Genomic DNA, 144179 nt, shown 5'->3' with positions numbered 1-144179 from the left:
CCATATTGTCTCTTGTGCAATGTTTAAACAGCGTTGTCTAAATTATCCATACCGGGAGAAGTTACCGGGCATTCAAAAGGAGCGCTGGGGAAACTGCGTTTTGCTGCCTGCCTCTGAGGTTTCACCAGGGCTCCCGAGCAGAGGCTGTAATGCGGTTTTCAGCCGGCTGAGCACAAGGCAAGGAGGGAGCCAGGCAGCAGAACAGGTTCTCCCTCCCATCCTCACCTTCAGAACAAAACTTTACCAGTCCGGCATAAGGCGCCGGCATCTTTTGCACTGCATTAGTTAGACCATGGCCAGAGCAGCGAACTGACATGTCGGGAAACCAGGGTAATCCCTCTCCTTCTTCCTGACTCGTTTTCCTGGCACCTTCCCAAGAGGGGAGGGGAAAAGGAGTTAAAAACATTACGGAAACAATAAGCCTTGCCAAGCTAAAACTCATCTGGCCTTACAAAGTTCTTCTTTACCCTAGAAGGGAAAGCCCTCTAAAAATACGTATTTTTAAACATACATGTAAGGCTGATTGTTTTAACTATACAAACATCTGCCAACCAGTACCATGCCTGGATTGCTCATGCTTTACTACAGTGTTCTAACACTTGTGCTGAAAAACAAATTGCTAGGGAGTATCTGAATTTAAACAAAAATATCCTTAAACCTGAAAGAAAAAGTATTCTGCTTTTAAAAGAAAAAAAACAACAAACCAGCAAACAATCCCTAAATTTGGTGGCAATCATACAAAGTGAGATTTCAGTATAAGGAGATGTCTACAAACTTGGCATTTCAGTGCCTGAGAAGAAAACTTCATACATTATGGAAGGACATACATATTTATTAAATGGCTATCCTCTGTGATATGCACACATTGTATTGTAATCAGTAAGTACACTTTTAATATTATAACACCATATAAACACCCAATTCTGAGGCACATTACTGCAGGAAATGAAAAAAAAAAAAAGGGCAGAGAAAGAAATCAATACAATTTACATAACATAAAACCAATTAATTCTTAGTATCCAAGGAGGATTACAGAGGAAAGAAAGTAGTGCAAGAGATGGTGAAGGCAAGTATCCCAGACCTATTCGCAGGGAGAGAACAGAGCTCCCCACAGCACATTAAGATACTTCCCGAAAAAAAGCAAGTCATTCCTAGGCTTTGCTCCAACCGCCATGAATCGCTGCCTGCAACGCAACCATGACTGGATCTTCTCGGATTTTGTTAAAGGGCCACTGACCTTCATGCCAACATTCACACAGAGCAACTGGACTGTCCGGTTGGGAATGGCTTACCCAACTCAGGCCGTGTAAGGTGCAGTTAATACGGTCGCTCATCCATTTTAGATATGCTGAGTTATCATCGCTACGTAACTGCTCCCTTTGGGGAAAAAAAAAAAAAAAAAAAATCAAAAAAACCAAAACCCACAAAACCCTTCTCTTGCACATGAAGATTTCCATGTCTAGCTTGGGAAATAACTTAGAAGAAAAACAGAAGAATCCCAGATGTTAAAAATACCATTTAATTAATGTAAATCATACCAAAAAGTTTTAAGTCACTTTTAGTTAATACATTTGCATTTATTTTAGAATATACTCTACATCTGAGTAAAAAAAGTTTTAAATAAAACTCCAGTACATGTACAACCGTGGGACCCGCCATCCATCCCGCCACAGAGGGATGCTGGGCTCCCTCCCGGCTAACAGAAGCAATTTTATGCCAGTTTGTCGTGTTCATTGGCTTGTGTCGAGCCTCCTATCCGCCAGCTATGCCACCACCTCGCACACGTACAGGTGTACAATAAAAAAAAAAAAGGAGGAGGGGGAAAAAAAATAATTAATAAACTAGTATTGATTAATTTACATCTCTCTCTCTCTCTCTCGCTTGTGCGTTGGTAGAAAACCGGTTGCAGTCCTGGGAAGCCCCAGCCCCGGGGCTCAGCCCCTTCACCGCGGTGGCCACAGCGCTGCCGGGCGGGGACGGGGACGCGCCGCTCCCGCTAGCGCCGACACCGGCGGGGCCGGCGGCCCCCTTGCCCCCGCTCCCCGTCCCCCCCCCCGCCCCTGGCGCTCACTGCCCCCAGTTGCTGAAGCCGATCTCCTGCTTGTATCTGTTGGTGAGGACGTTGGCCTTGCGGGTGAGCTTGGAGAGGACCGAGTGGAGTCCGCTGAGGTGGTAGTGGAACTGCTTCTCCAGGTCCTCCTCCCCCTCGACCTCCTCCAGCTTGTCCTTCTTGCGGGCCGCCTCCTCGCCCGCCGGCGGCTGCACCACCCCCCACTCGATGTCGTTGCGGATGGACTTCAGCAGCACGTAGTGGCTGTACATGTCCCGCCGGGAGAAGAAGGCGCCGGGGTCGCCGGGCGGCAGGGCGGACTCCCGGGGCGGGCAGACGCCGCCGGCGGCGTCCAGCTCCTCCAGCAGCAGCGGCACGTCCCGCAGCAGGCTGGGCACCATCACCGTCTGGTCCATGTTGTTGACGGCGCCGATGAAGCGGTTCATGGCGTTGAAAAGGGAGTACTTCTGGCTGTACGAGTCGCAGATCTGCATCATGCCGGCGGGAGGGCGACCTCAAGACGGGCGGCTCGGACCGCGGGGCTCCTCCGGCGGTAGCAGCGGCGACCTCCTCCTCCGCGCCTGGGCTGGGCGGCTGCTGGCGAGCAGAGTCCTGCGGGGAGGCGGTGGGCACCGGGTTAGGGGCTGCTCGCTCGCTCGCTCGCTCGCTCGCTCGCTCGCTCTCCCTCCCTCCCTCCCTCCCTCCTTCCCGCTTTCCCGTCCTGTCCCCTCCCGCCGCCGCCTTTATCCCTGGCCCCATCTCCTTTTTTAGGCTTCCCCTCCCTATCCCTTCCCCCACGCCCCCCCGCCGGTGCCGCCGCCGGGGTTCGCTGCTGCCGCTCCCCTCCGTGCAAAGACAGGCAAAACGCAGAAACGCGCAACTCCCCCCGCTCTTCCCCGGAGCTGAGGCCAGGAAATTAAAATTCCATTGCCCCCACGCCGCCGTGACCCGGCCGAGGCACCGATCCGCCGCGGGGGAAGGGCACCCACCGTGCTCCGGAGCCGCTCCCCCGCCGCGCCGTCAGCCCGCCGCCGCCCGTGGCTGCGCTCCCATCCCCGCCGCCGTATTTATAAGCGCCCTATCTTCAAACGAGGTGTTCCCCGGTGCCGCCACCCCCCCTCACACACACACACCCCACCCCCCCGCGCCGACACAGCAGATAAAGGCGGCGGGAGGGGGCCACGACGGCTCCGCCTCTCGCCCCGCACCGGGGGAAGGGCATCGCCACGGGGAAGGAAGGAGGGAGGGAAGGAGGGACGGGACCGGCTGAGCATCCCGCTCCGAGTGGGACCCGGCGGCGCGACTGGCAACTGCGGGGCCCTGTCCCCGGGGGAGCCGGACTCCCCCCCGCCCTAAGAGAAGGGACCGGCGGATGCAGGCGCCCCTCCCCGCCCAGTCCTCCCGGGTGGGGTGCGGCAGCGAGGGACACGGAGCCGTGACCGAGCGCTCCTTCCCCACCGCCCGCTCTCCCCCGGCCTCAGCCCCGAGGCGGCCGCCGCCCGCCGGGCGGGGAGGGGGGAGGGAGCAGGATGGGCGGGGCGGGGAAGAGTGATTGACAGGGCAGGCGGCGGGGGACACGCGGGCGCCGCGTGCGGCCCGCGTTGGCCCCGGCCGCCCATTGGCTGCCCGGCCCCGCGGCTCCGCGTGCCCACCCGCGCCGCCCGCCCGCCCGGCTCCGCGTGCCGTGCGCGCGGGGTCGCAGAGGAGGAGGGCGGCGCGGAGGCGGCGCCGCCGTCCGTGGCCGGCTGCCCCGCCGCCCTCCCGCGCCTCGCCTCGCCGTGCCAGCCCCGGGGGACCGGGCGGCCTTTGTCTACCGGCCGGGGCCGCGGAAGGGCGGTGGGGCGGCCAGCATCACCCCACGGCCTCACCTCCGAGTCCAGCCAATCAGCGAGCCTCGAGCAGCAGCCAATCGGAAACAAGAATCCCCCCCTCATTGCCCCCTTCCCCCCGCGTGCGCCGGCTCGCGCGGCCCTGGTAACAGGCGGTGTTGGCTGGAAGAGCCGCCGTGGGTCACGTGGGGCAGAACGGCCTGGGGAGGGGGGGGAAGTGTTGAGCGCGTTGCCGTGGCAACGGATCAACCAATAGGCAGCGGCGGGGTCCCGCCGCCGCTGGGGCCTGCGCGGCGCCGGGGGGAGCCCGCGGCCGCCGGCTGTCAGGGGCCCAGGAGGCGCCGGGGACACCGGCGGCAGCCGATGGAGAGGAGCGGGTGTCCCGGAGGTCGGCTTTATCCCAGCCCGCCCGCCCAGCTCTTGCGCTTCCCCAGCGCCTGCCTGCAGCGGCGGCCCGGCCTGCCCTCCCCGCTCCCCACCGCCGCTCTGGCTCCCGGGTGCTTCAGGCCGCAGGCCGACGGGAGGAGGGTCGACTCCTGGGGCACCGGTCGGCAAACCGAGGGTGTGAGAGGTGGGGTGGCAGGCGGGTGCTCTTCGCCAGCAGCAGAGGGGCGGCACGTCCCTGTGGTTAAGCTGTAGCAAGCGACACGGGCTGGTGTGAAATTACGATCTGTTCGCAGATAATTCACTACTGAGAAAAAAAAAAAAAGAAAATAATCTCACCAGTCCAGAAAATTGGCCACAACATTAATTTGCATCTTTATATAGACGCAGTGTGTCATTAATACACCATTAGCATTTTTGCTGCCTTTAATTGAAATGCAGCATGTGCTGAACGTTCAATAAATTGGAAAAAGAGATAAATCTATAGGAACAAGAGGAATACATTTGCTGTCCAACTTTCCTGTGCAAATTAAACAAAAAAAAAAAAAGTCTGAACAAATTAAAACTGCAGATTTTACCTGTGGCTAGACCGTACTGGCTGGGGAGGAGAGAAAGTTGGCAGAAATAACCCAGCTTGAAGCTGCAAAGAGGGGAAGTACATGGTTGTAGCAAGAGCACCAGATGAGGAAGCACCCTCTCTTCTGTGCCGTGGTACTATACAAATTACATCCTGAGCATAAAATTATCTTCACCCCCACCTGCCCTCTTCGTTTCCCAAAATGTACAGCCGCATGGTCTGCTTCCACCTTTGACAGTAAATGTTACCTCATTTTAGCGTAGCGCTAATACAGTGCTGTGGCCTGTGCAGGCGTGTGCCTAACCCATTAGGCTGAGATAGATCATGCTCGAGTCAAACTTCACAGCATAAGGCAATCGGCGCTTTTTTTTTTTTTTAAACTTCCTTATGGTCTGATCGATTTTGATATGCAGTGTAAATGTCTCTGGTACGTATAATGTATATCATTAACACAAGCCTGAGTAGGTTTGATTGCTCTTTGGTTAGAACGAAATACAGGAGCACGTATTTCTAACTCCAGTGGTATGTAATTGCGATGGCTGTGCACACAAGAGAAAAAGAAACGGCACTTTTCTTCTTTCCCTCCTGTTAAGAAAAGATGGTCCCATTTGTGGCACAAACTTTTATATGCAAGCAGCATTTGTTTAAAATATTTCCTCTTCAGAATGATCCGATTATCGTGACCATGCAGTGCCTGGAAGGGGAATTAGTTGGAAACCCCTTATCTCGTGTCCTGAGCAATGAGGAAGCTTGCACATTTGCTATCTGGCAGTCCAGGAAGGTGTAAACGCTTACCTTCGCCCAGCACAGGGTCCTGGATAAGGAAATTAAAACGACAGCATGCAACAGTAGACTTTATCCAGCACCTCAACTGGATGGAGCACTCCCGATGTACAAGCCCAGCAGCGTGGGGTGAAAATGCCTTTCTGCTTGAATAGATTTGGTACCTTTATTCAGGAAAGGAGGAGTCACATCTAAGTTACTACGTTAGCTGAAAACCTTTAATTTTCCCTGAAGTGAATGGGAGATAGTGGTATTCATCCCTTTCTGGACAAGAGCCGCCTTCTTTCTGTGGCCAACTGTTGAAGAAGAACAGGGATGAACTATCACTATTGCCATTTAGCTATTACTGGGACTGAGCTACTACTAGTATTAACTAGTTAACTTAGCTGTACACCGGTATTTAGCCATAGCAGCACTAATGTTAATGCTACAAATGCTAGCTTTGGGAACAATGCTGCTAGTGTCCTGTCTCCTCCGGCAACATAAGCAGCTGCGTAGTATTTTTGAAGAAAAGACAACTGATTCTGTCAACTTGTGTGGGTTTTCGTACCATTTGCAAGGCCTATCTAAATTCTCTCTTCAGTGGCAACAGGATAACAAACCGTCTTTGTTAACAGTTTTCCCAGGACGCGTGCTGGCACGAAATAGGTGCCACTGGCACATTGCAGACCAGCGATGGCTACACTTTGGCGGTTGGGAATTTGTTCTGCTGCACAGTGTTTGCAAAATATGATGAGATCTTGTGTGGGCAAAAAGTGATAAATATGTGCAAATATTTAGTGTTGCATTCTGCAGCCTGGGAACACCATTTGGGCCGGCCTTGTAAGAGCAACATCTCTTGGGAATTTCACTTCCCCTTGTAATTTGTTGTCGATGCGACATGGCAGATTAGAGTTCAGCCTCGGAAACTGCGAGTCGTTTCCTTCTATTCCTATTTGACATACATTTTTGCTCAAACTTGTGAACTGCTTCCATCATTTTGGGTGGCAGTACAGATGTACACATTTAACACTTCTCTCCTCTCCTTTCTCTTTCTGAAACCGAGTCCAGTTTGTACCAAACTCTGAACTGAGGAAACCTGTCATTTCTCATCCAGAAGGAATGTATGTAAATTTATCATCTTAATTGATGCCTCTCCATGAGTTTCATATAATCAGCCCTTGTAGCTTAACATGCTAATGAACAGGGTAAGTAGAAATCTAATAAGTTAAAGGAATGCAGACCAATTTGTCTGAGTCCTGCTGAGACCTGTGGTATAACTTTTGCAAAGATTTACTCATCTCTCATCTGTCTTTCACTTAACCGTGTTTTACTTCTGTTTCTGTTGGTCCTCTGTGGAGCGGAGTGATTCTCCAAAGCGGACAGAAGGCGTGCAGAGAAGTCAGGAAGAGGACGTATGGACAAGGGAGCTGCGATCGTAAATCCCCTTTCCCTCTGGCACACATGCAAATCTGTGTGAGACCGCACGCTGCCAGAAGCGGCACAACAAGGGCTCCGCGGCGTCGCGTCTCGGCACAGAGGAGCAGTGATTCGTGTGCATGGTGAAAAGGATGGGAGTCCGGCAGGAGCTCTGCTGGGAGCAGGAGCGGGGAGCAGTGCTGGGCAAGGAGGTGGCTGTCTCAGGGGGCTCCTGTGAAGCCCCTCCGAGTCACCTGGCTCTGCAGGTTGCAGTCAGGTCTCTACAGGCCTGCCAAGTCCTCGCTTCCTCAGAAGCATTCCTGAAAATCATCGCCAAGTCCAGCTTCAATCTGTTCGCCGGTCTCTGTGTATTTTCATGGCCCGGGATCCCTCCCAAGCACTGCTCAGCTACCACTGGGAGGTCAAAACAGGCTGGAAACCCCCTGTAAAGGAACCGATGGGATAAATGCTGCCTGGGCGTTGTTCACACTGTGTTTGTGTAACATCTCTCCCCTGCCTTTTGCCAGCCTCATCCTTTTCCCCTGGAAGCTGGTCGGAGCGGCACTGTGGTGTGCAGTGCCCAGGACAACGGCGGCCCTTTTCAAATAGCTCCTTAGCGCTGCCATAATAAGCCTGATAAATAAAACATGGCTTGCAGACACGGATTTACTGGAGAGGGCTAAGGGGGCTGTAGCTCCCTCATTAGTATCTCCCGGTGCAGCATGTGTGCTCCTCATTATGTGGCACAGTGGTGGTTGTCTAGTCATCCACGATGAGGCTGCAGCCGCTCCAAGGATGCGCCAGGGATCCCAGGGATTTTTTTTTTTCCTCCTATGTTAATAATAGGAATTTATAAGAAAAAAAAAAAAGACCTTGCATATGAACAGGATGAAGGGGGAAAGACCGCAACTGAGTCTGATTTTCTCTCCCTTGCGTCTCTGTAAGTCCGCAGCAAACACAGAGAAATCTGTATAGCTGTGCTAACACGGAATTGGTGTGAGAAGGACCAAGACTTCTGGGCTGCACAAACTCCTGTTTTGGGGAGCTTTGTTTCCCGTCAGTCTAAAATGCTGTTTGTAAACTCTTGGCCGCAGTATAAACTCCCTCCCATTTTTCATCTTCTGTTTAAGGGAAAAGAATCAATTTGTCCGGTTTCAAGTCCCTCAAAGCTGGGGACTCAGGAATCTGGGTTAATCTGAACATGTTTTCTGGAGGTTTGATCCAGCTTTTCTTTCCGGCCATCATTTAAATCCCTCCTGCCTCCCGCATCCAAGCTGCAACTGCATCATCGTAGTAACCCTGTGACCGAGAGGCATGAGAATCTCCTCTGAGACAGTAATCTCACTCTAAACAGCTCTCTGGCGGGTGCTCCTGAGTGGCGATACATCATGCAATTTTCTCCTTTAGAGGCTCGCGGTGTCATCTCTGCCGTGATCCCTGGCCCCGCCTGGCCAGTGCTGGTAAGCCAGCGCCCGGGGGTGGCCTGGGAGCGGGTTCCCGGCTGGGACACATGTGGGGTCATAAACAAAATCTGTCCCTTCCTCTTTGCAACCCTGCCCACGCTCCGGCAGAAAAGATACCTGTTTAGGATGGCAGGAGATTTTTATTGGCGTAGCAAAATAATCCTCAATAAACTCGTGACTTTCGGTAACGGTATTTAATATGCAGATAGCCAAACGAATGCCACCGTGATATATTTTTATGGACAAATATTATATATTAAGTCCTGATTTATACATTTGAGCGTAATACCTGAGGCTCTGAGGAGAGCCTTTAATCTCTGTCAGCGAGGCAGCACGCATGCTAAAATGCTGAGTAAATCTGCACGGGAGCGGTGAACCGAGCGCGGCATATATCAGAGTTCTTCCGCCTGATAAAATTAAATACACAAGCCCACCTTTCTGTGACATTAACGGTTTGATACACAGGGGCTGACATCAGGAAATACTGATCTGCACGCTTTGACCATAACCTGCAGCGTTCCTGCTGCTTCTGCTGTCCCCGTCCCAGCAGGCAGGAAGAGTGTCACCTCAAGCTCCCAGGAGAAGTTCCTGGTGAGGGAAGGTCTCTGCCTGCAGCTTGGGTCCCTATTCTCCCATCACTCTGCAGCATCTTGCCTTCAATGGTGACCTGGGTGCCTCCGGAGGGGTAGGCAGGGGGATAGGGGGGTGCTGGCACCCTGTTTTCCCTTTGTCAGCATGTGTGGTAAGGTGAGCATCATCTCGGCACGGGGTTCTGCATTTAATAATCTCACCAGCTCAACTGTTTTTACCTGAATCTCCCTTCTGAACTGATAAATCTAAATTGCACATTTTCTAAACCGCTTAGCTTAGGGGTAAATCTTGCAGGTATCCTCAAATGACTAGCTGGTGTCTTCTGCACCTGTCTAGCACCATCTACTGTAGCTTTTTTATACTGTTTTCCTTTCCCATACGCAGCCTTACGATTCCTGCAGGAGCTGCCTTCCTCCCGAGGAGTTTGTGGAAGAACGGGAGCTCTGGTTTTGTTTGAAAGGCCCGGGGCTGGGCCAATGGTGAAACAAATATATCACACGTCCATCCTATAGCTTGTATTTCCCCCTTTTAAACCAGTGACCTGATTTTCAGTGCCTAGCTGGCTGTTGGTAAATTTTACACTCTTCTCAGTGCTCAGAAAGAGAAGATGGAGCAGAACAAATGTGTCCCACCTTCACTGAAGCTTTCCATGCTAGCTGGGGGAGAAAGAGTTAGGGATGTGGCAGGACGAGGGGCTGGAGCAGAGCTTTGCGTGGGGAGAAGAGGGCCTGCGTGGGAACAAATCGTCCAGTTGCTGTCAGAAGATACCAAGGGGGGAGGCATCAGCTTGGGTTTCTACCATCTGATGGGGAGTTAGGGAGTGTGACTAGCAGCAGCAGCATTCTCCTGACCAAGTCCTATATCTTCTTGTTACATTCAGTATTAAAAGGGAAGCTGCTCTGAAAGAGTATCCTACTTTTCCCAGCTTGGCAGTTCAGAGCTGACACGGAGGGGTTATTATATGCACTCCTATTAGAATGTGGTTTTGGCTGGAGGATGTTAAAGACAACTATTACAACCAAAAATAGAACCAGAGCTTTCCGACTGCTATGACTATTATGGATTTATATGATTAATATTTAGTTGCTATACAAAAAGCACAGAAAGCTGGAAGTCAAAATCAGAACTAAATTGTACTAAGGATTACATATGGCTTTTCTAAACAGAAAAAAATCTGTTCATAATGAGTATTTCTGTAGGTGATAGCTTAACATAAAAAAAAATTGCCCGTCTGTTCTGGGATTGTAGAACACAAACCAAGGTACATCGTACATTTTTTTGTTGTTGTTGTTACTGAGGCCGAAATCATCTGTTTGAAACGAACTTGTTTCAATAGCAAGTAACATCTTTTTCCACAGTCCTTGTGACAACTGGAAATGAGGTAGATTTGGCAGCTTAGCCTGTGAAGTTCTGTGGCAAATCTGCAGACCAAAAGACTACAGGGTTTTGTCCTGGCTTTGTTTCTTGATGAAGTTCTGAAAAGAGCTAAATTAAATCCATGCTCTAGCCATATGTGTAATTTTCCTCTACTGGAATAGCTTATAGCTGTCAGTGGATTTCTCCATGCTCCCAGCATTGTGGAAGGGATGATACAAGAGCCTGAAGATTGCTCTCTCCAGTAGTACCACGCGTTTGCGAGCTTAAAGTTATTACAACAGCATTTTTTCATTTGCATGGTTGGAGAGAATCTGTTTTTGCAGTAAATTTGTATTTCAAAGGAGATTTCTGTGTCTGTCATTATTGGGGGTTTACAAGATTTCTCTGCCCCCACCCCCACCCCCCCCCAAATTGGGGATGTGGGAGCAAATGAAATAAACCCATCATAAAAAATAATTTTGTCCAGGTGGAACATAAATCAGCCAAAAAAATATTATTCTGCATGGCAAATAAAAAGCATATGCTGTATTATTTAAAGCACAGCCTCCATATTCACATACAAAATTAATGCTACAGTGGGAGGTAAAACTGATGGAGGCAGACAATGAAAATATTAGGAGTAAAACATGATGCCAAGAACAATTCAAGCAGAGCCACTTGCAGGGTCATGGTCATATTCCATTTCAAATGGGCATGGAAATACACTGTGGGTTATTCTTCTCCAGAGATGCACAGATAATAAGCACCTGCTCCCCATGTCTACTCTTCCCTTTTAACTGTTGATTTATTGGATGTTTCTGAAAGCTGTGGTCAGGCTTGTGAGGGATATATAACGTGGTTCCTGCAGGAAGAAATGGGAGCGGGCAGACGAGCTGCCAGACTCCCCGCCACAACCGCGGGGTGAAGGGCTGAGCGGGGTTCAGAACAAAAGCTGGCTCCGGTTCAGCTTCCAAGTGAAAGGACGCTACTGGAAGGTAAATCAGCGCTCTCCTTGTACTCGTCGTGCCTGGATCACACCTAGGAGAGTCAGTAAAAAATCCTAAATGATGTTCCTCACCTCAAACTGGAGTAAATGGTGGTCTCGGAGGAGACACGTACAGCGCTCAGCAGTCTAAGGCACCAAAAGGGATCTTTTCCATCACTAGGTATTTGACTTCCCGCAGCAACAAGGAAACCACTGGGATATATATATATATATATAACTATAAAACATATTATCGCATGTGTTTAAAGGTCATTTTCAGAACAGCATTAGGAATCCAACCTTCTTGCATGTGTAGGAAGGTTCATACTTCATACTGCTACTCCATACTACAGTGGAGACAGTACCACAAGCAAATTTTTTATACTCATCCTAGTTCTCCCAGGGTTGGGGGGATTTTCACTCTACTCCCCCTCCTAAATTAACAAACAGCCTCACTAAATAACAACCCCACTTACAGCTCTGCCCTTGCCAGGCAAGGACTGAGTCCCTATTTATTCTCATCTGCAAGGGAACACAACCTTGGCCACTGCATTTGCTTCAAGGACCTGTCGGGGCCTCCTTGAAGGAGCAGGGCCCGCGGGACCCGCCTCCTTGGTTGGACTCGGCATCTCCGTAATGGAGAGCAGCCCCACTGCATCGGTGCGGAGCTTTGCCTTCAGCATAAGGGCAGTGTGAGCTGCTGTGCCAGCTGGGCTCGGATGCTTTTGGGGTGCCAGCTTGTGTCTCCGTGTGCCAGCTTGCCCGGGACTAGCTCAGGGACCTCTGCACCACTCCCCATCCCATGCTGTCCATGTGCCCTCTTGCTGTTTGGTATCTAAGGGGTTTTTCAAAATGAAGTTACGAAGCGCTTGAGGCAGTACACCTGGCTGTGAGGCCTCCCAGTAGATTTTACAGCCCAACAGTTGTATTTCTTTTTGCATAAAGCTCTATCTTCTCTGTTTCTCAGTGCCTCATGCAATCTATCCTATCCTTGACCACCATGAACCAAAGACCAGGTTTTTCAGTTCTGAGTGTATCAGACCTTAACCGGAGGCGTAGTCCTGAACAACACAAAATTACTCACGTGCACAGCGAGGCAGAAAAAGATGATCTCCTGCACAGGCTTCCTGACCCAGGTGCGGATTCATCAGCACTCGCATTGTAAATCCCCCAGAGAGGAACCTTCCCCATGCAACGTGACTGGAGGACAACACTGTCCTCCTTCACCATCACAGCTTGCAGCAGGTCGCCGCAGACCTGGTAGCCAAAGCTCCTCAGCGGATTTCCAGGTGGGCTGCTGGCCAGATGGGTGCATGGGCAGAAAGGAAAATCAGGTAGACCTTACTGCTTGGCCTGGTAAAGAGGATGGTGATGACCTTATCTGGTCATCGGAGGATTTTTGACTCCACATGAATCTTTTTCTTTGACAGACCAGTTTCAGGGAAAACGTGCTTCCCAGCCTGACCTGCATGCATGCGTCATGTCTGCTCTACCATGTAACTGGAAAGGAGATTTGGGGCAGGAAGGACTGCCAAAAAGTACCAAGTAAACATACCTCCCAAAATGGCGGGAGGTAAATTTACTCGCTGATGTCTTTCAGCCCCAATAATCTCAACTGGTCCAGTAATCTCAATTGGTCTGAATAAGACTGCAAATGTTCTCCAGCAGAAGCGTTACCTTTTAGCTGATGGCATCCCTTTAAGTGCTAAGACACTGTTGTGGTGAGTTTTTGCTGTAGCCAAACGGGACTAGATTGAAATCATTGGCCCCATTTCACCTGTCACTTACTTAAGCTTGATTGGAACCCACGTTTGTAAAGCTGAAAGGCTTTTCTAGTCCGTCGTTATTGTGCCTCCCATGGCCAGCCCACCTCTGAGAATTTCACCTTCTTATGTTGTGAAAAGAAATAATGATGGGCAATGAAAATAAATGTTTGTTTTGTTTTAATGTGTTTAACTCAACACTTTTTCTGTTATTAAGGCTTGACTAAAACAAGACTGCTTGGAAAGGAGACACATCTGCTCAGAGTAGAGACTTTCATAACTCATTCAGAGTTATTGGTCTTACCCGTAATATTAGTGATAAAAATTGATTATCCATTCCCACTTGCTTCACGATCCATAGATATCTTTTTTTTCATTCATATTATAAGTTGTTTTATACAGAGTGAGACAGCGTTACTTAAATAGCCAAGGATGAGCATAATACATCTTACTTGCTAAAAGCCCACACCAGCAGAAAGCAGGATTTTTTCATGTTAGCCCCGTCCTGTAGGTAGAAATAATCTGGACTTGGCAACTGCCATGGATCCTTTCAACTTTGAAGATCAAACACCCCTCGGTTACCGTGTGTGTACTGCCCATTGCTGCGTTTTTATCCCCAAGTGCAAAGTTTTATGGGAATCGATACAGCCCCATCATTTGATGAACAGTTATGCGGAGCTACCAAGGGGAAAGTCATTTTGGGACTGTCTCACCAGCACCTCATCGAAGGCAGGAGAGAGGGGGAAGGACTGAATATTGCAAGGATAGAGAGAAATATTAAAGGGAGGGACACAACTGAAAGCTTCTGCAAAACTTTCTGAGTGAAAGCTCCGTTTTGGAAGTCACGCTTCAGCAATAGGGGCTCACCTGCTCCCAAGGAAGAGGACCACATGTAAGACATCTCCAAGGGGGTCAAGGGGGTCACGTCATGACCATTAGCATCCAGAGCCTTATACCCAACACTTTCTTGTAGCTGTAGGGGAGAGCAGCAGCGCTCTTGCCATCATCTCGCTGACTTCCCAACCATTAAAAGGACAGAGCAGTTTGGATATTGTCTTCAGATGAAACTGTAAAAGTTGCATTCTCCAACTTAAATTGATTCTTTGAGTCCAGCAGTTAGATATGGTGTGGGAACAGAGGTTATTCCTAAACTGGGATAAACCATAGTATTGCAGTTGTTTGACATGACCATAACCTTAAATTCCTTACATAAAATAGAAAGGTAACTTATTTGCCTGCCCAGAGATCAGTGTTTTCTTTGACTTAGACCCGGAAGATTTTGGTTATTTGATCCAAAACTGGATCCTGGGGATTCCACCTTTTCCTCTGTAACTCCTTTCAACGTTAACAGAGGAGGAAGAGGAGAACAGACTCCTGATAAAAATGCCTTGCAGCTTAACTGCATTTGGCAGCTTCCCTCACATAGTAAACCAGCCAATGCGTAGACTGACATAAAATTGAAAGGAGAGGTGTTTCCCCGTGGGACTATTAAATGTAAATCTCTTTTTGCTCAATACGGAGATGAGACAAGGTTTTCCACCCAGTTGCTGGGTAAATCTCTTTGGGGGCGAGGGCTGCTTGTCTTGCACGGGATCTAGAGCTCCTGAGGGCAACTGCAGAGCAAACAACTGATGCCAGCAACAGCAATAAGAAAAATAGCCACCCATGCATCTATACTGGCCTTTATGGTCTTCTCACCTACGGTACTTAAGAGCCGCATCCGATCTTTAAGGCGCGATCTCTGCGGTCGCCGGTTACCCCCGTGGGTCGAAGGCGGGAGAGAGGTCGGGCGAAAGGGCAGGGGGTGCCCGGCCCCCGCTCCGCGGGATGCCCACGGGTGGGATGTACCCGCAGCGACCTGCTTTTGGAGGGCGATGGGGGAGGGGGGGTGGCCGGCGGCAGCAGCCCGGGCTGAGCTGCCAAAACTGACGCTGTTTTGCCATCTAGTGCCGCGGGTCCAGATTGCAAGAGCCCATCGCCACCCTCCCGGCTCGCTCCCATCCACGGCCAGGCAATCAAAGACACCAACCCAGTTTTATGGCCCAGCTAGAATTACTGGAACTTCAGCTGTTTTGGTTTTTTTTTTTTTTTAACATTAATTTACATCAATATTTTATGTGCCGTAATGGCTCAAAGAGGCGGTATTTTGTGTTGTCGATAGCAATGGGAAGGGGATAAATCGCCGGTGGCCGCACGAGCTATCTGTGAAACCCTCCCCTCGCCGATTAGCTATCGCCTAAAAGTAGATATTTAGTGTCATTCGTACCTCCTGATTTAGGGCTGAAACTGTGACGGAGCTGAAGCCATTAGCCGAGCGCCGCTGCCGCCGCTCAGAGTGTTTGGCAAATGAGGCTCCTTCGGGTTGTGAGGGACATGATTTACACGGGGAGGCTTGGGAGCAGAGCCAGGTGAATTGCTTTCGGTGACAGTGAGTAATGAATCTGATCAATTTTGCGGGCCCTCCCCCTCCTCTGGTAATCGTCCATGAGTAGGTCATGATTTTCTCATGTGTATTCATTCTTCTAAATTATTTGGTGAATAATTTCAGCGAACGTAGGGCATCCTTAAAGGATGTGCGAGGGGTTTATTGGGGGAGCCCTGGAGTCAAAGGGATTTTAACTGGCTGACTGGAAGCACAGAAACACTGCACTAAGCCTTTCAGTCACGACACCACGACACACAGGGGTTACTCCTCTGTGTGAATTTATGATTTACTTTATGAAATCATTCCCCCCCGTTCATTTAGAGTGTGCTGTATCTACAAACTTTGTGGCTGTGACATTTTTAAGAGTATAACTAAGTACAAAAAAATGCCTGCGATGCAGTCCAACCTAATTTCCTATAAAATACAAATTAATATTTGCTAAACCTTTTAGTTTTAGGTTTAATTTCAGCAAATTCTAGTCACCTCCGAAATGGCGAGGGCAGAGATAAGTGAGTTTGGCTGCCCCACAATCAGTTCCCAGCATGTAGAACTAAAAAGTCTCATGCTTCATGAACTGAAGTTAACGGGGCGGGGGAGGGGGGGGGGGGGAGGGGGGAGGGAGAGATTTGGGCTTTGAATACCATTCCTTTAGAGAAAAAAAAAAGTCTTTGTTGGTAACCGATTTCCACAGGAGCTTTAGAAATAATTTCTGGTTTCATTATGTAAAGCTTCTTTCTGCGGTTGAATCCACACGTATGTCTTCACAGGCACAAGAACTTGTCATAGGGGAAAGTCAGCACTTGCTTGGGTAAAGGACGAGAAGATAAACCATGTGCCAAGCACATTAAAAAGCGGATGGTGACAGGGCAAAGCAAAAAGAAACTGAGCTGAGCTGGGGACTGAGAGGTAGTCAGGAGGAGTGAAGACAATGATAATAAACTAATGAGCTGTATTCAGAACACCTCTGCCGCTGCACAGGAAAACAGGGCAACTGCTGAGCCACCATGAGGAAAACTTGGCAGCTTTCAAGTAAAGCCATACCACACCCTGTAGGTTTGGTGAGCTATGAATAATACCAAGGTTTAATTTTACATGCTAGCACAGGCTATATTGTCATCTACAATTCAAATCTTTACTTAGGAGGTTATTGGGTTTGCTATCAAGAGAGAATAACAAAGAAGTGTTTGAAGACAAAATCCAGTGAGACCTGGTTTTCTACAGATTCGTGGCTTAAGGCTGAGCACCTAAGAGGACTTTGTACTGCGTAATAGCAGTTACGCTCACACTGTACCCTTTCCCTCAGCTGGGAACATTAATAAGGTCTTTTCCATCGACCTTCCTGCTTTCATGCAATCCACAGGAAATTTCTAGCTTGGACATCTTTGGCCCTCTGTCACATTTGGTTAAATTGGCCAGTGAGTTTAAAAACTGCTGAGGTTACCGGGACTGAAATCAACCAATGGATTGAATTAGTCTTTGCTTCCTTAGCAAACTCAAAGTTAATCAACACAGAGTTGAGGGATGAAGACTTCACTCTTCAAAATGGGATTGAATCACAGCAGAAAGGATGACCTTTTTGAAGCCAGGTGAGCATTTTCATCATTATCAACAATAATGACTAATAAAGTAATAACAATAACAGACGACCTTTTACGTAATAGCTTGCAAGTGCTTTTCAAGCTTCTTTTTCCACTTTTAGAGTAATTTTCTCAAAATGCATTACATTTTTGCAGCGCTGCTGAAGTCAAGTCCCTCCTTGAATAGGACAAAGGCAGCCACATGGGTTGCAACATGCTGCACGTCAGTGGAGGGAGAGGAAATTTTAGACAAAGACATTCAAATAGATTCCTGCTTCAACATAAAATGTCAGGGTTTTTTTCATATTAAAGCAAAGAAGCCAGGACTTCAGCAGTAGCTGCCTTATTCAGTCTTTTCTTGGCTAGACTAGGCAAACTGTGAGCATTCTTGTAGACAAGACACCCCAAAGCCAGTCTCCCATCAATACAAGGAGCCGAGTTCGGATCGGAGTTGTCGTGTGAATGCATAAGCCCAGCCGAGCTGGTTTTATGAGATGTGCAGTGAGCTGCGATCACACAGATCCTAAAAGACACAGAGCATGCACCAGGTAGTGCCTCAGACCCAAACTTGTAAATGCTCTTTTTCCAAGGACTTGAGTGCCAAAGATGTGTAGGCACTCAAGTCCTTGCACATGAGCACTTGAGTGTCCTTGCACACTCTTCAAAGGCAGAGAAGCGTCCATCAAAAAACCTTTGAAAGTAGTGCTGCTGAGCAGCAATTCAGTTTCACTTTTGTGGCAGGATGGATTGTATTTGTTTGTATTCTTACAGAAATGTTAGCTGTGGAGCCTCTGCACATACGAGGATACACATACAAAGAGACAGAGAGAAAAAATTACCGAATACTTTATATTTTGCTCCTTACAGATTCTAAAGTTGGTGGTAGTTATGTGTTGAGAGGAGGCTGAGCTCTCATTACTCACCTGCCCTCAGCATACAGACGTGAGTGCTTCCTCTGCAGTTCAGCGAACACACAGAAAGGGTACAGTAACGCTTAATAATTAGTTTCCCTTTACAGTATTTCATTAAGATACTATTATTATTGTTGTTGTTATTGTTACTATTATTCTCCCAGTGAGCGTGCACAGAGAATGACTAAATAATTTGGACAGACACAGCATGATTGGGAAAGAAAAGGGTTTTCTAAGCACTTCATTTTCCCCCATCCCGTTCCCTCCAGCAAGAAGAATAAAATCCCGTGGTTTTCACACAGAACCTTGTGCAGGAGACAGGCAGCAAATAATTAAGCATTCCTTTCCTACAGCCCAGCTTAGGCCCTGTCTGCAAACACGCAGATAATGCCGCAGCAGAAATGAGGCGTTGGCGGCAGCGTTAGCTTACCGACGTGCCAGCAAGTGTGGAAGGGCTCTGCACGTAGTCACCGTTTGCTCACTGGCCTGTTCTGTGTCAGAGGGTCGATGCCCAGCACGGCTAAAGCCTGATGGATGGGCATAAACACTAAAATGTAGTGGGCTTGTACAGGGGTCAACGCCTGGATGAACCCTACAAGCACTAAAGGAAGAAAGCGGTAGCTTTCCTTGGGTTCCTGGGAAAGCAAGTCAATGCCATAACCCACGTCCGTCTCCCTGAGTTAAGACACCAGGACAGCTAGGAGATGCTGGAGCAACCTCAGATACAGCAAGCCCGCACCAGCTACTGGTGTTACGCCAGCTGCGATGTGCTGAGCATGAAGCCGATGGAGCAATGCGCATGGCTTCCTGACTAGCCAGCTCTCCATCCAAATATTCCCCTCTGATAAAGGAAACTTAGATGGCTTCTTCAAAGCTCCTTAGAGCTGCAGAAGCTCAGTTATTTTTTTGCAAGGACATGGGATAAAATAATGGATGCAGCTGGAGGTGGAATTGAGATGAAAGAAGGGTAAACTAGACTGAGGTTTCCTTCTGTACCGTATTGATGCAAGCAGCACAGATAGCTACACTGAGGTGTAGGACTTCAGAGAGAGAAAGACAGATAAGGAAAAGGCTGAAACACTTTTTGGAAGGGCTGAAACACTTTTCCATGTCAGTAACGCCATGTCAGGAATGCCCTCCCATTTTTTTTTTCTTCTACCCAAAATAACAATACGTGAAGTTGTATGAAGAATGCTTGATAGGAAATACTAATCGTGTGTAAAGCTACTTCTGGAAGTTCTACATGTGAGCTTTTCAAAGCAACTTACAGGGGTGAGGGGTCAATTTTCATTGAATTTCAATGGGATTTGTGCATCTGTTGTTTCACAGTCTTGAGTAAAATTCTAAAACCGTTGGTTTTCACAGCAGCAATGCTTAACTGCTTTCTCCATAGTGTAGTAAAAAACATCAAAGTCCGTTAACTACAAATCAATATAATGGACAAAAATTACCATTTGAAAATTGCAGGCTACTATATTCATTTAAAGAAAACATTCTTAATCTTGCTAATCCCTATTCAAATAAATCCAGCAACTACTTTAAGAGACATATAATGATCTAATGTGCTCAGCCAGCTCTGTGTCTCCTTAAGAAACTCAAAGGGAGAAAACAAAACAAAACAAAACCAAACCAAACAAAACTCCAGCTAATTGCCAGATGGGGATAGGGCACAACGTAGTAAATTAAAGTAAGATGGGAGACAGATGGAGGCCCTTTCAGAAGTCAGATTTTGGTAGTTAGAAAGGACGGTGATAGTCAGGCTGTAATAAAATCCCAGCTACAGTCACCCAGAGCAGATTGAACCTAAAAAAGCCGCGGGTATCCAGGAGTCACAGCCTTACATTAAAAGCCCGTAAATAGTTAAGTCCACAGCTCTCCTATGCTTGAGATAGGAGTTCTTTACTTGGGAGCATTACTAGGGTACTTGGGCATGAACATTGCTCATGGCATCAGGATGCCACGAGGAGTAGCAGGGATTTAACACGGCTGATCGGAGCCCCTCAGTCAGCCGCCTTGGGGTGAAGAGCCCCCACTGGACTGCCTTTCAGGGTAGACACAGAGATCCTTCTCCCTGTCCTTCCCTGGACTTCAGGCTGCTTCCTCTCCATTTCAGCATCAGTGTGTGGAGTCGTTGCAAAGCACTTTCCCACACTCCCCCTTGTCTGCTTTCCTTCTCAGCATCGTGGGAAATACCGTGTCCACACTTTCCATGGATACTCCCTAAATGACTGAATGTTCATGCTGGGAATATGTAGGGGGATTGGTTACTCCATCCTTTACTTTGAGGGTTTGTTGCTGGTTACAGTATTTCCTCTTTGGCTGCGTTTCTTTCCCTGCTCTCCTCTTTTTGCTGGAGATACAGCACATTAGGCTTTACAGTGTTCGCATGGGAGGCTTCTGCTTTCTCCAAATCATTTGTCTGTATCTTACCAAGCTGAACACACTGACGCTTAACTGGGTGGCACGCTGGCTGCTATTTTGAATTTACATCATTCTTCTTTCAAACTTTCAACCTACTTCCAAAGGCCCTCACGGTTACCTGCCAGGTTGCTACTCCCTACCTTTCCCTTTTCTGTGGCAATACAGTAGTTTAGGAGCAATCTCTACCAGGAGGCTACAGAGCGAGGGGATGACCATCAAAAAACTGCACAGTGACCTACATGACCCAGCATGTCTTTCCAAACTGTGTCCCCTGCCCTTGTGGTGCCACCTCTGAAGTTCACTACAGGCTACAGCCTGTATTTCTGGGGTGAAACACCACCTCTCTTTTCTGTAGCTCTCACTGTAGGCATCTTGCTCTCTTTCAATAACCTTTTTTTCAGTTTAGCAGCTTTCCAAAAGCAGAGACACTTGATCGTCATCTCAGCTTCACCAAGCATGTTAAGTCTGTGCTGCACATCAACAAATGTCATGCTGTTTGATGGATTATAGTTTAAGAGTAAAAATATGGCCATCCTAATGAAATAGACACTTGTGAAGGTGGGAACCAGAGACCATGGAACATTTTGCAGTCATTGCCATTGCTTGGCGAAGTCCTATCATTTATTTACAGCTGCATTTTGGCCTCTAGCATGAGCCTGATTGTAGCTTTTGAAGGGGAAGGAGGAGGAAATACTGGATGGCGATGCTGGTAAGTGCTTCAGATCCTTGCACTCACCCTTTCTCTATGTCCACTGCTCTAGCTGTCATACTTATTCTGTATCTGAGCAATGCAGTTTCTTCAGTAAGTGGTTTGAGTTGCATCGCTGGGTGTGAACACACTGACCTACTTCAACCTCCTTTGCAATTTCTAAATTTCCCTGTTTACCCCTTTCATTCTCAGCTTGTTCACTGTTGCTTACAATCAGCAGGCTTTACTGCCTTTGTGGTTGGTTTCTCCAGACGTAATTAAATTGTCTGGGATTGACATCTGGCTCTGCTGAGGTTTGGGTTGTATCTTCTTGGCTGCCTCAATGTCTTCCTTGATTTGGGATTCTGATCACTGCCTGCCCCCACATGGCACATCATCAATGGGCGCTTTCATTCCTGCAAGACTCTCTTGCGCCTACAATCACTCTGTGAATGTTTTTGGCTCTTAAAGCACTCCGGAAGGTTATTTCAAGACTCAGTCTCAGCTGTGGTGCCTGTTGTGCATGCTGGAGCCTCCAGCAGGATTGCATCAAGCTACAGCAATTTATAGGGGTCCCTCTCCCTTCGCAGGAGGGCCATGAGCTCTCTAGGGCTGATGTCTTTACCTTCACAGCCAGCCGGAGCTCTGGTTTGGAACGTCCCTTGGTCCTTTGGAGGCTGATAAAATCCTGCCAAAACAGCTGTTTTGCGGAAGAATTGTGTCTCTTCCTGCTGTCCATGATCTTGCCTAAAGGTCAAAGCAAGACCCGGTACCTCTCCTGTCCCCCTTCCTCTCCTCCACTGTTACGAAGCCTTCTCTTGTTTTGTATGCTACGAGCTATGCTATCTGCCCTCTTCTTCTGCAATGCTTCTTTTAATCCCTTAATTTCAGGTTTGTGAAACATCGCAGGTGGTAACAAGAATAGGGCTCACCTTTTCTGTGACATACCTTTATGTCCCTGGGTGACAGCCCTGCGCCTTTCATAAGGATACAGATAGTCCCTTTGCTCCTGGGAAGGCTTTTTGCTAGTTATTGCTGTAGCTTTTGGTGATGTGCACCCTCTTGGTCTCGGGCCTAACAGCTCAGGTACACGCAGTCTCATGACCTACTGCTTTTCTTTGTCAAGTTCATTGACTTTAGCGGATTTAGCGACAGGTACCCAGTCTAGGGATGCACCTCATTGGAAAGTTTGACATTGTGAGTTTTAATCTTCATATTCAATTTCCTGAGTTTTCTGGTCCTGTGCTTGCTTGTGTGGCCCTGGTTAGCCATGACCGTCACTATATGTTTTCACCAGTGAGAGCCTTAAAAGCTGGCAGATTGTCTTTTCACTGCACTTGAACTTGCTCCTGTCTTTCCTGTAAAGACCCTTCGCATTCTACCTTCCCCTCCCAGCTTTTCCCACTCGGAGCTGTTTGTGATTGTTTCTAGTTGGAAGCTCTTCAGAGTACGCATCCCATCTGGCTTGTCCTCACTCCTTGTAGAAAAGTTTTCCCCCTTCCCCTTGGATTTTGGGTGCACTTTTCCTCTGTCTGCTTTACTCTGGCATTTCCAGCCACGTGCTCTTTGACACTTTCGAGACGTCACGTTACGGTTGTGTTTGTTCATTTCTGTTGTGGGCACGATGCTTTGCCCAGTATGATCTTTGCACCCATGCAGAGGCTGCCATGAATCTTTATTTTTCTATAGCCCAACGAGGAGACATTCTGCACACCCGTAGAGTGCTAAATGAAGATGTGTCAAGAGCTGATTAGTTTGGAGTTATGGACTTTCTTTAATATGCCAGATTAACAAGGCTAATTATTTCTTTTAAGTCTGTTTTAAATATGTAGGATTTTTTTTCTTGCTGAGTTCTTATGCAGAACATCAGTCTTTGGTAGATCATTTATGTAAATGCCTCATCTCTGAAGTCCCATTCTTCCCTTCTTACCCTCACTCTCAGCCTTGCAGCTCCAACCACCACTAAAACCAACAAAAAGTGCCACTGGCTGTGCTTGTTTACCATTTTCCTACCAAGAGGCAGGCCTTTATCTGAACTTTTATGCACAGTACCCTTCCATGTTCCCTATATTTTATCTTTTAATCCTGGTAGGTAAGATTTCTAAAGTAAGCAAAGTAAACTCGTATGGCAAGCAGCCCTCCGAGGCCACCGTGCTTCGGTCTGGCTGTATGCTGGAGCCTCTTCCCAGCTCCGTCTTCGAGGCGCTGCGAAAGTCGGCTGGAAACTCGGTGCCGCACAAGAACCCGCCGAGAAATACAGTCGCTTCAGAGTTGCCGCTGGGCTGAACGCTTCACTGGGGATCACCTTGGTGTGCAGAGACTGAGCCACACGCCACGCGGGCTCTTCCGACTTGCACTATAAATGAGACGTCCTTTATCTGTGGTAAAGTGGGGAATTGTATTTATTAGCAAGATTAGTTGCTCTGATCTCAGGCAGGTGGGCAATCTATTAAATTCCTTGATTAGGCCGTCTTCTCCCAAGCACCTGAGCTGCCTGAAAGTTCAGGTCCTGCAGCGAGAGCCCTTAAGGAGCCCTGGCTGTGCGGCGCGACGGGCAGAGCTCTCCCTGGGAGAGGCTGGGGCTGCTCTGGGCTTCAGACGCTGGAGAAGAAGCTTGTTTAACAGGAGGAATATGTAAAACCTCAGTCTTGTGCCTGTGGTCATGACTATATAATGAAAAATCTTTTTTTTAAGCCTGTGGTTTTGGTGCCGAAATCTCCAGGTTGAGTCCCCCATGACGATCAGAGTGTCTAACTGTGTGCTTTAGCTGTACCTCGTTTACACTCGGGCTCGTTAATAGGTGCGAGATTTACAGAAACAACTACTGCCAGAGAGAGTGGGCTCCTCTCTTCCTGCGTTTACCTCTCTGGCCTCTGACTAAAAGCGCTCCCAGGATGAAGGGAGTGGACCCACAAATATTTGGCATCTGGCATAACTGGTTTTCCCCCAGCGGAGCTGGCAGATCAATCAGCAGGGACCAAACTGGGATCAGTTTCAGGCGACTGCCCTTTGTTTCCCATCGATTCCAGGGCTGCCTCTGTGACAGGCTAATGAGGGCTGCCGGGTGCCAGGCGCTGCCGGGGACTGCCACTGCGCATCCTTCCACCGTGATTGAACTGCCACCGCGTCACAAAAGCGGCGAGAACAACTTTGATACGCTCAGGAGGTGAAATGGCAAGTACAACTGTGAAGCTTGAAAGGGAAGCGCCGGAAAGCAGAGTACAAGCTACGGCTTGTCATTTAGCAGAGACAAACGTGAGTGCAACCAAAACAACAGCATTATCCGATTAGCAAAAGCACCTGCAACCCGACAGGAGCGGATTTGCAAAGGCAGGGGATCTGTCAGCTGTCGTTGCAGCACCACCGCGAGTGCCACAATACATTAAGTGGGAATAAAAGAGCGGTGGTGTAACAGGTGTAACTGCAATAGCGCTGAAAGGGGCACTGCCAGAGCTTGCAGACCTGAAATGAGATCTCCCGATCTCCTGCGTGGGTGTGCGGGAGATGCAATGTTGTATTGCACTGCGGCTCTGCCTGATGGCTCCGCTGTGGCATCCAGGGATGCAACAATCCTGCTCTCAGGCACGGAGCTGGCGAAACTCAGCATCCCCTTTGCTTGCCGTCCAGAACAAGCGGAGGACTGCTGCGACTGGGAATACCTCAAGGAAAGCGCCTGGTGCATCCATGCTTCAGACCACTGTGCTGACCTTCCGAATACACCTCTGTTGCCCTGGAAAGCTACCTCTCAGAAACACGTATCAGCTTTAAAAGCACTCAGTCACTTGTAACTTGTCCTTCCCCTGCCACATGCTCTCCCTTCCCATAAGGCAAAAAATGTATTCCGTTTCAGAGTATAAGGTATACAGGTATATTATACAATGATGATGATGATGGTGATGATTATGGTGATGATGATACATGGCATAATAGCTGTCTTTTACACACATACATGTATGCGAGTACCACCACACGCTTACTTTTCCCTTTACAGAAAATACTCAGTATATGAAATGTCACCTAGGCATGGTTTATCTGATCATATTTCTCCCCTGAAGGATAAGTGGTAGAAATAAAGAACATCATTGATAAAATGGAAATTCCTTATAGGGTTTTTCACGGCTAGGGGTTCTTCTGCTCATTAATCTGCACAAAACAGAGGAGATACGGTACACATGAGGGGCTGGTGTATCGTGCCCACCTTCCACTTTAAAGATTTTACATACAGTTCATTAGGCCGCTACTAATATACTCGATTTAGTCAACCAGCCCTTGGTTGTTGAACTGTCTTGGGATTGTGCCTTAGATGCAGAGATGTGCACCCTCACTAGCACCTTCCCCAGGTGGCACAGACGTGCATCTTTCTCAAGGAATCAAAACACTGAGAATGTTAATTGGGGGAGAAAAAAACCAAAAAGCTTGGTCTTTGGAGGCAATGTTGAAAATTGCACTGCCGGCACCAACATGGGGCTGGAAAGGACTGCCAGGACTGAGAAACGCGGCTGTTCTAGACCCCTGCACCTTGGCCTGTGGGTCATGTTCTCCACAGCACGGCTCAGGTTTAATCGGCTGAGGAGGGACCGGACTAACTTCAGCATGATAGGAAAGCTGTCCCCTTTGCTATTTGGCCCTACGCCATTTTGGCAGACTTGTCGCAGAACGTCTGAATTTCCAGATGTCTTTTGGGTGCTGGGACCTCATAATGCTGCCGGGTGAAGCTCTGCTCTCCACCAACCTGTGTGTTGGCCAGGCAGGGTCTGGAGACTCCCAGGGGGGCACATGAGCCCTCCCTGGCCATTTATCGGCAGGTCCCTGTCATGCTGGTGCCCGGGTGAGCTGCAGAGCCTGGGGTGACGTGGGGGCATTGCCCCCTGTGCCATGCCCAGCCGCCCCGCGGCACAGCCCTCCTCAGGACGGCCTCCTTAGAAGATGAATGAAGCCCTACAGGTGGAAAGGCCTCCTTATTCACCTGCTAAGCCTATCCTTGCCTTCTCCGGGCAGGAGAAGGCCTTGTTGCAACTCATGCCTTGTTGCAATCCGTGTCTTAAAAGCAGCTTATTTTTTCCGCAGAGAGATGACAGAGTTTGCTGTGAGTTTTTGGACACCTGTGCACATGGCATGCCTTCTGCGACCACAAGCAGGGGACTTGAGCGGCCTTGGAAAACTTATCCTGCTTATAAGGAAAAGGGGCTCCAATTATTCTCAAATACAAGGCGCAGGCTGGCAAGAGAGAATTAGGGAGGCTGAGGAATGGTAGGAGCCGTAGCTTGCCCCACCTGGGAGCGAGCCAAGGGCAAACACAACAGCTCGTTGGTGCTAAAAATTGCCTCCTGACTATTGTAACTGTGCAGGGTGTCCAGCCTTGAAACCCTCCTGGGACAGGCAGGTGTGCGCAACCGCCTTCCATGCCACAGGCAAGGTTATTGCAGGCAGCAGTGCAGCAAGAGCATCGGCGGTGATTTGGCCACCAGTTGGACAGGTTGGGCTTCAACTTCATGACAGACTGTTACATTGCTGTGCCACTTCAGGCCAAGAGAGACAGCTCATGGCATTTCCAGCTTGTGTTTTTAGCACAGCCATTCTTGGAGCACCCACCCATAGGCTGCTCGTGGGGAAAGCAAGAGTTTGGCCACCAGGGATGGGGGACTGGAGCCCACGGCTCGGCCAGCAGCACCGCTGCTGCAGCCCCTGCCATCACCTGAACCAGTCGGCTGGTGCTTTTTGGGGCTGGAAATTCAGTGCCTTTGCAGAAACACAGCCTGACTCCAGAAAAGAGCTATTATTAATCATCTCAGTCATCCAAAGCGAGCCGCATTTGCCATTATTTAAACAAGCATTGGTTGATCCATTAGGAAATAATAAAAAAGAAAAACAGCAGAGGAACAGTTCAGGTTCAGAGATTACTATCATTTTTGGTTTTTTTGTTGTTGTTGTTTTGATTTTTTTTTTTAAGGGAGACTGCAACTCTGTAGCTGGAAGGAGCTGAGCTCCTTACTCCAGTGACCGTGGGGCAGCCTGCATTTCTCTTTCTAACAGGGAAATGTAGACACATCACTTTCACCTCAGGACTCGAAGCTATTCAAAGACTCAGGATAAAATGCGAAAGAAAGAGCAAAGGTGTCCATCTCTTTACTCTGTGGGCCTTTGCTCCTTAGGAAGCCCAGCAAAGCCATCCAGATGGGGAGCCATTGGAAAAAGGAGGTGCTGGACGTGCTGCCCGCAGTGGTGGCAGCATCCTGGGAAGGACAGTGACTACCCCACAGGCTGCCGGGGACTGACAGACCTGGCCCAGGGGCCAGTGTGGGGCAGCTCATAGGTTAAAGCTGTCCAGGCTTTACGTTTGCTGTGCCTACCTGGGATAGGTTCCTTAAGTGCTATATTAATGGGAGTTTTGCAAGGCAGGTAATTTATAGGGAGGGTTTATGAGCATCTCCCATTTCAGCAAGTGCACCTGTGTACTGGGTCACAGCTCCTACTGATCCAAAACATACTCACCCCATAACTCCACCTGTTTTTAGGCTTGTAGCTGCCTTTACGTCTTAGGGTCTGACCTGTCCTAGCTGCAGATACTAGCAGCTAGTGTTTCTTGGCGCTGTGGCTGTGATGGCATTCAAGGATACTCTCCTTTCCAAGCTTCGACCGTTCCTGCAAAAATTTCCTTTCCTGCTATTGCAAGAAAATGGGCGATGGAAAATACAGAGTCCAGCGCCCTGTATGAAACCATAGGAGACCTAGCCCTGATCTTCCTCGGTTCTGTAATAAGATCACACCAAGTCTTCATCCGTTTTTTTTGTTGAAAAAAAGCAAAAGTCAGCCAGAAAAAGGCAACTCTCTAAAAAGTAAAAACTGCAAATACAAATACATTAATTTAAAATACCAGTATGTTACCAAAAAATGTAATCCTTGCGCCCAGATACTTTAAATGTGGCAGTTAAGTGATTACTAATTCATGTTTCAAAGCTAATTACAGCTAGTTGAACTTTTGAAAACTTCTAAATTGGAAAAAAAATATATCCCACACCCCACCCCCCCAGCTCGTAAAACTTTCCCCACAGTTCTGCCAACTCTTTTAGCAAAAAGGGGGACATGAAATTCTAGCCAATGTTGAACCGAAGGACCTTTTCTTTCCCTTTATACAGAAATCATGACACAGCATGGGAATGACCTCCCCCACCTCTGCGTGAGTCTCTGCGTGAGCATCCCCTTAATCCCCACTCTCCGCAGCCCAGGCAGCTTTGCTTGTGGGCCAGCAGCTGAGCACCCCCACTCCATCATCCCATAAAGAGCTGGTGCGACAAGCAGCAAGGGGGCTGATCGAGGGCTTGCCGCCCTGCGAAGGGTCCCTCAGAAGATGGTTACGATTCCACATGGAAAGAAATTAATATTTTCCCCCATGTACTTTTTTTTTTTGAAGTTAAGTAATTGCATCAAAACAAATGTGTGCTCAAAGAAGCTTACAGGTGCAAAATTAGGCATCTGTAATCTACGAAAAGCCAAAACTGAGGTTGCCTAAAGCGACTGTAATGCAGCCCTGTGCTCACTGCACTGATCCCAATAGCCCCCACACTGCCTGATTCTCTTCTCCTTTTTCTTTGCCCCTGTTTGTTCCTATCCTTACACCTGCAGCCTTAGCGCCGTGGCATGACTGTGTTTCCTTGACGTATCCAGCGAGACGGTGCTCTGATGCCACGCTGTCGCCTCCAGGCAGCACCGCCATGCAAGTTGAGCAATCATCACATGTACTGCTCGTCTGGGTGTTTCATCTGGCTGCACGCAGCGTGCAGCCGTAGCGGAGACGTTGGCCACCACAGAGGCATTTGGTAGAGCTGGCTATCAAAGTTGGTGTTGGCTCCTGAGCCAGCTGCCACGCTTGCCTCCAGGGCCCATACGTTGTCCCCCTGGGGCTGCAGCACCGTGTCCTTGCAGTCCTTGTTCCCTCCATGGGGTGGAAGATCCCTGCTCCACAGGAGAGAGCAGGGAGGGCAGGAGGCGTCTATTTGCCTCGGGGTGGGAACGGGAACCCTAACAAATGAGTGTGAGACGGCAGGGGGAGAAGTTGGCAAGGAAAATCTTATCTGCAGCATGTAAATTTGCTGCTGGCCTCCTTAATTAGAGCTCCCATTACCTACTGTCTTTCCATGGGGAAAGCCCTGGCGTCCAAACTCCCCCAGCATCATCCTGGACCACTTCCTCATTTGGCAGCCCAGCTTGGAGGGGAGGATTCAGCTCCTCACCTGAATCCTCAGGTTTGTAAATGTAATGGGGAAGCTTTTAGAGCCTGGCAGCAGAAAGCTGTGCCAGCAGCCCCCCATCGGCAGCGGCAGCCTGGGTCCCCACCAGACCTGGGCTGAGCAAGGGCCACGCATGGGTCGGAGGGGAGCGCTGCCCCAGGGAGGGGCAAGGATGCTCCCAGGGCAGGGGAAGGGAAGTCCTCGTTCTTCTGTTTGCTCTTTGAGGGCTTTCCTCTGACAGGAAAATGCCTTAGCATCGTGCCTCACCACCCCGAGGAGAACCAGGCAGCCATGGTGACCGCGGATGGGCTGTCAGAGCGGGACGGCCACTGAATTGAGAAGTCTGCGCAGATTTTGCGTCTGCAGCGATGAGAATGCCCGTCACTGAAAATGCCAGCAATCAAATAAGGGCGATGAGGAAGGGATGCCACCACTTTGTGCTCATCCCCTGTGGTGCCAATGGGTTAAGCAGTGAAGGGGAGACAGCAGGGACACACAGCCCTCTGCCACTCAGCTGACGGACACCTCTCAGACAGTTAAATCACCACGTCCAGACAACCAGGCAGCCAAGTCACGTTCCACCCTGTCAAGCTCTACGGACAGGTTCAGCAAAGGGTAGTAGCCAGCACTAGTGCATCTCCACTGGCTTCCTCAGCTTTACACCCAGGGACACATGAGGCACTGCTCCTTTTGTATGCTTTGCTTCGTCTCCTTAATGAGTAAGAAGCCAAGTCTATTGCACTATAATGCAAACCAATTATTAACGGCTTTTCATTGCGAAGCAACCAGCTCCAGCATTCACTGGAGCAGGATTGCCTCCTGTTTGTCACCGTCCCGCCGCCCGCGTTGTCAGACAATGTTGTTTTAGAACAACATTCATCTGAAGTGGATTATTATTGGGCTGACTACCCCTTGGGGTGTAATGAAAAGCATTCATTAATTCTCAGGGCAGGAGGGCTAATTACTTTTTAATAAAAAACCGTGCTAATTGCCAATAACTTTTTTATTGAATGGGTCTCATAGAGATGATTTTGATTGGCTTTTTGATTTCCTTTCACCTTGTGGCACTTCAAATGCATAGTCCAAACAAGTAGGGAGCATCTAGGTTGCTCCCCTTGCAGGCCAGGCTGGATGGGGCTTTGAGCAGCCTGGTCTAGTGGGAGGTGTCCCTGCCCAGGGCAGGGGGGTTGGAGCTAGATGATCTTTAAGGTCCCTTCCAACCCAAACCATTCTGTGATTCTGTGATCTAGGTTACCTGGATAAGCATCGGGAGGAAACCCCACCGTTACAAAGACCGGTGGACTACGCCAGTCTGCGCTCAATTCAATGCTCGAGCTCGCTGTGGTGCCGGCCAGGGTTTTCTGAGTCTCATACCTTCACGCTGCCTCATGCTTCCACATGGCAGGTGGAGACCTGTTTTCCGTCCTGTTTTCCATACTCCCGCAAGGCACGGCATTGATTTTGGCAGGCTGTGGGTGCCGGCGCGGCAGAGGGAGCGCAGGGGGCTGGGGCTGGTTCCCCGCGGGGCTGAACTCCACCTCGCCCGCAGGGAGGAGGCAGCCCCCAGCCCTGCCAGTAGTGGGGTTGCATCAAGGTAAACGGAGTAGCACACAGCAGTAACACACAGGCTCCGTGTACCAGTGCCTACACTTGGGAGAAGGGCTCCTTCACCTGATTTTTGGGTCACAGTGAACTCCAGGGTGAAGAAAATTCTGTGCAATTTTTTGTTTGCTTTTACTTACAAATAATTACAGGCCCGAAGACACCAAATCATCAACATAAGCACTAACCAGTTCTTTTGAGCAAGCAATAACTTAAAAGCACGGCGTTGAAGGTGAATGCCACAAAAGCACAGCAGGCCCCTGGGAACCGGGGTAGGAAACTGCCGGTGTCAAACTGCTCCCACAAAACCTCAGGGAGTGCCCCGGACTGACCCTGGCCCTGAATTTCATTTCCTTGGTAGTTTCTAGCAGTCTGACACCTGCACGCTCCCACAAAAGGCTGCTCTCACCATCAGGAGGACATAAGGGGGGGTCCTGGCAGGCAACAGTCCCCTCCGGACCGGACCTCAGACCCCCCTGCTGCTGGACTGAGCTGACGAACCTGCCCAGCTCGGAGCTGGAGATCGCTGCAGCGCTGTGTCGGACACACAAGCAGGTCGAAATACTCCTCGTTTCAAACCCTTTTGACTGAAAAAAAAAAAAAAAGTTTTATATATTTTTTGCTCTTTTTTCTCCATCTATCCAGTTCTTTCCTAACATCATGATTTCTGATTCTCTACTCGAGAAGATAAAGTCCACAAATCATGGCTTCCGTGCAAGCCAGAAAGCTGTCCTTGCTTCCCCTCTGGAAATAATTGCAATTTTAAAAAATACCAACGTTTTTCACTTGGATGAATAATCTCCATTTTAAGAACAGATAGAGCTTTCAGAAATGCCTTTTCACTTCTGAGTGCCTTGAGAGGTTGGATTCTCAAAAGGTAGGTTGCTTGGCACTTTCTGAAAGCTAGAGCATTTTGGAAATACCTCCAGGGGGGTTGCCCGAATTCTCATGCTTCTGAAAGCCTTGGCCAAGATGTGTAAGTCTGGTGAATAAAGAAATAGCATTCTGGTGATTCCATGGTTGCATTGGGAATGTACATCACGTTATAGGTTACGCTGTTGTATAGTGCAGCAGGGATGCTCTATACGTGTGTGGGTGTATATGTACACACCCCGGTTATTGATTACACAGAAGGACCTCAATCTAAAATAAGTACTCGGTGTCACCTATAGATAGCTTCAGCAGGGACCAAAAATAGCCATACTGCAGTTACCGCAATCGGAACAGACTCCAGAGCTTGAAGAGCTGCTGCCTCAGCACGGCTTGCTTTTAATGAGCTCGCACGTACCAAATACCTCCGGTTGCGTTGGGCAAAAATGGAACCCCCTTTGAATGAAAGGCCTCCTGGTTGCTACAGGAGCAGGTGCAACGACAAGCAAAAGGCAAAAGCAACAGCTTTTTTTTTTGATTCAGAATTAGGCCGAGCTGGTAAAAGCAGCCTGAAGAAGGTTGATCAGATTTCACACGTTTGGGGGGCAAAACGCTTTTACTTACAAAAGAGCAGGAGTGTCATTTGTATGGCAAATTGTGAAGATTTCTATTTGTATTATACAGGTTCATACCGAAGTAGCCCTAACTCAGCCCTGGTAGAAGTCTGACATCCCGATCAATCCTCCAGTAGGATGTCAGGTATTTTATATAGCGTTAACTAAATCGTGCGTGGGACTTGGCTGGCAGCAAGTTAATTTGCTAATCTTAAAATTACCTTAAATGGTAATGAGCCATTAAAGTCAAGGGGAAGAGTCACAGATGATAAAACCGTTTTAGCCCCTGCATGGGGTTCTCCGAGGAGCAACAGGCTGAAATCCCGTCAGCATTCCTGCAAAGCCAGCCTCCTCCGCAGCGATGCTCGCCCAAGGATGCCGGCAGCCAGCACGGCCTCCTGATCCTAGAGGCGCAGTTTGATGCTAGTGTGAAAAATCACCTGCGCAGCAACGTAGCGTCCCCTCAGCAGTGCTCGGGGCTGTCCTCAGCAGAAGCCATCCCTAGGAGGCAGCTCAGGACTGGATGCACGTGCCAGCTAAGGCCGCTGGTCCAGCTTGCAGCCAAACCAAGCTAGCAGCTCCCCGGCACCAAAATGAGGTGGTCTCAACGCCCCTTCTTCCCTCTCCCGTCTCCATCTCCAGTCCCGCTCCACCTCTCGCTCTCGTCCCCCAGCCATGCCCCATTCCTCCTGCCCCTCCTGGGACTCATCCAGTCACCCCATCACCCGAATTGACTCCCAAACCTGCCCACCCTTTTTCCCAGCTGGGGTGGGTGATGGCAGTGAACGCAATTTGCTCGGGGAGGGATCAGGCAGCCAGAGCCCAGCGTGGACGGAACTGGCCCCCTCCACCCCTGATTCCGTTCGTGCCAGAGGGTGGACCTCAGCCATGGAGGAGGCAAAGCCCTCCCCTGGTACCCCATGGCAGCTTCACCTCTGGAGGCAAAATCCCGCCACATCTGTGCCCAGATGACATTAACCCATCCTTGGCAGCTCTGGCTTTGTTTCCTCTCCACTGCCTCGCTTCTCCACCCAGGAGGGAGGCAGGGAAGTGTGGGGATGCTGCGCCCAGGGCAGGGGATGCCATGGTGCCAGCTGAGTGCCACCCTCCCCGCTGCAGCCCGAGCCAGGGGGATCTCCCCAGGGAAGCCCTCGGCAGGTCCTTCACCAGCCTGGTCCTCTCCAGGGGAGCTGTCAAGAGACCAATTAACACCCCTACCCCACAGAAGCAGGAGTGCTGCTGGGCTGAGGGAAACAATTGAGCACGCACCGAAGGGCTTCGCTGAATGGATTTAATTTAACGCTTAGGCCTTAAAGCTGAGCACAAGCTCTACTGAATGGGGATGGGAAAGCTGGAGCAGTCTGGGGGCCTGCTGACCTGTCACCCAACATCAGCATCTTCAAAGGAAACAGCCCTTGGCGCAAACAACTCCTTCTTTCAGGGGAAAAAAAAAAAAAAAAAAAAAAGGAAAGGAAAGAAAACCGAGGAAAAACCGAGGAGAGGCTCGGTGCTTTTCCACTCCGGAAGGTGGCTGGTGGCTCCTGAGGGAGGAGGTGGCATCTGCGCCCTCACCTCCCTCCTCTCCGTGGGGCAGGGGAGACCTGCCCGGGGATGAATAGGGGAGGGAAACCGGGGTGGCTGGTGGTGGGCCAGTTCTTTCTGGTGTGGAGAAATATCGCCAGCTTCCTGCGCCTGCGGGAGAAGGGCATCGCTCCAGCATCCCGTAGCCCCAGCAACCGGGCGAGCGGCTGCTACTGTTTTTCAGCCCTCGGAAGGGACTGCAACGTGAGCATTGTGACCCATGCCGAGCGGCTTTGTCCCCAGCAAAGTACATGCAAACTGCCCAGCCTTTATGCAGGACCTGTACCGGTGTCCTCTGCATTTAAAGATGTCCCGCTCCCTCGCGGCAGGCGTTTTATTGAGGGCAGATTTAAATTAGTGCACCAGCTTCCTCTTTTCTTATTTACAAATCTCTATTTCAGATTAGTTTTGAATCCCAAGGACAGGCTATGGGGGGAAGAAGGGGGAAGGGGAGGGAGACGGATGACTTGCCTTTGGGAGTACTTTAGTTGCTCTGAGGTGAAGTCACTTGCTTGGTAGGGAAAAATAAACTCAGTAAAAGGACTTCCACAGAACAAGTGCTACAAACTTCACTACGTGCTCTTCTTTTACAGTGGTAGGGGAACGTCTTAGACACAGAACACCTTGGGAAGACAGGTCTTCAGCTGGAAGTCAGTACATCCCCAGCCGTAACAGCATCTTGCCACAAAACGCACTTGGCGCTCCCCAACACCTTAATGTCCCTCTCGCACAAAAATACTAAGCCTTTTCATCCCCATTACCAACAGCTGGTAACAGGGAAAACGCAAGTGATGAGGGAAATACGAGTTGCTCATGTTTCCCTGTAAGAAAGCAGGCCTGTGGAACCGTGTCGCAGTACGCCCGGCTCTCAGCACAGCCAGAGCTTCGGCTCCTGGGCACCACGGGAACGCAACCTGCCAAAGACCGCGTACAGTGGGGTTGTGCATTTTAGAGATGGGTTGAAAAATGCAAATCGTGACAGAAGCCAAATGCGAAGCCCTGAGCTGTAATCAAATAGAGAAGCAGAGACTGAGCAGCAAATCGCAGCTTTTCATTTTGGCAGCGGATCAAATCTATAAAAACCATTACCTGCGTTTCAAGAGCAATACAAAGTACTGATTTCCCATCCCCCTGGCAAAGCAGCCAGGGTGCCACCCCTCCCTGCTCTGGGTAAGCGGTCTCCGAACAAAGCCAAAGATGCCAACGGGTGTTTTAAAACATGCTGCCTCGCCATATGCCGACAGGTTTTTGCCCGTGTGGCTGCGAGCCCTTTTATAGTTGTGGGTGAGAGCGCACCGACCGCGCCAGCACCACTCAAAGGTTCATCAGGAGCTGATGCTGGAGGCCATCTCCCCCCGGCTGGAGGGTCGCAGTAACCAGGTGGTGACGGATGGACAGACGGACAGAGGACAGGCTGGGACACTGTACCCACAGTGCTGCGCAGGCACAGGTGCTGCGCAGCTCCTCCACAGCTGGAAGGCTGCAGGGCTTCTCTCCTCGAGTCGTCTTCTCTGTCCACGTTGCCATTGTAAGGGCTCGGCCCAAAACTTCCAGGTTTAAACTTTCATGGGCTTTCCCATCACATCTTCAACGCTTCACGTACGCAAATGAGAAAGAGATAAGTGCCTGCCTTTCCACGAACGCAGCAAAGATGGCTATTAGCCACCCCCCTCAACCCCAAATCCCTCTTCTCACCACCCTCACCAAAATCAGAGGGAAATGCCTAAGGCCAAAACCACGCGCAGCACTAAGGATGGGGTAATTAAACGCTGCAGATCGTTATCAGTCACGAGCAGAAAAATGGCAAAACAGAGGGTATGTGTTTGTCACATGGTGAAACCAGCTGTGGAAGGTTTTTCTAGGAGTTTTGAAACAATTCCAGCTCTTTCTCTTTTTTTTCCCAGGGTAGTAACATTTTTCTGTCACCAGCAAGTTAGTTGCTAAAATATGCATAAAGACACGTCACTCCAAGCTGTGCACTTATGTTTCACGTTCACTTCCCCCCTCGAAAGAGTTTTGTTACGACTGAAAAACGAAAAGGAAGCGCCTAGAAATCTGTAATGGTTCCATTTATTAATACGTATATCACAAATACTCACAATATCAATGCATTCTCGTTGGCATGCTAGACAGAGGCATTATTAAAAAAGTCCTATTTTTTTAAAAAGGTTTTAAAGTTTTGCTTTCCCCCAAAAATATTTCATATGCCTGTTTTTTTTGTGATTTTTTTTTTGTGTGTGTGTGTGTTTGTGTTTTTATTTCGATTTGATTCAACAATGTATTTGGTGGCTGCAACCTCAATGCAAAACAAAAAAAGAAAAAAAGAAAGAACAGGAAAAAAGTATGAAGGCCGCAGTACAGCACAGTTCAATTAGTTCATAACTACCTAATAAAAATAAAGGAAGCAAAATTCCTGCCTTCACAGTAAGCAACAACACAGCTTAATAACAGTATTACACAGGATCAGGTTCAGAGGCAAAATGCACTAGACAAAGCCTACCGGGATACGCACTAGGCATACAACACTGAGTAAGAATCAAAGATGTAGAAGAACATCAGGAAATAACGGTTCCCTTCAAGCACAACATTTTAACATCATTTTCAAGTATCTTTATGTTATGTTACTGATTCCTTTGTCTTTGGGGAAGGAAGGGGGCAGGCGCAGGGAAGGGGGAAAGGATGAAAACCTTAGTAAAGCAATAAACAAAACAAGAAATTAAGATAAAACCAACAGAATATATATTTCATATACCGGTTTATATGAACGTGTGCAACACTTATTAACCATGGTGAAAGGCTAATTACGCCCTCCAGTCACTACATGCACAGCCCGATCAATGCTGTTAATGAATTACCTTTGTTAACTTACGATGCAACTACTGTGTGACCAAGAACATACAGACGGTGCCGTCCTACGCCGAGCCGCGGGGACGGGAGTGGGGGGTCTGGGTCCGGCGACGGAGGGGACCCGGCTGCTCTCGGTGGCACCGCGGTACTTCACAGAATGGTAACACTACGCATGGGACAGAGTTCGGGAGGTGGGGTGCGAGTGTGCGCGCGCACGGGCTTGCTTGTGGGGGGGGGTGTTGGGTGTGCGTGCGTGCGTGCGTGCGAGAGACAGTGTGTGCTATGACATTCGTTGCAGTCTTCCTCCAATTCCACAGCTCCTGATCTTGTGACAGGCTCTGGACTTCGCGCTCCTGAAAGACTGGGTCGGGGAGGATACGAGAAAAGAAGTGGGTTGCTTTGGTTGCTAACAGTGTTGGTGGTGGATATTCTGCCCTGCCTTTTCAAGAAGAAAGTCGAAATGGCAAAACATTTAACAGTATATTCCTACCCACCCCCCTTTTTTTTTTCCACCAGGCAGAATATTGGGATAAAACTCCCCAAGCAGTGAATCCCGTGGGAAGACTTAATTCTCGATGAACACGCTGAGCACCTAAAACTTGCCTGCTATCTTCAGCAGAAGTAGCACGGCCGCGACAATATTTGGTTGTTCAGCCTGGAGAAGAGAAGGCTCCGGGGAGACCTTACAGCGGCCTTCCAGCACCTGAAGGGGGCCTACAGGAAGGCTGGGGAGGGACTCTTTATCAGGGAATGGAGCGATAGGACAGGGGTAACGACTTCAAACTGAAAGAGGGGAGATTTAGATTGGATATCAGGAAGAAATTCTTTCCTGTGAGGGTGGTGAGACACTGGAACAGGTTGCCCAGGGAGGCTGTGGATGCCCCATCCCTGGAAGTGTTCAAGGCCAGGCTGGATGGGGCTTTGAGCAGCCTGGTCTAGTGGGAGATGTCCCTGCACAGGGCAGCGGGGTTGGAACTAGATGGTCTTTAAGGTCCCTTCCAACCTGAACCATTCTGTGTGATTCTGCGTGATTCTGTATATAGCATACCGCATAGAAAGTGGGGAAAGCTCAAAGCTCACCTTGTTACACCATCTCGTACTGGTTAGCAGTAATAAACCGGGACAGACAGCAGGCCAGCAGCATCCCGATCAACTGTTCCGGACAAGAATAAAAGCGGAATAGAAGTAAAGTTAAATTAAATGAACTCTGAGCAAAGGAGAGGCCATGGTGAACAAAGATTTCATGTTCTGGCTTTATTATACACAACATCTATGCCCTATTTTAAGGACCACTCTAATCAGAAAAACATGATTAAAATCTCCTGTCTTTCTTTGTCGGATCTTCCTCTTGATTGTTATCAGAGCGTATTTATTTGATAGCCAGCATGCCTTTTTATTACTTTGCAAACCCGTTGTCATTGCCTGGCCGAGTCAGAGGTAGATGGGTAAACTGGTGGGGGGGTCAGCAGGCTGCCAGCTGCAGTTCACTCACAAGCCCCACCTGGGGTGGGGGTCCCTCCCCACCACCCACCACCACCGGGAGCTGGCAGCCCCCTTAACTTTGCTAACGGCGTGCTGGGGAAAAGCTCCCCAATGCCCCAGAGTCGTTATGCTTTCTTTACAAATGAGGCAGCACCGGAGAAATGTGCATTATAAATCTGGAAATAAATAAAATAATAAAAAAAAAAGAAAGTATTTCACTATTCCCTTGGCTGTCACTCAGATTATCGAAAACACATCCCTGGCTTCCACTCGTCAATAAGCACTCAGTCATTTCAACATTTTGCCTATTGCAGTTTGTTCACGTTTCCTGCATACGCCAACGGCATTAATATACTATAAATAATTCAACCTCGCTTTTCTCATTTGGATTGGTCAATTAATTAACCCATGAGCATATCCAGATTGTTACAGCTCATGCCCGGCTATGGGGGTGAGGCGAGCGGGCCATCCCTGCAGACGGACCAGCCTTCCCTGGACCTGGCTCCGAGCAAGGGCTGTCACAGCTGCTCCAGCTCCAGCGGGGCACCACCTCTGCCCGTCTCCTTCTGCGCATCGGAAGGGAGCGGTGGTTAAGGAGGGGGATCACAACCTTTTGGCAGCGGCAGAGCTCCCTCGGACCCCGTGGAGCATGTGTAGATAACGCTTGGATGGCCGCTCGTCCAAACCATCTCCTATTTCACGCTTGGGATTGCGTGTCCTTTCCCCTAGACCATCAGTCCTCCCTGTTCAAGCTATCATCATCGAAATATACATCTTCTCTACCAGCCAATTGCTTCATTTGGCCTGGCATCAGCCCAGAGCAAGACCAAGCCAGGGTACCTCAAATCCGGATAAACTGTTTTCTGCCCCTGAGATGCCAAGTTTCTGGTCAGGACACACTTAATTTGCCACAAATTTGCCACTGCCACTCCTGTTTCAGTGTCCACCAGGACTGCTCTGGGCATCTCAAAAGGGCTTGGAGTCATCTTTAAAAGCAGTGTGAATCCCCACCATCTCCTACCTGCAACCCCCAATTTTGGCATCAAATGCCGAGGATGACACTGCCCTGGTTACAACCAGACGTGGGGCACAGATAACACCTCCTCCTGACCAGCCTCCAATAAAAACCTAAGCTACTAGGTTTTGGGGGCTTTATTTTTACAGTTGCCAAAAGAGATGTGGGTGCTGAAAACCCTCCTCAGCTTTGGAAAATCTCACTTGATACCAAGAAGACAATTTAGGCATCCGGTTGCCTTTTCTACTAAACTTCTCTAGATGAGTGTTCCAGCAGGAAACTTATTTGGTAGCTGGAGCGCTCACACACTCACCCAGGAGTTCACGGACCGGCAACAATGAGGATGCCAGCATATCCTGGCCGGGTTTTGGACTTCCTTGCTTAAATATTCCAGTCACCAGGAAGATGATTTTATCAATTTGGTCATTTGGGAAGTGCTGCTGAAAACCCGCTACATTCTGCGGGTTTACTAGAGAGTATTTAACACTCCCCCTGCTTACTTGGGCGATGTTTCTTCAGTTCAGTTTTGGAGAATGAGATTTCCCATAGTGCATCCCTGGTACGCATTCTTTCATGCTCTGGCAGGCAGAACAGAGTAAGATCCTCTGGGTGGCCCCGTCCCACCCGCTTCACTATCCCTTTTCTGTGTTTGTGGTACCTTTCAGCCTTCTCTCACCTTCCTCAGCCGGTCTCAGAGGTTACTTCTCTGCCTTACTGCATTTTTCATTAAGAAGAACTTCACAGTGTATTCCATCCTATTTATTTTCACTGGGAAAATTCCATCCCCGATCCAAATCAGTTCCTTCCCCATCCTACAATGGCCAACAATGTATGTACATTCATGTTTACTTTATTTTTCAATGCCTGTGCCATCAGATACCTATTGTTTCCCAATATAAGCACCCAGATTATGGCCATCATCGTTCCTGGCCACAATCTGCTGCTCCTATTGGGTTTACAAGGGGGAAGATGCTGCAGCCCCTACAAATAGGAAGCCATGGGCTTTTCTTTCCCCCTTCAGCTGTAGCAGAGGTCTCCAGCTACCTTTAATTAGGGATTCTTCTGTTTCACACAGGCTAATAATCAGCGTGTCTAAGCTTTGTAGCATTTGCAGGCATGTGACAATGTTTTGATTTACTCAAGTCACTTGTAAGACGAAAGGCAGGTTACACGTGAATGTATCCTTCTGATCTTTGGCCCACTTATTAATTCTTGGCTCTGACCATATGCTGGTTTATGCATTTAAGTGGTTATAGTACCATAATATTAAACTTCCATATTTCAAAAATAATGGCATGCATATCAAGCCATTGCAAACACGTTTTATACAGCATTTCCAGCTATTACCAGGACGTAGCAGAGCTATAATAAATATCTTAGGAGTACTTTGAACACATATAAAAACATGTATTTTCCAAGGTGTGCGGGCTTCCACATTTAACCACAAGAGCACTGTCCCTCCTGGAGCCAAGAAGAGGCAATACCGTATTAAGTTGCTGAATTTTCCTCCTGGTGCTCTTTCATTACAGTCTTAACTACAGTCCTCTGCATTTGAATCAGGTTAGAGGCTCCCAGTCTGCAAACCACAAAGGAGCGCTCTTCATCCCCCTTTGCTCTCTGCATTTGCTTGATCACTTGCAACCTCTGCTCTTCAGACCGGGAGGAAGCCCCTTACCCTACTGCGCAGCAGGTCTCCGCAGCTCCTTTGAAAAACCAGAGGAATCGGTATAAAAGGATCCCCGCAAAGAAACTAGCTGCTACAAGTTGCATTCATTTCCCTTTGCTCCCATTGTCTCTCAAGTGCCCCATCTCAACTTTTATCCACTTATTAAATTTTTTTTAGTAGTCCCATTTTTTTTTGAGTGCTAAGATTCCAGACTTGGTTCTACGTAAATATTCTCTCTTGCTTTTCCCCTTTCTCTTTTTTTCTAAGATTATCTTGGTCCTCTGCACTATTACACAGAGAACTGAGAGTTTGTCTTGGTACCTCTGGTCTTGTTGCAGGAAACTTGAAAATGCTGACAAATTATTTGGCTTAGAGCACTGGGAAACCCACATCCCTCAGGTGTGTCTTCTTTACTACCATCCCGTTGGCCAAAGCTCATTCCAGAGAGCAGAAAGCAGTGCATCTGCTGTTCATCTCTCCATGGTTTCTAGCAGTCACCTCATGCGTTATCTCGGATCTGACCACTGAAATCCGTCCACAGCACCTTCCTAGCAATCTTATCTCCCATCACAAACATGATAACTGGCTTTTTAATATAGTTATTTTGCAGGAGTTAACCTTGACTGGAAGCTGTCCTGCATGACATATTTATTACATCTTACTATACCGAAAAGAAACTGAAGTGCAATTCGAATTTCCATTTTATTTTGGGTTTTGGTACATTCACCATTTCTCATTCTCTGAGAGACCGTCTATAAATAGAAATGTGTTTAACTGGGAATTCATCAGTGGATGAGGTAAGCTAAAACTGGATTTTTTTATCCATCAGGAATAATTGTTTAGTTGAATGATTTACCTTGCCATATTCTCAAAATGCAAATCTCCAAGCATCCAGATTCCCTGCCTCTATTTTAGAAGACAGCAAATTTTCCGTGTCACAAATCGCTTACCTGAGTCAGCCTCCTGTGCCGTGGTATGCCTCTGGCACAGGTCCTATCTCCATGCTGAATCCACAGTGATTAGTATTTAGAAGCAACAAAATCTAGTCTTATATTAGGTTTCAAGTCACATATTGGATCCCGATACAGATCCCACTCCCTAACCCTGGTGCAAGGGGTGACTGAGGTGTAATCCTGGGCTAGGGCCAAGTGTCAGCCTCTCTGTACTCAGGCAGGACTTGCAGCAGACAAGGTGGATGGTGTCTGCACCAGAACTGTGTCCACAGTCGGGCAGAGCTACTCACATTAACCTTAAGAATAAAGAGGGCAGGTGGATCCTGCACTGTAGCGAGGGACTGTAGCCGCATGAGAACGTATCTTCAAATGACGGGAACCGTGCATGCTCAGGAACATGCCTGGCTTCCAGTCCTTCATTACAAAAGGAATAATTTGGCCTTAACACTGCACTGAGACTCCCCTACTCAGGAACTCTACTGCAACCACAATCTGTAACTCCCTCCCCGCCCCAAACTCTGCCTCTCGCGCCCCTGAAGCCAATGCCTGTGCTGCTGTTTTATCTAGGCAAAACTCTTCATCATCTATGCTGCTTGCATAATTTTATTCTCTGTTGGTCAAAGTGCAGCTATCACTTTGCTGCTCTGAAGAGCACCTGCTAAACTCAAATTATTCCAGCTGGAAGTCAGCACTGGCATCTGATTCCAAAACCAATCAGATTGTATTTTATTATTATTATTTCAAACCCGAGGAGCAGTGCAGACAATGTCAGCAACACAGTGTTTTTTTTAACACTCTGACTCTGATTGGGAGGTCTGTGCCAGGCCTGTAAGATGTGCAATGCCATTACATCAACTTTCCCTATCTGTGGGAATCAGCACATTCCCCATGCTAGTCAACACCTAACAAATCATGTGAAGTAAAGGCCTTTAAGCATGCTTTACTGTAGAAGAGCAACATGATCTAATTTGTCTTTTATTTAGATTAAACCTATTCTCAGTAGGAACAGCGAAACCTCGCCTACAGCTGGAGCACTGCCTGGCATTACTGCCAGCCACGGTTAACCTGAAATCAATTTGTAAACGCTGTCCCTAATTGGGTCCAGCAAAACAGATTAGGCAGTCAGCTATAACTGGCCGCCTTCTATTCTTCACACCCCAGGAGAGCTGCATTTTTCTCCCCTGCATCCCCTCTCTTCTCCTTTTTACACATTCGCAAGCACCCCAAGCAGCTGGATACCTACTGGGAGTGCCAGAGCCTTGCGCTTAGGCAGGGGAGGGACATCCCCAGCTGGCAGCAGGGCGCACACTGCCATCCGGCAGCGCGAGCTGCCAACGCCACAGCAAAACATACTTTGCTTTTCACTCAGAGCCGCAGCGGCAAAGCGCCTTCCCCCCCTTTTCTGCATGCCGCGTGCCGCCTGTCACGATAATCTCGCCTTGTGCCAAAAGGCTCCCGTTGCAGGGACCACGCTCTGCCCGCTCTGCCCACCCGCCTTCCCCCTGTGCCCACCTCACAAACAACCGATGACCTAGAGTAAACATCCTGGCACGTGCCAAAATACTAACAATTCCAGCTTGCACCCTTCCTACAGCCCCCTTCCCAGCTGCAAACAGCTTGGAGGCAAGATGAGATGCTGCTTTGCCTATCGTACGTACGATACACCGATTAAAGGCTTTCAGGCAGCATTGGTCCTGACCGAGGGATTTGCCCCAGCAGCGTATGAATTGTAGAATTCTACTCATCCCATTTTTTTTTTTATAGTTTTACACGAGCTTTATAAAAGATGCTTTATAGTCTTCTGGCTGTCTAGAAACGGAACTGAAACAAGAGCTGAGAGTCCTATAGCGGTAATCAAGTCATAATCAAGAGAGTTGGAAAACAGTATCAAGACAGCCGTGACCACTCAAGAAGAACTAAAATAGCCTATTAAAAAAAAAAAAAAACACCACACAACAAAACTCCCCCTCCTCCACACACCAACAGCTCCAGACTGGTGGTTTCACCACTCCCGGACCCCAAAGACCTGACACCCACACGCATGCTCTGGGTGGCTGGCAGATCAACCAGCATTTACACCCACATGAAACAGGCTGACAGGCCAAATCATGGGCTTCTCATATCTAACGCCCAGGCTACAAGGCATCAGTTTCCAGATATGCTCAAGGCAGGGCAGTCGTCCGGTCAGAGCCCGAACGGTTTTAGGGCTCCCTCAGGTTGTGCATACCTTGATGGAGAGGACACGCGGCCTGGGGTCATTTACTCTGAAGTACCTGGAGGCATTGTAACTGCTGAGCAAATTAAACCCCAGAGAGGCTCAGCCAATCATGGGCTGACGACATGCAGCAGTAGGGGCAAGACAGCAGCCACAGCCCTCCCATTAATCCACTTGCCCACCACTGGCAATAGCACTGGCAAATCATTTGTTTGTAGCGCAGCACAGTGTAAACCTACAGCTTGCTAACTGAATTCATGAGTTTTAAGAAGAAGTCAAACAATTTTTCCAAGCACCTCATTTTTTTCAAGCACTGGAAAAACATAAGTCATTCAACAGATATATTAATATTTTCAGTGTTGCCTCAGGACCCAGATTTTTGATATTGTGTGAATGAAGCAAATGAAAGTTGCACGATTGTATTAGAATACAACATTTGCAGTTGTACTATGTACTGTCCACAGAGAGAAGGCAGATTGCCTCTCAGGTAGAAGTGGTTCAGGCATCATACATGTCGCTCTGTGTTTTTGCTGAACCATTCTGCAAGCACTTTTTCATTACCCGTGTTTTCCTCTCTCTCATTTTTTGCACCTTTCCAGGAGAGTCCTTGCCATCACACACGAAATGACTAGTATAAAGGAGCATCTTGTTGAAATATGCAGGTGTTTTCCTGCTCCTTCTTGACCACAAGATTCTGACCAGACCTTTAGTTTCCCCAACTCCTGTCTAGGTAAAGGCAGTTTGAAAATCAGGGAGCACCAAACACCTTCTTAGCTCTTCTCTTGTCCCTCCCATGCCAAACTCCTTTTGGTGCAGGCAAGGAGTTGGTTTAATAATCTGATTTTGGGAGATCTCTGCTCAGTGTCCAGTGATAAAAGGAAAATAAAATAAAATAAAATAGGTCACCAAAATTAGATATCCCCTCCAGGCTCCAGGTCCAGGATGTGGAGGCCTGAAGGTACACTCTTATTTGAATTCTAGACTCCTTTAAGAAACTATAAGAGCGCTTAGATGATAGAAGCCTATCCAAACAATGGATAAGCTATTTGTCTTCGTAGCTGTTTATGCTCCATTTAAGCCAATGTTTTATTGGGTTAACCTCTATTTGACCCAGTGGAGGGACAAGTTGTTTTCCTTGAGCTAGTCATTAGCTCAACCGTAACTGATATTCCCAAGGAGAAACTTCATTTAAGTTGAAAAAAAGAAAATCAATGAACAGATGACCTCAGGACTAATGAGCATGCTGAGTTCAGTCCCTTTCCATAATCCTTCCTTTCTTGAAGTCTGGGTAAAGAAAAAGACAGAGGGGAAAAAAGGTGGGGGGAGGGAAGCACTTATGCACTTACCTGTGAGAACGCAATCCCAAAAGCCACTCCAGCTATGATTCCCATATTTGTCTCCATAAAACTGGTCACCAAGTCATAACAGCCCTGGAAAACAAACATAATCATTCCTTGTATCAACCTTCCCTGCCACAAATGCATACATACAAATTTCTCATTTAAAATGAACTTGGGATAGACAATGGTTTTTTCTGTAATTTCCAACAATGTCACCTTTTTATTTAATAGCAATTCTGAGTGAATCATAGAATCATAGAATCATAGGGTTGGAAGGGACCTCTGGAGATCATCTAGTCCAACCCCCCTGCCAGAGCAGGGTCACCTAGAGCAGGTTGCACAGGAACACGTCCAGGCGGGTTTGGAATGTCTCCAGAGATGGAGACTCCACCACCTCTCTGGGCAGCCTGTTCCAGTGCTCTGCCACCCTCAGGGTAAAGAAGTTCCTCCTCATGTTTAGGTGGAACTTCCTATGTTCAAGTTTGTGCCCATTGCCTCTTGTCCTGTCCCCGGGCACCACTGAAAAGAGCCTGGCCCCATCCTCCTGACACCCACCCTTTAAGTATTTATAAGTGTTGATAAGGTCACCCCTCAGACGTCTTTTTTCCAGGCTGAAGAGACCCAAATCCCTCAGCCTTTCCTCATAAGAGAGGTGTTCCAGTCCCCTAATCATCTTTGTAACTCTCTGCTGCACCCTTTCCAGCAGTTCCCTGTCCCTCTTGAACCCTCTTGAATGATGGAAAGCAGTGGCAAAACCGGTTCTTTTTAGAAAAAAAATGTCTTTCAGTACTTTTAAAAGCTAAATGTGATGTGGCATGCCTTTTTATAGGTCTTAATACAGAAAGTCACTTCGCGTTGTTTTAAAAAACGTTAATATAGCTTTGACCTGAAGCCAAACCAGTAACAATATAAGGTAATGCTATAATACAGTACAGGTGTCAAAAATGAATAAATGATGCTGATCTCCTAATACTCCAGATATTTAATAAAAGCCTGCTTCAGTCATCCAGTGAGGCTTTCTGCTTGCTTTCTCCTTTCAAAGGACACCAGGCAAGGTACTGAGTAGTATATAACTTTAAACCATATAACAAAGTTATCAAGGGTTTTGTATGAAGTTTCTTGGTTCATTTGCTCTTGGACATCAAATTCCCTGTCCGGCTCCCCAAACCCAATTTTCTCTCTCTAGCTCAGACCCTGACTCCATCAGCTGACTTGCTTCCTCCCTCTGTCCCACATTGGGGCCAAAAGATTCACACATGTTTCCGCCCTTCTCTTGGATAGGCCTTTTTAAGATGTCCCCCTCAGTATGATAATTTTCACCAATTTTTTCCCTTCACCTACTCTGCCCCTCAAAAAAGCGGTGTGGTGTAAATGAGTCTTATCAAGAGACGCAAAACTTGAAGAAAAAAAGGATAATGTCTATTTTTTCTTTCATTACTAACCTATCCGCCCACACGATCCAAAGCCACCTCTTGGCCCCTTTTGCCAAGGTCAAATGGCCAAATGGCCAACAATGGCCAGTGGTCAAATGACCAACACCACTCTCAGTGTAAAGCCAGTCAGAAGGCATTTGTCAGGTTATAACTTGATCCACTTATCAGAAGTTGGAAAAAACAGAAATAACAGTGAGTTCTTTTCCCAGTTTGGGCTCCTGTCCCATAAGAGAGACTTGCCTCTGTGTTCCCCCTCCATCCACACCCCCCTCACTTCTGCAAACGCTTTAGGAACTCTCTACATGACTTCAGAGGATTAGATGCTTGTAAACACTAACAGCTAGAAAGAAAGGATGTCCTTCGTTAGAGACAGGCAATCCATGAACTAAATCATATCATTTCTTTAACCTCTTCTATAATATCAGAAGACATTTTATTTAATCGTGAGAGCAATGAAGTGGTAAACCTAATAGTAGCTGTGGACCAGCACAGCTGTAATTCAGTTCTGAAATGTTTAAGTGTACATATTAACCCTTAATTACATCTTACAACAGTGTACAGTATGTCAGATTCAAGCTTGCTTATTTAACACATCAAGCAACTATAGTTGTGTGTGTTTTACATGTTATGAAATGAGATTAGATTTCTCAAGCAGCGCTTTCATTCTGTCTGACACAGCTTAATGTTCTCCCAGCTCTTCTGAAAACAGCCTTCAAGAGACGCAACATCTAACAGCCATGGTAATTTGAGGGAGACAGAAGATCTCGTTAAAAAAACATTGAAGTGAGAGAGTTTTGATCGCTCTCCTCATTTGAAGGCTGTGTTTTCCCAATCACAATAATCTGTTTCCTGAAGTACATTGCATAAATACAGCTTAATTGCTCAGTCCTTACTGTGCACGGAGTGAGAGTGCAAGCAGCGCCCAAGAGTTGCATATAGAGTACAGAAGTACGTGAAGCACCGTGTGCGAACATCTGGGCGGTGACTCAGAAGACAGAAGTGACAATTTAGCAAGTATCCGGTCATTCTTGACTCCGCGCATCTCTTCCTTTATTAAGATTTTAGAGAGAAGTAGTTCTTGAGGTTTGTTGGTAATGAGCTCTAAAGATTAAAAGCACTATATGAACACTAATTAGCTAATCCTAATGACAGCTTTCAAAGTTAGGTATTAGTCCCATCTGAGATGAAGAAACTGACAGAGAGACTAAATGATTTACCCAAGGTCACTAAGCAAGTTAGTGGCAGAGCTGGCAAAGAAAATCCAGGAATGTTGTCTTTTAGTCCTGCAATTAGGTCGTCATTTTAATCCTCTTTGGATAATTCATCATTAGTCCTCAGAAACTGCTAGTAATTTGATGAGCTTATTGAGAACTTGTCTTACTGATAGTTTTGCAAGATCCACTGAAAAGAAGTATTCCAAATATACTTCTCCACAGGAATGGTAACAAGGGTCTTCCACAACACAGACAGTGTGTATTTTTTCCCTTTTCTCCAACACACACAGAGCAAAGTGCCTATTTCCAAGACGAGCAAGGGGCAGGGGTCAGAGGCAATGACGTTTGCTTCCCATCTGAAGTGAAAGCATAGGGCCACACAACATTTCCTCCTGCTTGCTTTTTATTCCCATGGCCCTTTCAGAAACATCCCACCTCGCTCAAATGTTTGGGACAACTCCGTGATCTCAAAACTGCCAAACAGAAATCTTTACAACCTTTGATTACAAGTAGCTATCTCAGAAAATGGGACACAAGTTTTCAGATGTCACAGGACGTTCAAACTTCCCCTAGGTAATCAAATCAAATAATTAAGTCAACTGCTTCCCGAGGAATCAGCATTTCACTTGTCAGGCAAACTGTGCATTTGCAGGAGAGATGCTTAGGAACAAACACGGCTGGAAGTGAGTTACTAGCCCTGGACTAGCACAAGCTCATTCATCCCTCAGCCGCTTCCTACAGCTTTGCAGGCATTCCTTTGCCAAGAGGAACTCGCAAGTGGACAGGGATTTCTGTGTGCATGCCGAGCATGCACAGCAAGGCTGGCACTTTGGGGAAACACCAGATCGGTGCTGGGAATGTAAATGGCACCTGCTCAGTTACGCAGCCAGGAAAGGTTCAGAGAGCGTGACCACCCCGAACTGAAAAGGTGGGACCTGCTGGTAGAGTACCAGTCACACCAGACAGCTCTGCTGCTGGTAAGGTGGGCAGAAGCAGGGACTCAGGATGGGCTGCCCAGGAGGCACTCTGTCTGCAGGGGATGCTGGCTGTACTGCACAGCCCCTACATCCACCCCGTCCTGCCTCTCACCTTCTTTCCAATTCTACAAAACCAGAAAGTTACTACAAGTTCACAAAGTGCAACTGAATGGAGCAGCTCATCCTTCACACTCACGCAACCCAGCAACCCAGCAAGATTACCTCACTGGTGGCGACCGAGTTTCGTAACAGATGGACGTCACTAATGTTCTACAGATGTCTGCAACGAGTGGCTGTCATTAAACTATTACAGAAAAAAAAGGCTTAGTGGAAAATAATCCTCTAGTATCTTTTTTTTTCTTTAATACATGCTAGAAAATGTTGTCCACTTGACTGGTTTATAAAGAAAGATGTTTCAGGCTGTGCTCAGCCACCACTCCAACCTCCTGATTCACAGGTGACTGAGATGAAAAAGACAGAAACAAGACAGAGAGGCATTTCCATATTTCCCCTGCTATCTACTCAGGACTCTCATTTATTTTTTTAAATTAAACTCTGAAAACAAAAACAGAAAAGAAAATAATCTTTAAGTCTGACTAACTATGCTGCAACTTAGCTTGGTGATTTGTGATCATTCCAACAAACTGCCTGTTGCCTCTCTTGCAAATCTCAAGTGAGAAAGAAAGAACTGATGATGCACCAGCACTTAAAGCAATAACTTAAGTTGTATTTCTGCACTGCAGTGTCTGCTATAAATGCTGCATTATTTTCTCTTTATGCCTCCCTGTCTTTGTGTTTTCTGTGTTTTTATTCTCCAATTATTCCTTTTCTTCCTGTTTTCCCAACCTTTTCCCAACCTGCTCCTTCAGGTGACCCCAGGACAGGGGTCACTTTGTCTGCACTGTCCTTGCAGCAGCACATGTTTGAAGATCTTAAGAGTCACTGTAAATGTACCAGCGAAGCACAACGTTTATTGTCCATCATCCATGTTTTCTCTGTTTGGGATGACAGTTAGGCTCCGGCACTGAAATTACTGTACAAACATAAGCAAGAATATGCCTCCCTGCACCTAGCTACATCCTCGTCCTCAACAAAACGTCACCGCATTCAGCAGGAGCGAGCGGAGAAGCGGAGAAGCAGAGAAGTGCTGGCTGACCTAACCCTCAAGGGGAGTCAAGCACGCGTGCCACTTGTGCCAGCGCTGCCTGTGTGTGTAGTGCCGTACTTCTGCCTCTGCTGTGAGCAAGGGGAACAAATCCCCTCCTCATCAGAAATGTCGCTATACCTGTTCATTTGAGAAAGGCCAGCTTAAAGAATTTGAAAGTAGGCAGAGGGGCAAAGCTCACCCTTACCATCACCCCAGCCCAATACACACGTTATCAACCAGCCATTTGAAACAAAATGCAATTGCTTCATATGGTCCACTGAGGTACTGGATGGTTTCGTAACAACTGCCTCTGGCACAACGTTATTGGTACCTTCTGGTTTACTTTAGTGGCAGCCACGGTCATGTTGCGCAGATCCTGAGTATTACAGTCACTGGAGTTCATGCAACAGCTCGTAGGGATGCCGTGTTTGAAGAAGTAAGGGCTGGTGCTCCAATTGGTGTAGCTCTGAATGCCGCAGCAACTCAGCTACGAGGAACAAGAGGCAGATTTAAAACAAACAAATGAACCAGAATTAAAACTAGTACAGGATCATCACTGCCCACTTAATAAACTCATGATCAAAATAAAGGCAGATTATCTCCAGCTTTCAAAAGTAGTTACCACCCCTTGCCCCATTTATCACAAAAGTATCTGGAATGTCATTTACAGAAGATGGGAGCAGATGACCTACTAAGAAAAAGGTATTTTAAGAGCAGAGTGATTACTTGTAGCATTTGACAAAGGTCAAGCCATAAAGCCATCTTTTTCAGTTGAAGGTCTGTTGGGTTTTTTCATTTGTTTGTTTCCTTTGCTTATTTATTTATTCGATTAAAGATGATCCTGGAAATTCAAGACAGAGCCTCACAATATGGTCAAAAAAAATGGCTTAAAACCCCCAAAGCATTACATAGATTTACACACAGGGTCAAACTAGTACAAATTGCTAAGGTTAAGCAAGCCCCTCTAACTCACCAAAATAATTTCTAGGAAAATTCACTAAGCCACGAATAGAAGGAGACCATATGTTCATAGAGTGTGTCTACGAAATCAGCTGAAAGGAAGTTTCAGTTTGGAAGGACATTCTGCTCTAGATGCTAAGCTAGAAGAAGACTCAAAGATATGGAGTATGGGCTGAATTCTCTGCATGAAAAGGGCTTATAAACGCAGTTCCTGTAAAGACAGAGCTGCAGGTTAAATGAACATTTTGCTGTGACAGAAACACTGGACAGTTACTCAAAGCTATTTAGTTCAGCAACTCCTAGGAATCAGAAATTCAAACTAATGGTGAACATTAGGCAAACAGAGAATTTGATGGCAGAATATACTCAGTTTAGGTCAGCTCAGTAATCCGCTAACCCGGAGAAGCCAGGTTGGAGGCAGAGATTCAAACACGCTGAGGGGCCCTACATAACGGTTGTAATTTCTACGAAGATCTAGAAGTCATCAATACAATTACATTAAAATTTCAGCTGTTCAGAAAGTTACAATTATATGAAAAACAAATTGGCTCACAGAATGTACTGTGAGCTATGAGGATAGCTTCTTGCTATGGTATAGCTTCCTGGGGGAAGTTAAATATGAATGTTACCGCTTTGTTGTAGTCGGTGGACTTGGTCCCTTGTGCTTGTCCCCTGTGGCTATTTTGGCCATGCTGTGGCATTTGCTGGTGCCCTGTGCCCCACTGGAAGGCAAGGCAACCTCCCATTGCCCTGCCACCACACCCTGCAGGTCAGAAAAGCCCTTCCACTGAGCACCTAATCCATCCCTCCGGCATGGCCAGAGTACAGCTTTCACTGCCTAAGAACAAGGTGTCCTTAAGGGATGAAACTGGCTCCTAAACCTAATTCAAGATCTGGGACCAACAACAAGTAAGAGGGACAGGCCCTGTCTTTATTGGATAGCTTGTTCATTAAACTCCATCCCTGGAGGTATCTAAGCTTAGGCATCTTGGACAAGCATATCAATTGAAATACTTTTTTCTTTAGATCAGTTTTGCCAGCCTCCAATTTTGCTTGCAATATACAGCTTGCAGAGCTGTATATGAGCCATCCACACTTCATGTTCCACGATCAAATCTGAATGTATGCTTTGTCTCTCCTTATTTGTTAATTTTTAATATCCAATTTCAGACTTACACTTTCCTGTACGTTATCCACTGCATGGCTCCGCTCATCGTTCTTGTTGTAATTCTGGATTGCTTCAGTGTATGTCCTAAGGAAAGTATCCTTGATCTGTGAAGGCAAGGAAAAAAACAGCCCACATGAGCAACGGAAAGCATAACAACCAAAGAAGTTTTTGCAGGAAGCAAATGCATTTCCAAACCTAACAAGGCATCTGAACTAGCCCTTCCCACTTGTTTTTACTGTGTTTTCAGAGCGGGCAGAACTCATTCGTAACTGTCAGGAGTCACTCACGCTTTTTTTCAAGTGGGGTCTATCAGATGTAGAAAGAAAACTACCCCAGTAAACTGCTACGCTTTAAAAAAACAGAATATGACTTAACCTGTTAGAAAGATACCCTTTGATGCTTCTTCCCCAAACACTTTGTTCCAGCACTAATTCTGAAGGAGGCTGCGTGCTTCTCTCTGCTCACGGATGCCTGATGGGAGCCGGAGCTTAAGCAAACTCGTTGGTGACAGAAGTGGCATCAAAAGCAGACCTGAATCCCCTGACCAGGTGGCAGCCCTCGTCCCCAGTACTGAAGACGTTTGAGTAACGAACAAGAGGTCTCTTAGCTGGAGAAGGTCGGGCACATCACTGGGAAAGGCACTTTGACTGGGTGGTAAAGGGATTGGGTAGCAGATGATCTGGGCAACCCACAAGGCTGTGGCCTGCACAAGAGACTGTCTCCCCCAAGAGGGAGCAGCAGCCTGATGCTGGCAGGTCAGGCCAGATGAAATGGCAATCCTCAGCAGATGGGCAGGTGTTTCAGGATCAAAATTAAAAACCATCCACCATTTGCAAGGGTAGACACCAGAAAAGCCTATAGCAAGGAAAATCTCATCTCAAAAGAGGAGACTAGAAAAACACTTAATACAAAGAGAAGAGACAAGAAGGGTCTGTGGGGTTGCCCTGGTTCAGCACTAATGGCATGTAGGTCCGTGGACTTAAAGCCAGAGATAGACCTGATTACAGTGGATAAAGCAGAAGTGCTACTACAAATCTAGACCATCATCCTTTTTTAAAGCTTCTTTCTGTCCCAGTTTCCTACCTCACCCTATTTCTAATCTCTCCTTGTTCTCAGGATAGAAACAAAATCCCATCCCACTCCCTCCCCCCCCAAAAAAATAAAAAGATCTACAAAACATTGAGTCTGGTCTGATGCAGAAGTGCTCTCTGCCTTTCATAAACAACATTGGCCTGGCTGAAGAAGCTGTGTTTAAGACAAGTATTTAATCTATTTTGCAGCCCTCAGCACATGGTAAAAGAGTAAAGAAGATCTTACATGATGGACACACAAAACCCGATAGCTCCAGAGTAAATTATCAGTCAGCTGAGGCCAAGAGCTTTGGCTAAATCCCTTCATTTGGAATTGCATCAGTTTTTAAGAGCCGCACATGTTATTGTTGCACGTCAGCCACATCCCAGGAGATGCGTATGGAGCCGCCGAGCTCAGCAGCTCATTCTTCACACTCCAGAGAACTCAGTGCCCGGGGAGGCACTGCCATATGCAAACTCAGCACATTTCCACCTACCTCGTGGCGAAACACAAACCCTGAAATGCCAGCCACTAGCTCAGCCAGGAACACCAGGGACAAGAACATGGCATACTGAAAAGGAAGGAGGCAAGAGAAATCAGAATGTGACAGGCTTCTGTCTCAGCACAGATACTGCTCAGTTATCACATAAAATTTAACTTTCTGCCCTGGACACCCTTTAAAGATGTTAATAAACCAAAGGTCTTTTGGAGACAATGCATAGGTTATTGCCTGAATATGTTATATGTGTTTATACAACTCACAAATGATATGTTTTGTCTAATTACTGTCTTGTCTGACATTCCTGTTCCACCATTTCTTAGAGTTCTCATATAAATTAAAACACACTCACATGCCAGAGATGGATCCAAGTCACTCAGGCTTTGATCTCGCAATAAGGAATACAAACAGACCCTCTATATTTGTATGGCACTCTGCTGAAGTAAATAAGCTTCTCCAGGTGTTTTGATTCGTGTCTATCTGTCTCACTGCTAGACTGGGATTTGCTGCCCGATTCCTGAAGTTTCTCCAATGAATGAACTGAACCACTGATTTCACTGGTGTGGAAATATTCCCACAGTAATACTAGACAGATGCCTCAAATACTTTGCTGAGCCAAGGCCCATGTTTGGCTTTAGAAGCAGCATTTGGATCCAGAGCTAAATAAACCTTGAAAGCAGCGCTTTCAGTGTGGACACTCATAAACTATTAAAATTACATGTAAGCAGGAAAAAAGAAGCTAAAGAAAAAAAAAAAGCAAAGCGGGACGGCAAAATTTGAAGGAGGGAAAATTACCTTTCTTCTCCATGTGCTAGATGACAGTTAATTAAAAAAGGAAACATTTTAAATCAAATTCAGTCCTAGCAGGGTTTAGTGGAAAGAGGGACATTTATTTTTACTGGAAGATTGCTGGGGAAGGGAGGACAACAGTGAAGGGAGAAGTAGAATCATTCTCTACAATTAATGCAGCTGTCAAATCACTGCCTGTATTCCATTCAGGAGAGAAAGAAAGTTTTAAAATATTTCTTATGTGTACAATGAAAATAAACCCATGTGCTTGGAATAGCACACACCAGTGTAAGTGGCATACCTTTAAAAAAGTTACATGACTTGCAGAGCAACTAGCAGAGCCTGAATTCCTATGGATTTAGATCTTCTTTCACCTTTATCCCTTTTCTATCCGGACTGCAGTAACTCCGACAAGCCTCTACACGTGCCCTGACAGCACATCACCAGCAAGAGATAGCAGCAGTTCGAGTACATGCCAGTTGGCCACCAGCATATAACAGCTGACCGATCTGCAGCTGCTACCTCTCCCCTACTGTGCCATCCACTGAGGAAATTAACTCTTTAAGATGTCCGTTTTTAAAATCCAGTTCAAACCGTAGAACCATCCCATTCCTTAGAAAATCAGCCCCAAAATTGTACCAGGAGATGCATTGTACTGTCAAGCCCTTTTCCACTATCTCAGTGCTTCACAAGTGCTATTTTCACCCTTCAAATCATTATACATGTAGGATTTTGCTCCTGAATATTCCTAGAAACGCATTTTACAAATATAGGTTTGCTTAACCTGTAGTCACTTTGCATTTTAAGGTAGGCTGAAAAACTCAGAAGAGAGAAACTTATAGGCAGAGAGGTTAAACTGGATTGAGAGACAGCTGCTGCACCTCTGCTTAGTGTACCTCAAGTCCATGATGCTTTTGAGATGAGGACAAACATACCATACGGAGCTTTGTTTTCTGGGGTTGACTTGTTTCATTCTAGTGAATGTTAGGAGAAAAAGAAAGGCTGGTGTGCTTTTAGAAGGTACCAACTATTTTTGCCCCAGATTTCACATCAGGGGGTTAAAATGACCCCTTTAAAATAGACTTCAAATGAATTTCAAGTTTATGATGCTTCAGATGTTTTTAAGATTGTAAATATACCTATCTGTCTTGCAGAAACCCAGAACAATTGTAGAATTACTCACAGAGTAATTCATCATCAGCATTTCACCCTGCTCCCAACCACACATGGGCCTGTAAGCTGTGCAGTAGCAAAATTCATTCATACTCAATCAACAGCTGGGTTTGGCAAAGATTTTTTTCCCATTCTTTGTCCAAAAGACACACGTGTTGAACATTAAGATCAATAAAATCTAGCTTATGAGCATAAAAACACACATTAACATCTGGTGAAGCTTGGCAGGAGGTGGGAGGAATCCCAGTACATCAACAAAACCTCTTCCTCTCTTGCTTCAGGCACTTTGGCATGCTTACCAGTTTCAGCATCCATGGGCTGCCACGACAAGTAGCAAAGCAGCCAAAAAGACCGAAGACGATGATCGTGGTACCCGTCCCGATGAGCACGTAGGGGGCATTGGTGGAGTTCTCAGCAATGAGAGAGATGTACGTGCCAAGGGTGAGCTTGCCCCAGACGCCGACTGCGAGAAGGATAACGCCTGTGATCTGCAAAGCAAGAGCACAAAGCTGTCAGGAGCTACCAGGGAAGGCATCCAAATTCAATACACAGTGATCCTGAAGAGATTCATTGGTGCTGTTGTCTTGGCAGAAGGAAGCCTCAAGACTTTTACTAACTCCAGAGGGATGGACAGAGAAAATTAATTTCCAGCATCTGGAGATGTTACGTTAAGACTGCCACTGGAGGACAAACATCTAGGATTAATCACTGCAAAGCTGATGATTGCCAAGGGAGGATGCAGTGTTCCACCTGCAGGAACAGGCTCTCTGCTCCTACAGCACGCTGAGAGAGGTGGTCAACTCCATCACTCTTACCAAAAGCTGACAATAATCGCCTCCATCTCACACCTCCTGAGTTTTGGCACAAAGACTGCCTGAACCACAAAGACCTGTTGCTCGACGTCCCATCCTTCTTAATGCCAAAGTTTCAGGAACATGAGCATCCCTTGCAGTGCATTACTCTGGCAAGTGAGCCTTCCCCCACTACCCAGGCTGTACAGCAAGCGAGTCCCTGGCTGTGCAGAAGCTTTCCCCCCTGACACGGGGTGGGAGGACATCAGTGGGCCCTGGGAGTGCCCGGCCTCTCGCCTGAGATGTGCGAGCAGAGGCCACCATGCTGCAGGGCAGTCGGGGCTGCCAGCACCAGCAGGGACGTGGGGGAAGCCTATGGTGTGACATACACTGATATCGAGCAGTGGCCACAACAGGGATGATGCCTGCACCACCTGCTGATCATCACCTGATGCTGACATGTCTGCTTCAAGACTGTACGCCCATAACTCATTCCCCCGGTGCAGCCAAAGGTGGGACACGAAGGGCCAGCCCCGAGTGCCAGCTCTGCAAACGCTTCCTGAACTCACCCAAAACTTCTTACTAGCTCCTCCAGGCCACTGCTAAGAGGCAGGAGCAGAAGAAATGTCCTGACAGTATTCTTTTGTTCACTATCCAAGATTTCTGTTGGGAACATCTTTACACTGCTGTGAAATCTTGAAATTCAACACTATTACACCAGGGTTGCCCTGCAGTTGCTTGTGCAGGGGATCCTTGTTTACAGTTATATTGCCTCTAAAAAATCCCAGCTGAGCTACGATTGTAAGATCTTTCAGCTACTTCTCATACAGGTTGATGTTAATTAATTCAGGGAAAGTCTTCTCGAAGGGAAAAGGAAAACAGCTTTTTGGCTTTTTTACCTGGGCTGGCTTAAAAAGGACTATGCGGGGTGCACCTTCGTCACTGCCTTCCCACTGTGCCCTTTCCACTGTCCCGCTGCTCCACACAAGCCGGCAAAGGAGACCGTCCTCTGCTCGACCTGTGTCTGCGGCAGTAGCAGCAAGTGCTGCTCTGATGCAGCATTTCTCCCTCTCTGGAGAGGGAACTGCATTCAGCAGAGCTGCTGAATAATCAGAGTCACCTAAGGAAAACACCAGGAGGGGGGAGAATACAAAATAGATGCTCTGAAGAAAGGTACAGGGGGAGGGATGCAGGGGAAGAAAAGAAACCCCAAAAAGAGAGAATAAAGAGAGGAGACCAGACAGACAAAAGCAAATTAGCATGTCCTCAGAGATGGGAGATCACTTCTCTACCAGAGAGAAAATAATCTCACCTGGCACTTTGGACACTTCCCAGCTCATCCCCTTCCTTCCCCCACACCTCCCAGTGCTGTAGGAAAGACATGTCCCCAGCTGGCTGCCACTCAGAGCACACCGGAGTGCAGCACCGCCAGGGAAACCCATCACATCCCTGTATCTCCCTAAGCGTCCCCTGCTCCCCCTGACCAGCCATGGCAGGCATTGGCATTTCTATAACGGAGGCAATAGGAATAAATCCAGCTCCTGTCCATCTTTCAGTGGAACTGCGTGAAAAGTGCTGATTCCTTGCTCTTGTACCCCACCGACTAACAGCTGAATGCCAAAAAAAATCACCAAGTAGCTTACCTACCCATAGGCATCAAATGCCACTGATAAGTTTGGTCCCATCCACACACACCACTAGATTCACCTTTCTCCCCCTTCTCCCTAACAAAAGCTTTCTCAGAGGGTGCAGATTAATCAGCAAAGTCCGAAAGCGAGCTGTGGGGGGACTCGGAAATCCATAGAACAACTTTTGGTTTCTCGCCTCCAGTTCGACAAAGGGCTGGTTTCTGTGCCTGAGCTGCTGAAAGTTTTACCACTGTCCCCAGGGAGACGTAAAAGCAGCCTTCACTGCCAAAATGAACAAGCAGCTTCACATTTGAAAGAGAACTCAAGCCTTGTAATAAAAAGCATTTTTAGTCAGCTGTTTGAAACAATTACTAACCCGTTTTAAGAGTTTGGTTTCCTCCTGTCTCAGGGGGGCCTACCCAATTTATGGTACACGCAGACTTTGGAAAAAGGGAGCAAAGCCTCTCGGTGGCTCATTCCCCTTCTGTTTCTTAAGAGAGCTCTGATTTACATGGGTTTAAGGAAATCCCGCAGTTTGTGGTGAGGCCTAAACCCCCAGCACGCCTGGCACTGTGCAGAGGGGATGGGACACTTCCACAAAGACACGCTGCAGTTGCACCTTGAGTGGCAGCCACACCAGCTGGAATTTCACTCATGAAGAGGGAAAAACAGAAGCCTTCCCTGCAAACCTTTTCATGACCTTTATTTGACAGAGCACAAGCAGGGGTATGACTAATGCCTACCTCTACCCAAAGGCAAACCTTGCTTCCTTATTTTCAAGATACACTTTTATCCCTATCTCTCTGCTCTATTAGGCAACCAAGGGAGCAAAATCAATGTACTGGCCTCTGGTTTGGTTTGGTTTTGTTTTTAGATTTGTTTTCTTTAAAAGCAGGAGGGACAAGAGCAGATGGAAGACCAGGATAGCGCTGGCCTGAAAACAAGGTGGCAGGAATACGCACCACTCCTGCTACTCACCATCGCTGCATGCATCTTCTCGTACCTTACCTCTTGCCCCAACAGGCTGTGGAAATGAACCCTGTATGGTTGTACCTGATTAACGAAGCAATTCTTTCATTTGACCTGAAACCACCAGGCCAGCCTAGTACTGTGTCCAGTGTGACCTGTGGGTCAGGCCCAATAAGTGATGTGGGACCATTCACATCTGAAAGGTCTAAAAGGAAACTCAGAGCATCTCCTGCAGTGCACAGTCTCTCCTCAGTCTTCCCCGCTCCCTTCCCATTGTAATGTTTCCCTTCAGACCACGACAGACTCATAGAATGGTTCGGGTTGGAAGGCACCTTAAAGACCATCTAGTTCCAACCCGGCTGCCCTGGGCAGGGACACCTCCCACTAGACCAGGCTGCTCAAAGCCCCATCCAGCCTGGCCTTGAACACTTCCAGGGATGGTTCCCTGGGCAGCCTGTTCCAGTGCTTCACCACCCTCATAATGAAGAATTTCTTCCTAATATCTAATCTAAATCTACCCTCTTTCAGTTTGAAGCCATTACCTCTTGTCCTATCACTACACGCCCTTGTAAAAAGTCCCTCCCCATCTTTCCTGTAGGCCCCTTTTAGGCACTGGATGGCCACAATGAGGTCTCCCCAGAGCCTTCTCTTCTCCAGGCTGAACAACCCCAACTCTCTCAGCCTGTCGTTATAGGGGAGGTGTTCTAGATGATCATGTAGTTCAGTGGCAAAATGGAAAATGATTAGGAAATCATTAAGATAAACAGTGGCAGATAGACACATGGATATGATCAGTGCATCTTCTGGAGATGTACAAAATACTTCAGATATCTCCTGGCAGGCAGAGGAGAGCGACCACAAGCCTTTCGACTTTTAGAGCCCCCCCGCGCCGAGATTCACCATCCAGAGCAGCTTTATTTATAAACAACTGCAATAGCTGGCACACACAGAACAAGAAAGCAGCAGTCCTGCTCCACCGGTGGACTTCTATAGGAAAACCTGGCCTTCATGTGGCCCCTCCAAGAATTCTTGCAGGGTTCATTTTCTTAGTACCCTGAAACTGTATGCTATAATAGAGCAGATGAATTATACATTTTTTAATCTTGCTTGGCAATAAGGAGCAACAAATGATCTCATAAGGACAAAGTCTTTATAGAGGCCACTCAGTCATATATTTGAGATGTCGAGTCATGCAGTTTTGAAAGCTCCCTGAAGCTGAAAAACACACTTTATTTACATCTAACAAGAAGGGCTAGCACAGGCCCTGGTAACAGCAAGAATGGCACCAACAGTGACCTCCCTTCATGGTGGCCACACACCCTTAGCCTCTGGCATAGCCTCTCTCATGGCTATGAGAGGTGTGGGGAACACAACAGGGGATGCGGCATGGCCTGGACATGTACTGTCTAGGGGTGGAAAGTAAATAGCTAGCTGCAAAGGATTTAATTCTTCATTAAAACAAACACACACTAATAAAGCAAAACCCACCCCATACACCTCCCATGAAGCGCGAACCAATTCTTCCCTGACTGCCCACAGAGATGTTTTCCCAAACACAAGGGCACTGAAGTACAGTGTTGTATTTGTAATTTCCTCTCATTGTCCTGGCGATGGTATGACAACTACAGCCTGTGCAAAAGGGAGGGCACAACCCCACCCCACCTCCTCAGCAGACACAGAAGAAATGAACTGGCAGCTGCAGAGCCTACGATGCCCCAAATGAGACATCTGGAGTGCTACTGAAAAACAAGCATTAACAAAGGCAAAAAAAAAAAAAAAAAGGTTTGCTTCTAAAAAATGACTACAGGAGAGGTTCTGCCCAAATGTAAGGAGCTGTGGGAGAACCGTCAGTAGCTGCTCTTTGGAGGGCTGGGACCCCATTGTCCCCACAGCCCCCAGGGGGCAGAAGGGCCAGAGCAGCCTCTCTGAGCCTTGGCCCCATTTTACACAACACCAGTTGCAAGAAGCGCAATGTCATGAAGGCAACTGTGGCTTTCACCACCTCCCTTAAGCATTTCTGACTTCATGGATTGTCTGGGGTTTTTTTATGGTTTCAAGCACAGAGTCTGAGTATACACAGAGGCAGCCGATCGGAAGAAGGATGCACAGAGAAGGGCTGCCTAGATAGCTCAGCCATTTTCAATATTTACCAGCCATCATATACCCTTGCCCAGTGTCTGACGGGTCTGCCTCCATGGCACAGTGCAAAGCAGGAGCCCCCTTGCAGGCAGGGGGCCGAAGGGTGTCCTGCGGGCACCCTACTGCTGTCGGGGTAGGATTAATGAAGCCCACAGGGCAACTTCCAGGGCTGGGCTGGCAGTGCCTGGGCTCCAAGCTGCATCGGGGAGCTTTGCTCACTCATCACTGTTGCTGGGACCCCCGACCTGGAGACCCTGGCCTCTTCCTAAAGCAGATGTCTGACAGCCCCTCTTCGTCAGTTCCTACAGCTATAACAAGCCCCATCAATTTGGACAGGTTTCGTGTCCACGAAAGGGCTTGCAAGCAGTTTCACAGAATCATAGAATTGTCCAGATTGGAAGGGACCTTTAAGATCGTCAAGTCCAACCATTAACCTAACACTGCTAAAATCACCACTAAATCGTGTAGCTCAGCACCATGTCTACCTGTCTTTTAAACACCTCCAGGGATGGTGACATAGACACTTCCCCGGCCACCCTGTTCCAGTGCTTGGCAACACTTTTGGTGAAGAAATTTTTCCTAATATACAATCTAAACCTCCCCTGGTGCAACTTGAGGCCATTTCCTCTTGTCCTATCACTTGTTACTTGGGAGAAGAGACTGACTCCAACCTCACTACAACGTCCTTTCGTCCTTTCAGGCAGTTGTAGGGAGTGATAAGGTCTCCCCTCAGCCTCCTTTTCTCCAGGCTAAATAACCCCAGCTCCCTCAGACGTTTCTCATAAAACTTGTGCTCGAGACCCTTCACCACCTTCGTTGCCCTTCTCTGGACACACTCCAGCACCTCAGTGTCTTTCTTGTAGCAAGAGGCCCAAAACTGGACACAGTACTTGAGGTGGGCCCTCACCAGTGCCGAGTACAGGGGGACGATCACTTCCCTACTCCTGCTGGCCACACTGTTCCTGATACAGGCCAGGATGCTGTTGGCTGTCTTGGCCACCTGGGCACACTGCTGGCTCATATTCAGCCAGCTGTCCGTTGCTGCCCGGCAGCTTTCCAGCCACTGTTTGTGCTGTTTTTTGTCAGCTCTTTGTAATGCTTGCAAACTGTCCTGCCTCTCACACGATTTTGGTGGACGCTCCCTTTCTGCCTGTGTTTCCAGGCCAAAGCGCTTCATTTCCCCTCCTGAGGCACAGCGCTTTCCTTCCCGGTCGGTGTCGGGAGAGTCCCGGGCCTTGCAGTCAACCTAGCAAGGAAATGTCCCAGCCCATGAAAGCCTCCTGCCCTGCCCGAAGCACTCCCCATCCCCAACACCATGCCCAGCACCTCCTGCAAGCAGCTGACACCACAGTGGTTCTTGTTTTGCTTTGGTGACTGTGCCACACCAGCCTTGCTGTAACGCTGCTCCAGTGCAAGGGCAGCCCTCCTCGACATGGGGGCCGCAAGAACTTCTGGTTCCGTCTCAACATGAGGAAAAACTTCTTTACTTTGAGGGTGGCAGAGCACTGGAACAGGCTGCCCAGAGAGGTGGTGGAGTCTCCATCTCTGGAGACATTCCAAACCCGCCTGGACGCGTTCCTGTGCAACCTGTTGTAGGTGACCCTGCTCTGGCAGGGGGTTGGACTAGATGATCTCCATAGGTCCCTTCCAACCCCTACCATTCTGTGATCCTGTGCTCTTTCTCGAGCCTTCAACATTATTAGAAAGCTATTTCATCAAACGTAGATCATGTCTTCCTTACAAAAATTCACTGCAGTGGAAGCCCCTAGACTCGCATTTCCTCAGCCAGGAAACCTGAGAAGGAGCATTCAATAGAACATTATTAAGCCTGCCCTTCATTTAGGTCAAACATTTTAAAGGTTAAAAAAATCCCCAACGCAGGAGATATACAAGTAGGGCAAAGACTGTAAAGACTACACACAAGTACAAATTGCATTGTTTAGCACTAGAAGGTCTCACATTTCATTGCGTCTGAACTCAGGCTCGGCAAACACACCCCAGAAACTCTCGACCGATGAGATGGCAGGAAATGAAGGAGGCAGGCCACCGGGTCACTTTCTAAGAAAAACTCCACTGAAATCAAGATGTTCCAATGGAGTGTTTTAATCTAGATGAATCGGTGTGTTCTGGCTTAAAAAAAATCTGGGAAAAAAAATCCAGCCAGCTCTATCCCTTGCATTGGCCATGTGTATCATGCCCAGACTTCACCTGGCCTCCCAAGCACTGTTATGCTCCCCTGCACCTTTGCAGCTAACATCTCTGTGTATCTCACATTTACTCTGTGGATCACACATTTACTCTCACATCTGAATCAACTGGGAATTGTCAGTAGGACAGCAAGACTGTGCATGGACCACTAAAGCATCTCTCCTTGCCTTGTCCTGCCTCTCCTCAAGCATGGTATCACAGACACATCCCATCAGTCACTGATTTCAGCCAAAGGCAGGCTTTCTAGCTCTTTTGCCTTCCTTCAGCATTAGTACAGATGTTCCCAATGTTTGTTTCCAATGTTATCTGCAGTATTGACCCCTGTTCTGGAACTGATCAGATGTGGTGAAAAAGTTAACATGCTACAGGCAGGCAGAAAAATGACTGAACTGAATATTAGGTCTAACTTCACTTGTCCAATAAACCATCTATCTGCTTTTAAGAGACACACGGGCAAAGATATGGCCAACAGCATTAATACAAGGGTATGTGCTGCAGCTTTATAGGAGGCAGGGAGAGTGATATTCTGATAACGCTGGGCATTGCTGAAATCACAACTAATGCTAAACACACGCAGTTTCTCAATAAAGAGCAACAGAAAAACGTCTAAGAATTACTTCTTGTAATGGTGCAGGACAAAGATTAAACTATCAACCCCCTTCTTCTGGTACTTAGTTACATGAAATATGTAAATAAGAGGATTCAGAGAATAAGTTTTGAAAGTGCACTATCTTTAATTCAGTCCGAATTAGGCAGGAAAACACTACGTACTCCTTTAAACTGCATGCAGGCTACATCCTAATTGAGTCTGTTGTCTTCATGCCCCAAATCTCACAGAGTGTTGGTGGCATGATATAAAAGGAGCTGCTGCCTTAAACTGAGATAGGAGATCTGAAAGCTACTACATCTCGCAACCACAGAGATTCAAGGGGCCCAAATGCAGAGGAACTAATTTATACGCAGGGCTTCCATATGGAACATTTAAGGTTTATCATTTACAGAGGTGAAGATAAATGTGCATCAGTAATTGCTAGTTTATTTGTCTACATAATTCATGTCCTCCTGTTCATTACAGATGTCAGCTATTTTGATTCCTGAGCTCTGGCAAAATAAAACTTGGAACCCGATCCTGATTGATATGGAGCACACAACAATCTGTACTGCTTCCAAAAGCAGTGGGAAGAGCTCAGCATTTCCCTGGTCCGGTTCTTTATCCACAGAACTGAGATGCAGGAAGGCAGCTTCATTAATCAGGATCTCATCGCAGTTATCATTTTCATATTTGCAACCTTGCGAAATGAATGTAAAATGTGTGTGTGGAATAATTACTAAATTGGCCAAGAATACAAAAGTACAGCATTGTTCACACATTAAGGAAAGTCATAAAATCGAGAGGCGTCTGAGGTAGAATACAGCCGCAGCTGGCACGCAAAGAATGCAACATCTGCAATTCCCTGTACAAGGTTGTTTGTGAAACTACACGAGGGATGGAATGGAACACAATTATTCTGTGGCCTTCCCTTGTGACGAATAGCAGATATGGGAACGAGATGGTACTATGGAACAGATAAGCTGCCTATTTGCTACCCGAGCCAACATTTCGCCAAATTTTGATGAAATGCTGTCCTTTGTGCAAACTTTGCTCATTACAATGTACCAAAACACACCTCCATCCCGGAGGCTACCCACCCCCAAGGTGCGACCACTCCTCCTTGAGTACACCAATCATAATAAAAGTATTTATGACTAAAGTCACTCAAACTCCACTTTGAAGACAAAAAAATAGTATAAAAATAGCCTGAGAGAGGGGGGATATCAGGGAAGACACCATGGCGAACAAGTCCGGAGAACTCCATCACTGACTTCTGGGACCAGTCGACGGGCTGAGCCTTTGTTCCCCCCCATAGGGATGCCTGTGGGTAAGACTTAGATTATACCGAGTGTTTCCTCAGGGAACTTAGAAATCTCTCTAGAGAATCTCTCTCCTACATTTATAGCCAGGCTGTATTGTTTATAACTTTGTCGCGCGTTTTGTATATTTAACAATATCTTTATTTGCACGTACTTTGCAGACAGTGTATTTATCACCGGCAATCCTAAGAACCTATATATCTATTGTTTAAATAAACTGCACTGTTTAAGTAGCTAGTCGTTTCGGTTTCTCACTGAACGCGACCAAAGACTTGAGAGTGGCCGTGCTAGTTCATAAGCACGACTAGACTGAAGGTGCAGTCCGTCATTAGTGTATCCAAATCGTAATAGTTTAATACATATTAAACGCGATTGGACTGATAGTGCTGAATTGGGCATCACTCAGAATTTAAACCTAGCTGCACCTGGCCTCCCACCTCGGTGAGGAGCGTTAGAATGCAAGGGGGTTTATCATCTGCCAAAACTGCTTTGCCCCCTTTCGCGCAACAGTGTGCAACTTAAAAAGAGATCCAAAGCGGCAGCAACGAGTCAGATGCAAGCAAAATACCCGTGTTGCTGATATTTTCAGCTCCTCCTTTTCCAAACACTACCCTCCCTGCATTCTGGTAGAGGTGCTCTGTCTCTGCACAGCTCTACTAAAATCTCCTCAAACAGGCTAGAGAAAGTCTGTACGTAAAATGGATGAAGCCAGGGGAAAGCAGACAAGGACTAATGCAATCCATCTTGGCTGAAGCTGAAAGGTCTAGCGATAGGTTCAGCAGGCCGTGAGGAAATGAGGGAGGCACACAGCTAATTAGATCTACCAGGCTTTTCCCCAAAGGAGGGAAACTTTTTCACGAAGAAAACGGTCGACCTTGACAGCATCCAGAACAAATCCTGCATTAAAAGCATGTCCAGAGAGGCTTAAAAATAACTGGCCTACCTCTGAAAATTTTATAACGTTCCCAAAATAGGCAAGGGATCACATTCAAAATGTTCTTGCTTTACAGCCTGCCAAGCAACGGAAGTGGCTGGCTTTGAATCTTCTCCTGCCTCAGCCTCTGGGCTCTCATCAAGCAGGCAACTAAACCAAACATAAATCTTCCTTTGAGCTTCAATGTCAGCTCTTCACTGGCAGGAGCAAAGCAGTAAGAAAAGATATCATGCAACACAGAGATGCATGTAAGCCAGCAATACAGCTGAATTCTCTATTCTTACATCTATCTGGTAATCTGGACTACACCTACAAAACTAACTTGGGTTACCGTTTACGCAGGATCGACCTCTGCTGGAGCTAATAAGAAACAAAGATGTCATGAGATGCATCTTTGGAAGAAGGCAACTCTTTCATATCCTTACCTCCCCTTTGGAAAAAGTGAAAAATGATGCCCATTGAGAGAAAAAAGCCAAACACCAAACCACTACCAAAGGTGTAGTCACCAGTGGTGCCGCCTAGTATTTCCAGTAAAAATGAAGACGCTTTAAAAAAAAAACAAAACAAAAAAAAAGAAATTCTGATAATAGACAGAAACAAACGTTTCTGGTAACACTTCCTTGTCTGTTTTTAAAATCCCCTATAATTATCCTCTACCCAGTGAAGGCTCTACTCAAGAAAAAGTTGCAGGCCAATTAATAACCATTTCCAGACCATTTGCAAACTGGGAGACTATCTGTAAAAGTCACTATGTTAGGAGAAAACACCTGCAATGGCCGTTCTGGTACATAACTAGTGTCTTCAAGTCCCTGACTTCACCATTTCTTAATATAACTCCCAGTATCTGACATGACAATTTTTTTTGTCTCCCTGCTCTTCTAACTCAGGCCCATCCTGCCTCTTCCTCTCCTTTCCTGCCAGAGTTTCTCATCTAAATAATCCCTTCCTAAAAAAAATACATCCAAAAGGATTTAAAGAAATGCCGCAAGATTAATTTGTTAGATTACATTCCTCTCTGCCATCCATTGCCTGTCTCACCCCAGCCGCTGCAACTCTTTGGGCTCAGGGTTGTCTTTTCCGGTCGCACGCGCAGGATGTCCAGCGTAAGGGGTCTTGCTTCGTCCCTTCGCCCCAGCAATCTATTTGAGTTATGATCCCTGCTGCTCAGCATCCATCTAGTACTAGCTGCTGTCATAAGATTGATTATCCACCACAGCTCTTGCTGTTTCCATCCCAAACTGCGATTCCTACGTATTAAAACCACTGGCCCGTGCCTTCCCTGCAGAAACCATCATCAGGGATAGCAGCACGTGCAAACTTTGGCAACGGGGACGCTGCCTCTGCTCTCACATCGCCACTAGGTCAGAGCTGAGTATCTAGTGCACCCCGGTCAGGGGACAGCCACCAGACTGGCCCTGAGATACAGTGAAGAAGATTTTGATTAGACAAACTGGTATCAAGCTTAACAACCTGTTCTTGCACTTAAGGTTCTTGTTATTAAGGTTCAGTGCTTTTCCTTGCTGGGACACTATTACAAGTACATGAATAGTTGTTCTGAGTGAGCTGCCACCAGATTAATGTCCTCAGAGGTCAAACTGTAGTGCTGGTAAAAAAAAATATGAAAAGAAAATAAAATACTGACTCTCAGATAGATGCCAAAGTGAATACTAAGTTATCATGGAGGTGATCTGGCTACTCATCACTGATTCCGCAGACAACAGAGTGCGTACTTATCCCTAACTTTAACTGTACCTCTATCAACTGCAAAGAAGTAGAGTTAAATGACCTCTGATAGGAAATGCAAATTGCACATACAACCCAGCTGTTTCCCAGCACCCCCACCCATCCATACACTAACCATACACCAAAGTTTAATAACACTTCCCGTGCAGGCTGGGGCAGAAATGACATCCAAGGCTGTGTCACTTGTTCTGCAGGGAAAACAGGTTAAAAATCACAGAGAGGTGATTGCTACCTTCTCTTTGCAACTAGGACAAGAGGCCAATGCCTGTTTAATGAACAGCAGGGAAGAAAACAGGGTCATTTTGTTTGCTTCAGGATGAAGAATTGGATATGGCCCAAGAAGTCCTAAAAGCACCAACAAAGAGTGCAGTGTTGGGGGACACACGACACAAGAGCTTGAAAACACCCTTGCAGCATGTCTCAAAATTAATCTTTTCTTGCTAATACAGCAGTGAATACCTATTCTTAGAGAATTTTCCTATAAGGAAATAATTATATGCCACTTGTAGGAAGATTCAGGAAGAATAATGAGATTTGGGACCTGATCTCCATACTAAGGCCTTAATGAATGTTTATAATAAACAGTCATATTCTCATGGTGAAGACTCAGCTTTATTACACCTTGCACTTACGGGAAAATATTTGGGTATCTTAGTAAAATTAAGTTCTTCATCATGAGGCTTATGCTTATTTTTATGTAAGACACTTCATTAAATGAGAGAGAATATTCTGTTTTACAGCTTAGTCACCAGTGGCTCTATTAATTGATGTATCTTTTAAGTCGGCCGCAGACAAAAACATGGTCATCTCTGAATGAAAATAAAATGCAAAAATACATTTCTGCTGGGAATTTTCAGACCTAATTTCTTGAAACGTAGCTTTAAATATGCATGACTGAAGGTCTAAGCAAAAAGAACTTACAGTTTGGAGACATCAAAAGCGGCATCCCACTCTGCAAGCTAAAGTGCGTAATTAGAGAAAGGAGGTGCCTTCAGCACCCATCGTTTGTTTGTGGAGCACGGCTTAGAGCCCTGTGGCCATTTGCGCTTCCCGAATACTGATTCATCGCGTGTGCTATGGCTCCCAGGCACGCCAATTGTGGTCACTTGTGAAGAAGTTGCACGGTGGTCCATGGCCACCAGAACAAAAACCAGGCTGGTGGAGGTCAAGCCTGCTTTGGACTGAGCTTGAGGGGCCACAGGCTGTTTGCAGAGAGCGGATGGATGGCTTTAGCTTCAAGCTGCATGGCAGCCAGAGCCTCTGCAGAGCTGCAGCCTGATCAGGCAGGACACGCACCCCGGGCGGGTGGCTACCTGCAGGTCACCTGTTTGTCCCAGCCTTGATGGAAGCGGGACCAGCCCTCATCCACACATCCTCTGTTGAGCTGTGGTCAGAGATGGCAGGCAGCCATAGCCTCTCTTGTCACCAGTTGGGCTCAGAGCTCAGTTTTCAAGGGCCGGCAGCTGGACAAAGGCTCAGGTGCAAAGCCAGGACCAAGAATGCTGATCGAGCTTGACATTGCACCGATGGGTGTTTCTCATTCCCTGTCTCCACCCCCTTCCAAGAGGTACATGATAACAGCGGAGGCCAACCACAGAGACCTGATGCAGCAATGAGGCAGCACCTTTGCACCGTGCATCTGGGCAACACACCTCCAGGATGCTCTGCAAATGCTGCACCTGCACTGCTGAAACCTCATCTGCAGATAAGCTGCTCTTTCCTCGATTTTTCTTCTGAATATCCCTCTTCCTCTGAAGAGGGCCTAGTCTGGCTGGTATTTGGCTAGAGATCTACTCTTGCTACCAAAGTCTGTATATGGCATATCCATGAATGTCATCCCAACTCACAGTGTTCAAGCAGTGTTCACCACACTCTTAACTGAATTTTAGCACAGCAAAAGGCTAACGGACAGGAAAGCAGAGACAGCTTTCCTGTAGATGACAAAAGGAAAAGCAAACCTTCCGGCACTCAGATTAAACCTAATTAAACCAGTCTTAATGGTTCAGGCAGCCTTTGGGATGGGAGGAGTTGATGAGAGGCAATGACGTCACCTTGTAGATTTGACAGCAGGCAGAGTACGCACAGCGGAATCCAGCCCCAGCATCTTAGGTATGGATGAACACAGAAAGGAGAGCCTGAGTTAGCGTCTGTTTCATCAGAGAAGACTTTTGTTTACATATGCTGCTCTCAAAGATGACAGTGCCCACCTCTCTCTCTACTCCTCTTGGGCAGTGTGGTGACTGGTGGACAAGAACACTGCCACAGAGCTTGAGGTGACTCTTAAGCTGTCAGGACTGACGTCCAGCGAACTACCATTCTTGACTACAGGAGGACTCTCTTCCACAGGAGCCACATCACAGGAGAGTTGTGCCCTCTTCAAGCTCTGCCTTTCTGCTATTCATTGACAGGCTTCAAGAGATGGAGTAATTTTCCGTGGTGGCCTCTCAGCCTCAGCATTGCATTTACAAGCTCTCCCTTCTGGTCTCAGATGAAGAACCTGCCCCTTTGAAGATTTCAATAGTCAGACAAAGAAGCCTGTGACAGCCTGTCCTTTAAATGAGTCAATCATTTTGTCCACCAATGACCTCAGAGCTGCCAGCACAGCTCTCCTCCGACACCAGCCTGGAGACTGGGGGGCAGCATAGCCTGCAGCCTGGCTCTGCTGCAACACTGCTCCCGGCACCGGGATGAGCACTGGTGGTGCAGCACCACAAGTCAACAGCTTGCCAAGGTGGATACTGATCAACCCATACCCTTTCAGAGGATTTAAACCTCCACATTTGCTTGGCTAAACAAACCAGCAAGTCCTCCTCAAAGTTACGAGTCTCCTTTCACGTCTGAAATTTGTGGCCACCATGTGACCTTTTTTTTCTGTTTATTTGCTTGTTTAACAAATACTTAGGGCAGGCTAGGCTTACTTTCTTCCAGATGTCCCTCTCTTTTAGAGATGTCCTTCCTTCCTCACCAAACTTCTGTGCTTTTTAAAAATGCGGTGCTGAAAATTGCCAATCTACAACAAGTATAACTTTAAACACGTGCATACTCAGTTCAGTATCAATGAGAAAGCACACTCCTGACCAAAGAAATAGTGATTGTTTTGAAGGTCTAGCACTGTATACAGCAGAACAGAAGGAACTAACTGATCATTAGCAAACTGATATAGCCAGAGAATATTCACCGGTGGGACCTGAAAGTTTTTGGAAGCTTAAATGCAGCAGCTGTCCCCCATATTCACATTTGCAAATAATCCCTGCAACAGCAATACACAAAGATGACAGAAATGCGGTTTACACAGCATAATACAGTTTGATCTCAAACTTTAAAACGGTTCTCCAATTTTGCTGAGATGTAAGACTTCAAAAGATAAAAAATGCAAGATAATCAAGACTTGTTTCGAAACAGGAATACTCCCTATTTAAATCCTTTAATGTTTCTTAAACGCTCTTGTTCATTGCTTGTCTCCTAATAGATCCATGCAAAATCTAAACTTCTATAATCCCTATGTGAAGAAAATGAAGGAAGAAAATGAAACACCATGAAAAATGGCCTCTGGTGCTTTCCGTGGCCATCAGACTAGCACTACACTCAAAGCCCATGCTGTCACAAGAATGATCTAGACTTCAGTGGAAAGATTCCCTTGTACCTCAGGACTGACCAGGATAAGGAAAACTTTGAGGGAGTCTCCGATGAAGGAATTTTGGTAGTTTCAGTCTTCAGACATGCAGCAACAAACTACAGCACCTTACTACACCATCTTAAAGCCCAGCAAATCATAAAAACTTCTTCATCTCCCAACAGGAATAGAACAAAAACCAGAACATGCAGAGAGCATACAGCGACCGTGTGGTGCAGTTCATCCAGCTCTAGAGAGGAAGAAAACATAATGTGTGCATCCTGAGTCAAACGTACAGGAAAAAACCTACTGGTTTGCCCGAGCACACACACTGGATAACAGCAAACACCATAAAAGTTGTCAGAATAGATAGAGTCAGCAAAGATGCTCAAAAACAACTCTGAAGGGGAGTTGCTGCAACACAGTTTCAGAGGGGAAGCTCCTCCAGGGAATTATTGCACCCATCCAACACACGCGCACAGTCAGCACGTGGAAAAAGGATTCTCCATTGCACCATCACCGGCAATGTGATTACACCAGAGGGCAAATGTAGGAACCAGGCCTGTTGGGCACACAAAAACTCTTGGGCAGGTGCAGAGCAGTGTCAGTCCAATTCCATTCTTAACTAGGCACTAGTCTGCCACTGTCCATATGGCTATTATATTTCTGTAATTATGACTTTGCTGATCTTACACAGCTTCCTTCTGAATATAATGAGAGGCAGTAATGACACCCACAGCAGCATGAGACCCAGAGTGACTTCTCACTTTGCTGGCTGTGGGAACTGGACGAAAAGCAGACCAATCAGTCTGTTTATCTGCTGGTCTTACAAAGTTAAGATTTAGCAGTAAGAAAACTTGAAAAGAATTAAAAAGTGATTTACAAGCTCATTAGTCACCGTACACACAACAGCAGTGGTGTGGAACTCTCTCAGAACCACTTTGTATTCAAGCAACTACACTCCTAATAACCTTCAGAAATACCAGAATATGGCATTGAAACGTGCCATAATAGATACGCAATGAAATTCAATAGTACCAAATTCCAGGCCATGCTGCCAGAAGTTTCAAGCTCCTAAATTTGCAAATAACAGTGCAAGAAATGAGTTTCTGAACGCCGGCTGATCACGGCATTTATGAGGAACCACTCATGGCACACACATAGAGAGAAAGGCACGTGCAAACCCAGGGTGCGTTTCCAAAGGCAAGGTATTTATTTCCAGGAGAGGCTGCGCACGGGCTGCCACTGCACATGGCACTGGCAAGCCCCATCCGCAATGCTGCAATGCAATCCGCAATGGGCATAAATCCCATTATCCCCATTCAAGAAAGGTGAGGTGATACTGCAACAGGTACACAGAAAGACTGCCAGGATGAGGAGGCAATGGAGAGTCTCTCTCGCAGGAGGCGTGACGCGTGGCTTTCAAAGCCTCCCATGAAGTGGGATAAAGAGGGGTAAGGGGATATCAACCTGCCTGTAAGGGGATTACACTCCAAGGACAAGAGAGAGCTATTTAAGCCAAAGGACAACTGCGCTGGGAACAAAGCAGGCGCACGTGTGCCACCAATGCATGTAGGGTGGAAATGAGAGTAAGGAGGTTAGGAGCGGCCTCCTCCTCTCGGAAGAGCTGGGTGGGAGGGAAGGGGGTGAAGCTGGCAACACGACCGCTGCCTGCCCAAGGTGGGCAGCTTCCACCCCTTCACTGGGCAGCGGCACAAGTAGAGAGAGCAGGAGGGCTCTGCTAAAACCCCGACCTGGCTGGAGCCCGTGCAGAGGAAGCGGGGGTTGGGGGGGCTCGTAGCCTTCACCCCGTGCAGTGCCAGGCCACCTCTGCCAAGGAGGTTGTCAGCTGCAGCGTTCATTTCAGTTCAATTCATGTGAAAATTAGCTCAGGAGCGTGTGTAATGATCTGATAAGGGCTTCGTTTAAAGTTTAAAAAGGATTTTGTTATTGCAACTAAACCCCTAATGTACTGATCCCATTTTATGGAAAATCACCAGTTATTTACATTCTCCTAATCATACTCAGAATGAGCTGAGAGCTGCCATCCTGACTGCTTTTTTTCCTAGAAAGAACACATTTTGTTCATAATTGAAACTTCTGGTTCTTTCCTTTTCCCCTTTCGCATGAGCCGTGTTTTCCTCTCCAGCTCTTCCAGGCACTGCACTGCACTGCAGTGAATGTCTCCCGTGGATGCAGGTCTGCTTTCGGCAGGCAGTGTACCTATGGTGGATCCCCACTGTATTGCCGTACAGCTCACATGGGCCATCCTGAGAAAGCAACTGTTCTCGTTTCAGCGTACACAAGTCGGTCCTTCAAAACCAATGATGTTCTCTATAACCATCTGCATTCACTCTCACCCACACCTCGGCTACTGCCCCTCCTCCCAAACACAGGCGGCAATGCAGTCAAAGAAGCGAAAAAGGTAACAAAATAAGGCTAAGGAGAGCAAAAGTATGGTTTGTTCCACTCTAAAATAACCCTTTTTGTCCCAGTCAAGGTCCAGCACTCTGGCTCTGCATCTCCGCAATGGTTTTTCATACTGCTCTGTTCTTCATTTGCATGCAGCTCTGTTTTTCATGTGCCGCACCTTCCCATTAAAGAAGTCAAAAAGTCAAAGCCAAAGACAAAGCCAGAAGTCACTTTTGATACTCCAATGTTTTTTTAGAGAGAGAAAGAAAATATCTGCCCTGAATCACAACAGGAAGGCATTCCCATGGACCGTGGTGTGCAGATTCGGTGTGCGCTCTCCTGCACTGCAGGGAGATGGATTTAATAACCACGGTTGTTCTATCAAGTCCTACCTTCCTGACAACTAAAAGAAGGACAAAGGCCAATTAAATTCAAGCTTGTCAGTTCCTCCAGAGTCCACACAGTAAACAGACACCATGTGCAGCCAGTTCCTAACTTCTAAAAATTTTTGTGAAAAGTGTAATCGTGCCTTTTTAGAATGCAGAGTCCTTAAAATTAGCATGTAAATCAGACACACGCACCCCTGAAACAAATATGTGGATGTCAGGGGCCTTCTGGGCAAGACCAGCTGCTAGCTAGAGTGACCATCGACTCCCTTCTTTGCAGGTTTATCCGGGATAAAATGTCTTTATCTGCAAGCAAGTCCGATATTCAAGGAGGCGATGCTCATCTGTGCGTGTGAAGCGATGCGATCAGAATATCCTTATCCTCAGCGGAAAAAAGATGACCGCTCCTCAAGCAGGACTGGTAGAAAGGGGCAAGTGACAAGAAGACAGCTTTGAAAGACTGCAGAAGAGAAGCTGCAATTCCCTAGCAGTACGCCATCTTATTAATAGAAAAATCTTTGCAAGAATCAAAATTCAAAATGATCACCCCCCACAGCTGACACACCCTAGTTTGGAAATATTATTTCAAAATAGTTTATGACCTGTAATCATTCACCAAAAGTCCCTGGATTACATTAAAAGAAAAAACTGAACTGTGTTTTTATTTCCATACATATACACACACTGTTGCTTAAATAGTTTAGATGTGGAAGTGCCTGTGTTTGTGGGTATTGCACATCTGTATGGGTCTGAAAATAAAGGCACAACCCTCATGTGTAAGTTGTTTTTTGCTACACATTAGAATTGCTTCATGAAAATACTGACACTTTTGAGTGTGCGTATGACTATGCGTGTTCTCATGTCAAAAAAATGGGGTTTTTACATAACATTGTGTTCAAAATGCTAAATTCCAGCTGAAAAAAACCCAAAAGAAGTCAGCCAGAGCAGGAGCAAAACCTTAAAAATTTCAACCCAGATGTCTGAAGTTGTGTTATTTAAAAAAAAAAAAAAGGGCAGTAGAAAAGATCAGATAATCATAATACCAGGTGACACTACCAGATGGCTGATAACGCACATGTAACTGTACTGCTTGTACTTTAATGCTCTTTTGAGACACAAACTGACCTGCAACTCTGTTCTCCATCAGGACAGTCAGGCCACCAGAAAAGCTTTTTAACCACAGGTCTCCCACCACTTAAACTCAGCTTACATTATGGTGTGGATCCAGAAGCTGTGGGACACATGCAGGATTCCCTCATCCCACCCTGAAGCCTTGCCACAGCTCCTTTGGGAGCACAGGGACCAATGTGCTCTCAGTATTCATAGCTGAGCTGCTGGGAGCCCCTTCAAAAGAGCCCCAGGAGGCAAGGGCTGCTGCTTTCACCTGCAGACCACTCATCCCCGCTGCCGTACCTCCATCTGGCCTGTAAAAAGGTCTTTGCCAAAACCAGCGAAATACGTAAAAACTTCCGAGCAGGAATGCTCCTGCTATTTGAGATACAGTGAAAGATTTGCAGGAGGTGGCTCACTTGCTCCTCACTCCTCCAAGTTTTCTTTTCTTGAAACAACTACAGTGATGTCCTAAATGGCAGGTGTACCAAATTGTATCGCATTTTGCATATCTTATTGCTATGGAAGGTGATTCATTTTTAAATACTTTAAGACTTCTTTATTCCTATTCATCTCATCAGCTCTAATCGGGTTTTGATATACCATTAACATGCTTACTAACCAAATCCGCAATCAGAGCAAATAAATGAAGTAGGTGGACTGTTGAAATTAAAGGAAAGAGGAGGATTTTATCACGAGCCGTAGCTCTGGCACACACACGCTTCCAGACTCTTAACTTGCCAAGCCTTGAAGAGTCGCTCAGAGCAGGCACTGGGAAGGCAGAGGTGAGCAGCCGTCCCGCTGGCTCTCGGTGCCGCTCTTCAGTTCCCCAGACACGAGATAAATTCCCGCCCAGTAAGAGAAAGAGGTTCTGCGTGGCAGCTCTTCTCAGTTTCCTTTAAAGCGCCTGTAACTAAGACAACTGGCGGAAGCCCTTCCATGCATTCAGCGCTAGGGTACTTTCAGCTTCACTGGAAATAGGGCTAATAAAAAAAGCCCATGTTTACATACAACAGAAAAGAAATATGTTGAGAAAGCAATTTCATTTTTGAGCTTGAATGGAAGTGCTGCAATTAATGGAAAGTAAAAAGCTAAATATAAAAAGTAGGCATTAAAAAACCTGTTATATGTTTAGAACAGCAATTAAAGGAAATGATTCAGTGTAGAGCGCCCGTTGAAAAGATTAAGGAAAGCCGTCGCGTCTTTCTCAAGAAGAATTATATTTTGAAGGGAGGTTTCAGGCTAGTATAATGATAGTTTATTTACAGATATTCAATATTTATCTTACTAACATTCATATTAGCAGCAAGGCAAGCTAATGTGAGCATCATTATACACATCATTCTGTTTTATTTCATTTGACTGGTTGTTGTAAAATTCATGTTTGCGCTGTTGCCAGTCAGTCTTGTTCAAACCTCATCTGTGATCTTAAAAGCTCCATTTTGGGGAGCCACCTACTAACAAGAGAAAATAGAAGGCATTAAAAGGCTGAGCATGAGCCATACAAATTCCTGGTTGATTACTCTCTTACATGCATTTACCAAGCTTTCCTATTTTACTTCACCAGCTCTTACTACACACTGCCAGCAGCTGCCACTAAGATCGTGCTGTCACTGGCTCCAGGCAGGGATGTAGCTCACAAATTTGCCGTCCTATCTGGCTGTAGCTGACGCTCGCTTTTAACCCAGGATGACGCACCAGCGAAATGGTGGCTTACCAAATGGGCAACATTAAGCTTAAGGTATCGGAGCCTGGCAGCCCAGGAATGAAATAGTAGCAGTATCGGCAAAGAAGGCAACAGCAAATAAAGTTGCTACACTCACCCACATACAATGAGAAAATAAATAAATAAACACCACAACACAAAGCACCATGGGAAAAGACCAGACACACCTTTTCCATTTCATGTTGCCAACCACATTATTATCATACATTACAGTGCTTTCACTTCCAAACTCCAGGCATATGCAAAAGGAGCACATCCTCCTACTTAATTAACATATAAAAAGACCTGCATTTTAATATGCATTACATTAAAAGGTGGACCTTGTGGCTTCCAAGTATGCCAAGCTGTGCGGGAGTTCTCCTGCCTGAACATTGCTGACAACAAAGCTAGGGAATCATGCACTTTTCTTGGATTCATGGGGAGAAAATGCACAAGAAAGGCAGCTGCCAGCTGTGACAGCCCTGACAAACAGCTCCAGTATGTTCTGCTTCTTCAAAAACATATTATTCCCATCTAAGTGTTACCAACAGGGAGTGCTCCAAGATCAATCTCTGGAGAAGAAGACACAGACCAACAAGTAATAGGAACTTCTCTGAGAGAGTCTACGTCATCGTTGGCTTCCTCAACCTGTAAGTCTCTCTTGGACTTCAAGACTCTGCCTACAGGTGTAGGAGATTAGTGTAACAAAACTCAGTGTAAGACTTCATGGTAGCAGAAGGTGATTTTATTTTATGAAACTCCAAAGCTGATTTTACTTACTGACACTCTCACATTCAAATACTCATAAGCACCAAGATGCATATGTCCACCGAACTAGTGTGACCAGGATCACCTGTTTTCTTTATCTGGGTATCTTACGGCCCCAGTCTTGTTCTTCATCTTATCCTGTCTTCAGGTCAGGTTTTTCTTCCACTTCTTGCATTTTGGTTCCTTGATTGAACTCATAGAGAGGGTGCTCCGTAGCAAAACATGCTGTTCCTTTAACCCTTGTTCTGCTGTTTCTTATGGATTTTTCACACGCAGACATTTCCATTCATACTTCACTTAACTTGATCTTGTTACGTTGGTTACAAATTTCTATGCTCCAAAGACTTGTTGCATTTGCAGTGTATTTTGCTGCACTGCAGCTGCAGATATGCCTTCATTATCAGTAGAAAGCATCCCAAAACATGCCACATCAAGAAACATGAAAATCTAGAATTAACAAGAATGAACCTTTTTTGTTTGCGTAAAAACAGACAGACTTTCAAGAAGATATTTCAGATACACTGTGAATTAAGCACAGAAGGGATGAAACTCGCTGACCTGTAGGTTACTCAAACACTATTCATGACATGAATGAAATACCAAATTAATGCCTTGTCAACTAAAAATAAAGTACCATTCCCTAATATAGCAAGAAAGAAAAACAATCATCTGACTTACAGAGTTCTTTGCACAATGCAAATCACTTACATATAACTCCTTCTACCCTTACATCATCCCAATAGACCAGGCAATAAGATTTGATTCTCAGGCCACCAAGTTCCTAGACTGACTCCAGGTTCCAGTTTCCCAGTTTAGATCTTACTAGAAAAATTACAGGAGAAACAAACAGCCATTTCTACACCCTAGACATTGGAAAGGGATTTGATGCATCTGTTCCCAGAGCGGTGTGATATTGTTTAATAGCCAGCACAGAAAACGGATGATTTGGAGCACTGGATGCTCTCTCTGGTTTGGGGAGAGGAGCACATTTTGGTTAGAAGTAAAACAACCTGGACTTCTTTAGACATGAAGATGTGTGCCATTCATACAGGCAATGAAACTATGTCTGGATGCTAACGCACAAGTGGATAAATGGGTGCCCAAATAAAAACATACCACAAGAATATTTCACGTTGGATAAATGGTGCCACTCCGAGATGAAGCTGTTCACAAAACAAAACCTAGGCAAGTGCAGGCCCCAAAAGATGCCTCCCCTTCAGCAAAAGAATCAGTTTCTCTGACTGAGCGCAAGGGTCACAGCTCTGTGAAACTGGAGAGGACGAACTCAAAGGAGCCATAACAAGCAGGCACCACTCAATACTGGCCGCATTACCGCACACAGGGCAGCACTGGGGAGTTTGACGTGGCCAGCATGGGTGTCCCCTTGTCCCTCAGGGAGAAAAACACAGACACTCATCAGCACATCCTAGACAAGGCTGAAAACAAACCTGAAGAACGCCCGATAAGTTTGGAGTAGTTATGATATATTTGGTCTGCTCTTGCTACCTGCTCACTGGGTACACATTTCACATAATAAAAGGATGTTAAGTTCTCAAATTACTTTTCTTGTCACTAAAATGGCCCGTGTAGATTGGGAATTCAGAAGGGGAGAATGTTCCCACAATACAAGTACGTTGCCTCCATTATACGTAAATATTATTGTCAGCACAATTCAAGGCCTGGCTTTAGAGTACTAAGTAATGCTTGAGAGAAGTTTCACCTTAGCTATTTTGCGCTACAGTTGACAGCACAGCAGAACACCCTGTAACTGAGAGAACAAGAATGGAACAAGAAAGAACACAAATAAAGAAGGAATACAGGAGAAAAAAAGTGTAGGTGCAAACAAAGCAGATCTTCAAAAGCAAACGTGTTCTCCTGAAGAAAATTAGCTGAAGTTTGTTATCTGGCAGTAGCAGTTTTGGTATAAAACTTCATCCACCAATGAAAAATAAACAAAACTGTTTTAAGGAGGGTCTGCCATCTTTCTCTCATCCTCTTTCATCTCTGGCTGCTATTTTGCTCCATTTCTATGTTTTCTGCTCCTCACAGATGCCTGGGCATCTCCTTCTAGGCATGCCTGCCAGGCTCTTGGGCTCTACAGCCCAGAGGCAGGTTTGCTCTCTTCTAAATGCCAGCCCAACACAGGGAAGCCAACAAAAACCATGGGAAAGCTGCCAAAAGATTCAGTGTCTCCAGATCTCCTCCCTCCATGGAGGGGCATTCAAAAGTCACTGGTGATCTGCTGGGTACAGAAAGGTAGAACAGAATGGGTCTTTTCCACTACACTGTATTACTTACTGTCTTACACTACACTGCATTACTTGCTTTCTTACATCATATAAAGAATACTTAAGAGTATCCTTCAAAGCAAAGCAATGCTTCAACGATAATGAAAAATTGTCCTTTCTACATACTTTGCCCTCTCCCACAACAGGACTGCTCAAACACAGCCGAATTCCCCGTTGTGCTAACCTGAGAAAGTAAGTTGAACTTACTTTGATCATATTTGCTAAAAAATTCAGATCTGAAAGGGTTTCTGAAACACATTTACACATGTCATCGCACAAAATTTTTTTCTCATTCAAATGGATATTTTAAAGTCAACACAAGTAAATACTCCCCTGCTGCATCATTACAGGAATTACACTGTTTAAGAAAGCGAATATAAGGAGAAAGTAAAATCTGTTAGAAATTGTTGCTATCGTTTTCATTGTCCAAGCTGATAAAGTGCCAACAGAAATGGAAAACCAAGCCAAGTATTCGAATAAAAATTCTTGCACCGTATACAATCAGGCATACCACTGGGTATGAGCCATTGCTTCCTTCTTTTGGAATGGCTGGTACCTGGCAGCAAGCCATCAGCAAAGTATTATTGTCACTGTTATTTCTTGAACCGGTAATGTCCCATTAAAATGCAACATTATTATGAAAATGTTCCTTTCAAAACTTAAAACCAGCATTAATTTTCAAATCAAGATCACCAGTGTACATCTTTAGCTGCATTGCCTGCATTACTGCTGCTAAATGAAGCAAAAAAAATTGTTTTATTAATTTAAACAGGTGTCCTTTTTTAATAAAAAAATATTTTTTCTAGTTTGCCTCGCTTGCTTCATGAAATGAAGGCATGGAGTAAGGAGGAAGTGGTATAAAGCCATGCAGTATGGCTCACTGAAGCTTAGCTATTGCAAATTAACCCAAATAACTCTTTCTGAAAAGCTGACTCACTTTTTACACAACAGAAATACCACTGGAACCATCTGAGTTCCCTTCAGTAAACCTGCTGACAGAGCACCGCGCAGAAAACACAAAAAAAGCTGTAGAGATACCGCCCGATGATAAAGGAGCTGGCAAAATGGGGGAAGCTGCAATAGCCTTTGCCAATAGGAGTTATTAGAGAAATTCTGCAAGCATTGGAGCTGACTTATTTTTATCAGCGTCACAAAAAATTAGGAATATCCTAAGGAAAGTTTATTGGTGATGAAACTGGCCAATACTGTCACACAGAGAACACTGGAGGCAACGGAGGTGTTTCACACCGAAACAGAAGGAACACGATAGAACTGCGTAATGTCCTCAGCATATGAATAGAGATCTCTGCCACACGCTGGTCTCAGTCCTCAGGAATTACAGACGAAAGACCTGTACTAGCTGCTCAGAAGATGAGTATTAGCTACCAATGCAATGCGGCTGTGAAAAATGCCTGTGCAAATGATGTGTTTCCAGTAGGCACACGGAAATATGGGTGATGAAATCTCCTCTGGAGCAGAGTATGATTCTGGCTGTCCACGTTCAAGTATGACATGATGAGAGCATGGAAGATGTAGAGAAGAAATGCTCAGCTCTTCCACCTCTGCTCAGCCTATTGTAGGAGGAAAGAACAGAAGAATGTGGCTTGCTCTGCTGAACGCAGCAATACCTGAGAATAAGTCCAACTGTCTCGGAGCTCAGCTGGCTTCCCTTGTTTACTCCCAGGGAACTGCATGGGTACAAAACCACAACTGTATTGTCTCGGGATAAAATCAGATGTTTAACCCCTCATACGTATGAGTTTCTGAATAGCCTTTCAACAGGACTTTTGGATGCAACAGCCAGTTAGCTCTGAGACAGAGTCTGGTCAATATATGAAGGCATGAGACAGTGTAGCTACCAGTGGTAGCAGGGTATTGGGTTCTTTCCTCCAGGAGGTGCTTCTCATCCCACATTTCTACAGTTCTAGAAATATCTACATATCACAAAATCTATATTCGTGTTAGGTCTTTTTTCAGTGTTCAAACATACCAATAATCAGTCTTTTAACCTGGCTGTCTGCCCCCAAATCCCAGCTCTCTGCAAGACACTTCTGCTCTGCCTGACTTGCACTCAGCACAGAGAAGAACCTGAACCCTGAAGTGGACTAAAGCTTGAAGTGGTCCAAGCTGCCTAGGAGCCCTGGTAATCCTGCATTCAAGATGCATAGCAGTGAATGCCCACAACGCTGTTTGGACGTCAAGTCTAACACATGCATTTCCTGGCAGCAAAACCTAGAAAGGGAACAAAGGTGGTGTGAGAAAGCAAGCTTTTCTCTTTTGTCTTTAAAATTTCACCAGAAGACTGAAGCTTCTCAGACTCCACCATGTGACTCCATGTCAGGGTCACTAGAGCCTGCAGGAGCCGCCACGAACACCGTGACTGCTGCAGAAACCACAGTTTTCCAAGCTGCCTAGTGAGTTCCTCATCTTCCTCCAGTGGCAGCCCAAGTCACACTCACGACGGTGCAAGTGCAAAGTCTAAGGGTAGTTTCCAGTCATGTTCTCAACTCCTTTTTCTAAGCACACATGACCCATGTGACTATGTGGATCATGTATAAAACTGGCCAAACATCCAGTTTAAATTAGAGCTGGCTGGGAAAAAAAAAGCAAAGGTATTTTTTGGGGGGAAGATCTCATTCTGATTTACAGGTTTTACATTCCAACTTGAGAACGCCTGCTAAGCTTTCAACCCCCTGGCTCTGAAGCATCAAGCATATGGCTCTCAAAATCCATCCAGCATTACTTGAACAGTTCTTTCAGATCTCTCTTTTCCTTTTTTAACATGTAAGAAGCACGCAAACCCACAAAATAATGCCTGCCTGGCTCTGCAGAAACACTGAAATAAAGGCTCAGAAATCCCCATCCACAGAGGCACTTGTTAGACTACAGATCGCTTATTTTAACGGATTTTAGGTATCTGAACACTAAGCCAGAGCCGTGAGCTCCCATGTCCTCTATTTCCTTTGTCGATCTCTCCATCCAAAAACCCAGTGTTGATACTTGGCTGCCAACACTACTAAACCGTGAAGACTGCACCCAAGAATGGGCATCACAGGGCAGAGGATAAAATACAAAGGCAGCAGCTTTCATGACTACGATAAATCAGATTATCAGAGGTTGTAAGAAGGCCAGCATGTAAATAGGGAAATTTTCAAAAGCACCAAGATATTCAGAAGTGATAATGCAGCAGAAAATAGGCACCCAGTTTCCAAAGACTTTCCTTCATTACACAGAGGTCCAGAAACCAGACCATCTGAAAACCCCAGGACCTACCTGAACCTGTAGGTACCTAAACATCTTTAGGAACCTGACTCTACATAAACGGCACCTTTTCTGACCACTCTCGTGCCTGCATTAATCGCCCTTTTCTCACATCCCTTCACAGAATCACAGAACCACAGAACGGTAGGGGTTGGACAGGACCTCTGGAGATCATCTAGTCCAATCCCCCTGCCAGAGCAGGGTCACCTAGAGCAGATTGCACAGGAGCACATCCAGGCAGGTTTGGAATGTCTCCAGAGACGGAGACTCCACCACCTCTCTGGGCAGCCTGTTCCAGTGCTCTGCCACCCTCAAAGTAAAGAAGTTCCTCCCCATGTTTAGGTAGAACTTCCTATGTTCAAGTTTGTGCCCGTTACCTCTTGTCCTGTCACTGGGAACCACTGGGCACCAATGAACTGTGACGTGTTCATTTTTTTCAGTTAATCCATCTGAGAATAACATACCAAAATATTCAGTATTTCAACTCCCTACCCGTAGCCTTTTAACATAGACACAAAATATTTACAGTGGATTTTTAATATAGATGTGTTACTAGAAACACCAGCAGAGACAGTTCCTGTAAGGAAAAGGTCACATTAAATATACTCTGCAAAGCACATAAAATCAGTGACATTTTGACCATCAGGCCTTGAGGAATGATCTGTACTTCCCGTTCACAGCGCGCTGGCTGGTGCTGGGCTGATGCTGAGCAGATGGCTGCAGAGCAGTCTTTGCTGGCACTGAGCCATCGTATTGTTTTTTCTTGCTCATGAAGGTTGGGTTATTTATTTATTTATTTATTTATTTATTACGTGGCCTCAGACACTTGTGATCAGAGCCTGATGGAAATGCAAACACATGACCAATAAGATGATGTTGCAGTTGTGAGGGGCTATTCATGATCAAGCTTTGATTTTCTACAGCCAATTTTCCATTTACCACCTCTTGCCTAATAAAGCCTTCCCTATTGTCTCTCCAGCTTACAACTGCTGATGAAATGCTTGAGTGTTTCTATGGGAGCTGATATTAATGTGTTTTCCTAGTAGTTTTCTTTCTTTACAAATAGCACTGAGGATGCCAGCAGAGCTCCTGGAACCATTTTTGTTAAGCCCAAAGGTTAGGATCTCAAACTAATTGGCGTAAAGACAAAAGAGTCTTTAATTAAAAATCTGTAACAGTGAAGGGGATTAAATACAGATGCAGCATTATTACATGCTAATTTTCATACAATTGTTCGGAATATGCATTTTTAGTAACTAATAAGGCACCCATTTTTCCTTTCTAAATTAGTTCCTCTAAAAATAGTAACTTTTTTATCTTTCTTATCTTTCCTAACTCTTTCCTATCACTAAGCTTCTCACAGATGCTCTTGTTTTGACATTAGCTTTGAGAAAAAACAAAACAAGAACCAAATACACAAGAACTAAAGTAGAAATAAAACCCATTCACCTCCAAACTCGGATCCACACAAATTATCCTGCACAGAATCAATAACCGTTCTGCTTTTTGCATGCATATTTAAACAGACCTAATCCTATACATAAAGGCAGCAGGTTTAACAATTACAAGATAATCGTCGAACAGACTTTAGATCAGCCAGATGTCCAGAAATATACTGTTAATCTCAACTGTAGTTTTACCTCCAAAATTACGCTGTATTCTATCTTCTGCCCCCCATGCATCATTTTTAAATCTTTCCATTATTCACTCCATAGCTTTTTATTATCCTCCCCTTAACTCAGTGTGATCAGTTAAGTTCCAGTAGATGAACACATTCTCCAAATGAATAGGAAATCCAGCATCCACATCGCTGCCTGGTATTTACATGTAAAGTGGTAAATCTTATAAGAAGAAAATTAAAACAACATCAATTTATACTTTGCATTAAGTGGATCAGACATCTCCCCTCTCCCTTCCCCCACTCTCTCCCACCCCCGAAGCTGAAATGACGACAGCAGCACTTAATCTTTTTTGCTGAAGGATGTTAACAGCACTGGGCTATGTGTGCTGCTCCTCTAAGTTTCTCGGTTATTAAATACTTTTTCTGCTTCGTTGCTTTCAGGCTTAGAGTCAAGTTAAAAATAAATGTATACAATGCAATTATTAATACTCAGTTCTGAATCACCTTTAAGTGTTTAAGAGGTAGTGAGAGAGCACAGTAAATGTTTGAGCAGAACTTCCGATGAAATTTATTTCGTTTATTTCCATTTAGAGGTGAAAGACAACAAAAATGCAACATTTCTAACAACTGACTGGCATCACATAGCAGGGCAATTAAAACTCAGGAATACACTACATAATTGATCTGCTTCTAAAACTACTTTGATCAAAGCTAAACACGAAGCCACTCCCTTCACACTGTAGAAACTCACAACTAAACCCCCTACGTTTTGCCTAAATGGTTTTCTCCTACGAAACCCTAGATGAGTGTATTCAAGTGGCTTAAGCTCCTGCCTCAGTTCTGGACCCTGGTCTGAAAAACAAGAGGGTGTTTCCCATCCTCTGTTCCCAGGCCAGTTCCCAAGGGGATTGCGTTTTTTCCACAAGCACCTCTGGGTGGCACGGGGGAAGTGAGAGAAAACGTTCCCCAGTGAAGACTGACCATCCTGCTGGCAGCGCAAGCCTGCTTCCTCCACTCTCTGTCTCTTCCCTCTCCTTCCTCTCCCTTCTGCCTCCTGGGAAGAAGAAAGCAAGACAGAAGCAGCACATTTTCTAACGCCCAAGCCTAGTTTCTTGAGTCTGCGTCTCATTTGAGGACAAGGAGGCAGGCAGCAATGGGGCAGCAGGAGAGAGGCTGCGACCGTACCAGGCAACACCTGCAAGGGAGTGCACCTACTGCTCCAGCACATCTCATCATCTCCAACACCAATGGCCATCAGGAGGACAGCAACACAAAGCACAGAGTTGCCCATGACAGCAGAGAGAGGAGACCTGGCTGAGGGCCAAAACAACCAGGGCCACCAAGCTGGACCCTGTGGAGCTGCAGTTTGGGCTGCTCCTGCTGGAAGGAGTTGCCTTCTTCAGGTCATGCATGGTCCCCAGGCCAAACAGATCTGACCAAGGCCTTGCATCCTGGAAACTGGGGACTTAAACCAGGCTTTGGTGGGTCGAGCAAGCACACAATGGACCCCGCAGGTATGGAGCTACACTAGGTGACTGAAGATAAGAAACCGAGATTGCAGCCTTGCTTGGGTCCCAGAGGGCATTGTGTAACGTGGTGAGGCTTCAGTGACACCACTGCTCAGCTGAGTGTTCCTCACGCAGCTCCTGCACCACCAACTGCATGGGCAGAAGAGGCCGGAGAAGCTAAGGAAAAGCAGCATGGCAAAGAGTAAAGCCAGAGGAAAGGTAACCCGCCAGCCACAGAGGATTGATTACTCCTCTCCACCTCCACCCTCCTCCCCCTACTAACCAAACCAAACCCAAATTGGTGAGAGCTGAGCCAACAGCCAAAGCCATGTAGGAGTGCCTGGGCATTTCTGCTGAAAGCCAAGATGTAAACTCTGCCTCCCTGCCCCAGAGGCCCCACCTACCCAGGCATACTGGTTTCCCTCAGGCGGAGGTGGCATGCAGGGCTCAGCCTCCCACCACCCAGAGCACAAGGTCCCAGCATGGTGGGATGTGGCACCCAGCCCAGGCAGAGACGATGGAAAGAAGCCCTGGTCCCCTGTTGGGCTGAGTGGATAGGGCAGAAGAAAGGCCCCTACATGGGGTTCTAACAGTGAGGACACCATGCGTAGGAAGAGGAGTGTTAAGGTCGTCCAGGGAACGAGGCAACAGCCTCTAGCTTCTCCTTTGGGGGAAAGAGGGGGATGGGAGCAAGGAATGAATGATAAAGGCACAGCATGCATGTGGCATGGATCACAATCGTGTCTCTGATACCATGCAATCCTCCACCTCACACCAACCACTGGTACCTGCTGGCTCCCTGGAAGAGAAAGCAACATGATTTGTACTCTGCTGAATAAATTCCTCATTTCCTTTTCCAGCTATCTCAAGTGACAGTCATTCCTCTTATTGCAGCAAAGCACATTAGCAGAATGAACATTACCCAAGGCAACTGTGTTAATTTTTTTTTGGAGGTGGAGCTCGCGTCAGAGTAGCTAGCATGAGGGACACTATCAAGAAGGTATAAAATAGCTCCAGGGATGGCCAAGAGGAACCTGATGACTAAGGGAGTGCCCTCAAGAAGGCTTTGGGTTATTCTGTGAAACGTAGCACATGGCAGGAGGAAAGCAAAGGGCACACAGCTTTAAATGAAGAAGGCAGGTCAGTATATGTTGAAGTGACACATACCTGGGCAGTCAGCTGTGCGGCTAATCACTCATTGTCCATCACCCTCTTACCGATGCTTCTTTATATCAAATGCCATCTATAAGCCCTTTACATTGTGGCAAAATGCATAAAGAATGATGGAAATGACAGTAATCCATACCTCACAACACACTGGTATCACTCCAACATAAGATTTCAGGCTGATTCTGTTAGCTCCAAGCTCTGACTTTTCAGGTCTCACACCACAGTTCCCATGGCTCTGAGTCACCAACAAATCTTCCATTTAGCAGGAATGCTTAATGCAGCATAGACTTGACAAAGTAAAGATGGGTCAAATTCAGTTCTTACAGGACCAAAATACATCTTTTCAGACAATGTGTAGTAAGCACATTCATGGCCAGACTGGCATTTGCACCAGAAACATGACGATGCAATGTGGAGTTCCTGGATGGATTTTTATAGCTACGATCATGTTTTGTTTTTCTTCTTCAGCGAAGTGGAGTAATTCAAGCCTTCCCCACAGCTCCTCTCTCATGCTTGAGCTGAATTTTCTGAAAGCTACACCTATGCAGCAGTTCTTCAGCTTAGGTAACTTAAGAAAGATGTCCTTTTCATACTTCTCCTCCTCCTTGCAAGGGAAAGCCCACACCACTGCTCCAGCAGGCCACCACAGGCTGACCACAGCCACCACTGTCCATGCAGCATTGTCATCCTAAATTTGTTTCCCGACACATAATTAGTAACTCCAATGTTTTTCTGGATGCCTTTCCCTCTCTGTGTTCTCTTACACTCTGCTTCCTCCCACTGGCATCCAAGTGTCCTGAATATATCGCTGGAAAGGGATCTACCATCGTGATGACAGCAAAGTAAATTCTGTCTTCTGGCTTACCATCCCTTGTCCATTTGTGGACTGCATTGTCTGCAGCTCCCGTATAGCCAACCTCACCAAGACTGGCAGGTGGGGGCACATGGGGAGCACCACCATGCTGGCAGCCAGTTCCACTTGGAAGTAACTTTGCCAACAAGGAACAGAGGAAATACAAACTGACGAGACAAAAAATGAAGAGTGATAAACTAAGACAGCAAATGAAAAGATGAAAGGAAATGAAAGAGCAAACACCAGCACAATCTTTCAATTGATATTTTACAGCCCACCTGTGAATGCTTTACTAGTGCATCTCTCTTGTAAGAAGAGATGTAAAGAAAATCAGTCATTGGTATGCAAATGCTTATTGCTATAACTACAACTGGTTAATATCCTTGTTATGCCTTAAACTGTCCCCTGTTCTACTGTGAACCAACCCCCACCTCCAAAACAATATGGTCAGCTATTTAATAAAGAAAATTGAAGTAGGTGACACCACAAGTACGTAAGACACCCCTCTGCCAAAAAATTACACAAACCCTGTTGCCCTCTAAAGACAGCACCAGTGATCTGGTTTATAGCCTTAAATGCCTCTAAGATTACAGATAAAGTTGATAATCCACCTTTAAGATGGCTAAGTGACCATTTTGTCCTCAGATATTTGCACGTGACATAGGACATCATCCTGTAGTGGTTTGACATCTTCTAAGCAAAGGCAAAATCCCCTCTTGTGTTCCAAACACCAATAGATAACTCAATATAACCATTTGGTGGTTAAATTTAGGCCTAAATTTCTAGCAATCAGTGCTAGACGTGCAACAACCTGCAAGCCAGTCTTGCTGAAGAAGACTTTCCCACAGCAGCCTCATCACCCGCACAGGCAGCTCCTCCTCCAGAGCCTGCTCCGGCCATGGGCCAAACAGCCCAGGAATCTGCACCCAAGCCACAGGCTGGGGCAGGGATGGTGTTCCCCTCCGTCTGGGCTGGCTGGGAGGTGGTGCAGGCAGACTCAGAAGGCAGCATGCCGGGTGGCCCTGGCTACTTGCCAGGTAGAGGGGCCTCGCTCTGCCCGTCCATTTGGCTCCCAGAGCTTGCTGTCACGGGAGGCTGCACAGTGCGACCAGGCAATTAAAGTACCAGCATTTTGTTTGGGGCTTGTTCAAAACATTGTGCAAATAGAGGGATTAATTAATCCCCACAACAGCAGTGCAAGGTAAGCAGCGCTCTCCAGATGGAGGAAAATACGACAGAGGCAGTGCGGAAAAGCCAAGAATAAAATGCAGGTCTGTGCGCCTTGTCAGACTTGATTTCAGTCCCTCGGGCCACATAGGAAAACATTTGCCCTTAAAGGGGGAGTGATTTATGATGATCTGGAACTCAACCTTGACCTATTTTAACAATCATAACCGGTCAGGAAAAATGTTAAATGAAGCTTTTAAATCAAAATCTCCTATTCCAATGCAGAGGCATGTTCTGTACCAAAGTAAGCAACTGCAAACCCCTCCTGGCTCTGCGGTGGCAGGTTCCCGAGCTCATTTTCCCCAGAGTGATGCTAAAAGCAAGCCGTGCTGGGACGTTCTTACGAATAGGCTGTGCTACTGGCTCTCAAGTCTGTATGCGCTACTGGCTCTCAACTCATATGCCATGTACGACAGCAAGCAGAGAGCTGTCCTGTCACTGCTGGGCCAGTTTGGGCCAGGGCCAATTGCTGAATTGCAGTAGACGTAGCTAAAATACACAAAATTCGTACTTTCATACAGAAGCGACTGGTGTAACTACTCCGGGGGTGCTGCACGATACTGAAGTTCCACAAAACAGCCCCTCTACTAAGGTGTGGGCGACACTGCAGAAGAATTTGGAGCCACTGCAGTACATAAAACCCAATGGTTCAGCACACCAAGTTTATTTCTCATCCCCACAAAAGCCATCTGACAGGAGGGAGAGCAGATATTGCTCTTCGCCACACAGAGGAGATGGCAGTTGACATGAAGGGGACATGGCAGGAGGTAGACCAAGACTCCCCTGGATTCACTGAAAACCCAAGATCTGTGCACTTGCTTTTTCCCCACAAAAGGACTGAGCAGACTTTCACAAGATGATCACTTATTCACTGGTGAGATGGAAATTATTACTATGTAAGTTAAGATCAAATCATTTTTAACACAAAAGATTGCAGAGTGCAATTTTATCACTTGGGAGATCTTGCCGCAGTTCACAGGCTCATACTGTCCTTCCTGCTGCCTTCTGCCACCAACCAAGAGCTTCATCTCGATTCCTCATTCAAAACATCCGAGCATTTAAACATCTAATCAAGTCTAGCTGTCTTTCAGAGTGGGAAAACACATATGGTAAATATTTTACTCAATAAGCTATAATGGACTTGGGTGTAATTCAGAGTACTAAACATCCTTGTAAAACGCAGGTTTTAATTTTTAGGGGCTTTTTTTTCCTACAGCATGGGATGGAACACTGACACTATGAACGAGGATGAAAAGTCTCTGTAACAGTCTAGCTAGAAAAAGGCTCTGCAGATATTATCACCAAAGTTCCTGTGTAAAATACTTCCAAAATAATGGATTATACTCACGGTCTTACTAATGACAGGACAAAGCAGGAAGGGAAGTACTAATTTAGGCATCTTCCTATGGTGTGATTTCTGTTAAAACTTTCCAAAGCAAACCACAAAGGATGGGGGTAATAAGCTCAAGGTATCCTGATGTTCCTTTCTTTTTCTGCCCTCACACCTTTCTCTGCGGCTCTCAGTCCTTTTGGCCACAGCCCGGCTCCATCAGCCAGAGCAAGAGTGACAACATGCAGCTTCCCGTCAAGATAAGATGCTTGGTCCTGAGGCACCATATCTATGCTGGACCCAAACATCCTATGTGATCCACCTGTCCCGCATGGCCGGAGCACGTTATGGCTCACGGGGCTGGGATTTCGCCTGTTTAGGACAAGGCAGAAGGCTGTGGCAAGAGGTCATCAGCGTCAGTTCATGTAGAACTCAAGCCCCGATTTCAGTGGTGACTGATCCCATGGCTAGCATGGTTGCAGCATGTTGCTTGAGTCCTGTCTCTGATTGCCATCTGCACCCTTGTAACCAGCCCTGCAAGTCTGTAACCACGGCTGCTTTCCAAAACACCTTGGTGAAACCCACTTCCACCTGGACAGTAGCTTCCCAACAGGTTTCTTCTGCCATAAGACATCTAAGAGTCTCCTGTGCTGTGAAGTCCAAAGCAGGCTTTAGCATCATCAGCCAGTTACCAAGGAGCGCATTCAGGGCAGCCTAAAGTCCACCACAGTCCCTCTGCTTTGCGTTTCCTATGAGCAGGACCAAGGCTGCATGGGTATTTCAGTACGACATACATCAGCATTGGGGCTTCACTGGGGTTCGGGCTGCCACAAAACTGTCCTATCTGCTGAACACGGCCAGTCTTTCCTAAAACCTCTTCTACACAGAGTTCAGCCCTGCAATGCTGACAGACATAGCCCTTGACAACTTGCCTCGGGTTTTTTTTTGGGAGGCGGGCAACCAGCAGGGCTGTTTGAAGAGCCACCCCTGTTCCTGCTCTGCCCTGTCTCCAGGTCGTCTAGCAACAAACACTGAGAACTGGAATATGCAGCCACCTACTCTGACAGAAAAGTCACGGCAATGAATAAACGGCAACTGTGCCTGAGAAGTAAAGCTGTATGATCTCTTAGGCAAAATCCGGTATGGAGGGGGCTTTGGAACAAGCAAGAAAAAAAACCAAGGAAGAGGAATAAAAAAAGATACTCGTAGCCATTGGCTCATCTGATTGCCAGAAAAACATGAGACAAGCTGCTGATAATGCCGTGATGTTGACATATAAGAACTGACAAGATGGCACAGAGTGCAAAACCAGGAATCACGGTGGAAAAGCCCTTTCTTGAATACAGCGCTTCTTGCTGCACAGCTAAGAAGCTGTGGGGATTACGCTTCCCAGTATTTCCTGGCTCGTTTCCTATCTTGGAACTGGAGACTGGGGAGGAAAAGAAACATGGATTTTCAAACATGCTGCCCAAAACTGGAACGGGAGTACAATCTGCAGTCTGCCGCCCAAAATTCATCGCTATCTCTTTACAGCCCCACTGAGGTCTCACCACTCTCACCCAGTGAGAAGGCAGAAATGGGTATAAAACAAACTGTTACAAAGCAAGCCGCCCTTCCTGTTAACAAGACTTTATCCATCTAATCCTGCTACTGATCTTCCCAGGGAAACCACATTATTCGTTAGTAACAGCGCACCTGAATATCTACCTGGGGGAGGTTGACTGGCACCTTGTTGGCAGCCACGCACAAACCTCAAGCCCCTGTGCTGGAACTGCAGCGAGCTCATGTACTGCTGCACCTGCCACGCACGTATGTGCATCTGCTGCCCATTTTGCTTGGTTTATCCTCATTTCTGTCTCTGCTCAGCACTTAAGCAGGGGAGGAAAGGAAAGGAACAGAAAGGACTCAATCATTTCTAGTGAAAGCCAAAATAATTCCCTTTCTAGCAGAGAATGACAGTCTAATTTTATTTTCAGGCCTGGCCATTTTCTCAGAGCAAACCAGCAAACTCTAGCTCATTTGGGGGAATTAACCGTTAGAGCAAGAAAATATCGAAGAGACAGACAAAACCCTTCACCACTTCTGCAGCATCGCTATCTCAAAGCTTAAGTTCTATAAGCATGAAAGCAGTTCTTAGTGAAATTTCACTTGCGACATCTTAAATCAAGATGCACCATGTAACTCAAGCTTACCATTTAATTTCTAATGATGTGATATATATTAACCCAACTTATTGAAGGGTCTGGCCTGCTCAAATCCTATCCTTGGAGGAGTGTTCCCACCCAGGGGGGAAGACCACACCAAAATACAATGCAAAGAGCCAAGTTAGTTTCTTTTCCAGCAAAGCTACTGAAACTTCACAGTCTAACGTCTGAGCTATACCCTATCGGCAAGATTTTAAGCAAACTAACTGCATTACCTGGTGCTGCCACCAGATGGTCACAGAGCAATAGAGAAAAATTAGTTGTAGCTGTCCTAAGTCAAAAAGCTGGTATGATAAAGGGGAGGTAACAAAGTCATCTCAACCGTGCCATCTCTATGACAGTGAAGTCCACATGATTCTACCTCTATTTACTGCAACATGTCCTATCACACCATAATATCTTATATGCAGTGAGTCTTCTTTCACATAAACACCCCCAGGTTTTGAGAGTGCCGTCAGGGGAAGGGGGAAAAAAAAAAAAAAGCAAGCTTAGTTTTCTGAAGCTGGAAATTCAAAAGAAAAACCCTAAGGTAATGCAGCGGCATTATGTAGGTCTTAAAGGCACATAGCTCAGAAATACCCAACTTCCAACATTAAGATCAGCCCAGCTTTGTGCATATGTAACAATATTATTACATATACAGTTATCTTCTCTCCTTTAATTATCATGCTGTTGGCAGCAAATTTTACACACTTTATTCAGATCTCCACCCTCTCCAAATTCACTGTCAGTGATGAGTAAAATACAGCAGGATGCATTAGAGACTCTACAGCAGCCACATTCCTCCTGCCAAATTTAAAGAGTCCCTTTAAATCACTGAGAGTGATTAAATCACTGCAGAGCCCGAGAGTATGAATTGGAATATACGATGGGGAAGGAGAGCATACAAGGTGATTTTGGCATGAGTTTGAAACCATGGATTGTACACAGGTGGTAAAGCCACAGTTGGGTTTGGACGGCACGACAGAAATGTTAAAAAAAGCCACTCTTACACTCCACTGCCCTGCATCGTCCATATGGCACCTTTCTGGAAACGCATCAGACAGCTTTTCAAATCCTAGTACAAGTATTTTTTGTATCCTTTCAGTATGATAGATACAAGGCTTGGAGGATGCTGAAGCCTCTTAGATGATGTTGAATACTTACACTTTCTTGTGAAGAGAGTAAGAATGTTAAAAATCGGTATCTTGGGTCCTTTCCAAGGTAAGATGGAAGTGCTAGAAGTCCCACGGGAAAGGAAAAATTCCCACTTCTCTTGCACTGCAAATCTTGTTCAGGAGCAGTCCAAGAATGTGTAAATTGCACCTTTGACTGACTTCAAGCAGAGAAATTCGGAGGCCCAGAGGAGAGAAATATTTCTATGGCAGGTTGAGTGACTGAAAAATGTGCCTAACACTTGAAGACATTCAAGGACTGTAATGGGCTGAGAGTGCACATCAGGCGAGGAGAGAGAAGCCTAGCAAAGCAGACAATAGCACATGGCAAATTAATTATTTTTCTAGAAATGACACATGTATGATTTTATACATTGCGGTAGATGAATATACATACACATTTACATCCAAGTATGAAAAATCTAAGGAGCCACATTTGGAAGCAGCAATTTGCCAGCCCTTAGGATGGAGTTACCGGGCAACTCCTCACGAAGCCTGCCCCAGGACCTGAGCGATACGTGAGAGGATCAGCAGCTGGGAATACAGCTGATGCCCTGGAAACCTGCGAGCAGATGGGAACTGGAACGATGGATGTCAGCAGGGGAACGGTGCGGGTAACACTTTGTTCCGGATGCTTCGTGCTGAACGTAGGAGATTATCAGTTATGTGAGCAGCAGATATATGGGCAACAGCTCCAGCTACAGTGAATGCTCTGCTTCCCGTCCTAATCCCTCTCCCAGGCGATGAGGGCAGCAGACGCAATGCTTTCCTTTGCTATCTGGAACACAGCACGGTATGGAGTACACGGTAAACAGAGCATCAACAAATGGGTTTGTGCCAGCCCCGGCATAAAACACTCAGTATGTGAAGCGCGTGCTACAGTCTAATGAAAATTGCTTCGGAGGGTTTGAGTACCAAATGTCTCAGCGAGGAAATGGCCCCATCCTTCTGTTAAGCCATAAGACTAGGGAATTCCCATGACACTGAAGAGCGGTTCTGCTTGCTGTGGTGTATCTGGCTGTTGCATGCTATAAATACAGCCACTAAGGCTGTACATTAGTTCCACAGTATGTCAGGTGGCAGACACTTCTAGTGTCATGCATTGCAAGCTGCACTTCCTCCTAAAAATTCCTGCTCTGGTCCTGCGGGTTACACCAACCTGGGTGTGAAGCAGGTGCCTAGTGCTGTTATCTGATGCCAAATGCTTTTTAGAGCTATCTTTTGTACCAAACAAAATTATTCTATAAACATTTGCAAAATCTCCCAAAATGTACTTGTGTCCTTATTTATTTATGAAACGGTGAATAATTCATGAAAGAGGGTAGACAAAGGGAAGAGATGGGGACAAACAAGGTGCTCAGGATTATAACATATGTACGGATTTGAAGAGAAAACATTTGACTTTGAAAGATAAGACTGCAAAGTTATCTGGCAGTGTCGGCTTTAAAGCCTTATGATGTCATTTCGTGCTTCCAAAGGCACATCAGCAACCACAGGAGAGATTAATGGTTCAAAGCCACACCATAGAGATCCAGGCACAGACCCGCTGAGCTCGCTGTGTGCTTTTTCAGATATTTATATGAAAAAGTAAGAGAGCAGGAGGCTGTGCGAAGCGCATAGGCATTAGATGAGACTCCACGCAAACCAGTAACCTGAATTAAAGGCAACGCCTGGAGAGCTGTGCTCTAAGGGCAGATCACAGCTGCAAAGGAGGGCCGGCAGGGCACAACCCAAATTCTGCAATAAGAAAACCCGAACACTTTATTTGATAGGTTAAAAAAGCCCAACCAACCCTGAAAAAAAGCTCCCAGAGGTCTTTAGTACCCAGTATACTTCCATATGTTCGCTGCTTGTCCTGCTCTAACCAAATGCAGGGCAGCTGATCGCACCCTGCAACTGCAGGCACCAGAAGGAGTTCCTGTTTCAAGCTCCTACTGTTAGCATTTGAGTTTGATAGAATCAGGTCAAAATCAGTCTTGCTCAGGCTGATACGATGCAGACTCCTGGATCTCACCCTGCTCACCTAGAAGATGTGAGATCTCATTCTCCTTTCCCCAGAGTCATGTTGTTAAAAACTGCCAGAGAAGTGCTAGCGCTATAGGATGACATACCAGCAACAAAAAAAACCAACGAACCACAAACCCTGAAGTGCAGTGAACATTTTCAGAGAGGGGAGGGGAGATTCTTGGCCAGTTCTTGGCCTTTGCATTGCAAATAAAACACCCACCTCCTAGCTTTCACCAAGAAGATAAACACAACAGTTGGGGTCATGAAACAAGAAGGCAAGACTGAGAGGGCGTGATTTAAAGACATCTTCGACACTACATACAAACTTTTGCCTTCCAATTTCAAAAAAAAGCTGCTCTTCTATTCTTAAAACAAGCAATACATGACTAAATATGTATAGAAATCTTTATTCACATCTTTGACATATAGATGAAAATATTAGCAGCATCTGTACCGTAAATTTAAGACATACTTTAAAAAAATAGAGAAACACTACAATGTATCTCATCGAGGATACATTTATTCATATGGTTAAAGAAAGCTTTGTGAGCACATTGTAGTTTTAAAATTAAACCTATCCTTTCCCAATTGATGGAGTTTTCCATGGCTTTCTTTTGCTTCTAAAGACTGAGAGCTCTTGATGCAAGAACAAAGTGGAAGATAGATTTAATACTAAGAACTTTCAATGAAAGCACCAATTTGCACCAGCTTGAGTCCTAACCTGAAGCACATTTCCTACCACCACAGAAAAACAATAATGGAAATGGATAATTTGCCAGATGACACAGGTACCAAACCATTTAACTGACCTATTAAAAGTTAGAAAAAATCCTGATGTACTGGCCTGTCATGTTGTTAATAAAAAGAAAAATAGAGTGCACAGGATGTGATATCCTCCTCCCCTAGCTTTAGCTCCTGCAAAAGCAACATTTGGCAGCGTACGCTGCCACAATCTCTTCCCTGTAAGATGGGGACAGGTAAATGGTGCAACTCAGTGAGTGGGGGGTACATAATTTGGCCTATCCATCAGTGATGAAAGCAACCTTAGATAAAAATGACCCAGGATATTACCACATAAAGTAAAGAAAATGCCTTCAGTGAAAAGGGAGCTTCCAACCTCATAAGAATTCCTGCATTCCCAAGTGGTTCAGGCAGAGCTGACTAACATGGTAAGGACACAGGTGAAAGGGATGCACTGAGACCGTCTCCAGAAAGGGATCTGCACATATTCCAGTCAGTGAGGTCTTTTAATTACATGAAAACTTACTATAAATTGAAGGGCTTGCACAGAAACGTCAATAAGGCCTCATAATGCTTCCACACATCTCCTGCAATTTACTCAGGGTAAGCAAAGACCAATCTACTGTTGAATTACAAAAATAAAACCACAAATCAGTCTGAAATCCAGGTTAAGGAGGAGAGTTGGTTTTAGTATTGGGAAGATACTTAGAGTCATTGAAGCAAAAACTCCACAACTCTCTGTATTTACCGCTTCAGACAGTCTGAATCCATGTGACAGAAGCAAGCGGCTGCTGATTGCCACCAGCTAATTATAGCACTGGTCTCACGACGGGGCCGCCACTGCCAGGGCAGTGTGAAGGCCGGCAGCTCCGCGACACATTCACCAGCAGCACTCCAAAAATGACCTGCTCCCGCCTGCCTTCACTTCACGGCCACCATTTAATTGCTGACTGCCACGCAATCAGAGACATGGGAGGAGTGCTCTGCCCTCCCACAGCGGTGGCCCATTTCTGCTCCTCCAGCCTCACCTCCTGGTAGTCATGCTTGGCTGACAGCAGGTAGCACAGGTGACACCTGGTCCTTCTCAATGTAAGAAAACTCAAGGCAAGACGTTACAGAGGGGGAGAAGTATACTTATTTCGACTCTTTACAGCTCTGGGGCATCTTAAGGGCTGGAAGGCGTGTCCTGTGAGGAGCAGCTGAGGACTTTGGGTTTGTCTAGTTTGGAGAAAAGGAGGCTGAGGGGCGGCCTCACTGCTCTCTGCAGCTTCCTGAGGAGGGGAAGCGGAGAGGGAGGCGCTGAGCTCTTCTCCCTGGGATCCAGTGATGGGACATGTGGGAATGGTTCAAAGCTGCATCAGTCAGGGGAGGTTTGGACTGGACATTAGGAAGCACTTCTTTATGGAGAGGGTGTTCAGACACCAGAAGAGGCTTCCTAAAGAGGTAGTCGATCCCTCAAGCCCATCAGCGTTTAACAGCCATTTGCACAATGCCCTCAGCAACATGTTTTAACTTTTGGTCAGCCCTGAAGTGGTCAGGCAGTTGGACTAGATGATCCTTGTAAGTCCCTTCCAACTGAAATAGTCTAGTCTAGTTCTAGTTCTGTTCTGTTCTGTTCTATTCTATTCTATTCTATTCTATTCTATTCTATTCTATTCTATCTGCAGAGACAGCGGAGCCAGAGCTGTCAGAGCCAGCAGGGCACCTGCTGCCTGCAGCGGTCCCTGCCTGCAGTTTCCATAGGAAGGCAGGTGACCGGCGAGCAGCACAGCTACCAGGCTCACACCCACTTGCCTGGGGCGCTGGCCATGAACCAATAACTGCTGCCCATTTATTCTTCAATCCTCAATGTTTCACAAGAATGAAAAGCAAAATAAAGCAGGAGGAGATTACTCCTAAAATGTTTTCCTTGACCTAGAGAAAGCAACAGCTTGCTACAGACCTCCTGCTGGCCTACCCTCGGCCAAAACAACTGAAAGGACTGCTGCATGTATTTCCATCTCAGAGTTGTTTACAGAGTTTTGTCCTTCCCTCAGGCACTCTCCTTCCCATGATTAGCAGCGATGTGTGAAGATACTTTGGTATCAGTACCCTTTCCCTGGAAGGGTTCCAGTCCACCAGCCCCAAATGGCTGCTGTGAAGTGCAGCGTTAGTCCCAGCCACTGCATTTCTCATCTTATACAGGTCCCCCCGGGTTTCTCCCGGCACAGTCAGAAGCAGGCAACGAGGCACACATGGTTTGCAGCAACAGGCAGGCAGTTTTTCAGTGTAACTCTCCCAGAGTGTCACTCTAAGACTTGTATATAACAAGACGACTGTTTTCCCTACACTTCTGATAGTCATGCAACCAAAATGATGCCACGCAACCTTAAACACTAAAGACTGCAGAACACGTCAAGTCTAAGGAGATACTTAACATAAAATCAGTGCTAAATAGATGGGGAAACAGAGATGGAGAAGGAATGAAAAATAAAGCCAGCAAGATAGCGCACCCAGCCATATCACATCTTAGTTACTTTTCAGTCCACGCAAGCTGCCTCTCTTAGAATCAATTCCAGTAGCACCTAAACTAAATCTGATCAAAGTTGCTGTAATTACTTGTATCCTTAAAGTATCAACTCATCAGTAAGAATGAAACAGAGTCAGCTCATCAAATGCTTCTCATTATTACAGCCTCACAGCAGGAGCCTGCATCTTCCATCACTGCAGACATCTGCTATTATCATCAGAAACCCAAAGACAAAGTGGCACGAAGACTTTCTTTTTCAGGATTATTTCAGTTTGAGCATTCGTCAATGCCACGCGATGCTAACTCCATTCTCCCCAGCTGTCACCATCTAAGACGCACGTAAGTGCAAAAGTACTATGAAAAGTACCTACTGTGAAACCCACGCATTGGCAAGGGATTTGAGGATATATATAGTACTTGAACCTACATTTGCCTTCAGTCTATGAACTAAATTAGTTTTCAAGTCTATGGGGCCATTTAAAATGGGGGCTTTCAATGCCAATGTTCCCGAATGCCAGCATCTAGTTGCATGTTCTTGAACATTTGAAGCCAGGAATGTGGCCATACCAACATTTGCTACTTACCAGCTTCCAAAATCCTTACGTTTATGACTGACTTACATTTTCCTGCATTACTTTTATCCGAAATTGAGATTTTCAAGTGAGGAACCTGCACTTACGCCAACATCGTTTCGGACAATTGTTGCAATTTGGCTATAGGCAAACTGAAGAGAAAGCTAGTATATTAGCACCCCATGAGTTTTCACTTCTCAGGAAAGCTCCAGGTTCCTGTGTATAAAAATACTTTTATAGTTTCTTCTACCTATATAGCCACACCTCTGTGGCTGCTGCATCCAGAGACGTTCCCACAAGCAGTCAAGGAAGCACAGTCTTGATGAAACCAGCAACAAATGGAGGACCCGTGCAACTGTCATTAATGGATCACTGTAAAAGCAAAAAGAGGTTTCAAGTAGACTTCCCCCTTTTTTTTCCTTGCTTGGTTCTGTTCCACACTGACATTAGTAAAGGAGAGGAAGAAGTAGAGGACACGCTTATTAAAATTTGCAGCACACAAGTCTGAAGGGAATGCAATTATACTTGGAGGACAAGATTATATGAGATTATTTCATCATTTGAAGACATGCTTTGAAATTCAACATGGCTAGGAGTACAGTTATTACACATACCCAGCAACAACCAACTGTACAAACAGAGGTTGGGAAAAACTGTTCAGACAGCTGCCCTTCAGAGAAAGATTTGGAGAGGAGCAGACCATAAGGTGAATGTGACTCAGTGAAGTCATACTGTTATGAAAACTGAACACATTGGGATGTACAAACAGGAGCGCACATCACCTACAGTATAGGTCACCCTTCCACTCTGCTTGGCTTCATAAGGCCCTAGATGAGGTATTATCTCCTGCTCCCAGCACTTTAAAAAAAAAAAAAAAAGACGACCAAAGGAAGGGAGGTCAAAGAACAAGATGTCTAGAAAACATTACTTCTGAGGCGAGGCTAAAGAAAATTGTGTTGTTTTCATCTAGAGAGGAGAATGCTATATGCAGGGTGATAATGGACTTCTACGTACATAGAAACATGCTACAAAAGTCAATAGAACGATCTGTTCCCCATAACCACGGCAGATAAGGAATAATGAGCTGAAACTGGAGCAAGAATGACTCAGATCAAACATTATAAAAGCTACATATAATGATAACAAAGCCCAGGAACAGATTTTATGCAGAGTTCTTCAAGCAGAGTAGATTAATACCAGTGATGAATGACTCAAGTAGTGCTGATCGTACCCAGGAGTAGGCAGAACAACTCGATAACCTCCTGACATTCCCCCTCCAACCCATTTTTTCCTGGTTTTCTAGGAATCTTAGCTTTACAACTATAAGCACTAAGAGTTACAACACTATAATACCCATAGGAGCCACAGCAAAGTTTACATGTCCTAAGTACCTAATTAATACTGAAAATCAAGTCACAAATGGCTTGTGCTGTCTGGGTCAACGTGATGGCAGGGATGTGCCTTTTACTCAGGACAGGATTCAACAGACCTAAGTTTAGCAGAACAAGAGAAATTTCAACCACACACCACTCTCCTTTCCCCGCAGAGTCAAAGGAGAGAAACACCCATGGTCGGTGTCTACTTCGGGATGAAGTAGGCTGTGTCAGGGGCTCACCCTGTGCCGTCTGGGCAGGCAGCCTCAAGGCTAGCTCAGGGCTTGGCTGGAATCGCGAGATTTATTCTACAGATAACACAGTAAGATTTGTACGTGTGCACCGTAACATTTACCTGGGTACGCTGCACCTCAGCCAGAAACCCTTGCTTACACTTCCAGCTATTTCCTGATCGGTGCAGCTGGCCACAAAGAGAGGATGCTCTACAGCACCGGCACATGAGGTCTCAGATGGATTTTTAGGTTTCTCTCCTTAAAAGATTTTGGCTACCTCCTTTACTACACTAGGGAGCACAGCATCCCAACGTGCTTCGGGGTTCTCCCTCATGTTAGTCTGTATAGGACATCAGCATATTTTTAGAGTAATATTTCTTTGAAAACTGTATCATTACCCCTGGCTCTAGTGCCATCTTTTTTTTTTTGTTTGTTTTTTTAAATACAACTTAGGATGCTACCAGAGAGGAACAGTTGATGTTATATCCTCACTGAAACATCAGGCCTAACTTCTTGCAAGTAAGAAAAGCATAACCTTTCAGATTACATTTCAGGTTTGAGATCTGCCCATTTTCACTGGATTTTCTCCTGGTGGGGCATGGCCTCTCTGGAAAACATTACAAAGACAGGGCAGTGCTGTCCCACAGCTCACGGGTCTTTTGCATGGTACAGGAGATCAGCAGTTGCTTTCTTACACCGCAGCGTTTGTTCCAGCCCCCTTGGGGCTGGGAGGGCGAGGAAGGCACACAGAGTTCCCCTACTGTGGAGCACAGAGGTAATTTCATCTAATTAGAGAACTCTAAATATTTGGAAGTCAGCATCCATTATTATTCTGGAAACTTCATATGGCGATAGAAGATGGGCTTTTTCTGGCAAAATTTCTTCATAACAAAAGACCATTATCAGGCAAGCAGAGAGACACTTTCCTGGTTTTCAATGTAATACCGCCAACAGATATATTACGGCAGGATTTCTACAGCCAGACAGACAGCTCAGCTAGATCTAAAGGGGAAGAAAGGCAAACTTTTAAATGTGAACATCCCAAACCAAGGGCATTCAGACATCCCCTCTGCTCCCATAGACGAGTCTCTGGAAAAGATTCCTGCCAAAAATGGCACAGAACATCAACTGAAAAATAACTGTGAATTCATATTCAGCTGTGTCTTTCAGATGCCAATACAAGATATGTGACTTCCCTGAAATGGCTTCGGGAGAAAGTAATAGCGAAAGGAGAAAAAAGAGAGAAAAAAAATTGTACTGGAGTTGACTTTGGGAACAAAGGCAATGTCAGCTGGAAGAAACTCTTACTAGGGTTGAAACAGCACTTTGCTATATTCAACTGTACAGATTTGTCTGACTGGAGATGGCTGTGCTCAAGGACGCTGCCGTAATAATTGGGAACATGCTGACATCTGCATCAGAGGTTCAGTCTAGTCAGAAGTCGAAGTATTAGAAAGAGGCAGTGAGATCACTCTTAGGTGTCTTGGAAACTTTCAGTCAGGAGAGCATTTCGGGGAAGATTGCCTATTTAATTCCAAGATGTCTTCCTAAGCCTGCTGAAAATGTTGCAGAACAGAGAGTTGATCCTTTACTCAAACACTTCTTTCAGAGCCACCCCAACCTACACTTCACTTGATTAAAATGTAGTTAATTCACAGACTTTGCTTAGCCAATACCACAGACTACGTCGGTTGGCCTATTGCTGGGACTCATAAGCAGGGTGATCGCTTTACCTATTTATCAATTTCGTACACGCCCTAGTTATGGCTGAAAGATTAGCTTTGAAATAGCAAGATGCCTATATGAGAGAAAACCAGAAGGCCTAACAAATAACAATTTGAGTCACGCTCTCTTCTTGCCATCGATTTGCAAGGTGTTGGGAGAAGCAGAAAAGGAAGATGCATGAGAGAGACAATGCGCAGATCTGCGAGAACTTGCTCATCAACCCAAACCCCAATATGCAGAGGGGCCGAGAGGAATTTAATTTCTAATGAAAATTTCAAATGAAAAATGTCCAGTCACCAGCACGTAAAATTACTTTACATGAAGTGACAACTCCAGTTGCAGACTGTGTTCTCTTATACACATAAAATCCATGGTATTCCTCTTCCCCTCAGTATGCAGTGCACACATTGAATGGGAATTGCTGCTGAAAAAGTTCATTTGCTCTCAGGGTTGAAGGTGATCCTGTTCCTCCTAATTACACAAGAAAACTCCACTGACACAGTGATTGTGACAAGAAGAACAAATCCGGAATGCACAGAAACCACAGTGCTTTGGGACTTCAAGAGATCACCCTACGCCATTCAGAGGATGCTGTGACCTCTCTTTCTGATACCCGGTTCCAAATGAATCAAGGACCAAACAGGCCCACCTACTATTTTTCTGCCTTGCCTCACTTTCTGTGATGTGGCTTCCTTTAAGTCTGTTTCCTTGCATCCATCACTGATGAAGGACAAGAGGTAACTGGATTTCCCTTTCCGTCAGTCTATGACAATATAAAGAAGTAGTGGAAGTTCTTGTGTAAGAGCTGGTGAGAATACTGCATCATTGTTCTATAGGAACATATATAGGATCCATATATATATATATAGTTGGAGACCAGTGACGAGTGGTGTTCCCCAGGGGTCAGTACTGGGTCCAGTCCTGTTCAATATATTCATCAGTGACCTGGATGAGGGGATAGAGTGCACCCTCAGCAAGTTTGCTGATGACACCAAGCTGGGTGGGGTGGCTGACACACCGGAAGGCTGTGCCACCATACAGAGAGACCTGGACAGGTTGGAGATCTGGGCAGAGAGAAACCTTATGAAGTTCAACAAGGGCAAGTGTAGGGTGCTGCACCTGGGGAGGAACAACCCCATGCACCAGTACAGGTTGGGGGCTGACCTGCTGGAGAGCAGCTCTGTGGAAAGAGACCTGGGAGTCCTGGTGGACAACAGGATGACCATGAGTCAGCAATGTGCCCTCGTGGCCAAGAAGGCCAATGGCATCCTGGGGTGCATCAAGAAGAGTGTGGCCAGCAGGTCAAGGGAGGTCATCCTCCCCCTCTACTCTGCCTTGGTGAGGCCACATCTGGAGTACTGTGTCCAGTTCTGGGCTCCCTGGTTCAAGAGGGACAGGGAACTGCTGGAGAGGGTGCAGCAGAGAGCTACCAAGATGATTAGGGGACTGGAACACCTCTCTTATGAGGAAAGGCTGAGGGATTTGGGTCTCTTCAGTCTGGAAAAAAGAAGTCTGAGGCGTGACCTTATCAACACTTATAAATACTTAAAGGGTGGGTGTCAGGAGGATGGGGCCAGGCTCTTTTCAGTGGTGCCCGGGGACAGGACAAGAGGCAATGGGCACAAACTTGAGCATAGGAAGTTCCACCTAAACATGAGGAGGAACTTCTTTACCCTGAGGGTGGCAGAGCACTGGAACAGGCTGCCCAGAGAGGTGGTGGAGTCTCCAACTCTGGAGACATTCAAAACCCACCTGGACGTGTTCCTGTGTAACCTGCTCTCGGTGACCCTGCTCTGGCAGGGGGGTTGGACTAGGTGATCTCCAGAGGTCCCTTCCAACCCTATGATTCTATGATATATAGGAACATATATAGGATCCATATATATATGGATCTATATAGGATCCATAGCCCTGCTAGGATACTATAACTAACTAGTTTTCTGACTGTATCGGCATTTATTTTTCTCTTTCCAGCCACCTTTGTTTTCAAATTAAGGAATCCCTTTTATTCATTCACAGCCCAGGAAGATAAGGGCTTTCTCTATCATCACAAGTGTTTGTTTAGCATGGGTCCAGGATACTTTATTTGCTGGATTTGTTTGAACTTTCTTTTGTTTACAAGGCCTTCATACAAAATGCTCTTCAGGAAGAAGAAATTTCTCTCTTTGTAATATCAGCAGCAACATAACCAAGATCCTGAAGCACCCACCGTATGGAAAGCTGGTGAAACTCAGGAAGAAAGCAAGACCTTTGCTTCCAGTACATATCAAAAGGACTCAGGAAGTGGGTCCGAGACAAGAGTTTTCTTTAGGAATATATCCAGAAGTTTTTACTGACCCTGACTCTATCTGTGATTGTCTAAATCTAGAATTAGATCTTCATCTGCCAGGACAGGCAGGCAGACAATGAGAGCCTCAGAGGAAATTAGTAGTGCAGCACAAGGAATAGGCATCTTCATTCATGTCCCGGCACTCCCTGGGATACCAAGGTAGGAACAGCTTTGTCCTGTTCCTAACGTGGCTCACACAAATGGTCAGGCACTCACCCTGGCCAACGTCCAGCAACCTCCTCCTGATCTTCCTTTTCCTCACCTGAAAGAGTTTGGCACCATATCAGTTTAAGTGCAGAGAGGGTTTGCAGGTAGCCATGCAGATGACCCTGAGGCAATCAAAACCAGCCATGGACCTTGCCTCAGCAAACTGCATTTGCTCTTGCAACATTACATTTTCTTTGCTGTCTCTGTCAGTGACTGATCTGACCCAAGGTATGACCTGCAATCCTCACCAAAATTGCCTTTTCTCTGTTCTGAGTCTTCCTTCCAGGGTGACTCTTTGATCTGGCCTTTACACGGGAGGCTGGGAGGCCAGAGGGCAAAAGGGAGCTGCAGAAAGGACGGAGGAGAGAAAAATCACACCAGCCTGTGGGCAGCAGCACAGACTGGAGCTAACACCAACACAGTCAGACCTTTCTCTCGCTGGTGGGGGATGACTCGCGTGGCAGGAGGTGGAACTGTGGAACTGCTGTGAACTGCTGTGGAACTTCACATTAATGAGGGGCTGCCGGGAGAGGAGCAGCGCTCGCCTGGCCCCTGTCAGTGCGGTGCACGAGGACATCACTCAAGGGCAGCTGGTCCCTCCGGCGACAGCGGTGTGCTGCTGCATCAGCAGTCCCCAAAAATGGGACCGTCGCGTAACAGATTTGGAAACTGCCGCAGTTAAAGCAAGAAAGGATGACAGCACATAAACCAGCACCCTTCACTTTCCAGAAAAGCTCAGAACAAAACCAGAAGACTTTTTAACGAGAAGGTACTGAAGAATTTGGGAGCAAAATTACCTCATATGTTAAAATGTCTTTCCGTCTTCCTGAAGGCTGCCGCTATCTCAAGCAGCAGAGCAAGTGAGGACACTTTGCCTACACATTACCTCACCACCGAGGATGCATCACTGCATCATTTTGGGAAAAAAAACATTCTGTATTAGCAAGTCAAGTCTCAAACGTGCAGCTTTTTAGATTAAGAGCAAAACCAGCTCTTTCAATTTAAAGCAACAGCAGTTTGGGAGCTTCCCATTCAGGAGTTTCCAAGGGCGTTCCCTAAAAAGCTGAACTAGCTATTGCTTCAGAAGCAGCTCTGCACAGGCCACGATCCCACAATACACTTTGTATTTCTCTGCCCACACGAACCCCCCTGCGCAGCCAGGACGAGGGCAGGCACCAGATGCTCTCGATGCAGCTTTCTGTTTCCTAGCGCTGCATTTCACAGACACAAAAATAAACCAGCCCAGAACAACCCACAGGTTTACAGGTACTGCACATCCCAGCTGTCTCGTCGTCTCAAGCCAAGCTCTGTGCTGCAGAAACAGCTGCACCTTGAAAGAGGAAGGTTCACCGAGGTAAAGAACTGCAAGGGAAAATTAAAGAGGGCAGAGAGGCTCTCGTAAGGAAAGCATTCTGGCACGTCTCTTCCTCAGTGGCTTGGCCCCCTGAGCAGAATACAAATGAAGAGCAGCGCTGACAAGCCAGTATAACATCTCAGTCCCCTTTACAAGCCATCCATTCGGCTGACGGCACAGAGACAGTGCAGGCATTGTCAGAAATACACTGGTCGCAAACAGAATAAGAGGGAGGCCCGCAGACAAACATCACCCTATTGAGACTGAACACAGCCTTAAAAATATACTAGCAGCTACAGCTATTAACATGCCTGCACAAAATGGAATATGGGCAGAGGACTCAAAAGTGCTTGTTCATTCCTTATCCTCCATTTCGAGCTATAACGTCACCCTGTAATTAACTAAAATAACCTCTATTCTGTTCAACTTCTCTACTGATGAGAAGCTCACAAGAAGCATGCATCATCAGGAAAGGTTTAAAAATACACCAAAATTTTACAGCAAGCGCAAGAGAAATAAAACACTTGCTTTTCTGTGTGCTTTTTTTTCGATCTTGCGAGTGCTGATTAGCAAGGATGTCACAAGTTTGGCTATGCAAGCTAGTTCGTAAAAATTAAATGGGCATAGACTTTTCCAAAGCTTCACTGCTAAGATAAAAGGCTCTGCCATCGCTGGGAAAGATTTGGGCATTTCATTCTTAAACAAAGGTACATTGTCAGCTAGGGAAATGCCTAGCTTTAAAATAGATTGAGGACAAAAAGTCTACCATTAAGGCAAAAGAATTAACACAGCAGAATTTCCATAAGAAATATGAAGTTGAGGATGTCATGTATTTCAGTGGCTGACCATCCTTGCAGAAAGACATGGGTGGGAACTAACTGTGGGCAAAGAAGGGAGCCTACATTTCAAACAGCATATTACTCACAAAGTTTTACCCCACCTCTATTACTCTGTGAATATCTGATTCACTGGGCCTTTTGTGTTTTTTCTTTAATTAAGCACTTCAAGCCATTCACCACATCTGACTAATGAACCCTGCATATTTCATTCTTGTTTTGTGTGCAGATGGTTTGTACACACAAGTGTGAGCATTGTGGCCTATGAAGCATAAAAAACAAATTTAGATTTAAAAAGTAAGAAAAAACCTTCCACTCTAAAGCAATTTTAGAAGCTTGGGAGAAAAAATATAGTCTGAGTGCTGGGGAAGCTCAGGCTGTCAGAATTCCAGGAAGAGAGTCACGTATGAAGTTGCAAAAAATAAATGTATTGGGATAACCAAATAATTATATGCAGGAATTGTTTTTGTAAAGAAAATGACGGGCTGCACAGGAACACTATACTCTGAAGCCCAATGCATGTTCTTTAGGCGTCACATTTATACAGACTGTAATGAAAAAGGTACGCTTAATTAAGCTTTTTCTTTAAAGAAAGCACTGATACAACATGAAAAAGAAAACCCCACAACTCTGGCATGCGTTCCCCCTTCTCTTAGCTTTGCTTGCTCAAAAATCAAACACAGAGAAGATTAATTTATTGGTTGGAACATAAAACCAATTAAATAAATAAACAGCTTGTCACTCTGGCTTCAGAATGAATCTAGTGGAAAATTTTTTTCCTAGGAAACCTATTTTGGGAAAGTAATAAACCATCAGGAAGGGCAAAGGCTAGAGGCATTAAAAAAACCACCTGGCAACATTGCACTATTTCTGACGTTACTGAGGATTTTTGCTTGGCTGCTTCACCGTTGCAGGTGTCAAATGGTAAGGTTGATTCTCAGAGATAGTACCCTGCACACAGAGCAGCCAAAGCTGGATCATCTGTTGCAGAGGGGGGTGAAACGACTTGCCCTAACCAGCCACGCATCAGAGCTGGGGGACACCACCCACACACCCTACAGTCCAGTGCGAGGACCCGACCCACTGCAGGCTGCTCATGGCCAGCATCTTGTAGCCAGGTCTTCTTCACTAGCAGCGCTGCCAGAAAGGGATGAAGGAGCCTAACATCCTACTTTAAGCAGCCTGGGTGCCCAGGGAAAGGTCTCCCCCTCCTCCTGCTGTGCACTGAAACGGGGATAGCAATGGTGGGCAAGTGGCAAGCAGGGATAAAATACACCTCACAGGTGTCTTGAGTGCTGCCCTCGTCATCCAAGAGTGGTGGTGGGAGCCAAGGAACCCTGGAGGAGGAGCCTGCAGAAGAAGCTGTATTCTCCAGCCACCAGCCACAATAGGAGCCCATGGTCCCCGGGTGCTGGGGTGTCACACCCCACCTCCAGCCGAGCAACCAAGCTGCACAGGGGTGGTCAAAGTTCGCAGGACTGGGCACAGAATTAGCTTCAGCACACAGAAACACAGCCCTGCGGCACTTTCCACTTCCCTGGCTCTTAAGACCCAAGATGCTGGGGGTGTGGGCATGGTCTCCTGCAGAGATGACAGCAGGACCAGGTCAGGGGACAGCCACCGTCCCAGCCGCCAGCAGAACTGCCTGCGGCAGAGATGGGCAGAGGGAGAACGAGAATCAATGACCATCTCTCTCTCCCATGTGTTTCCATCCAGCTACCCATTGTCTATGGTGCTTTACTTCAAAAATATTTTTTTCCTCATTTATTTCACTCCTGATCTATAGAACACAGAAAGCCGGTGGATTCCTCTGCAGAGGTACCAACTGAGTTGCACTTAGGCTTGAAGGAAGCAAACCACTCATGAAGGGCCCCCCTATGCCTCAGTTCAGTTCAAGCTGCACCATTACAAATCACCCCTGTGAAAAGGTGAGAAGCAGCTCTCTTCTGCTGCCAGCCGAGACACCAAAGTGGAGAAAATTACTATACACAGCGTAGAAAATGTTTCCTTTGGCAGCAGTTAAGAAAACGCTATTCATCCTGTATACAGCCTGCATGCTCCTGCATAATAAAGAGAGCGATTGAACAGTCTTTTAAGAAGTTTACTGGGTCACATTTCTCCTGGACTAAGGCCAGTGCTCCCATTATTCCCCAGTGCTGGGTGCACACTGCACAAATCCTTTACTGGTCTCAATCCTTATTTCTTACTGACGCTGACTGTACCGGCAAACAGAAATATGAACCCTGAAATTACTTATAATGTAAAACATGTTTTTAAAGGCTGTTTAGGGCAAATTAATAAATCCGCTGTCCTTGCTTCTTAGGTGACCGTGGCCCTGAGAAGTGGAGCCTGGGCAGTTCAGTGTCAACGGGCACGGGTTTGTCTCCAGCACATACTGTTCCTCAGAGGCTTGGATGAGAACAAGAAGCAAAGCAAAATACAGTGAAGGGTAGGATAGTGTGAGAACTTGATTATGCAAGCCATTAAAGTTAATGGCAGTAGTCATACGAGGACAAATTATGCCAGCAAGTATGGTTTTGCAGAAAAGTGCACTGAGGATAAATTGTACTTTCCAGCTAGACATTCGTGCAGCTTTCTAAGGCACTCAATCCTCCCCCTGCCACAATCAAGGAACCACATTTTCCCAAAAGCACGTGACGCAAGATGCTATGGGCAAGATCCCCTGCAGCAGCACTGCAAATGAGCTCAATGCCTTGAGACAACCCTCTACTGCATTTAGCAGCTCTCCAGAGAACCAGCAAAACATGGAGACATCAGCAGTTGTACAATGAGTGTCCGATGCTCTCTAGGTCAAAGAAATTGCTAGGAAGCAATACCACTTTTGCAAAAGGAAGCAATTTCTTAAAGAAGAAGGTGACAGCAAATCTCCCCAAGCAAACACTGCCAAACAGAAAAGAGGAAAAAAAAGAGAAAAAAAAAAAAGAAAGAAAAACAGGGGCATGAAGGAGAGGGAAACAGAGAGAGAGCTGGAGGACGTGACAAAGGGATACCCAGTTTTTGGAGTCCCCTTTGAAGAGCCCTGCTGCCTGGCTGTGATGACCAGTCCACCCCTGGGCAGCAGCCAGCACAGGACCCTGCTACAGAGCCAGCCCCATCCAGCAGCGCTGCCTGCCGTTACCTGCCACAGCCTCTTCCCCGATATCCAGGGAGGAAAGCAGAGTTATGGGAAGGATGCTGGACAGCTGAACAGACTGGGAATGAGGTAAAACACCTCGCGTTCCTAAATTAGCCTCTTCGATATCTTAGCACATGACAGCTACACAAAGAACACAGAAATAAAAAGGAAAAAAAACCCCAACAAACAGAACAAAACGATGAATTACTGTTTTTTCTTTTCCTTAGCTGTACTATTGGGTTTCCCACCTGTTTAACAGACAGGTCTTCTAGAAAAGTTATTTTCTCATTTTTCTTCAATGATTCAAATATGATTTTTAAAAATAATTCCATATTTTAGTGCTTCAGGTACTAGTATTTAAGCAAAACTCATGACGAAATCCTTTTCAACAAGCCTTTCTGTAAACTGAGGGTAATAAAGCTATAGAGAATGGCCTGTGCACAGGAAGAAGAAAGGAGCTGTGCACATTAGGGATCAGTAGCAATTGCAGATCAGGAGGAGGGCAGGAGTGAAAAAAACAAGAGCACAAACCCCAACCTCTGATTCAGCTACAGAAAATCAGCCTTCCCCTCCACCGGACCGCTCTGGATTTCTTGGGCGAAGAGGCATTTCCAAGAGAAAGTGCAACACAGCTCTTCAGGAGCACTTTGCATGGCCGACCGACTCGTGGTGGAGTACTTGGTGTAGTGACTTTGGAAGGCAAACTGGCTTTCCCATCCTGAGTCTGAGCAGGTGAGACCTCAGCTCGGCCGGGTCGGTGAGCTGGCCCTTCCTGAGCAGCCTGGAAGGTGATGGCTCTACAGGACACAAAATAAACCGGCACAGAGGTATGTTTGTGAAGTCTAGCCAAGCGTTTCACCCCTCGCTCCCATTAGACTAATGGACACAAGCGCAAGGAGACATTCTTTATGCTCCCCAGGTTTAGACAGTTTTGGATAATTCTGCCCAGAAGGTCCATCTGGGGCAATTCTAAATCATTTCAGACCTAAAAGCAAAAAGGCAAAACCGAGGGGAAAAAAAGCAGAAAAAGAAAAGGGGAAAAGAACATTTGAATCTCTCCTATTAATAATGTTAAAGACCCCCAATAGCTTAATTTCAGGCCCAAGACCTAATTTACTATGTCACTGTACATATCAGAAAAAGCCATGTAGTGTTGTACCAGTGAAATGTGCCCTTTAAGGCCTTACTGAAAAGCCTGCAGGAAAGCCTCACTTCCTCATTTTGAAGAAGCTTTCAGCAGTTGACCCTTTCATTGAGGGAGCTACGCACAAGTTTGGCAAAATTATGCGCGCTCCTTTGCTGATGCTCTTGGAAGGGCTGTATATCAGCAGCGCACATACTTGCCTACCACCTCACCTCCTACCAAAAAGGCAAAGGAGCAGGGCTTTGCTTCTCCAAGAGGCCACGAGCCGGCAAGGGCAGCGGAGCAAGGTCCTGCCCACAGCAGTGTTGACACCTCTGGATGACACCGAGCCCCCCAGCTCCCACCGGGATGGACAGCCGAAAGGGAAGCTCTCCTCAGCATCCTTCTGCAATAGCCTCTCGGCTCGGGCAGCCTCAGAAGCAAAAGGCTTCCCTTCTTGTCCTCGGCATGAGCAAGGAGCGATGGCAGCACCTTGAGCCAGAGCTCCCTCCCCAAAGTACCCCAGAGCGGAGAGAATTCAGCTCTGAAGTGCCACCCTCCCAAAGAGACTGAAAAACAGGCAAGAGGCAGCATGACAGGTGCTTTGTGGATTTTCTCATTGCTCCAAGTTACATTTTCGAGTCTCCCCTGTTGGGACCCCCACCAAAAACTTGGCTGTGAAGAGGCTGCAGCTGCGCGGGACTGCACTGGTGTCTGGCAAAACCCCCAACTCCAGGGCAAGGACACAAAAACCAGAAGGAAATGTAGACACCACACCATAGGCACTTGCAAGGTGCTGTCTCTCCGCTGCACACAGCAGCAGTTCAGTTCTCTAGTGCTCCTACAACCACACCAAACCGTGCCAATATTCTCCTTTTCCGCCTGTCCATTGGTACAACCCAACAGCGTTTCTGCACTACCATCAGTGGGACAATGGTTGTTCCCAGAAGAAAACCCCAGCCAGCTCAACAATTGTGACATGTTTCCCACAAAAGAGGCAATTTTAACCACGCTGGGTATGCTACAGGCAACACTTACATTTGCACAGCTTTAAACGAGCAGAGTTCAGTTTCCAGCACACGTAGATCGAGCTGCAGTAAAAATTTAAGCTTGTGACACTTGTAGGAAGGAAGGCTGGGCTGATAAGTGGTGACTCAGACAAGCTGGCACTGAGGAGCAAGCTGACAGAACATTTAATTAACAAATTAACTTTCTACTCTCTTAAATAAGCGTTACAGTCTTGCAAACATCCAAGAATATAGCATTCAATTTCTACCTAGAAGACTACACCTGACATTTTTCCAAGACTCGCTTCCCGGTTTCCATTAAAAACAAGTTTACCTACTGCATCATCAGATGTTCTGGCGACAACAACATTTTGCTCTGTACACTTCTTTGTAGCCACAGGGCATATTAGCCAACTCCTCTGAGTCTCTTCTAGCAGTGTCTCACTCTATCAGTAGCACCAATTTGTGTGAGTGCCTGTTTGCTTGGCCGTCCTCCAAGCAAACCAGCTTTTCTGACTGAATCTCCTGGTCCCTTTCCGAGCAAATAAGAGTCAGGAGCCTTGCAGAAAGTCGTCTTCCCACTGGGAGAGGCATTCAGCAAGAAAATCTTGGAGACCTTTTTCCAAACTGACTTGGAAGAAGGAAAGGAAAATAGACAGGAATAAGACATCCATGTATCTCACCTTTGTCCCTTTCCAAAAATCTTAACCTTCCAAATTTTGGGGGAAAAAGTTAACCAGTGTTAATACTGACTGCTGAAGGCCATTTCCAGAAACATACAAGTTTGAAAAGAAGTGGCTAAAGCTACAAAAAGGCATCTTCATGTGCTAATCTGATCCACTGGATCAAACATCTACCCAGATTTGAACTCCTGTTCTGCTTTTTGATCACTGTCTTTTCCCTGCTCCTGCACACAGCCCTTGCTTCCTATGTTGGAAAAAAAGATTTACCCTTAGCAAATTTTACGAGCTTTTAAAATAAAAATTTTTGTTGCCCAAGCTCAGCCATTTGCAAAATTCAGGCAGACCCGAGCAACCAGCTTTCTTTTTGAGCATCTGCTCTTTACACCAGCCCGTCCTCAGACACAATGGCCCTGATTTCTCCAGCAGCCACCATTCAGGTACAATAATGAGTGTAACCATTATTAACCAGCAGATGGGAAGCAACGGCTCCAACCACCGTTCAGACAGGTCCCTTGGGCCAGGACCCTTCTTGCAGAAGCAAGCCACCTATTACACACTTGGGAAGAGCATCTGTCGTCCGTTTCAGCAGCCAGTCTGGCCCAAACCACGACAAGCAGGAACTGGTAACAGACATTTAATTGTAATTAACAGTTTGCCGAAGGAAAGGCAGCAGCAGCAGGGTGAGAACACAAAGGAAAGAGACGCTTCCCCTTTCTCCTGGGCCGGGGAACAAGAAGCAGAGATCTCCAGTGATTTGAAAGAGCAAGCGGCGGCCAGCCAAAGCACCTCGGGGAGTCCTAGTGTAAAGGGGAAAAGGTTTCTTGGCCAGGAAAAGCAACCTGAGAAGGAAGAACTTCCCGTCAGACAATGCTAATCCCCAAAGCCCCAATGGCCACACAATAAGGAAAGTAGGGAGAAATCCCATCTCTCCTCTGTTTTCCCCTGGGCACTCTTTCCATCCTCCACGTCTCAGTGCCCTGTGTGAATGCTCCCTCCCTGGAGACACGGGTTTGCTTTACCGCATTACCATCAGCAGGGGAAATCTGGGTTGTTTATTGTCCCTCTCAGGGAGGGCGATCCCGTATTAGGAAGATTAAGGTCAGCCAGTAAGCGCGTGACACGATAATCTCCTGCAGGCGCCGAGGGGGCTGTGGCAGGGACGTGGCACGCATCCTTCCCGGGCTCTGCTCCCGCAGCTGGTTGCTACGCCGGCCAGCCCCCCAGGGCTCCCAAACCCTCAGGTCACTCCTGGGGTGCAGCTGGATGGGATGTACCCCACTATTTACCCGCTGTTAACAACACAGCGATGCTGAAGTCTGCAACCTCCACGCAGAGCCCTGCAGCCCATGACCACGCAGAACAAGCCCACGGGGTCTGCACGACCTCCACAGGCTGCTGGACTTGTCGGCTGCCTAAGCCCCCTCGCTACCTTCCCCACCAGGACACGGTCTTTGGGTCAAAATATACCAGCGTTGCTTTGGCACCCCCTCCATCTTCCCAGCACCACGCAATATGCTCTCCTGTACCTTTTGAACAGCTTGTAAGCCAAGCTCCTTTTTTTAAAATGTTAAATAAATTACACTGAGAAAGTCATGAATGATTCCAGTAAAGTGGGGGGAAAAAAAATCTTTATTTACTTAGAACAGCAGCTGTTATTTCCCTCCTGAAGGAATAAGCAACCCCTCTGTACATTTTGGGAGAGCAGGATTGGGACTTTTTAAAACTATTATTTACCTCACGAAACTAAAGGTGTAATTTAATTTCACCCTGAGTAAGATAACTAAACATGTACTACAGTTTAAAACATAGCAGCATCAACAGAATAAAAAAAAGAACAACCCAAAACCCCAAACTTATTTCTTGCCCAGAATATCACTTTACTGCTGACTTAGGAGAGAAAGAGGAAGCTATTCTTAACAAGCCTGGTCAGAATAATTTTCTTGAACAGCAAATCAGCGTTCAGGTTTCTGGATGCTCAACCACTGCAGCTCACAGCATTCCTCGTATTTTGCAAGCAAAGCCAGAGAACTTCCTCTTGCCGGCTGTCCAGACAGAAGGCCGTACAGCACAAGAACCAACCAGGCACACCATAGGCAGGCAACACAGTGTCCTGTTACCCACGGTGTGGACCCCCTTGACGCTGGTGGTTGCTTTATTTCTTCGCTAACTAACGGTCCCCACCCTACTTAGATCAATCTCTTCACCATGCCTTCCCCCGCTGCCTCCATTTGCAGGGGAGACTCCAGCCTGTAGCTCTCGTGCGCCCAGGGGGCTGCCGCACCGATTTTCAGCGAGCATTATCACTCTCGCTCTCGTTTCACGGGTGAGCAAGAGCTCTGAACGCTTGTCTTCCCTTCAAACACTTAATTGCTTGATGTATTGAGAAACTACCTTTTAAAATTATTACGCAGCTCTGTATTGCTAGACCTCCATCTCCCAGCATCAAAACCTGTCATGCACAATCAAGCCAAAGGAATCTTTTATCGTGGCATCACAAGGAAAGGAGTAAGATCCCTATGGATTAAGAAAACTGCTCTTATGCAGCAAGTCCAGAATGGTTGGTACTTTTTGTCTCAGCCTTTCTTCTTTAGAGCCAAAAGCATTTTTTTCCGGACCTGCCTGGTACTGATTTTTCATCAGCACCTCAGATGAGAAAATCACTATATTCATTCTCAAAAGCCCAGCCTTACCACAGATTTTGTACCTAATATAGAGAAGGAAGAAAAGAGCCCTCAGTGTGGTTTTGAAATCAGTGCAAATGCAGTTAATATTTAAATAAGAAAACCTTATTAAGTAAATCTTTGTGTAAAGAAATCCAACCTGTTCCGATTCTCCTTTTCCAATCCCCTTTTCTATTTCCCCTCTAAGCTAGCACAGCCAGCTAGAAAGATCAGTCCATGTGATGGAGCACAACAGTTGGTGTTTGTTGTACGAAAGTTGCCCCTCCATCCCCAAACCACTCCTGTTTCCAAGGGCTGTAGTAAGACACTGGGTATACCAGCTATCTGCTTAGCACCAAACTCAAGGTCAAATTTTCTGTTAAGATCCGCTTCCTCTAGAAGACGATGAGTTCGCTCTGCCAAAGGTAACTCAAAATCCAAGCATCTTTGCTACCTGCAAAAATATAGGGGTGTCAAGTGAGAAAAGGAAGGGACCCCCCTTGGAGAGAATCACAGTGACTGCTGAAATATTAATGAAGCTCTTTATTTGAGAGAGTCTAAAAAGGACTTTGAATAATGCATTGCAAGCAACGGTACATCAGCAGTGGCTTTTTTATGCGGGAGGCAGCTGGCATTTTAAAAATAGACAACTTTCAACTTGATGGGGGTAGCTTACCAGCGGAGGAAATTATCCACAAATGCACCATCATTTAAGTGAACAAAGCAGATAAACAAGCAGAGCACAAAGAAAGTTTATTAGTACAAATGTTCCGAAACAGTCCTCTGCTGTCAGCACAGGCTTGCCCACCATAAGCACAGCCTCACTATTATTGGACGTCTCAATGTATTCTGTCCCTTACTGTCACCAGAACAGTCTCTTTAAGCTACTCCACAACGGGCACCGTCTGGCAAAGATCTAACAATTTGCTCCGGTAAACAAAAGAGATGCTCTGTCCCCCCCCAGGCAGTTCATGAATTTCTGAAACTTATTTTTAAAAATAGATTTATTGGTGATATTAGCTTTCTAATGCAACAGAAGAAAAAGAAGGGGGAACAAAATGGCATTGGAATAGGAATGGGGTGAAAAGGAAGACCCTTGGAGCCTGCTCAGCCGTACAGCTAACTGTTCATCTGGGGTCCTTTGGCGTTAGGGTTACGCTAAAGGCGCCACTCACACGAGCACCTTTAGCAGCAGCATATTAAACAGCCACGTGCAACACAGCTAGTGAGCTGCTTGGCACGTTTGGGGTTTCAGCGTTTACACTTACCAACAGCAACATGACTGACGGACAAAGATGTTGCTGTAGCTGGCTTTGTGACAAGTCCCCACGAGGGTGACATAAGTCCTTCCAGCCAGAGATGTTTTCTAAGTATCCTTGATATGCGCTCCCTTTCCCTACGCGTCCAGGATATAAAATGCAGCTTTAAAATACAGTCGCATGGGCATATGTGAAGGCACAGGGCTTGATTCAAGGCACAGGTGCCCTCGCAGTGGGCTCTGCCTGCACACTGACATTGCCAATGGCCAACGTCATTGGCACTTTCTTTTTCGGTGGAAGCACTGCAAATCTCGATGCCACCAAGAGCCATGACATTATGAATCTACTTGGGAAAGGGGTTAACAGGAGTTTCGGTCTATGGTTTTGACCACAGATTTCCCTCTTCCATCCCAACACGGTCCCCTCTGACACCTGCTGATCCCACAGACCAGCCTGCTCCCACCCCATGTCCCCCCTTCCCCCCTGCCAAAGAGTAGGGCCAGTGGGGCAGCAGCTCCCCACCCCGAGGGACGGGGAACTGGAGGGGGAGTAGAGAGGAGCATAGATTGGCCCCACTGCAAAGGCTACATACCAAGTGTTACAGCATTTTAGAAGTACCTGGTGTCACGCACAGGCAGAACGGCAGTGCTCCCATAGTACCGATATATTGCCCATCGTTGCACATATATAGGCACACCGCTACTGAGGCAGGCCACCTTAGGAAAAGTGAAAGGTCCCAGAAAGCAAGTGCACAGGGCAATGAAACAGCCTGCCCTGACAGCCCCATCTCCTCTTCCATCTGTCTGATTTATTCTATCTAGCCACTTATTTATTTGGTTGGTGGCCCCAAGCATCAGTTTCCCTTTGCCCTTCTCCAGGACGAGAGGAAACAGGTTCAAGTTACGTCAGGGGAGGTTTAGATTGGGTATTAGGAAACATTTTTTCACTGAAAGGGTTATTAAACATTGGAATAGGCTGCCCAGGGAGGTGGTGGATTCACCATCCCTGAAGGTGTTTAAAAAAAGGGTAGATGGGGCACTTAGGGACATGGTTTAGAAGTGGCTTTTGTCAGGGTAGGTTAAAGGTTGGACTTGATGATCTTGAAGGTCCCTTCCAACCTCGGCAATTCTATGATTCTATGATTCTATGACTAACTCCTACCTTCCCCCTCCATACGTCCTCCTTGTTCCTTGACATTGAACCCACCCTTTCTGCTCTTACATCTTTGCCCGCACAACCAAGTTCCATCAGTCGTCAGCGTCCACCTTTCACATGGCTAGAAACAGGCAGCCAACACCCACACCGGCTCCTGGTGGGTGAAGCCACCTGAAGGAGCAAAAACGCAAAGGAAAGAAAGGACAACCCCCAACCCAAAGGCATTACATGATATCATGGCATTAGAGAAGCTCCTGAATGGCACTGGGGGGTGAGCAAAGGGCTGCTGCCCCACCGCAGCCGCCTGGCACCCCGAGCCCCGCAGCATCGCTGCCTGCGGTGGGAGGATACTGCATGAGCAAAACACGACACAACCCTGGGCTTGACTTGTTTGTTTTCAAAACGAGCTTAGCCTTGCCTGGGCAAAGGCAGGAGACATTTGCTCGCTGCTAAGACGGCAGGAAGCCTGCCCGCAACACCACCTCCAGGAATAACTGCGTGGTGCTGCCCATATTCACAGTGCAATCGGTGGTTCGTCTGTTCACAGAGAGACCATACTGTCCAGGGAGTGGGGTGTTAATTGCAAATGAGATGACTACAAAGCTTTTTAGGGCTTGCAGCCCAGTTTGCACTCCCGGCATCTCTGTACGTGGCGGTACCTCGTCCGACTCCGTTTCCTCCTGCATCAGCATGCCCTGCACCAAAGTTTCTGCTTTCTCATTCCCCTTCACACTTTTATTTTCCATGTTTTTCACCCCTCCCCACTCTTCCCCCTCCCTTTTTTTTTAATGCAATGTGGCCTTTTTTTCCCCCTGCACGCTGCTGAAGGTAGGAAAAAAACCCCAAAAAAACAGACCAAAACATGTCAAGGGCAGAGCGGGGTGAGAGGGCGAGCGGTGCCGAGCAGCTCAGCCTGGGCGCCCAGCGGGGCAGGCAGCCGCCCCAGATGCCAGGGAAGGCAGGGCTGAGCACACACAGTAAATAACCGCAGCCTCATTAGGAAAGCATTAAAAATCCAAGATACAGCTGGCACAGGATGGATTTAGCGTGGCTGCGCTATTTAGCATTGGCATAAACCCTGCCGTGCCCCACGACCGGACTCCCTGCCACCGCAGCGCGCTTGGCCCCTTCCCTATGTGAGCAGCGCCCAAGAGGCACATCACCCCCAACACATAACTCTCCAAAAACGCTGAACAAGGGCAAAATCACAGGGAAAACAGCCTAGAGTGAGTGCTCAGACCCCCAGACTGTACTACAGCCTAAACCCCCAAGCAGCATTTGGACTCCTGACAAGTTTCAGACAGAGGGGAAAGCAGGTTAGGCTAAACCAAACCAAAATCAGATGTTAAACTTTTAAACTGGGTGGGGAAAAAAATAAAAATAAGAAGGGAGGGAGATGATTCACCAGAAGTCTTAAAACCAAAGCAACAGGGAAGTGCAAAAGCACGCAGAGTTGAGGATGACGTGTTCCCTGCGGATCAGGTAAAAAAATTTCTGCAGCCTCAAGCCGGGAACAGGACGGGAGCTGGCAAAATGCAGAGGGGAAAAACCAGGCAACTGAATAAGTTGTCCCATTTAAAAGGGACATGGGAAAACAGGGAACTAGAACAACTGTATGTATATATTTGACCACAAGACGGTGGAAGTCTAAAACGCATGATGTGGACTAAAGTGGGGGGAATGAAGGGTTTGGTCTCAAGTGAGGATGTCAACACACAAGCAGCATCAGGAAGCTGCTGAGAGGGAGGCAGTAATGGGGACTCCTTAAAACAAGCAACTTATTACCTAGGAATGAGAGACTGGCTCATACCGGTGGGGGAATAGCACTGCCTGCTAAGGAAAGTTCAACCCTCAGAAATGCAAGGAGCATTTAACCCTTCCAGACTGAAGGTCCAGACCTACACAGGCAGAGATCAGCCACAGCAGAAGCAACAGCCGCAGGCTGGGGGAGGCTGCGAGGGCACGCTCAGTAACCCAGCTCTCCCCATACTCCTTATGCCAAGTTATCGCCACGATGCTCAGGCTGAAGTTGCAGGTATCACACTGGGGAGCCCATAACAAAGCTTAGAGCCCACCTCAGCAATGTGGTGACCAAAGGTCCCCTCTGTAGCAATGGCCATCATAAAACCCAAAGAAACCCACTGCCTTTCTCCAAAGGAATGATCCCAAAGCATGGGAGCCTCTCTGAAAAGAAATTAATGACACCAAGCAGCCCTAAAGGTGCAACATCTGAGGGGTGTGGGAGGATTGCTTAAACATGTCCACCTGGAAGCACGGGACAAATGGTATCTGCCAGAGGAGGCATCAGAAAGACCCAAGTCAAGCTGCTGCCATGAAACAGTGGTCTGATGACCATCGACGACCTGTGTGGCTACCCTTACATCAAAAGACAAATGTTGCAGGTCCATCCCTCACGCCCCACTGACACCAGGGCTGCATCCCAGGCAAGCTTCGTGGCAGCTGTCAGGGAAGGGACCACCCAGTGGAACAAAGGGAACCTGCTTGTTACCCAAAGAGAAATATTAAGAACAGGAATAATGTTTTGTTGCTTTATTCAACCAGAACATAAACTAGAGATGTCGGATACAGAGTGAATTGTGAACTCCCAGATCACTTCCAGAATGTTCAATATTATTGTTGTTGTTGTTATTACTATTATTACTTAGGTAAAATACACATACAAATACCATTTTATCATCAGGCATTTCAGGACAAACTGTTCACCATTTGTCTGTCTATTCCTGAAGCTGGGAGCCTCGAAGGTGCAACCCAGCTGTGCTGTAGAAACACTGGCAGGTATGTCAGGAACAAAGACATCTAAAAATTCAGTATTATGATATTTGTGAGTAACTGTGGCACTTCATAAAGACAGTTTCACAACAAGCGATGCCAGAGTTTTTCCTCCTCTTATGTCATCAGAGATCAAGTTAACTAAATTCTTCCAATTTTTCTAGATGAATCACCTTTCACATATTGTTTGCTGGAACACAAAGCACAGTAAAATCGTCTGTCTTTACAGGCATCCTCACTTCCTCTGCCCAATTTGAAATATGCATTAATAATGTGAAAATCCACAATGTCTTCCCACAAGAGGAACCAAATGCAAATCTCTACACTTCACAGTCATCCTGCGGTTTTCTTGCCAGTTTCAAAGCTAGGCAAAAATTTCGTGGTTCATTGTAACAGACCTCACCAGTGAGCTACAGAAAAGGCCAGCAATAGATAGTGTTATGACACCGATATTCTCCTTCCTGAGCAGGTAATGAACTGTCTTTTCCTCAAGCAGTGCTTGCCAAGCCCACACAAAAGGAACCTGCCAATTTCTATCTATCTGGAAGGCTGATTTATGAGGTCAAAGCCGTGTTATAAAGATCTTTTTGCCTGTCAACTTGTGATACACATGCAGACCTTTGAAAAGAAAGGTATTGCTTTTAAGCTCTGGTATGAAGTTTTGGGAGGAAGGTGGTCGTTAATTTCAGAATCTGTGTAAGCTATACAGCCCTTACCATAATTTCTTAGGTAACTTTTCATGTCCATCAAGCAGAGATTTTATATATAGCAGCCAGTGTATGAGCAGCAGCCAAACTAGTATACGGCACAACAGGGAAGCACATCCTCACCATCCAGCTCCTGATCTCCCCACCAGAACAGGGAGGGAAAGAGCAGGCTCCTGACTGCTATGGGGAGCCTGGACCTGGACCAAATTCATTTGTTAGTGGCTTTCCACCCCCTCCTTCCTTACCAGGCCACTAACAAATTAATGAGCTATTTCCTAAGAGCAGAGCTTAAGAAGGGAAGCGCAAGGGAGAGTAAGCATTAAATACTTTGATCCCTTCAGCAGCTTAGGTACAAAAGCAGGTGCTTGCTCCTTTGCTGTTCTCCAGAAGGTGTGCCACGGCATTCATCCCATAGCCAAGAGAGAACAGGAGATCCAGGAAAGACTCAGCTGTCACCTTCACTAAGGGTAAACACATTTGAGCATTTTGCACAGCCATGTATTCCGTGGCTCCTGGATCAAGTGGGGGTAAACTCATCTTTACTTCCCCTGACAGACCAACAGTGTATTTCTAGTCCTGCCTCCACAAACGAGACCATTGGTGAAAAAGTAGGGCATGGGACTGGGGTAACCGATTAAGTCCACTGCTCTGAAAATACCTTGCAGCACTCCTAGCTCTCACAGGAGAGGCAGACTCATGTGACTTCTTAACCAATTCATAAGGTGACTCATGTAAAGGGCCTTTAGTCCACCATGAGTGTAGCCCCTCTGACTGTCTAATGCCAAACAAGTGGAGAAGAGTCTTGCTAGCGCAAGCAGGCAGGTTTGGGAAGAAAGCTGACAGAATGAGAAATCTTCGTGGTGGAATCTTGTAACCACCTGGAAGAGAAAATTCTGAAGTATCGTGGCCCTTCCTTGAAAACTCAGCAGAAACCAATATGGTCACTAAAGTCCTGCAAGATATTAATTTCCATAAGCTGAAGTGAATGCCTCCAGGAAAATGACCTTCTATGGAAGAAAATGAGTTCACAAACACAGAATGGCCCAAAGACTTTAATTGCCTTTGAGATTACTTGAATACCAAATGAGGCAAAAGACGCCTCAAATGGAGGTAAGTCAGTTTCCAAAATAAGAACTCTTGTTTTAATTTGGCAAGAGGCTCCAGATGTATCATGTGTATCTCTCTATTTTTTGAATGACCAGAAAAGCTTCTAAGTGAGCCCAGGCAGAATTTGGCTTTGCCATAGACTCAAGCAAGTGTGTGTACATGGGGCAAGGAGAGAGGAGGAGTTTTCACTGCCTTACTTGGTCTCCTCTTCTCTCCCAGGGCAATTCAGAGACAGTCCTCATGGGTCTTTTCATAACACATTGCCAGCCTTTCCTGATTATGTTCAAAAGACAGACGTCAAGACAGCAGAAACTACTGTCATCGCAGTGATGCAGCACTAGGAAAACACAACTTTCATAAGCCAAGTTGTGAGACAGAAATGCTTCCAGGACAGGCTGAGAAGTGTTTTCCACTTGCTCAGCTATGCCCAAGGATAAGGTCTCAGCCTGACAGGATCACCTTAGGTCATCTTCAGCATCATTCTTTGGGCACTTCTAATGTGTTTCATCTACTACGGGTTATCATCCTACTGTACAGAAAATAAGTCAGAGCACTACATCTCCCATGGCTGACACATGCTCTAGTTACCTTACATGAAGCAAGGACTGCTTAGCCTCTGTCCATCCAGGAGGAAGGAAAAGGAGAACCGAATGAAATGTTGTCTTCTAAACCGGATTTACATGGGAAGCTCCTAGGACAACACCACCACAAAAAGAAAAACCCCATGAAGTGAAGATTTTTCCCATGTCTGACAGAATTTTTCAGTAAGAAGTTTCTGACATTTTTATTAATGTGAAAAAGGACACTCTCCTGCCTCCCAGAAATGTGGTTTCTTAGTGCCAAGAGGAAACAGACACCAATATACACTGTAAGAGCTCTACAAAAGGCCTGATCTACCAAATCACAATCACAAGGCCACCTCTGGGATCTCCTGGCCTTTGCCTGCTGGTACCTTTATGAACACCCAACATAATAGAGTACATAAAGCAAGCTGTAATTTCAGTGGTTGCGGCTCAGCCTTAGCCACCTTGGCAGAATCAAAGATTTACCACCACAGACTGTGTTTAAGATCACAGCTTTCTTCATCCACGTTTCTTCCCTGCCCCCTTAGACATGCGCCTATTACTACAGATGAAAACCAAGCCGGAGCGTGGAGGATGCTGCCTGCCCAGTGTTCAGAAGAGACAGCTCCAGAAGGGGAGCTCTGCAAGGCAGACACTTTCTGACACATCCCCCTCTCCTCTCCAGCCTTTTGCCCATCGTGGTACCAAAGCATTTTAGTGCAGGAGCAAGGCTAGCAGGGGGAAAACTGGTCCAAAATGTCTATGACTAATTCTGTTTTTCCTCCTTCAGCTTTGCCTTAGTTACTACATTTTAAGGCCATCCTGTGGCACAGCGTACATGGAAGCAATATTACATTCAAGGCCAGGCTGGATGGGGCTTTGAGCAGCCTGGTCTAGTGGGAGGTGTCCCTGCCCACGGCAGGGGTGTTGGAACTAGATGGTCTTTAAGGTGCCTTCCAACCCAAACCATTCTGTGATTCTGTGTGATTATGGAACTGGCTGCTCTGTTCTGTATACTTTCTCCCACAGTACTTTTGATTACAGGATAAGCAAAAAAAAAAAAAAAAAAAAAAGGAGAAAACCAGCAAACACAGCGATTTTATCCAAGAAGGGGTATAATTTCAATATTATTGATATAGCCCAACATGAACCACATACGTTAATTTTCAAGGATGCCAAGACTTGGAATAAAGAATACCAAAAATCAGATTTCCACAATTCCAGTGCCAGCTGTGCTCCCTCCTGGGTAACATTCATGTTGATATCCAAAACACATATCTAGATAACACTGGCTCCTACCCCCATGATCCTTCCTGTCCTAGCTAGCATGGGCCATCTGTTACTGCTTAGTACGCAGCCCCACTAGATATTAGATTGGTACTACTTATATGAAAAGAATGAAATAAACTGCCAGCAAAGATGGCATTAAGAAGTCTTTCCTAAGCAACTCATAATTTACCATTGAAAAAGTGTAATTTAAACTGCACCAAATAAGGTGATAAAAGATACCAGTGCATGAACTAAGCCATGGGCCAACCTCTGTCTCTACGTGATACCACTTATGGAGGAGAAACGGGAAACAGAAATCATGCTGTAGCTTACCTGAAAAATTCTCTTTTTAGGTAGCAAGGTCCAGGAGTGACAGAGAAATTAATGACCTTTTGCCAAGTCCTTGCTGAACCCTTTCCACTCTTGTTCGCCAGACCATACAAGAGGATAAAAACAAAACAGTGACTGCTCTAAACTATTCTTCTCTGCTCTCAGCCTGACCAGCTGAGCAATAGCCCTTACAAGAGACATTAGGATAAAACTGTAAGGGGACCAGCAGAAGAAAACCAGCCTGACATTCACCCAAACCCACTCAGCTTCAAGATGCCAGATAGGATACACGGTCACTTCTTTCCATGAGCCGTCCCCGCCTACACCCAACAAACAACAAAATACACCTTAATCTATGGCCAGTGAAAAACCTTAATTTCAGTCTGACACCAAACCAAGGGCAGCCAGCATTAACTTCTGCCAGAAGGGCCTCACTGGGGGTGTGGGAGAAAGCACAGACCTACAGTACGGGCTACAGAACAGGCTCTCAGCATGAACAAACTCCCTTCTTCTTGAAGTAACCCTGAACTAAATGCTTCCTCCATGCAAAAAATCACCTGAAACCCTGATCCTCAACCTGTTCTAGCCTTATGTGGAAGCCTGGTAAGCCCCCTCTGTCCTTCCCTGAACAACTCAGCCTCAGCCCCCGTAGGTGTTAGTGCACTTGTCCTGCACTAAAGCAGACTCCTGAGAGCTGCCATCCCCATGTGGACTGTACTTTGTAGCTGTCTGATTAAAATTTAGCAAAGAAAACTGCTAATAAGTCTCTGCAGCTGTCATAGCATCCACGGCACGAATAAATTAGACAGAAATCCTTCTTTAGTGAAGAAGTCAGTCTAATTCCTTGGAGTGCTTGACAATCTCGCTCAGAAAATGTGTAAGAATCCACAAATCACAAAATTCTGCACAATGGTCTTTAAGCAGAGCTCCATGTTAGCAAAATCCTTCTCCATATCCTCATGTCCACAGCAGGGTAAAAGCAAGCAAACTAGCTTGTTCTGGAGGTCAACATTTAAACTTGATCCTGCCTGCCACACTTGGTACATACCATGGAGATAACAGACTGCTGACACTTAGCACAAAGAGGATGAGGACATTCTTAAGCAGGCACACCAAATTTCCTTCCTTTTGGGTAACCGTGTCAACATGCTTGCTCCCCAGACAAATGATCTCCCAAAATAGTGGTGGATATCCATCTACAGAAATGTGCACTTATTCTCCTTGAAGGAAAACTATCCTCTCTATGCCCTGCATGAGGGGAATTTGTATTTTTTTTTCCCCCACAAAAGGGCTTGCCTGATCTCTGAAGTCAGGAAAGTTGCCTGGATCGTTCCCAGGTGTGGAAGCCCACCCACCTGGGGGCCTGCTGTCAGGCTCTGGCGGCTCTGCTCCCTCTCCCAAGGTATTGGGCAACCTGAAATGCTTTTTCCAGTGCATTGTGTATGCAACTTCAGAATAAAGAAGCATCACGGTCTGCCAATTTCATAGTTCAGATACAGCTAGCTGCTCTACCCAATAATCTCTTTCCACAAGCAGCATTCATTAGACTGTTCAGAAATATTACCATACTTTACAAGCTACTTTAAGAGCAGGTAAAATGCAATTTCTATTTCCTCTTGCTATTCCTGCAATTGAAATAAGATGTCAAAGTGAGTGCTACATTGTAATAATTATTACAGTCAGGGACTTAAAATAACTGATTCACAGCTGTGCCAAATTTGACCAAACTGTTCCTTAGAGATATTGCTTGACTTGCATCAGTGTCTCCGTCTATAAAAGGGGCATGCCAGCTATTCTGTTATCTTTTAAGGACTACCACTGGAAAATAAATTCGAAGATTTGGTTTTCTCCTAAATAATTACACAATGCTTCTTAAGAACAGCAGTATTTGAAGAACATAGGAAACGTAATACACCACTATCAATGTTGTAAAAACCCCCACCGTATCAACACACAGGGAGCAGCCAGGCTCCATTTTTTTTCTGAATTTAATCCAAACAACGTGCGCTCTGCCATGCCCTCTGATGCCAGCCATAACACTCAGCATTTATTCATCCACCAGCTGACTCACGTGTGATGTTGCAGTACGCTCTCTCATCAACACATCTACAGAGCGAGTCTAAACTAAAGAACTCACGTTCTTTAGTTTACGCTTCGTTTTTGTAGAAGCTGCAAAATTTTAAACGCAGTTGTACCTCTTTCGGGGCCGTCTAAGCTTTAGTGGAACCGCCATGCTGGAGGAGCGCACGTCTTCCTGTGAAATGACATTTACTGCAAAATCAAAGGGCAACCAAAGCCAGTCTAGAGACAGGAGACAGAACTTAAGTCTTCTGTCTTGACAGAGGAAGGGAAAAAAGGTTTATCCTGCTGAGATATCCATCAGAAGAATGAGTGATAAACCCTCCCGATCCCAACTCTATGGGAATTCTGTAGTATCCAAGCCAGAATAACCTTCTGTTTCACCAAACCTGAATATTAAGCACAGGCAAGTTTGAAAAATAATCATTTGACTGCATAAGACAGTCTGGACATACATGGTTCCCACTGATTTTAAACAGAGCAAGACGACTTTTGCAAGACATTTTACACATTTCATGTGGACAAAGCTCTGTCCACCCACACGTACTCATCAACCCCAGCTGATTTAATTCTTCTTAAAATGTCTTTTTATATCATACCCTTTCGCTTACCAGTATTGCACTAACATATGATATAGAGCAAATACGCTTTCAGAAGGCAAATATTACTGCCACACAGACTCGGGCTCGGGTGCACAACTGATCGGCCGGTGAACGGTACTAGAAGAAAAAACTGGTTAACTGTCTGTTTCTCACTGATGAGGTGGCACTTATTTTTGTATCATTAATAGCTTGATTGATTACCTAAGAGCAAAGACTTAGCATGAAATTCTTCCTGATACTCTTCAGATTTAAAGGTCTGCTATCTTACATATTTTACATATTTGATGGTGCTGTAAAAAATAGGAAGTCATTTTGGTCTTAACACCTGGCACGAAACTGCAAAGCCAAGCACTTCATGAAATTAAAAGAATAAATCAACTAAGTGGTTGTGGCTCGGTTATATTCTTGCTTATTTGGGGATTGCACTGCTCTAGGAAACAGCCCATCTCCTTGCTTTAATACTGGCTGTTCTTCAGGGTACAGGGATTAATCCTGTCTGCTCCCCTGGCAATCTGAGGTCAGCCAGCGAGGGGGGAGGGAACACTGTAAATCTGATACTTCTGTTAAAAAATAGCTATGGTGCAGCATGATCAGGTTTCCAAACGACAGGGACCGGGTTTGTTTTGTGCTAAAGAGCACTCGTTTCTCGGGTATATACTTGCAGAACTTGTAATACTTGCAGAAGCATTACATTGCGTATCATGCCAGCTCACAGAAACTGAGCCAACTTTTCCATATCGTTTTGAACAATTTCACTAGCTGAAAATTCTCTCTCCCACAGATGTACCTATTTTAAGTACAACCGTCTTTCCTTCCAGAAAGCAACTAGCTGTTGCTTACAAAACACAAAACTTCTAGAAGTGGGAGGTTTTATTTTTGCTGCTGATTTCAGTTGAAAATAACGCAATTGCTGGATGAAATACTCTAGTTTATTACCAGCTTGCTTGGTCCAGCACATCTCCTGCAGCCTCTAATCCCACAGGCCAGTGAGCAGAGCGGGACAGTCCACCCCACACCCCAGCTCTGGCCACTCTGGGGCAGACCCCAGCTGTGGCAGGGATCATCTGGGATGAGGCAAGGACCAGTGGTCCTGTCTTGCACGGCTCTCTGGTGAGCGTGCCGAGGTAAACACGGCCAAGGGTGGGTGAGCTCAGCACCACGCAGGGGGATGGAGGGGGCTGAGCTGCCCTTTCCACGCTGGAAGGATGCTCAGCAAAAGCATCACTTTGAAGTAGGGAGACCTAATGGGGAAAGATTTAAAATGGAGTTATTTTTCCTGAAGAAAGTATTTGCTGACAAGGCCACAGGCAAAGACAACTTTTGCACCATCCTGCCACTTTTGCACAAACACTCTGAAAGCTGCACAAAGATCCTGCTTATACTCAGCAAACACAGCAAGACCTTGGCACCTCCTAGAAAGGCTGTATGTGGCCCCGGTCTCACCTGCCATGACAAAAACAAATCCTCAATGCCATCCCCATGAGCTACATTTTTTTTCTTTTTGAAAGGTTTGACCTTCCGAAGTAAATCCTGATCCCATCCCTTCGCACCATCCACTGTTTTATGAGAACAGGCAGCAAGGAATACGCTTGGGCTTGGCTTGTATGTTCCAGAAAATAATACTGAAATACTCCTGACAGCTAGAGCCTCGACGTCTTGAGGTCCTGGTTCTCCCTTCAGGAGTTGTTAAACTGCACTCGCATGAGAAAAAAACCCTAAAGCTTGCAGGTGATGCACAGACGGTCTATAAGTTGTTCTGGGACAAGAGAGATCAATTTAAGCCTCTAGGTTATTTGACCTACATAATTTAACTCAGCAGTTTTTCCTGAAGTATACTGGAAAGAGAAACTCAGTCCCAGATAACACACAAACTGATCTCAACATTAGCCAACAACTGCAAACTGGGTCTGCTTCAACTAACTCAAAGACGCAGCTATACAAAAAAGCAGCTCTAACACAGTATCAGTGACCTGTAAACCAAGAGCAAGTTAAAAAAAAAGTCTCTAAACATGCAATAATATCAGCTGCTGGTTTCCTATAAGACATTATTTTACAGGTAAATTGAATCACACTCTGTCTGCGATCAGGGCAGTAAGCCCTACATCCAGCCCAGGGCAGCTGCACCAGTAAAAATGATTCCAGCGATGAGATGCAGCCACCAGGGAGAGCATCGCGGTATGGACCTATCTGTATTTTTGTTTCCTCTTTGTTTTCAAAGGGAAACAGAAGTGACATGCACTTAATTATGTTATCATTCCAAGCCTAATTAGAGCCAGTTAGATGTTAAGTACTATTGAAGTGAACCATATATAGGAGGACTGAGTTTCCATCTTTTCTTCAGTTAATACATACCTGGAAAGTGTCCTCTCTCTCATCTTAACCTATTCTTGCAAGAATAAAAGCCACAACTTCTCTGACAGATATCTGGTGTTTTGATTGTCTTTTGATGGAGTGGTGGCAACAGCAAGTTGTACTGAAAATGCTTTGGCTAGGAGACTATTAGGGAACACGACAGAAATAATGGAATCTTCCCCTCTCCCCTTCACCATAGGACACGTGCAGCAATCCTCCATCTCAAACAGCTTTTGGAATTGATGTGCATGTGTTTCCATAAACTGTACACAATGTCCTTCACATTTTCTTTGGTGAGGTCAGAGTAGAGCATTTGGACAGCCCCAGGCAAGCTGCACACTGTCATGCACCTTTGCATTCTTCTAACATGGACAAAAATCCCAATCAAGGCATAGATCCCTGCAGACTACACGGGCCTGCAGACCCCAGGTTCTCCATCTCTGCTCCAGACTTTCAACTCTGGTTGGGCCCCAAGCCCCAGACATGACTTTGAAGCCAACACACTTTATAGAACTTCAAAAGGGCAAGCCTTGGTTCTGCCTAATTGGACTGATTCAACACATGCCATGACACAACCCATCATGCCATAAACTGGCCGAAGTTTCAAGTCCAACTACAAAAAACAACATTGACGTTACCTGGCGTATTCAGGAAATACTTGTTTCTTTGCGAACTTCATTTTTTTAGGATTTCCCAAATCACCGACAGTTTCCATCCCTGCAAGGACTACCTCCATCGAAAATTTCAGGTTTTGATATAGCTCCCATTTATTTTTAGAAGCATACAAAATGAGCACTTTTTCATATTCTGCTGCCAAAAATGCTGAAAGGAAATTTCTAAACACTTTAAAGTTGCTGCCAGATGGAGGCCAACCCATCCGAAACTCTGTCCAAATGATAAATGTTTTTAAAACTTACCAAAGAAATAAATCAGCACGGTCTAGCTGAAGCTTCAGTTGCAGGGAATGTACTTAGGTCCTTGCAATAAGAATAATTTTTTGTGTGCTAGGGGTTAGTTGAAAATATACTTTGCTGGTGGCCTTCAGCGCAAATTTCTGTTCGCATGTCCTGTATTTTCTGAAGCAGTATCTGTAACCCGGTCAGGAACAAGACCCTGAAGAACTCACTAGCTTCACTGGTAGCTTCAATCTTGTGGCATCAGCAGGTCTGAGCTGCTCATTTCTACTCAGAGGTACTAAGGCACTGAGTGGTTATAAGGGTCATACAGCAGGGGCTTCCATCACTTCCCAGTTTTAGGGAAATGTAAGTGCTCCTCTTCCTCTGGTGTTTACACGGTTTCAGCCTCTCTTCTTCTCACCTCTTTCTCTGCTGCACCCCATAAGCAGGCCAACCTTTTCCTTAGGTCTGCTCCCAAGGTCCACAGACTTCTGAAGATAAGCCCGTCACCTCATTATTCACACCGTCAAATTCTCCTACCAAATACTCTTAAAAAAGCCTGCTTGAATATAAAAAAAAAAAAAGAACATTTCAACCTGCTCCATCCAGATCCACAGAGAGCCCAAACCAAACCCGACCTCTTCTCAAAGCTCACAGTAAATAACTCGCAGAATGAAATGACGACAAGACACAATTTCAGCCTTCTGCCCAGCCTGGGCTGCTCCATGGAATCTTCCTGCCATGTGGTGCGTCCAGCCTGGCCTCTGGGAAGGGGTGACCGTGGGTACCACACAGTGACCAGCCACCACCTGAACTCAGCATGGCGATTCATGGAGATGGGGAAGGTGAGAAACGGAGAGGGAAGGGGGCGGCTTGCTTCTGTTAAGGGTTTTAGCACTCACTGTCCCCAGAACCGTACAGATGAAAAAAGAACATCTGGAAAACAGCCTGCAAAACACTACATGGAAATTAATATTAATAGCATCGTTTCCATTCTTTCACTACAGCTCCTAAAAATCCTGTAGCCTACTCCCAGAGCTCAAAGAACCGGTTCAGCTATGAAATAACGATAATCCAGTAAGACATGCGCATGCCATGCTTCAGAGTCCCTTTAGTACAGGATAAATTAAAATGCTTCCCTCTCATAACCCAGAACTGTTACAAAGACAGAACATATCAGCCATCTGCCCACCTTGGTGAAAGAGAGCTGAGATGGAAAGAGGCCTGCTCTACCAATGTGAAGGATTTCATCATCTCTGACAGATGATTAAATGCTAATTAATAGTGATGAGCCTAAAGAAATAACATTATGCAAATAAAAATGGCCTTACAATAACTCATCTGCTCCGTATAGTCACCTCTGGAGTCTTGTATTTTATTCTAAAGATTCAGTCACCTAGGTTTGCATGACACTGAGGTCAACAGGATTTTCACCCGCAAATTTGGTGGATGCAGAACAGACTCGGTACTACTGTAAAGCTAGCATCTCTGTAACAAGTACCATTGGACTTAAAAGGCACGTGCAAGATTGAAGGAGATGTTTCTGCAAGCTCACATACACAAAGAGCGCTTCTAGATATTCATCTATTAACTCATTGGCACATGGATTTGCCCACAATTTGTCCACAATTTGTAGGACAGTTGCAACAACTGAAGAAACAATGATAAAAATCCAGAGATGGAGACAACTAATGGTACTAGGTAACCTAATTTACCTCCCTGACAGCACAGGGAATTGATAAATAGACACATAATCAGAGATAAAATCAGGTTCTTGGATCCATTTTAAATTCCCTTGGTTTACCTACAGTAATTGCCTCCATTTCTGACAAGCAAAGCTGGTATGAACCAGCATCCAAGAGAAAGGACTCTACTGCCTTCTCAATGGAAAAGTGCTAACAAGGCCTCCCCAGCAGCCTTCCCTAGAATTTGTATTTACACTGTTTAGGCCACACAACAGGTTGCTTAGAGCAGGAGTGAACCCTAAACAGCCAAAGTGTTTACTACACATAGAGCATTACTCCACCACAGCCCTATCCCATCACCCATGAAAGAGCAAGGACTTCTGCCACCGCTTGTTTATGAACGCATCCTACGTCTTCTCAAATATAACTCAAACACTTCAAGTCACCCACTATCCCTCTTCCCAGTCCAAACTGACCTGTTAACGTGACCAAGTTACCATCCCCAAACTAGAGAATGCTCCAGATACAGACTCCAAGGTCAAGGTGCAGCAGGTACCTTGTCAAGACGTAAGCATAGTTACACAAACAGCAAGAAAAGAAGGAGCATTTAACCAACAGCAAAGTCCATTACTCCCTTAAATGAGGGGTACCAGGCTAATTTGTACCATCCACGCACGATTTTCAAAATGCAAATGGGCATCAGCAATGCAAAAACTACACCGACTTGCCAGGTCCTCAAAATACTCAAGCCAGCCACACTCATAAAACCAATTCCCTGCCCTGGAGGAGAGCAGCCTGAGACCCCTTGCGATGTCTGAAAGCACAACCGCTGCCCCACGGCAGCTCTCCCTCTGTGCCATCCCACCCATGGGTGACGCCAGGGTGGGGACTGCCCCACATCTCCTCCCAACACACCTGCGAGAGCAGCCCAGCATTCCCGATGGAGCCCAAGTGGAAGTCACAGCTTTATCTTCTCTGGTGACTTGCACTTACCAGATTTGTCATGCTGGCATGGCTCTCCTCTGTTAGGACTCTCATTAAGGGGTTTTAGGCCACAGCTGTGATAAAAACAAAAAATCCCACCAAAAAACCACCGCAAAACTAAGCCAAGTCAGGTACCCCAACAAGGAACTTCAAAAGCTGACTCTGGAGCTATGTTTTTAAACACCTTCTAGCTGCTTTTTTTTTTTTTTTTTTAAATTCAGTTATTTATTTAGCCAACAGAATTCACCTTAGGCTACGCTCACAAGAAAACACCATTATCTTTAATCTTTCATGTATGTCATTACGAAAACAGAACACGAAACAACTGACTTAAGGAGGCAGCTGCACGAGGTTTGTGCCTAAACAATGGGGCACTTCAAGTCCATCATGACAGGGATATCGTGCATTTTAGAGACTGCAATTTTTCTGGATTTCAGATAACTTAAGCACAAACAATAAAATGTCTTTGCAAAAATATAGCAATGATGACTTCGCAGTCAACAGTATCAGCAAAAGATTGAGCAATCTAAGCCACATGGGAAAGCTAAAACATTTCTCAAAATATTTACATTAAAACTGCCTTCTAACAGGTATTAACAAAATTGAAAAGAAAAAACATAAGCATGGCAAGTAAGAGATATTAAAAAGACCAAATACATGCAGAAACCAATGCAGAAGCACTGGAAAGAAGTTCTGGGGCGAAGACCAGTAATTTCAGTGACCCAGATGGACATTCATAATGAAGATGACTAATGCCACTAGTAACTCAAAGGGACACGCAAATTTAATTCCATATTATAATGCACAGCTTGAACGGCTGCATTTGAAGATGGGTCAGCAGTTCAGCCATAAATCTGTGTTACAGAGCAGGCCATCGCGCTTGCTCTTTGTCTCATGCATTTCCCAGAAAACGTTTTTTGTGAGCTCCTGAAACAGTGGGCAAATGCCACCTCCACCGTACCGTTGCGGCATGAGGACCAGGAGCTGCCCGCCCCGATACCACAGCCACCACCCACCCACCTCCTTTTCGGGGAAGCCTGAGAGAAGGGGAAGATGGGGGGACAGCTTCTCCCAGGCAAACACAGGCTCTCCCCATGGCACCATGCCAGAAGGACCCTGAGCCCCCCATCCTTCATGGAAACATCTTCTGACCACCTGGGCCCTCCATGCCGGTGACACCACATTCCTGCAGCCACCAGAGGAAGTGAGTAAAAGGAGATTAATTATACGGAAATGTGATTTCAAGCTCTTTTAAAATCACAGCTCCAGCTGTAGCCTCGCAGCCAAGCGACACTCACCTGTCCCACCACACTCCGGTCTACGGTTCTCCTGACACCTGCTAACCTCCGAGGGGTCGTACCAGGTTGCACAGGTCCATTTTCCAAGCGATAAAAACTTGGAAAACTAAACGACTACTATGCAAATAGGTATCTTAGTTGTGATATTATCACATAGCAAAAGACAAGTGAAGTTCTAAGAACCTAGTTTAGTATCCAAAATATCGATCTTGGTCAGAAGATGCTCTTCAGACCTGTGATGCACCTTGGGAAAATATTTGAATGGAAATTCTACTCACATGCTTTTATTACATTAATTAATGGCAAGAAACCCCCATACCAGCAGGACAGCAGACATAAAGCACTCATTTGAGTGCCAAGTGTCTCACAGGGCCTAAAATCGGAAGATAATCACTCTGCTATGGTGCCTCTTTGGGGCAACAACAAGCTTTGCATGGAAGATGAAACCCATTTTCTGCAGCCCCATAATTTTAAGGACCAGTGCACGCACCCTTAAAGCCCCCTCCCAAAACACATTGAGGCAGGCTGTTAATTGATAACAAAATATATTTCAAAGCCTACAACGAAATATTAAGTATACATAAATTTTAAAACATAAGTTCACTTAAGAACTAGATAAATATATAGTACTGAGGGGTGCTTAAAGGTTTCACTCCCCTATAAAAAATTCACTTTGAATTCTAATCCAAAATTCATCTTCCCTTAAAAACAAGACAGGTTATATCTCGGATTTCTAAGCAAGCAGTTTATGATACCCAAAAGGAAAAAAATAAAAATAGCTAACAGCCAAGCAGTGCTTTTACTGCTTTTTTAAAATCTACTAGTTCCAAAGCAGATGCACTCAGTACAGAATTCTGATTAGGAAAAAAACGGCTGTTGAATTTTTATTACTACATCCCTTAAGGACCAAAAGCGGTAACCCTAGGCATTTAATGTGTACTATGAATAACAATACATATGAGCACATAAAAAGCTTGTTATCTCTGTTTATGGAATTTTTTTACCATGTTGATATATTCACAGAAAGAAGTTGGGAAGTACAGTGAGGGGGAGGAGAGGAAGCTATCAAAATAACAAATATCATTAGATAAAACCTATTTGGAAAGGAACAAGCTATGCAGTACGAAATTTGAACGAAACACGTCTCTTCATTACCGCCCTGCAGCTCCCATGTAGTCAGTGGAGCCTCATTTAATGCTTGTCCTAAAAGCCTTCATCTACATACAGCTTACCCATTGATGCAAATGCAATTCATATTTAACCCTGACAAATAATAGCCCATGATAGGAACGTTCTGCCTACATACATTTGCTTCTTTTATAAACAATGTAAACACAGAGAAGTCCTTCTGGATGTTTCAAAACCGCTCACTGGATTCAAAGAAGCATCTTCTCTCCCCATCCCCTCACATCACAATCCATAACCGCCTGGCCAGATATCCGACGGGTTTCCACCACATACCTCCCTGTCACAGCACCACTTTCCTCAGTGTTTTATGCTACAAGTCCATCCCCACAGCTAGAAAAAAAACTGCAGCTAAGCAACGCAGGGCTTTCTCCTTCAGAAATTAGCTTACAACCTCTCAAAAAACCCGTGGGTAAGCTGTCGGAATAAAATTCTACAAACCAGCCATTTGTGGCACTGGCGTGTTTTCCTTCTGGTGTTAGGTAAGTCCAAGAAATAAATTTTTAAAATAGTTCCTCCTATTGAATCCTTCCCATATTTTCATCTCTGAGAATTCACAGGGACTGAATTTGAGTTACGCTGACTCTGGAGCCAGCAGCTTGTGCGAGTACAAAGAGCACCCCAGAAATAATGGAGGGGGGTTGAGACAACCCTGCGCATCCCTCAGCTCTCAAACTTGCCTGTAAAAAGAAAATGAGGATACAGCCAGAGCACACCATGCTTCTGCTCTACTCATGGCAAGAGGAGCAGCCTTGCTCCAATTTACACTAAATGGGTTGACTCAAAGCCCAGAAAGGGGCCAAAAATGCGAATTAGTTTTTGTTCTGTGCTGAAAGGAAGAACAACTGATGAAGACTTAGGGTCTGCTGTCAACTACTCTGGATCTTTACCAAGCCCTCTGGTGTCTTCTCCCGTTTAGATCTGCCTGGGTTTCCCTAGGTTGGTGCCTCGGGAAACCAGATGCAACAGCAAGCATGATGGAAGAGAAATTCGTTCTCATTTGTTCATGATTGCAGGATCTCGTCTCCAACCGTTTATTTTCTTCTTCCTTTTCCAGGCTCAAGGGAAAGGACAAACAGACAAACACACTCGGACAGCTGTCAGGTGTTAAGTAACTGGAAGAGCCACATTAGTGGGCCATGCCCTTGGAGAAGACTGGGACACACAGGAGCCTGACAGACAGTTCAGAGGAAAAGAATTTGCACTGGAGCGTCCCACCAGCAGAGACGCATTGCTGTAGCCCACACCAGAGCTCAGCTGTGTTATTTACCCAACGAGGTCCCAGCTGTCAACCTGGCCTGGCATCATGACAGCCTACAGCGCAAATGCCCTGAGCCAGCTGCTTGGCTCGATGTACAATTTTCTCTTTTTTAATGAGATTAGTGTTCGTGAAATGTGCTAGCTCAACGGGCACGCCGATTTAAGTCCTCTGTTTATTCAGGCTGCAGCAGATACAGCGGTCACTTTTAAAAAGACGTAATTTGAAAAGATAGAATGAATTCACCAGAGCTCCTGCAGTTGCTCATTAATCACAGGATGAAGAGAGGGTTCTTGCAGATCTGTTGAGAACAGGGCACTGGAAAGGACGAATCAGTAAATTGTGGCAAATGTATAAACTTAGCAACCTACCTCCTTGAGACTAGCGTGAAGGATCTATTTGCCAACAAAAAAAATAGCACATGATTCTGGCTTTCTGTCCATTTCAGTCATCAGACACATCTGCTGCGGTTACCACCAAAATTGTTTAAAAAGAAGTGGGGGTATGGAGGGGTAAATAATGCAGAGGTACTGCCATAAGTATACATTAGCAAAATGACTTTTGGTTATGCTTATTTTGATTAAAAAAAAAAAACAAACAACCTATGAAGTTAAAGTCGAAACAGGAAAAGTCATATGTTTACTATAAAGATGTAAAACATCATTGCCATGAATAAGCAATTCTTTATGTAGAACGTATTTTTAAGCAGAATGATGAAAATTTGAGTTACTCCGTTTCACAGACACTTTTCACAGCATCGAGCTATTAAAACGGTAATACAGCATCAGCTTCCCTTGCTAGGAAGTGACAAATTCGCTTCGGTGTATTGTATCAATGACGTGCAGATTACAGTCTCTAACAGTCCACAGCGGGGCCATTATCATCTGCTGTCACCGCGTTACCATTAAAAGGTCTTTTAATCCGCCAAAAAGCCGCCAAAATACGCCGACGACGCCTGGGGATCTGCTGAGTAACGGGGCCAGGATCGCTGCGAAAACCCCGAGCCCCCCGGCTTCCCCCCCACCACCACCTCAGTCAATCACTGCGATTCAATTAACGTATCTGGGTCATAAAAATGGTTTACGGGCGCCGGAGCCGGGTTACGAAACGCAGCGCGGCGTATACACCGGGCGGCGGCGGTCGGTCGGTCGGTCGGTCGTACCCGCTGCGCCCAGGTAAAGAGCCGAGACGAGCACCGGGAGGGGGGGGGGGCGGGGGGGGGGGGTGGGGGGTCGCGGGACGGGGATGCGGTAGGCAGCGGGGCCGCCCCGCAGCATCTGCCCCCGCCCGCCCCCGGTCCAACCGGCCGGGGAGGCGGCGGGGAGGGGGGCGGCCACCGCGGCAGCCGGGGAGAGCCCTGCAACTTTCCCCCGCGGGGGTATTTGCTTGTCGCAAGAAGAGGCAAAAAACTTAATTTTTATAGATCTGTGTTCATATATATTTTTATATATGTGTGTGCATATATATGTGTGCATATATATATGTGTGCGTATATATATGCGTGCGTATATATATGCGTGTGCGTATATATATGTGTGTGCATATATATATATGTGTGTGTAGAGATATATATATATGTGTGTATGCACATATATAGCCCAGCATCAATGGAGCCACGTCCCCGCACGGCACATCGGTGACATCCCGGCGTAGCCCACACCCCCCCCTCCCGCCCTTACCGGCCCCGCCGCCCGCCCCGGGGCAGGTGGGGGCCGCGGCCGCCGCGGGGGTGCCCGGGGGGCCCTGCCCGGCGGTGTGTCGGTGTCCGCGCCCCGCGCCGCCCCCCGCCGCACTCACCCAGAAGACGAAGGAGTAGATGATGAGGAGGGTTTTCAGACACGTTATCACGGGTTTGGTCTCCATTCTCCTCGATGCCATAATACTGAGATCCCGGCTGCAGGCTGGGCGCGGGAGGAGGAGGAGGGAGGAGGGAGGGAGGAGAGAGGGAGGAGGGAGGGAGGGAGGCGGGCGGGGGGGAGGCGGAGGGAAGTGAGCTCAGCGCCGGGCTCGCCCCGCCGCCGCCAGCCCCGCCGCCAGGGGGCGCTGCCCGCGGGGCGCCGCCGAGGTTCGGGGGTGCGGCGCGGGGAGGGGCGGCAGGGAGTTGGGGGCGACCCGCCCGGTGGCCCCGGCCCTGCCGCTGTCCGCTCCTCTCAGCAACGTGTAGAATCATAGAATCATAGAGTCATAGAACCATAGAATGGTTCGGGTTGGAAGGGACCTTCTGGTCCCTTCTGGTCCAGGACACCTCCCACTAGGCCAGGCTGCTCAAAGCCCCATCCAGCCTGGCCTTGAACACTCCCAGGGATGGGGCATCCACAGCTTCTCTGAGCAACCTGTTCTGGTGCCTCACCACCCTCACAGGAAAGAATTTCTTCCTGATATACAATCTAAATCTACCCTCTTTCAGTTTGAAGCCATTACCCCTCGTCCTATCGCTACATTCCCTTGTAAAGAGTCCCTCCCCATCCTTCCTGTAGGCCCCTTTCAGGTACTGGAAGGCTGCTATAAGGTCTCCCCGGAGCCTTCTCTTCTCCAGGCTGAACAACCCCAACTCCCTCAGCCTGTCTTCATAGGAGAGGTGCTCCAGCCCCCGGATCATCTTTGTGGCCCTCCTCTGGACCTGCTCCAACAGTCCACATCCTTCTTATGCTGGGGGCCCCAGAGCTGGACGCAGTACTCCAGGTGGGGTCTCACCAGAGTGGAGTAGAGGGGGAGAATCACCTCCCTCAACCTGCTGGCCACGCTGCTTTTGATGCAGCCCAGGATGCGGTTGGCTTTTGGGGTTGTGTGACTTGCTGAAACTTCATTTACCAGGGGGAGTTGTGATCAAAGGTCTATGGGCTCTGTCCCTCCAGGGTGAAGTTGGCTGGAATATCTTGGGGAGGGGGGAGGGCTGGAGGAGAGCTTGACATTTTGAAAGACGAAGCAAAGTCGTCCCCCCCCCCCCACTCTGTCAGCCACCATTGCTTGTGAAGATGCTGACAGGAGGCATGAATTGGGTGGCTCGGGGGTCTTGGGGAGGTGGGGCTGGAAAGTCAGGGCTGGACAGGGAATTGTCAGCATGGGAAAAAATTGTCTTTTCAGTGTCATGACAAAAAATTGTGTTCTAGTCAAGCTGCAAGGATCTGGAGGCCACAGGAAGTGCAAGTGCCACGGGAAGTGCAAGTACGACAGGTTTCACGGTGCTTTTCTTACGGCCATACAGTACGGGTGAGCCGGGCTGTATCCAAGAGCACGAGCTCGCAGTGGATCCATTTAAGGGGCCAGGGCTCCTCCAGCCCTGCACCTCTGGCATCCCTCTATTGGGCAGCTCCACTGCATGGGATTGGGTTGAGACAGAAGGATTTATGGATGTTGCCTTACAAGAGCAGGTCATGAAGCTGGGTTGCTGCTGGAGCGTGGTCCCTAACCTTGGCTTCACCTCAGCCTGAAATCTGAACTCTATCCTAAAACTAATCTGGACACTGAACCCCAGCCTAAACTGATCAGAAACCTTGTACTTACAGAATCATAGAATCATAGAATTGGACGGGACCTTAAAGATCACCTAGTTCCAACCCCCCTGCCCTGGGCAGGGACACCTCCCACTAGACCAGGCTGCTCAAAGCCCCATCCAGCCTGGCCTTGAACACTTCCAGGGATGGGGCTTCCGCAGCGTCCCTGGACAACCTGTTCCAGCGCCTCACCACCCTCATAGTGAAGAATTTCTTCCTGATATCTAATCTAAATCTACCCTCTTCCAGTTTGAAGCCATTACCCCGCATCCTATCATTACATGCCCTTGTAAAAAGTCCCTCCCCATCTTTCCTGTAGGCCCCCTTCAGGTACTGGAAGGCCGCAATAAGGTCTCCCCAGAGCCTTCTCTTCTCCAGGGTGAACAACCCCAACTCTCTCAGCCTGTTTTCATTAGAGAGGTGCTCCAGCCCTCGGATCATCTTCTTCTGCCTGTCTTTGAGACCCTGAGCTTCAGCTGGAACAGACCTGGCTCGTCTCTGCCAGGCCTGGATGGGCCTTGAGTGGCAACAGACCCTGGAGAGAGAATGGAGCTCTGAAGAGAGCCTGCTTCTCCTTATCGTCCCTGCAGCTACCAGCCCACCGCAAAATCCAGCGAGGGAGGGACAGAAGAGAAGTAACCGTGTTAGTCTAGGAATGGACAGGGGACTGATCCCGCAAAGCCCTGGCAGCAGAGCAGCGGTGTGGGTCTTGCCGGCTTTCCCTGGGTGGGGATAAGAGAGGCTTGTGGTGTGGCTGCCTTCAAGAAAAGCATGGCCAGAATGAGCGTGCACGTGCTCCTTGGTAGCCTGAACCGCTGCACGAAGCCTGCGGGCAGGCATGAAGGGAATGATTTCAGGTTTTCCTTTCACGTTTTGGAGGAGAGTATGCCTGCCTGGGAGTGAACGCTGAGGTGCAACATGCCCGTCCCAAATGGTGCACCTCCACACCTCCTGCCAAAGCAGTGCTCCAAACTATACCTTTTTCTGCATTAAAATCAAAACAAGGTCAATGATGAGCAGCATATCTCCTCAAGCTACAAAAACAATGTAGTCTGTGCAGCTGAGGCATATCAAAGTGATAAACCAGACTTCGCCATTCAAGTGTTTAAAACCACAGTGTTTAAAAACAAAGAGAAAAAACGGTCCCCCAGCGAGTGCTTTTGTAACACACAGAAGTTTTGCCATGAAGACTGATGCAAGATTTTGCTGGGTTTGACTTATGACTTTAAAAGTTGATTATTTTAATGGAGAGCCTACTGTTTCCCAAAACAATGAAGGCATTTAAAGGATGCTTGGAGGGAGTATTCTGCAGGAGATACTGTTTTTTGAAGCATTCACCACTTTTGTGGAAAATTCAGATGACAGGTGCATAAATCTTTATTGACTTGGCCATTAAAATGTAAATAAGTGCAGTAACTGCAAAAAATTATATTGACACTAACAACAGTTATAAATATTCACTGTACAAAAGTTACAGTAAAATTTTTGACAGCAAATAGGTAAGCTAGAGCAGGAGAAACTTATCTTCCTGCCCCTCACACATAGGCTGTAGAAAAGATAAATGCTGCTGTCACAGGCCGGGGGACAGTAACCATTTATTTCAGTAGCTACGGTTGTACCTCCCCTCCACTTCAGGTGTTTTTAAGAAAGTGTGAAATAAAATATAATATCAACCAGAATTTAAATATCCACC

General features: G+C 46.4%; 2 protein-coding genes and 1 long non-coding RNA gene across 3 annotated transcripts; 1 reads left to right on the top strand and 2 right to left on the bottom strand.

Annotated features, from left to right (window-relative positions):
* Positions 1-1503: 1503 nt before the first annotated feature.
* On the bottom strand, positions 1504-3188 carry MID1IP1 (MID1 interacting protein 1). The gene is made up of 2 exons (XM_054188262.1): positions 3040-3188; positions 1504-2662 (listed from the first exon to the last, which is right to left on the bottom strand). Exon 2 carries the CDS (start codon positions 2545-2547, stop codon positions 2068-2070), a length of 480 nt encoding a protein of 159 aa, XP_054044237.1. The 5' UTR covers positions 2548-2662; positions 3040-3188; the 3' UTR covers positions 1504-2067.
* A 3301-nt stretch (positions 3189-6489) lies between these two features.
* Positions 6490-8667, top strand: LOC128904365 (uncharacterized). The gene is made up of 2 exons (XR_008464484.1): positions 6490-6810; positions 6964-8667. It is a non-coding gene; the product is annotated as an uncharacterized LOC128904365 (long non-coding RNA).
* A 27483-nt stretch (positions 8668-36150) lies between these two features.
* On the bottom strand, positions 36151-140918 carry TSPAN7 (tetraspanin 7). Its single transcript, XM_054182854.1, has 8 exons — positions 140790-140918; positions 56345-56533; positions 54081-54155; positions 52522-52617; positions 50717-50872; positions 45621-45704; positions 38024-38096; positions 36151-37304 (listed from the first exon to the last, which is right to left on the bottom strand). The coding sequence occupies exons 1-7, from the start codon at positions 140868-140870 to the stop codon at positions 38028-38030; spliced, it is 750 nt and encodes a 249-aa protein (XP_054038829.1). The 5' UTR covers positions 140871-140918; the 3' UTR covers positions 36151-37304; positions 38024-38027.
* Positions 140919-144179: the final 3261 nt, after the last annotated feature.

The sequence above is a fragment of the Rissa tridactyla genome, chromosome 1, assembly GCF_028500815.1.
Source record: "Rissa tridactyla isolate bRisTri1 chromosome 1, bRisTri1.patW.cur.20221130, whole genome shotgun sequence".
NCBI lineage: Eukaryota > Metazoa > Chordata > Aves > Charadriiformes > Laridae > Rissa > Rissa tridactyla.
The sequence above is the reverse complement of the archived record's forward strand: the minus strand, read 5'-3'. Positions and strand labels throughout refer to the sequence as shown.

Excerpts from the sequence above, each read along its gene's own strand:
- TSPAN7 (XM_054182854.1), bottom strand. The coding sequence starts at position 140,870 with ATGGCATCGAGGAGAATGGAGACCAAACCCGTGATAACGTGTCTGAAA. Across the intron at positions 52,618-54,080 it reads GGTTTGTGTTTCGCCACGAG|ATCAAGGATACTTTCCTTAG; the intron begins GTAGGTGGAAAT and ends TTGCCTTCACAG. Across the intron at positions 38,097-45,620 it reads TTGGGATTGCGTTCTCACAG|TTGATCGGGATGCTGCTGGC; the intron begins GTAAGTGCATAA and ends TGTCCGGAACAG.
- MID1IP1 (XM_054188262.1), bottom strand. The coding sequence starts at position 2,547 with ATGATGCAGATCTGCGACTCGTACAGCCAGAAGTACTCCCTTTTCAAC.